The sequence below is a fragment of the Calypte anna genome, chromosome 2 (genome assembly GCF_003957555.1).
Source record: "Calypte anna isolate BGI_N300 chromosome 2, bCalAnn1_v1.p, whole genome shotgun sequence".
In the NCBI taxonomy this organism is placed as follows: Eukaryota; Metazoa; Chordata; class Aves; order Apodiformes; family Trochilidae; genus Calypte; species Calypte anna.
The window spans coordinates 97,888,202-98,023,179 of record NC_044245.1 but is presented as its reverse complement, the minus strand read 5'-3'; the positions used below and the strand labels follow the sequence as shown (position 1 = coordinate 98,023,179).

The 134,978-nt window shown below is 38.2% G+C and overlaps 1 protein-coding gene across 1 annotated transcript; it reads left to right on the top strand.

The window, feature by feature from the left end:
* The first annotated feature begins 19,521 nt into the window (after window positions 1–19,521).
* Window positions 19,522–98,270, top strand: LOC103539092 (centrosomal protein of 192 kDa). The gene is made up of 56 exons (XM_030444673.1): window positions 19,522–19,677; window positions 21,612–21,662; window positions 22,620–22,766; window positions 23,273–23,484; window positions 24,752–24,850; window positions 25,943–26,083; window positions 26,381–26,538; window positions 27,183–27,333; window positions 29,268–29,382; window positions 30,874–30,968; window positions 31,889–31,976; window positions 34,172–34,505; window positions 35,129–35,469; window positions 35,815–36,011; window positions 36,685–36,807; window positions 38,341–38,495; window positions 39,936–39,982; window positions 41,554–41,686; window positions 44,156–44,310; window positions 46,526–46,666; window positions 46,890–47,223; window positions 47,579–47,719; window positions 50,046–50,110; window positions 50,192–50,383; window positions 51,319–51,423; window positions 52,499–52,651; window positions 53,819–54,857; window positions 54,952–55,078; window positions 56,408–56,570; window positions 58,050–58,920; window positions 60,685–60,833; window positions 61,494–61,724; window positions 63,170–63,295; window positions 64,212–64,355; window positions 64,561–64,624; window positions 65,215–65,354; window positions 65,476–65,568; window positions 68,332–68,447; window positions 69,939–70,106; window positions 71,868–71,958; window positions 72,569–72,745; window positions 73,172–73,432; window positions 73,657–73,772; window positions 75,979–76,088; window positions 78,382–78,523; window positions 80,784–80,956; window positions 81,299–81,422; window positions 83,001–83,106; window positions 84,420–84,615; window positions 85,777–85,856; window positions 86,675–86,770; window positions 88,152–88,271; window positions 91,835–91,956; window positions 92,856–92,979; window positions 93,427–93,485; window positions 97,896–98,270. Exons 1-56 carry the CDS (start codon window positions 19,567–19,569, stop codon window positions 98,032–98,034), a joined length of 9,651 nt encoding a protein of 3,216 aa, XP_030300533.1. The 5' UTR covers window positions 19,522–19,566; the 3' UTR covers window positions 98,035–98,270.
* The last annotated feature ends 36,708 nt before the right edge of the window (window positions 98,271–134,978 follow it).

Here is a 134,978-nt window from a genome sequence, read left to right as displayed (position 1 = left end):
AATGTATTTTACCTGTTATCATAGAATCATAGAATCATAGAATCATAGAATCATAGAATTGGCTGGGTTGGAAGGGACCTCAGAGATCATCAAGTCCAACCCTTGAACCACCGTTGCGGTTGCTAGACCATGGCACTGAGTGCCACATCCAGTCTTTTTTTAAATATCTCCAGGGACGGAGAATCCACCACTTCAGTGGGCAGCCCATTCCAATGACGGATCACTCTTTCCGTAAAGAAATTCTTTCTAATATCTAACCTAAACTTACCCTGGCACAACTTAAGTCCATGCCCTCTTGTCTTGTTGAAAGTCGTTTGGTAAAAGAGCCCAACCCCCACCTGGCTACACCCTCCTTTCAGGTAGTTGTAGAGAGCGATGAGGTCTCCCCTGAGCCGCCTCTTCTTTAGGCTGAACAACCCCAGTTCTCTCAGCCTCTCCTCGTAGGGTCTATGCTCGAGTCCCTTCACCAGCCTGGTTGCCCTCCTTTGGACCTGCTCCAGGACCTCGATATCCTTCCTGAACTGGGGGGGCCCAGAACTGGACACAGTACTCAAGGTGTGGCCTCACGAGGGCTGTTCTTTTTAAGGCCTCACAGCCTGTCAACATGTTTGTGTGATATGCACATGACTACTCGTTCAATTATATTCAATGATTACCTCTTCCATTTCTGACTGCTTCTATCTTCTTCTCTCCCACAGTCTTCATACTCCTTCAGTTGCTTTTCATCATGATAATTTTTCAGCAGTTCAGTTTCTCAAACTGAAGTTTCAATTCGTTCAGTTGCCTTTGTATTTGGAGTAATTATCACATTGTGTACATCTGGTTTTGATGTTACTCCAGATGGTACAGTAACAGATTAACGAGGGTTTAATTACAAGGGTTTGATTAAATTTTAGTTACAGTTTGCAGCCTAAGGCCTTATCACTCCAGTTACTCATGCTAAGTCAAATTGCTTATGTCAAGCAGTTTCTAGTTTGTCCAAATCTTAAATATTTATATTATCAATAACAATCCTTTACTCAACCTATTGATTCTAATATTCTAGTAATCTCTTTTTTTACTTCCAACAAGTATGTTCATAGCATGTCTTCCCAGAAAACTCAAGCAAATCTTGCATAAGATTTTCTTCAACTGTGGGTTCAAACTTGAAAATTGATACAAGGAGTAGCTTTTCTGGATTTTTCTGCCTGCAAGACTGAGGGACCAGTCATGTCTGTAGTTCTAAGTGTTCTCTAGTTAATCAATGTGCTACATGTGATCACTTGTGCAATAAGTAAACTAATGCACTTGTGAATTATTTTTCTGATTAAGGAGAGCAGAGAAGAATCTAAGTGTATTTCAAGTATAGTAGCTTTCAACACTTCCAATGAAAAAAAAAGCATCTTAACCTCTGAAAACTGATCTGCACAAGCTGGTGTAAGAAAGTTAAGTAGATATGGAGAAGCTGTCTGCCAAATAACAATAAATATAATAGAAAGATAATAAATTTTTCTTAATAAAGAAATTGAAACACACAACATACTCTCTGATTTTAGTCTTCATTAGGCTTTTTTCTGGATATGAACTTGCTGACTGGCCTGTATTTGCAGCATTTGATATTAAAGCCTCTTTAGCCCCTTGCTGGGGCTACCTGTAGGTCATAGATAACATGATGACCATGAAGCCATCCAAAGTATTGCAGCTAAAGGAGGCCCAGTCACCACCCCGTCTGTCCAGAGAATGGGAAGTGAAGCTTCCCTGTGGTATGATATTTCCTCTTTATTCTAGTGCAAAGGTGAGGGAAGACTTGGAGGACACAGGAACATGTATTCTGCTCTTTTGATTAGCAGCTGTCATGCATACAAGAAGTTTGTGCTTGTCACAGTTTGTGATGTTTGGGGGGTGTAGTTGATATTGGGAAAACAGTGTAATTGTGTTATTAGGAGACAGTTCTGTGGTAGCTGCTGTGCTTAGAGCCTGTAGTGCAAACCAGTGCCTGGAGAGAGCTCTTGGAAAATTAAAACAAGTATTTATTAATTGTGTTAAACTGCTGTCTTAGAGGAGCAATAACTGGTAAGCAAGGAGGTTCTGGAGAAATTGCCATTATTTCCTTCTTGGTTATTTTTTACTGAAAATGTGCTGAAAATACTGTACCAGTTCTCTGGATTTTGGGAATTGAGCCCAAGATAGGCCCAGGACTACAGTTATGATTGTCTATGGAGGAGAACTGCATACACAAGATAAACCAAGCACAGTCATTGAAAACTATTTATTCTACTGCCAATAATATATTCCAGTTCTATATTATCTGTGCAGCCAAACCCAGATGAAGTACTACAGAAACTCTTAAACCCTTGAGATTGTGTGAGACATATGCACAGCAGGATAATGGAGTTTCTGGAATGTGTGGTATATTACTAGTGTTTCCTGTCTTAGTATACAGACAAACAAGTAGTTATTGCAATGTTTTCTTATAAAAATGTCTGGTAATTTGAGAACCCCCTTGCTGTGATAGCAAAACAGTCACCCCAGGGTACCTGTTATCCACAACAGTTCTGATTTCAAAATTGGTTTTGGTGCCCTTACTCATCTGAATGAAAAAGACCAATCAAATTAACTTTAAATGGGGTCATTCACTGAATTACTTAAGTACTATTTATTGGAAATTATCTGCTTTGTGCTGCTTTTCTGAGAACCATTTTGGATATTGATAGATGAAGAACACGTTCTTCCCTGAGGTGGTTTTATTCACAAATACCCTCCATATCAATCTTAGCTATTAAGGAAGAAAACTGTAATGTGCTTAAGCTTACCATGGTGTGAGAGGATGAGAACACATATTTATTTCCTGATTTGTCTTACATCTCAAGGCCTAAAGAAGCAGAGCATCCTCCCTCCCCCTAAAACTGGGTAGGGCTTGAAACACAGAAGGGCTCACCACTATTTTGGCATCTGGGAGGGAGCAGGAGAAGCTGACTTAAAAGGTCCAATAGTCAGGATGAAACATATTTAATTTATTCTGTGTAATTACAGTGGAGTCTTCCTATTTCAGACTTTGGGGACTTTTGCTTGTTGAAGTGAACATTAAAATTCCTTTTACTGAAAGCAGATGCCAGTGCAAATACCTGTCTTCAGCTATATTATATAGTCCCTTCCCCCTGCCCTAATCTGTATTTTGGCATACAAGAAAAGAAAAAAAAAATTGAAAATTTAGGTAGCAAAATGCAAATCCTTGTAGCAGCAACAGCAATAGAGTGCAAGAAGGCCCAACAAGGTTTGCACTCAGGTAAGGAAGTCACAGTCTCACCAGTCACATGCCCACAGCAGTGGGCTTTGAGTATCCAATGTTAAGAAATGACTGTGTAGTAGAAGAAATGGAATTAGAGAAGCTGACATTATTCTCTGAAAAGGACAATACAGCTGTGCTTATACTAAATGACTGCCCAAACTGTAAATTGGAGTTCTGGGTAGAAGAAATGAATGGCCAAGGAAGAAAGGAAAGATCAGGTTCTGTTTAGGAAGTCTATTTTATAGTCTAGAGGCCTGTACCAGTCTGTATGGCACAGGACACCAACGGTGAAGCTGAAATAATTGTGGAGTGTGAAAACCTGGCAACTGGCAGAACTGCTGCCCCGAGTGAATGGCCTCTAGCAGGCAAAAGAGGCAGCCAGCCAGGGTGTCTGATGAGTAGAGTGACTTTAGGCTCTGCTGTGGGTTGGTGAAGCAGCCCTGCCAGCAACCTAAGCTGGGCTGTGCAGTCAGCCACAAAACCTAATGCCTATGAGTCAATGCAGGGGGAGGGGGGTGCAGCTACAGGAAGAGGAGAAGGGCCGGTTGCCAAGAGAAAGATGACTCGAAGTTCTTATTTTTCTTGCTTGAAGAGAGGATCTTCCTTGCTGGGGATGGTTTGTATGTGTTGCTTAATTTTCTCTCCATCTTCCATTTTCACCCCCTAGCTACAGTGTAATTTATTACAATCCTAGTTTGCAAGTGAGAAAGCCTAATTCAGCAAGTACTGAGTGGCTTGATGGTATTTCACATTCCTGGTTAGGAGGTAATATTCTACTAGAAACTGCATCAATAGAAACTGCCTATAGTTAACATAGTTTTCACATTGAAAATTTACAGAGACTTGCCTTGGGTTGAAGGTCACCTGTTTATTAGATTTTAAAATTATTTTCCTCACAGTCTGAATAGAGGTGTTCCATGCTTAGAACATTTCTAATCTCACAGTTGTTATTTCAGTGAATCTTTTTACATATAATGGTTAAAGTGTCTAAACTGATGGGTCTTTTAATTCACATTATCTCATAATTTTGTGATCATTTTATCATTGTCTTGTAACTTTTCTACAGTACCGATGCTGTTTCTGTGGTTTACATGCTTGTTTATACACATTTTTGTTACATTCAAGCTTGTCTTCCGAAGACCAAACTTAAAGGCATTCTCTCAATTACAGCTGAGAAGGCTGTAATGCCTGATTCCTACCATTGTTATTTGCTAAGAGAAGTTCTTGTAAGAAAATACTGTTTTGGCAGAAGATTTTGTATGGAGGAGTGTCGGTAAATGTTTATGTTATAAATTTGTGTCCTCAGTTTTATGTTCCAGTTTTTCCTTGGGTTTCCCAGCATCTGAACAAAGCCATTATACCTATTTTCATGGATGTAAAAGTCTCCAAATTGTGTTTGCCTTTTTTTTTTTCCCAATAGTTTAAATAAAGTAATAAAAGTCTTTTTGGCAATGTGATTTAGGATTGTAATCCATTTTGTGATTTATGTTTTTGCATTAGACAACCTGAAGTGCCAATAACAGGAAAGGGTTTTATTACTAGCAGTAATAATGATTTTAAAAAATCTTACTGTTACTAACTTCATAGAAACTTAAATCTACCATGTGGTGGTGAGGGTTCAGCATACATTACAATAATTACTTCTCTCTCTCCTGTGCTAGCAGAGGCAGATCTGTGCAAGATTTGTGATATCTTGCCTATTTTTAAGTTAACATTACTATATCTAATTTCATACAGTTTCCCGTAAAACTCATCCTATTGAAATAAGCAGCAGCCCTGGAGGAGCCACATTCTCTGAGTCACTGTTTGGATGGCAGAGTTCCATGAATGTGTGGCTATGGTTGCCTGCAGAGATGTCCTTTGGTATGTTTTTTAGAGCAAGGTGTTCAAGTTTGTGTCAATGTGTAAAGGCACTGAATCTTGTAAGGACCGTGGAATACTAAATAAAAAATTCCATACCTACATTTGGGTGGCAAAGCAGGATTGCAATAATCAATGCACCTCTCTTTTTACACTCAAAGTAAATCAGAAAGTAAGGAGGAAAATAGATTCTGCCTTTAGCTGGCAAAAAGCCACAAAGAAAGGGTTAATTTTTCAGGCAGTATGATTTCCTAACCAAATTAGCAGTGCATGTAAAATTTATCTTTTTTTTTTTTTTTCTGTGATAATGTGTCTTATAAAAATGGCTTTGAAACTAATAAACCAAAGTAAGTAGTCTTTTAAAAATCTGTTTTTCATAACAAGTATATTACAGTTACTGAATGTATGCTATGTTTTCTTTGGTCCAGACATTTAAAACCTCTAATTCATACTCTTATGGCATATGATTTACTGTAACTGCTAAACCAATTTGTTTGTTTTCTCAATGAAAAGAAAATCTGAGTATAATGTACTGAAAGAAGGATCCATAACACAAGTTTTCCAACTGGAATGCTGTCAAGGCTTTAGCATCTTATTTTAGCCAGTGGAACAGTTCCAGCAACTCAAGTCATGACACTACCACTTACTGGAATTAAAAACTGGAGGAGAAAAGTGCCCTTGTACAAAACATGTCCAGTATCAAACTGGATGTATGGAATTCTCTGGATCTTTTGCAATTCAGATCTTTTTTCCTACTATCTCATTGCATACAGAGAGGTATCACTAATCATCAGAAGATTCTATTTTCTTTTTAAAAACTTTCTGTTAGTGCTTCTGAGACTGCTGCAGGTTCTTTAGTGGCAGACAGCAATACACTCTATATACACTGAGAGTAATTTGTCATAAAGAAAATGATTGATGTGCCCTAGTACACCATTTTCTTTACTATACCACCCTTTTACATCAGAAATGTCTCAGTTTTCTGTTAGATCACTTGGAGTCAGATTCTTCTCAAGTTTAAATGTAAAATAATGTATTTTCTAAAATGGATTTGTGTTGGGAGTTTTTTGGAAGAAAACGGACACGTGAACACTCCTGACTAATTAGCGTTAGCCAGAGTGAGCTAAGGGCCTTGAGGCCCAGGTGCAAGGTTATTAAAAGATCAGCTACGTGCAAAAGATAAGGGAATTGGCAGCAGAAAGAAGAATAACAGGCTGGGAAAGCATCGCATAGACAGCACATAAACAGTTGTATTTAACCCGTTCTCAGCACCTGAGAAGAAGAAAGTGACGGCAGATAAAAAGTTGCAAACAGGATGCCTGCGATCAGCAAAGCAGGACAAGGAGGGTAAGCAGCACCCTATCGCAACGTGACAATAGGTGTGTGAACAGCTACACACAGCCAATCAACATGAGCCACGAAGACTCCAAGACCATATAAATGTAACGCTTTGCTTAATAAAATCGAGCTTAGTTGCTAACTCATATTGAGTCGTCTCTTTGCGCCGTAAGCCCGTACCCTCCGACAGATTTGCAGTAATGGAGCAGCAGAAAGGGACCTGGGAGTCTGGATTGACAGGAAGCTGAACATGAGCCAGCAGTGTGCCCAGGTGGCCAAGAAGGCCAATGGCATCCTGGCCTGTATCAGGAACAGTGTTGCCAGCAGGTCCAAGGAAGTGATTCTGCCCCTGTACTCAGCCCTGGTGAGGCCACAGCTTGAGTCCTGTGTCCAGTTCTGGGCCCCTGAGCTTAGGAAGGATATCGAGGTCCTGGAGCAGGTCCAAAGGAGGGCAACCAGGCTGGTGAAGGGACTCGAGCACAGATCCTATGAGGAGAGGCTGAGGGAGCTGGGGCTGTTCAGCCTGGAGAAGAGGAGGCTCAGGGGAGACCTCATCACTCTCTACAACTCCCTGAAAGGAGGGTGTAGCCATCGGGGGGTTGGTCTCTTTTCCCAGACGACTTTCAACAAGACAAGAGGTCACGGTCTCAAGTTGTGCCGGGGGAGATTTAGGTTGGACATTAGAAAGAATTTCTTTACAGAGAGGGTGATCAGGCATTGGAATGGGCTGCCCAGGGAAGTAGTGGATTCTCCATCCCTGGAGATATTTAAAAAGAGACTGGATGTGGCACTCAGTGCCATGGTCTGGTAACTGCAGCGGTGGTTCAAGGGTTGGACTCGATGATCTCTGAGGTCCCTTCCAACACAGCCAATTCTATGATTCTATGATAATGCTACAAAGAAATAAAAAAACAAGTGACTAAGATGGCATTTGTCAAAAAATGTCTTCCAGTGTCCCTTTGGAATCTCAGCTAGCTGCTAGCTCCCATTTTTTACATTAATTTTGAGAGCTATATTCAATTGAAATTGGATTTTCTTCGTTCAAGATGGCTGCTTGCTTCTTACCAGCCCAGTCTTAAGCACTGAGCAGGAAAGATAGGATACTGAACAAAAGCAAAAGTTTGTTGTTTGTTTTTTTTTTTCTGTGTACAAGCAAGGCTGCCTTCGTTTTGGCCTTCAAAGGAAGAATATTTAGTTGAATCTAGTGGATTAGGATTAGGACATAGGATTGCCATAGGCCCACAGCTTCATTTCTCAGCAAGCTGTTGCATAAATTTTTCAGTTGTAATCAGTATTCTTCTGATTTCCAATTCTCAGTACAATGGTGATACCTTATACATAATGTTATAATAAATTCCAAATGCACAATCTAATTTCTAGATTCAGAATGTATTTTGGCCTGTGAATACCATACAAGAAGCAAATGTGACAAAAGCAGTGATGAAATAAAGTGGGGATATACTGTGAAACTTTGCTACACATACACTCTTGGTTTCAGGGGTTTTCTCTGGGGAATGTCACAAATCCTGTGATGCCAGCATTTCTTGGTCCTATAAAAAGTGGTAAGGAGGATATAATTTAATTTCCACAGTTTCAGCAATCTTGGAAAGTGAAGTGAGGCAGATAGCCAAAAAAAAAAGGTAACTGCATTATCCATTACAGCTAAATTTGCTGTTGAATATGCGTCAACAGTGTGCAATAATAATATAGAATTTACAGGATTTTGCCACAGCAAGTGGAATAAATCTGGAATGTCTTTGGAAAGGAGGTTTCAATGAAATAAGGCAATTACTATGTTTTAAAAATATAAATATAGATGCCTTTCAGAGTGACATGAAAACTTTCTCTTTTACCTCCTGCTTTCCTGAGTGAGGAAGTAGTTGGGAGTGCTTTGTTCCCACAGAGAAGTGATAATTTCATATGTTCAATAATGAATTAGGTTCATAAAGTCTATGCTGCAAGTTATAACACCCTACTTACTCTAACTGGAAACTTAGATGCACAGCATTTCATAAAATCAGTATGAGTTGCATATATGTATACCTTTAAATCTACCAAGTGTTACCAGAGGCAACTAGAGTTATTGAGTGCTGAATTACATTTTACTCAATAAGTTAAAAATATTTCTGTAAGAAGAAGGGCAGATTTTTTAAATAATCATACAGCTAGCTTCATGATTAACTCTTTGAAGTTTACAGCTTTTAACATTAGAATATAGCATTATTGTGGTAAAATGGAAATAATATTTTAGTTTAACTAATCTGTATAATTTTAGGGACTGTGAATAAGCAAGCTCTGTGCACAGGATGTTTCTGTTCGGGATTTCAGGCATGTATTTGTACTCTGTGTACCATACCTGCATAAATGAATATCATCTTTTCCTGCTATCCTACCACAGAGCACTACAATGTGCTGTGTATTCTCGTTGTATTTCAGATGTTTCAAGGACATTTTTTAGGCTCAAAAGTTATGCTCAGTATCTGGGGACTATACATCAGTTGCTCACCAAAGATTCACAGATCTGAAATAATAATACTTCAGCTTGTTCCAAAGCAGATATTTCTTCTGAAATGTTAAATAAATTGTCTCAGTCAGAATCATGTCTTAGGCTTAGGCATACATCCTCTTCTCCACAACATGGCATGTGAGCTACCTGGGGCAGGAAATGATTGCTGGTAATTAGTGTCACTTATCTGACCTTTGCTGAAATGAATATTCACTGTTCAGCAGTTGCTAATAACCCTTCACAATAGAGCTGTGTGGGAATGCTCAAAGTGCCATTAATCCTAAGGCGTGATGTGAATATGCCTTGCTGTACTCTTTTCAGTGCTCTTTTCAATGTGTTCATATGGTGGATGCTCTGTTAGCCTTGAACTATGTTTGTTTTGATGTGTGTCTAGAATCTTCAGTTTAAATATCTGTCACAGCACAAACAGCCCTTGTTCCTGTAAGGCCAGCTAACCATGTTAATTAGTACAAGCCTGTAGAAAAGAGACCTAACAATGTGCAGATGTGATTCTTGTCTTGCAACAGAGAGGTTTAGAAATAATTTAACTGCAAGTATTGTAACATAAACTATGACCATACAGTTTATGCAACAACAATTTTAAATTGTGTCAGTTCTTTGCTCTATCTAATGATCTGTACCTCATAGCCATTCTTGCTGGAAATTTCTCCTTCTTATGATTCTGATCTAATGCTACCTCAGAGTTAAGATGCGATGAATAAAGAAGTCAGTGATGAGTATAAAATCACTGTACAGTTTCTCTTTGAAGGAAGTGCACTCTTATGCAAGGCAACATTCTTGTAAGTAAGAATTCTACAGTTGGGGGGAAAGCCTTAAGTGAGCATAACAAAACATTTTCAAAATTTCCAGTGAATGGGAAATTAGATTTTGCAGACGTGTATTCCGGAAATTCAAGTATGCTCTCCTTGGAATCTTGTCTGGGATTTCATTACATGTTCTTAAGCCAGATGTTTCAAATGCTTTGGAAACAATGAACTGTGATTATTGTCAAAATATATTCAACATCTTTGCTTTTAGAAATTGCAGAGGGAGGAGGAATGTTTAGCAGAGCACTTTGGAACCTTTCAGTGTTCTCTCTACTGGAGACTGAAAAATTCTAAGACAGGTATGTTTAGATTCTCCTAGTGGTGGTCAAACTAGAAAATTACTTCATTATTTTCCATTTAATTTGCTGATGGGTATCATCTGGACTGTGTTCCCAGACTGTTCCTTGGGCAAATTAACTCCATTCTTTTAGATCTTAAAATGACCTAGAATCTATGTATAGTATATGGCATTAATAAATATGTGATTCCAAATCTATTACATAGTCTACTCATTTGTCAAATGGAATTTTGAAATCTGAGAGATAGGTTCTTTTCTACCGAAGAAGAAACAGAAGTGTCTTGTAACAATTTGAAGACCTTGGCAATGCCCTTTCACATTACACTTTCAATAATATTTCCTGAATTCTAAAGTTGTCTGTAAGTACAGCCACTTGTCCTAGCTGGGATTCCCGTTACCCCCAGAATATGTAATTGATTCTGAATCCTTAAGCATTTACTTTTAGACTTAATACAAATTGCACCAAGGTTTGATCTTTTGCTGGAAGTCTTAACACTTGTGTCGGAGAGCTGGGCCCCAGTGATGGACAAAAAGGGCCTCTTAATTCTACTCCTAGTCAGCCAAAACACCACCAAGTCTTCTCAGCCTGTCTCCAAAATGGATCTCCATGCACCTCCCTCTTCTCTTTCCTTCTTCTTCATGGAGGTGGAGCTCTTCATGTAGCTCCACCTCGCACAACCCCCATCATCTATTTTATAGATTCTGAATACAACTGCTGCAGAATTCAAGATTTCCTGTAAATGGAGAGGCCTTGACTCAGGTCCAGTAACCAACCAATTAAATTTTTCTAATTTAATAAACAGAATATATCAAGTTGAATACTAACTTATAAAATGTGAGAAACTCCAAATATAGGAAAAAAATAATCTAAAGAAGATACCTATGGTAAATGAAATTAAGTTACATTCAGATGAATGGCATCGTGATGTGCATCCAGCATCAAACGCTACTCTGTGAGAAACCACTCTCTGGAAAATGGTCCAGCCCTGCCTTATGTACCCCATCACAGATGTCCCTCTGCCTCCTCAAAGCAAAACTGCCATCTGCAGGGTGTCTCCATCCATCCATCCATCCATCCCCTGTCTGAGAAGGCAAAAAGGAAAAGCTGTAAGATTTGCTTCCTCCCCCAGCAGCACTGCTTTTCCCCCTCATGAGCCGACTCAGGAAGGAAAAGGGAATTGGCTCATGTGTGGGGTCACTGAGACACTATGGACTAAGGCAGAAGGATATTCACAGAGGGAATACACATGCCAGAGGGTCCTCCATGAGGAGGGGGGAAAGTGGGATAGTTCAGTGCTCCGCTGAAGTTTTTGGCATGCAAAAGGGCAGGCTCAGGGCCTTAGGAAGGACAGGTTACCTGGGGAGGAGAAAATATAGTGGGGTAAGGTCCTTCTTCAGAGTTCACCAAACCCTGTCTGACCACACTCTCCAAATGACTAAATATTGCTATGGTATCTGGTGGTGCTATAAAATATCTTTTTAAGGTAGTGGTAAGTCAAAGGTTCATGTTTCCACCCAAAGGTAAGGGCATTAAAGGCTTCCTTAGCTTACTAACAAGCATAAATACCCAATCCGTAAACAACAGCTTTAATTTTGCATTTAATGATACATCATTACTGTAGTCTGCAAAAATGGTTTAGCTTTCAACTTTGTCAGCAATTTATGTATGTCTTTTTCTACTTTTGCTACTTCTTTCCACGCACACAAAAACAGATGAAGCAAAGCCACCGCTGCTGTTTAGTGTTTTCTGTCTGTTCTATGAAACTCTCAGTGCCAGCTATTTTCCATTTTTACTTCTCCAAGCTCTGTTCCTGTTTCCCAGCCTCACTAGTTTAAAGATAACTCTGATGCATTTATGTGCTCCAAGATCAAACTTTATGTTCATCTGATGTGAAACCATAAGTATTCCCACCCTAGCTGTCAGTTGTGTTGCTTCTCAGTCTGTCATGCCAATTTTCCCTTACATTACTTGGCTCTTTCATATGACTGAGAATAGTTTTCCATGCATAAACCACCAACTTATATAACTTACATAGCACTATTATAACTTCTGTTTCCCCTTAGCTCATCTTTTATGAGCTGCCAAAGCTAGACTTGATCATGACTGGGTAACTGTTTTGTTCGAATGGCATTTCTTGGGCTAATTAGTTATTTTTTTACTTTCCTCTTGTAGTCTTTTTACACCATGTAGTACAATGTAATTTTGTAGTTGGAGCTTATATTTTTCTTGCATCTTTCTAATAATGCTTTCTTTTAGGTAAACAGTATGTTTTAATTTAAATTTGGGATATTCTCCTGATTTCCAACAAAACAAATAACAAGTTGCAAGTGGAACTTTGCAGCAGCAACAAGGTGGGGAGGCACATAAAGAAAGATTCAAGGTGGCATATAAAGAAAAGTTCACTTTTCTGTTTTCTTTAAATTCCTGTAGAAGTTTCACTCTTGTTTACTCACATAAAGACCTGGGGACTTTAGTTACCCTAATTTTGTCTGTAAAATCATGCCTGGTAATGGATCATCTTAATTTGGCTTACCTTTCATAGCAATAATTGGTGGTATCCTTTTTCCTTAACAGGAATTAATCCGATATCTTTCACACACTTTCGATTATGAGAACTTTCCTCTGAAACATCCACCTTTAGATTTCTCTTTTGTATGACACAGGATATTATGAATACAAATCCACTTGGTGGCAGCATGCCTAACATTTTCAAACTTTCTAATCAATAAGCTTCAGATTCTCAAAGATAAACAACCTACTTAAAATCAGCTGGGTTTACTTGATTTTTTTTTCCTGAATCTAATTGCTCAGTAAGTACAGTTTGTATTTCTACATTAATCCAGTGCATAAATCCTGGAATCTCAAAATAATAGATATTATTTTACTCCATATGGAATATTATGAATTGTTGGTAATCCAGTTTTTAAGTTAAGGAAAACATGGCACAGAAAAGCATGTGACTTATACAGGGGCAGGTAGGTATTCCCTGTCAACAATAATATTTTTAAACCATCATCAGGAATGGGACTTTCAACTGTGCTGTCAGTTGTCCACTGTTAGCATGATAATCCATGACTGGCTGTAATGGGTCAGTTTCTAGGGCAATAGGACTGAAGCATATGACAGGGGTAGACATAGAAGACAGGCTTTCTCACCCTCTGTCCTATGGGAATATAAACATCCTTAATGTATACAGTTCATTATTTGGTTTCTTTTGGGCAGGCCTTTGTATCTTTTAAAATCTCCATCAACAGGCAAGAGCATCTTTTGCTTGGAGGAGGTATTCAAAATGGAAAAAACCAAAGTACTGACCATATTTTCTTTAAATCCAGGGCAGCATCTGTTACAGTGTTTTTGAATGAGAATATCTCTACCAGTGGTAATACAGTGACATTTTACTTCCAGCAGAATCATAGAATTGGCTGGGTTGGAAGGGACCTCTGAGATCATCAAGTCCAACCCTTGATCCACTACTGCTGCAGTTACCAGACCATGGCACTGAGTGCCACATCCAGTCTCTTTTTAAATATCTCCAGGTACGGAGAATCCACTACTTCCCTGGGCAGCCCATTCCAATGCCTGATCACCCTCTCCGTAAAGAAATTCTTTCTAATATCCAAACTAAACCTCCCCCGGCACAACTTAAGACCATGCCCTCTTGTCTTGCTGAGAGTTGCCTGGGAAAAGAGACCGACTCCCCCCTGGCTACCCCCTCCTTTCAGGTAGTTGTAGAGAGTGATGAGGTCTCCCCTGAGCCTCCTCTTCTCCAGCCTCAACACCCCCAGCTCTCTCAGCCTCTCCTCATAGGGTCTGTGCTCGAGTCCCTTCACCAGCCTGGTTGCCCTCCTTTGGACCTGCTCCAGGACCTCGATATCCTTCCTGAACTGAGCAGCCCAGAACTGGACACAAGAAGTAAAGTTATGCAGGTGTATACAGTCCATTTAAAAAGAAAAATTGGCCTACTATGTCAGCAGTGTAAACTAACCTCACTATAGGTACTTTTCTTTCTTCTCCTATGCTATGGTTCGATTTAATTTATTCTAGATATAATACTGAACCCAAATGTTTAAAAATATGTATCAAGATTGCCATAATTCAGTCTAGTCTCCCTCTGCAAATGTTCAAGCAAATAGTAAGGTTTAAACACAACTTTTCCACCCCTGAGCTATCACCATGAGTTGAATGCATTCCTTTACTGTTCAGCTCTAGCTGTAAGAGGAAGTTACTGAGGTTAGCAAATAATTCAATCCCAAATCATAGCTCAATAACTGGAAGCTGCAGATTTCCTGAGGTTTCCATGAGTTCAAGCATGCTTCCCGTTGCCTTGAGAGAAGGCACACAGTGTTTTGGTTACATCAGGAATGAAGGATACCTCTGCCCTCCTGACTGTGGCCCCACTCACTGTCTGCCCACCATGGCCGTGCATCTTGGGTCATCCTAATGTCTACCAACTTTACCCTCTGCACACTCCAGGAGTGGAGCAGGGAGCTGCAGCACTTCTCAGTGCTCAGTGCCTTCCTTTCTGGAGTTGTTACACCACTTAAAGGGGAATGTCAGTAATCTTGAATTAATTAGCAATATCATCTAGATTAAGAGACATTGAAGTGTTTATTAATGAGATTAAAAATAGGGGACAGAATAACATGAGTTTATATAGACCTAAGTGAAGAAGTAAAGGAAAAACATTTAAACTACAAGACTATTCACATTATTTTTTCTGATTTACCTTAGATATCTTATGCTCATGTCATTGGAAAATCCCTCTTTTGGTGCATCATGTTAGCTTTTATAGCCAATTTCCTTTATAGTGTTTGAAGTCTTCCTGAAAGATCCAGAGAGATTTGATCTTACTCAACAAAATTTATTTTACTTTTAATTCAGGACATAGCCATTGAATTTAAATAAGCATTGTTTCATTTCCCAGAAAGAATTAATATCTCTTCTTTAGACCGGATGTCATCTGCTCTACTTGATTGTCCATTTAATGACTGCTTGCATATCTTGTCCCCTCATCCCTTTGCTAATTTTGATGTTTCACCATTAAGCATTTCCTCTGCTGAGCCTTAGTCCTGTGTCAGTCTTTCCACTAGCAAAATTAAAGATACAAATGTCTACATAGGGTAAATGTATTTAGCTCACTACTGGTCATTGACGGAAATCTTACACAATGGTAAATTAACAATCTGGTATCACAATTCCCCATATATTTCCTGGTTGGTTTTTATCTTGTTTAATTTTGTTCTTTTAATGACTAAGCATATTTTGGACCCATTTTCTAAATAAATGTAAACTGACCTGCCTGCATTGAATCTAGAGACTGGGGACAGGGGTAGATCATCTTTAAACTAATAAAAAATTGTGTAACAGTATATGTATTTAAAAAGAGATGAGTATTTTTGCTTATTGAGCAGACTAAAATGTAGGGAAAAAAAAGCCTAGTCTCAACATGAAGTGTACAACTTTTGTTGTCAAAGAAAAGAAAAAACCCTTTATGTCAAACAAAAAACAGAAACATGCATTTGTGCCACATTTCATCATTAATATATTCTTCAAATGAAAAAGATTGATGCCAATAATTTGTGAATCTGACAATTTTGCCCTGCTTCAACTACACGGATATTAATGGCTGAAGGAATAAAGAAAACTTAAGCACGTGAAAAGTATTAATCTAGTAGTTGTAACATACTCCAAGTCCTGACAAAATCATTACAGTACTAAAAATTGCAAAAGAGTGGGTTTTTGACAGCTGAATCACTAACTGGAAACAATTCTTCTGGAAAAAAACCCCACAATTTTTATAAATATAATCAGTGGTTTACAGTAAAAGACATTTCCCAAAAATAGCTAACAGAATCAACCATTTAGGGACACCACCATGAACTACAGAACTTAAAACCAGATGTAATGTCTTTATTAGACACTGTTTCTCCAGCTATTTGAATGAAGCAATAACTGAAGTTTCAAAGTCTAAATGCTTTTAGTCATGCTGAAATAAGATTTAAAAATCTTTCTCCTAAGCAGTCCAAATAAAGGACTTACATGTTTTATTGTTGGTTTTTGGTTTTTAAGTCATATATATGAGTTTTTCCCTCTACCATGAAAAAAATGTAATACTGCTTTAATTACAGCACTGGGATTATCAGGAACAATTAACATCGCTTGTTTCTCCTAGTGTAGTAATTACATTTTATCTATTATTTAGAAAATACCTAAATTTCAGCTTCCAAAGTGGTTGCCTGTGACTGTGGGGGGGGGTGGAAGAGAAGGATATGTTGACCTACAGTCCACAGTGAAGTTCCCTCTGGGAGATAAATTGTGCAATAGAAGTTCATCTTCAGGAGCAATAAAATGTTACCTGTTCCCTTTTATTAGCTCCTTATTTTTTCAAATGTTTTACAGATTTGTACAGTATTTGCAAACTTCAAACAAATTCTTCACTAATATAAGTAGGTAAAACTTAGATGTCTCAATTTTCTTGGCAACTGCCAAGTACCTCTCTTCATCTCCATTTAATGTTCTCCATCAAGATTTAGCTCCATAGTATTTAAAAAAAAACCCAACATAATTTTTAAACTGTCACTGACCAACTTAGACAGTGTAAATCCAGTGGTAATGGTAATTTTTTTTCTCAATCCTTACACATTTTCCATTCTCTGTGACTGAATAAATTTTTTATCATATTCCCTGTGCTTGGGTAACATAATATTTTTCAACATGCTACCTTTTCCTTACCCAGTATCATGAAAATAACTAAATCCTACCATCCTAAAGCCATAGTGTACCTTCAAATCCCATTTTGTGGTAATTTACCTCAATCTGTTATCATTAATCTCTTTTCATTCTTTTGGCATCACATTTGGCTACCAGCGTATATACTCTTAATATGAGGTCTACTAATGAAGCACACACATTAGTGTGTTACATGCTTGCCTATTATATAGAAAGCAGTGAAGTGACATCTGTGGTGTGTGGTGGCAGCAGCAGGGAATATAGTTGAGAGTCTGTAAAAATAAATTCACTATATACCAAATTCAAACTGCCAGGTTTATTCCTCAAGCAGGTAATGGTTTCTTTACAATTCTGTTAAACGTTTGGACAGACCTGAACAAAATCTGTTTTCCAAGTGGACAGAATTTGACTCCTTATTGCCCTGACCAAACAACATGGAAATGTTAAGAGGTGTTGAATCAAAGTCCTTTTGAAAATAGTAAAACCAATGTCGTGTTAAAGATGCAGATATAAAAATTTTCTAAATCTGATTCGAATCAAGAGACTTTTAATTTATCTGGTTTCAGGAAACTTTACATTTGATTCTAATCCTTAATAATTTAAAATATTATTTGAAAACTTCACAATATGGCACTGAAGGTGAGTATTGCTTGGGACTGATAGGAAGTCCAGTTAAATACAAATGTGCTTGCTTTTGTTTATCACCACATCATAATTTCAATGTGATTTGGTCTATTAGGATATTATGGATATTTTGGTCTATTAGGTGCATCGTTACTATCTGGACTGTAACTCGAATATTTTAAGTAAGGTAACTTAGAGGGATTTTAAAAAACCTGCTAAAAGAGGGCATTAGCTAAAAGAGAGTGATGGCCCTGACAGGAGAAGGGAGAAGGCTGAAGCTGCAGCACTGGCCGGGACACAGGAACTGGGCTCCAGGGCAGAGGGTAAAGGTGGGGACAATGTTGACAGGAAGCAAGCGAGTTTTATTTGGGTGACTTTAATATCCGGGAAGGGTTCCTACAAGGTGGTAAAAGCAGCAGGTGGGAAAGGAGGAAACTGAGCATTGAGCTGCGGGGTACAAGGGGTTCAGCAGCGCCAGAGGGGAAACAAAGAGCCCAGCAGTGTTCAGGGGGCATAAGGGGCTCCGCAGCGCTCCCGGCCTCCTGCCGCCATCTGCTGGAGCCAAGAGGGGCAAGGAGTCCCTCACACAGCATCTCCGCAGCTCAGGCCTCGGCAGAAAAGGCCTCAGTCGGGATGCCGGCCGTGGGGAGGCTGTCTGCCTGTCTGTCCCCCCGTTCTGGGGAGTATGACCATGGCCATCCCATCCAGTGCCGCCCGCACTCGGTGGAGAGCCACTGCTTGTCCCCAGGCAGCGTCCATTTACCCGGTGTGCAAAAGCCTGATCCAGACACGGAGTCAAAGCTGCTCCTGCATTCCAGCTCCGTGCGGAAAGGTGGGGGAAGCGTTAGATCCATAAAGCTAGCACCCCTTCCCCATAACACAGGATTTCTTTTCTACACCAAAAAGAAAAAAGTAAAATTACCTTCCAAGTATATCGATTATAATTGGTCTGTATGTATGGTTAAATAGTTCTGTGCTTCCACTGTGCATGCTCAGAGGGTGGGGGGCTTCTGTGAGTAGGGGGTCCTTCCGATTTTGTATGTTAATGAGGTTAAGTGCACAATAAGTTTAATTAGGCATAGTTTTCTGTAATCAGTTTTATTTAATGCTGAAGGCAAGAAAACTGAGGAGGTGTACCCATAGGATAACAGGGAATGGCTTTAAACTGTAGGAGGGTAGAGTTAGGTCAGACATAAGGAAGAAATGATTTCGTGTGAGGGTGGTGAGACACTGGCACAGGGAACCTGCGGCTGCCCCCTTCAAGCAGTGTTCAAGGCCAGCCTTGATGGGGCTTTGAGCACCCTAGTGTATCATAGAATCATAGAATTGGCTGGGTTGGAAGGGACCTCAGAGATCATCAAGTCCAACCCTTGAACCACCGTTGCAGTTCCTGAACTATGGCATTGAGTGCCACATCCAGTCTCTTTTTAAATATCTCCAGGGAAGGAGAATCCACTACTTCCCTGGGCAGCTCATTCCAATGCTTGATCACTCTCTCTGTAAAGAAATTCTCTCTAATATCTAACCTAAACATCCCCTGACACAACTTAAGACCATGCCCTCGTCTTGCTGAAAGTCGGCTGGCAAAAGAGACATAGAGACATGGAGTAGTGGAGGTGTCCCTGCCTATGCTTGGAACCAGATGATCTCTGGGTCCCTTCCAGCCCAAACCACGATTCTACGATTCGCATCTCCCTACGATTGGCATCTCCCCTCCACCTCTTCTTCTCACCCGGGTAAGCTCAGCATACCCCCCCCCTGCCATCGGTCACGCTGACATCGGCGTTCCTCTACTACAGGACACGGGCGGTACGTGCAGCCGCCTCGGGTCACAGCACACCCCAGCACGGTTCCCCGGCGGCACACGGCAGCGCCTCGCCCACCGCGGGGCAGTGACCCGGGCGGTGTCCGGGAGCCCCGCGTCCCTCAGCGCCCCGCTCGGAGAGGTCGGAGCCGCGGAAGCGAAGCGCATGCGCGGGGTCGCGAGAGCGCGCGGCGGGCCCTGGCGGCGGGGCGCGCGAGCCGGCGGTCCGTTGCCCCGCCCGCGCGTGTGAGGTGGGGCGCGCGCCGGGGCCGGGCGTGCGGGCGGGCGCGTGTCGGGTGCCCCGCGCCGGGATGTTCGTGGCGCGCAGCATCGCGGCGGATCACCGCGACCTCATCCACGATGTCTCCTTCGATTTCCACGGGCGGCGCATGGCGACCTGCTCCAGCGACCAGAGCGTCAAAGTGAGCGGGAGCCGCCGGGCCTGCCGCTGGTCTGGGGGGCGAGAGGCGGGGGCGGTGTGCATGGGGGTTTCGGAGCTGGGGTGTCTGCCGGCGGTAGCGCGGCACCGGCGGTGAGCGGCCTACGGGGCTGTCGGTCGGGCCCCGGGACGCAGCGGCGGGGCAGAGCCGGCCGGGCCCCAGGTTCTCCCCTCATGGCGGGCGCAGGCCTGCAGGCGGGAGGAGCCCGTACCTCCCAGCTCCACCGGGCGAGCTGGGGGGCGAGAGGCCGCGTTTGCCGCCCGCGTCCCGTCCCGTCCCGAACACGTTCGGCAGAAGGTCCCGGCTGCGTGCAAGGCCGTAGGGAAAGAAATGCGGTGACGGGCTGGGGAGGCGGGATGGCGATCACGCGTAATGCACGTTGTTTGTAGGTGCGGGTGTAGGCAAACGCGTGTGAAAACATAACTTTCTGTTTTCTGAGCTGGGAAATAATCCTTAAACTGTTGTGGCTGTGGCAGTGCGGCCTCTTTTGTTGTTTGAGCTGAAAAATCGGTAGTTACTTACGGGCCCTAAGAGAGAAAGCAACTGTTTCATAATCAGGTACAGGTAAGCAAAGGCTGAAATGTTCTCCCTGTCCTCTGGCGGATTTGGGAAACTGCAAAACACTACAAGCCTTAATTTCACATTCCTTTAGATGAAGTAAAATATCAGTAAATTAAAAGTTAATTGTTTTTTCCATTTTTTTGTGGGAGAAGATGGACAAAAATTCAGGAGTTGCACGGTTAGATTTAAGAATGTAATTTGCAGAGGGAAGTTGTGTTTTGTTAGACCAGGTTGAGAAAATTGCTTTCTCACAGAAAACACTGTGAAATGTAGATCAGTCTTCAAGACAAGCAAGCAGCACCATCTCCCTGACTACATATCAAAAAATAAATTAAAAAAAGAACAGAAAACTGCCCCCCAAAGGTAAAGCATAGCCGTGTCAGTCTTTAGTCTCAACTGATTACATAAAACTGGTAGCCTGAAAAGAGTGTTAATCAGAAAGTTGTCAACAGGCTGGTGGAACTCGGAAAGAGAATGTTCTTTAGCAGTGTAACACTACATTTCAGTCATAACAGTATTTTTTGTGAGACTGTCCTAAAGTTTTTCTCTTAACCAGAGTTCTACAACACTTGTAAAGCAGCAGTGGCATGCCTGGTGCATTTTTAATAGATGGGCCCTACAGAGTAGCACCTGGGGAGAAGCTACAAAGATGTACTGTGGTGATAATCACCAAGGTTGTATAAAAGATCCAGAATGTCAGAAGTGGGGTGACTTGTAGTAAAATTATACAGTGAATGGGTAACAAACAGGGAATGGGGGTCAGGTTTCTAGAGGTGCCTTTCATCTGGTTAGATTATTTATTTCCTTTGCAGTTTTTCTGAAAAACTCAAAGATGTGAAATCAAGAGGAAGGAATGTTAAGTGATTTGTGTGCAGTTGCAGATCAAGGCAGAAATACTGGAAACGGAAACAACATCTGTTTCCCCAGTAGCTTAATTTTCCTTTTGCTGTCTTGCCTCCTCTTTGGGAATGATTACCAGGAGCCACATCAGGGTGTTAAGATGTGGTGGTGGGGACTTTGGGGGCTTTATAGTGAAACAGAGTAGTGTGTCTGTAGACCATACTAAATGTAGTGGTGAACATTGTAATAATTTCTGTTCTGCAATTTATTTATTATTTTAAAAAGCTAGACTTCATACGATAGATTTTGTGTATGTATGCCTCTTCTCCCAACCTATACTAGGGATATTTTCATGGTTGAGTGGCATGCAGTCGTGTACAGAGCCAGATAGAATTTGTCAGATGAAAATGTTCAGTGGTGTATATATATTTTTATTTTTTTTAAGGCTGCATTTTTAGTACTACTGAGTTAGCTTTGCATAAGGATTATACTAATGCATTTTGATTTCTCAACAGGTCTGGGACAAAAGTGAAAATGGGGATTGGCATTGCACTGCCAGCTGGAAGGTTTGTACTTATAAATTTGGTTTGTTGTAGATTTTGTTACTTTTTATGGTATAATATTCTGCTTTTGGTTCTGCTTTTATAAAACATCTCTAGTGACTCTCGCTGAAAGCAAAGTCTAGTGTGAAGTCTTAATGTTAGTACTCAGTTATGGTGGGAGACTTTGTTATCTATAAACATAGCAGTAACTGCTGTTTATGGAGTTGGAAAACAGAACCTTCACTTTTAATCAAACATTTCTGTTTGCATATTATAAGACACCAAAAAAAGGAGGGAAAAAGAAAAGGAAGTGACCTGGCTATTAAGTGTTACAACATCCGATGTCTGTTTTTTTCATAAACCTGAAAAATGTGTCAAATAGAGACTTTGCTCCATCAGATTAATTAGTGCATTCAGCTTCTGAATTGTTCTTAAACTTGTATTTAATAGGATCACAACACAATAATTTCTATGTAAATAAAAAAGCAAGTGAAGCTTTTGAATTCCCCTTTATAAAAAACCCAAAGCAAACCAAAATGTTACATTGATTAGGTATGAAAGAGTTTATTGTAAAAAAAGAAGATAATGCTCTGCAAAAGCTTTGGAAAAGTACAGCTTGAAGTGACCATGGTAATGGCTGAAAATTGAAAACAAAGCTGTGCTTTCTGTGTCAAAGCAGAGTCTTACCTTGGAACTCAGTGCTTTAGAGGAATAACAAATAATGCCTTGAAATACACTTGTAATAATTACCTTTGAATCATTAACTGATGCCAACAAAACTTTGCAGTGCTTATAGGAATAAACATGTGCCATAGTTGCTGTGTAGGTTTGAACTTCATAAAAGAACTTGGGTTTCAAAGAAAGAGTCTTGCTAATTCCTAGAATTCACTTATTTGGAAGGTCAGAGCAATGAGTGTGGTCACTTATACCAATGCAGTAAGCATCATTATGTGCACTATGTGTTTTGATGTTTTCTTGCAGACACATAGTGGATCTGTGTGGCGTGTGACATGGGCCCATCCTGAATTTGGGCAGGTCCTGGCTTCCTGCTCTTTTGATAGAACAGCAGCTGTATGGGAAGAAATTGTGGGAGAGTCAAATGATAAACTCCGAGGCCAGAGTCACTGGGTGAGACTTTTAAGATACTAATTACACTTTCAGTATGTTTTCATATAAAAGGATTTACTGTCCCTCATTGATTTGTTTGCTTATCAAAATGGGCTCAAGCTTTAAACAGTTTAAATTCCAGAATTAAACAGAAGACTAAACATGAAAATTGTTCTGAGTACTGAGATACTGGACATTTCTGGTTTTGCAACCTAGTTTCTATTCCTGAAACAGAGAAAGCACCCTGTTTTCACATGTTAATATTAAGTCTTCCTCATTTTGCCTGTGTTTTGTTAATTTGTGGCAGTGTTCCAACTGAGAGTAAATAGTTCTAAACCATTTGGGGAAAACAGCTAAATGGCAACATTAAAGTCAATTAGTGTCACTACTATTGATGTTTCTTAGTAAGACCTTCCTTGTCAAACAGCTTGTAGCTCTTAATTCCCATCTACCATAGTTGTGGGTTTCTTCTTCTTTTGATGGAAACGTCTAGCATTTCCTTCAAGAATTTTTGCCTTTCTTTTCAGGTAAAGAGGACCACTCTAGTAGACAGCAGGACATCTGTTACAGATGTAAAGTTTGCTCCCAAGCATATGGGTCTTATGTTAGCAACCTGTTCAGCAGATGGAGTTGTAAGGATTTATGAAGCTCCAGATGTGATGAATCTCAGTCAGTGGTCACTGCAGCATGAAATCTCATGTAAGCTAAGCTGCAGCTGTATTTCTTGGAATCCTTCAAGGTATGTTATTAAAACTGTAGGTCTTGCTTTACGACTGTTTAGCAAAAGATCCACAGTTAGTTCTGAAATTTTGTAGAATAAACCCTAGAATATGCATGGAGAAGACTGAGTGTACATTAACCAGCTGTAAAGGAAAGCTACTAACATTTCTTTAAATAAAGCAAGTTTGGCAAAGCCAGAGAAGTGTTACAAAAAGTCCTACTCTGCACTGTAAGGAAATGTTTCCAGCTTAATTATTTTTAGCAAGTAATAAGCTAAAGAGCTACATAGTGCTTTTTGTTTATCCTGCAAAACTGAACTGGGATTTTCATAAGGAACTGTTTATAAAAGGACATTTGCTATCTCTTCTTTCCTTACAAAAGGTGTTGCAATAGATAATAATTTTGACAGCTCTAACAAGGACACACACCCTTGCCAGTGCAATAGAAGATTAGGAACCACAAGAGTGTTGCTAGCACAAGTACAAAGCTTACGAGTTGTTCCTTTAGTTGTATTCTCAGAGGCTCAGTAATAAACTTAACATTCTTGAACAAGGAGGAATCAGAGAGGAGTTTGATGGTTGGGTAGCCCCCACCCAGAAGAACACATACAAACAGAGGTTCTTCACTTCTCATGTCCTCCCTCAGCAGTAACAGGAAGGGGAAAATCATTTGGGGCTGAACTGCTTTGGATTTTGTTTGTCCAGAAGCACTTAATGGCTTTTCCCTACAGATGTAGTGGTCTGTGTCCTGCTGATCCAGTTACTCTATTTGTTAGTAGTAGTCAGTGCTGAAGGCTCGGAGTACAGTACTTTAATGCATGGGATGGGCTTAAAAGTTGATATAAAATCTAAAATCCACCCATGTCTAGGTTTTGGGATCTTATCTTCCAAAACATGAATGAAATTCCACTAAATTGATCATTCAAAGTACTGCGAAGAATGCAGAAATTGCCATGAAATCTGTGGCAAATACTTGACTGCAGATGCATATATAAAATCAATCATAGTCTTTGGTACAATCATCTTGAATTCCTGAATAATATTCCCTAGTGATTTCCTCTTAGTGGGTGTATGAAGTGGGCTCTCAAAACAACAGAATGGAAGTTGTCCATGCAACTGTGAATATCACTTCCTTATGTTTCCTATGTTGTTTTTCCCCCTTGTGATATTTTTTTTGGTTTGTTATTATTTTGTTTTCTTTACAGACAGCGTGTTTGAAATTTAGAAAATGGCTTGGTGTGTTTTCTGTGAAATAATTTGTTAACAGTATTTTTTTTCATCTTTTAGCTCTCGAGCACATTCTCCAATGATAGCTGTAGGAAGTGATGACAACAGTCCAAATATATTGGCTAAGGTTCAAATTTATGAATATAATGAAAATACCAGGTATGCTAAATGGCAATATATAGCATCTGTGAGATCTTAAGGTACTTTGTAATATTTGACCTTGTATTTTATTCCTATTGTTAGATGTGGAGAGGTAAATAGTACCTTAATTTTGTGTCTGAGCCACTGAATGGGAAAGGGGAGGGGGAGGCCTCAGGATGGTAGCTGATGTTAACGTGGTAATGATAATTTTCATCTCAGTGCATAAGTTCCAGCATTTGTATCAGCATTTTAAAGGGACAGTTGTTCTTTCTGCTTCAAATGCATATGCTTCATTTTGCACAAGCAATTAATAGAGCAAAGCTGAAACTTGAATTGTGTTGCAGTAGTGCCAATTTGGTCAAGGTGATCTTAAAAATGGTTTAAAAGCATTTTTATAATGACAAAGTCCTGTGATTTACTAGCATTGTTTGGAAGTTCACTTTGTACAGTTAAGAATTTGGAAACAGCAAAGGCAAAGTGTGTGCACAACCACTTTCAGTTAAATAATGACAGAGAGCTTGTGATTGCTGTGTGAACAGAGCCAAGGTGTGTTGCAGATTTATGTCAGGCTTCAGACTAAGTTCTCTGTGCATTAGCAATAAAGATAAGTTACTTGTCTGGTGGTAAATAGCAAATTGAGTGCATGTTTGTCATACAGCAAAGGAAGCAGATAGGGGTCTGCTTACAGGCACAGAAAATTTAATAACTTATTGAGATACAAATTCCCTTTAGATCTATGAAAGGAAGAATCTCTTTATTGCCCTCTTCCAACTATAGACAAAAATGTTCTTTGTACTGGAATCCTTAATTTGTTGTGTGATTTAGTGTACTATTGTTAGTAGTTACTGTATTTGATGCGTCCAGTTTCTGAAGAAAACAGCTTGTAATTACTATTTTTTTTTTGTTAAGAAAACATTTTTATTTTTGCAAGTCTCTTCATATATACTAGCCCCTTTTCCCCCCGAGCTATGGCTGGCTTACAACTTTACATCACTGGCAATTTTGATTGTGCTAAAGTTTATTTTAATTTAGAATATAAAATTAAAATTATAAATAAAAAAATATTTAAAATTTATTTTAACTACCAAAGTTATTTCTTATGCTTTACAGGAAATATGCAAAAGCAGAAGCTCTGATGACAGTCACAGATCCTGTACATGATATTGCATTTGCTCCAAATCTGGGAAGATCCTTCCACATTTTAGCTGTTGCAACCAAAGATGTACGAATTTTCACACTGAAACCTCTGAGGTGAGCTTAAAAGGGAGATTGATTAGTATGATGTGTTGCATACTGTGTAGTCTTGTTTTAATATTATCTGTGGAAAAAAAAGTAGTGACTTGATGTATGGAGGATTGTTTTTTAGTAGCCTGATTTTTAGGGAGACAAGATTGAGAGAAAGTCTGTAATTTTGTCTACTTCATATTCCTAAATCTAGTAACCGTTTATATAAAAACTTCTTGAAATATATAGTCCTCTCTTTCTGTTACATTCAAGCCCAGATCTTTGAACAGTTTTGTGCAGAACTGTCCCTTTTCTCTTAAACAGGAAAGAATTGACTTCCTCTGGAGGATTAACAAAATTTGAAATTCATATTGTGGCACAGTTTGATAATCACAACTCCCAGGTGTGGCGAGTGAGCTGGAATATTACAGGCACAGTGCTTGCCTCCTCTGGTGATGATGGCTGTGTTAGGCTCTGGAAGGGTAAGGTCACCCGCTTGAAATACATCAGCTCTGTAGTATGCTGAATGTGCTTGAGAAATATTACTAAAAAAGTAATTCTTGAGTAAAAGTTCCTATTTGTGAAGAATAAACTTTTATATTTCTGTTTACCTTTCTGAAAAAAAAAAACCCAAAACAAAACCCAAACAACTTTCTGTGCTGGACCACTTGCATAATTTAGCATGTTGTTACTACAGCCTCAAATTGTTTTGCTATTTTGTTATTGCTATTTTAAAAATTAATATATGTACTATCTGCCTGCTGCCAAAACCAGAAAATCTACATTCAGTCACAGTGTTCAGGCAAGTTGCCTTTTTTCTGTTTAAATTTCCAGAAGCAACAACAAGAAGCAGTGGCAGTTTCCTTGTCCATTGTCATTTGTTTCTCAGTATTTTAATAAAGGAAACTCATCCTTGCTATTAAAGAAAACTTGAGTTTTCTCAATTGTGGGTAGGCAGACAATGTCAGACAGCTAAAGGGTCAGATCCTCAACTGCATGGAATTTATTGGTACTGAAGTTCAATTCTAATTCCCACCAGGTGTGTAGCAGTTGAAACATCATAGTTGTATCAAAAGCTGAGCTTCAGAAGGGAAATATAACAGTTTTTATGTATTTATATTTGCAGCTAATTACATGGACAACTGGAAATGTACTGGTATATTGAAAGGTAATGGGAGTCCAGTGAATGGTAGCTCTCAGCAGGGAATTTTTAATGCCTCTTTAGGTTCAGCCAATACAAGTCTACAGAATTCACTAAATGGATCATCTGCCAGCAGGTAGGTTAATTAGTAGAGGCTGAAATACGGTACATAGTTTCTTCTCTGAATCTTTTTAATTTCACTTAGGTTTCATGTTCATTTTATGGTTTTTTTTAAGTCCAGTGCCATTTGTTGCATTAATACTTTTTAGAAGCTCTTCTAATTTTGCTCTGTGATGGTGTCTGTTACACCAGTGTTAAGAGGAAAATTAAATCTTAAGCCATACTGAATAATTCCATATGAATAAGCACTGTAAACAATTACTTTAACTTTCAGTCCTTGCACATTATTAAAAATAATTTTTCCAAGATACTTTGACACAAGGAGAAACTTCATTGTGCTGCTGGGTAACTGCCCTTTTGTCTTAGATGAATATTTGAGGCAAAAATACCAAAAAACTATGGTTTTCACTGGGGTAAAGTAGAAATGAAGGAGAAAAAGATGCTTCATAATACATGGTTTCCACAATCAAATACAAGTCTTAGTTTCTGTGCATTTTTGCAGTTGTAACATCAATAGAATAAAATTTTGAGGGTTTTAAGCCTTCCTCATGTGCCATTCTTTCTGCAGCTTAATTTGCTTTCTCTGTTATGTTTCTATTCTTTAATATTTGTTGTTTAGAAGGTAAATTTAACTACCTCTTCTGAAAACCATTTCAATTCATGCACTCTAAAATCTAGAAATACACCCAGTCCTGTGTTTGTACAGTGTAGGGTGTAAAGTCAACTTCACAGGATGTGTCCTATGTAAGGACTACCTGTGACAAATTCCATAGCAGCTTTCAAGTTTGGTGGCAACCTTTATTATTTTCCCAAATGCCTTGGGATAACCTCCTGTTCAATCTGTCTGCAGCTAATAATATGTTTCTGGGTTTGTTTTTATTCTTTTGTTTCAGTTTAAATATTCATATGTAAAGCACATATCACTTTAAAAAGTACACTTCACTTTAAAGTGGTAGCCTTCCTTACCTCCCTGCCCCTGCAGCACTCAATCCTGAATGGGTTTTCATTTCTCTGTCCCTAGATGTACTGAGCAGAGAACATTATATTTATTGCAAGTGTTACTGGCTGTAGCAAAAAAAAAAAAAAAGCTGAAATGCAGTTCCATCTTGAAAAGGCAATATCCAGAGTTATAAAACTATATTTTCTTGGGCTCCTATAGGGAGATACAGGCTATTTTATACCTTTTCAGCATAGGGTGTGGTCTCAATCTTTTTATCTAAGATGGTTATGCTGCCAGGAAGACTATCCCTACCCCACTGGTTGTTCTCTCCCTGAAAATGGTAGTAAGCATGGTAAAACTGAAAAATGTAGCATCATTTAAACTCTCTCCATTGCTCACCATTTTGAGAGAGTGTTTTCTTTTGCTTTGGTTTTTTTAATAAATTACTGTTGGTGCTAATTTGGAATTTTTGTTACAGAATTAGGTCTGTGGCTGTCGAATTTCAAAACATACGGTGTCCTAGGATTGATCCTTAACATAAAAGATGCACTTCACTACGTTTTCTTTTACAATCACATTGGCTTGAAATGCATAAGCACATTTGCTAACTTTTTTTCAGTGTATTAACACAGATAAAAAAGATTCATGTGCTGATATTTGACTAAATTGGTATGCTACTTGTTTTGTCTGTGACTGTTGACGCTATGTTTCAGTGTCTGTGCATTTAAACATAGGCATTTAAAGAAAACTTGGTTGCAAGTTTTAATAATATATACTTTCCACAATCACCAAAGTGGATTTGCAATTAAAATCGTTTCAGAAGAGATGATGTAGAGTTTTGGAAAATAAGTCAGTAAGGCTATATTGTTATGTTGATGTAATTGTGTGTCTAGATTTATGATACAATTTCCATTCTCCATTTGTATTATGTCCTTTTTAACAGAAAGCAGAGCTGATACCAAGCTAACTGGAGTAACTTTGGTGTTTTGCTGCTTGTTGCATGCACACAGGAATGGAAAACGAACTCCTTTTTCCCCTCCCCATCCGCCGTTTGACCTCTCCCAAGACACCAGCAGCCTGCTAACTACTAAGTGCTGTTCAAAAAGCCTTTTTCAAACACATTGTGTACGTTTTTTGTACTAGCCCGTACAGTTTGATACTGTTGGAACTGCTAAGAGAAAAATATTTGGAGAGGTTTCTTGTTTGGAAAAAACTCACACACAAACAACCCAAACCCCCAAACTTCCATCAGAACAGTTTTTTTGAAAGCTTGTCAAATTCAAAGATCAGTTTATGGGTAAAAGTGAGAAACTTTGTCCTTAATTGGGATGGGAGGAGGGGAGTGACCATGAAAATAATCTTCATTAAAATTATTTTGTTAACTAATTTGTTTTGCATTTCATCGTGTTCAGCATTTCCTTAAGATTCCCAAACATCACAAGTTTGTAACTGTTTTGTAATATATGAAACCGTTAGTTTTAAAGGAATAAGAAAACTCTGTTTTCACAATTGTACAGATGGTAGCTTTTTAGTAGTTTGGTATTGCTTCATTTATAACTTAGTATGACTTCAAATAAGTGTTTTGTAAGTAATGTCATACTTTCTTCATCCTAAGAGAAGTACTTTTTCTGATATGTACTTAAAAAAATATGTACCGATATGTACATTCCTATCTTAATTATTCCATGGAGTAACTCAAAGTCTCTGAGCATAGTATCCTAAAAAACACCAACACTTGAGCCATACAAAGTGAAACCAAAATGCAGCTTGTTGTTAATTGTCTCTTAATTTCATTAATCATATAGCTGTTCCTTTATGTAAGTCCACAGAACTGTAAACAAGACAGAAATTATCTGTAGGTATCTAACTTAGTTACACTTAATGCACAAGTATTACGGGTAAGTTCTAATAAAAACAGCAGAGAAATGACACAAAATTGCATAATTCTGAGTCGTGCATTCACCAGGAATCTTAAATTTACTGTGAGGATTTTGCAGAAATATGTAAATACATACAAAGACTGTATTTCATTGAAAGTAGCTATCTGTAAATGTATATTATTAAAGTATTGTAAAAACAATGATGTTTTTACGTCTATTCTAGAAGTGCTGTGAAGTTAATCTGAATTAGATGCATCTGCAGAAAATGTACTCACATAATACCTAATGTATATCTCGTGTTGCAAATGAAGCGTTACTAAAAGCTCTGTCAACAAATTGCAGGAATTCTGGGAGAATTAAAGCCTGTTCATAGCTGTGCCACAGCATCCTTTCCATTTCCAAAGCAGTCTGTTCTTTTGTAAAAATGTATATGAGGATTATTATTATTATGGTATTCTTTTCTATGAATTTCAGTGGAAAATTTTTTTCCTTTAAAGAACAGTTTCCAAATTTGTCTTGTTTTGAATTACAAGCCTTGATTTCTGCTATTATGTTCTATTGGTTTTGGCATGGATATACTAAAGCCTTTATTTTTTTCCAGCATGTCTTTTCTCCCCTTTGGTTCTCCTTGTATTTACTACCTTTCTCTTTTCTTGTTTTGTTTTTCTTTTGTTTTGTTTTTGTTTTGTTTTTTTTGTTTTGTTTTGGTGTTTTGTTCCTTTCTTAATTGTTTCAGGTATTTCTTTCCCCCTCTGGATTCCCCACGGGCTGGATCGAGATGGTCCAGTCATGCCCAGCTCCTTCCTCCTCCTCCTCTGATAGAGCACTCTTGTGATGCTGACACTGCCAACCTCCAGTATCCTCACCCTCGCAGACGATGTGTATCTCGGCCTCTTAATCTATTACCTGAGAATGAAGGGGTTTAACGTGTTACTTTAAATAAACTCTGAAGGGCCTTACTCTGGTGTTCTTGAATGCTTCAGTTTCTGGTTGCCTTTGTGTTTCTTCTCCCATACAGTAGAGTTTAAAATATTTGGAGAATTCGTGCATGTTTTGCAAAACAAACTACCAGCATTTGGAACATGTCTGTGTATCAAAGGAACATTTTCATCTGTACCGTTTGAACTATGGCAACACATACAAACAGTATTAGCCACAAGCTATTTATGGAGTAGCTGACTTCAGCGTGCCTGTCTTTTTTTTTTTCTTTCTTTTTTTATTTTATTTTTGCAGTTTGGTAAGGTCTTCATTTTTTTTTCCTTTGTATGCTGCACTGACAAATGTGAAATAAATTTCTCGATCAAGCGCCTTCAAGAAGGTGTTGATTAATGGATGATGCTGGATAAACTCATGAAAGGAACAAAACCATTCCTGTGTATACTGCAGCAAAATAGTTTGAAGTGTTTAGTTACAAATTTTCCATCTTGCTGTATAAATATTTAAATTTTATAATTGTGATTGACTAATAAACTTATTCTAAAATGGCTGGATTTGAATGCTTTTTCTTGTAGTAGGCTTGTGGGTCTTGTTTGGGTTTTGTTTGTTTTAACAGGCTTCTGGTCATGGGGCTTTCTTTATTCAGGTTCCCGCTGCTTTGGTGAAGTTGTGCCATTCTGGACGTGCAGTTGTGTATTACTTTTTTCTGCCACAGTGTGTGCTCTGACTTTTTCAACCCATGACCTGTGTTGGCAGACACTGCTAGGTTGCTGGATTTCACATTACCTCATAATTTGTTTCCTGTAATTGAATAGTTCACTTAGGACATTTGGAAGAAATACTACTGACTTAGAACCCTCCTTTTTTGATGTGTCACCACAGGAACATCATTGTTGTGGACCAGTATGGTGGCATGAACTCCAGCTTTGGCTGGTGTGGGACAGACAGCAGGTTAAATATGGACAATGATTAGTGTTGCTGTACTGTACAAGGTGTAATTCCTGAGCCCATTCCAATGGATCTTTGAAGGAAAGGAAGGATAAAGGTGGGCTCTGCAGCAGAAAGCCAAAGCATAATAGTGTATTTTTCAATGTGCTTCAAAATGGATTTAGTACTTCCCAGATTGGACCACTCACACAAGGTAATGGGAGAGGGCAACCTGCATGCTTCCAAAGTGCTACCAAGTTCTTTTGAGTTTTGTGTTCTGAAAAATTCATGTGCTCAGATGCAGAATTTTTGGTCAGACACACCACATTTGTATCTTTATCAATGAGTTTTAATTTACTAGAAAAAAACGAGGTAAGGATGGTGAGTGGAAGTAGGCTGTTGGTAATTTTCAGCTGGTGCAAACAAATGTGGGGAAAAAAAAAGTTTAGTAAAAGTGGATACTTAGACCTTTTGATCAAAAGTTAGCTTTAATGGAACCACACCATACTTGGTATGGGTAAATAACAGAAATGCTACGTGACTGAAAAAAAAAAGTTTTAATTGGGGTAGTAAGTAATGGCTCCTTTGTGGGAGAATGAGTCATTAAAGAAAAAAAACAATTTTACTGGAAGTCATTCCTAAATCAGAACAAATGGTTTCTGGGTATGCAGCCTGCAGAGTATACTTGTGAGGGTTTAACTCACTTGCAGAATTTGTGTCTTAATCCTTTAAAAAACACTCAGTACTCAAAACACTCAGCCTCAAAACACTGCAGTAATAACAAAAAGTATTGTAGAACATATTTGAAGATAGTTCTTTTCATACAACTATCCTTGATAAGTTAAATCTATGGAAAAGATTCCTGCTTGCATTTTTTTTTAAATTTAAATTTGCTTCTGTTACTCTCTTGGAGCCCCAAATAAACAGTTATGGTAATAATAAAGTAAATTACAACTTTTTTCAGCTTTCAGTACATTTGTTTGTAGTTAATTCAGCATGGTCACATTATTTTCCGTGCTGAACTTGTATTATTATTGGAGATCCTGACTAATTCTAGTCACACTTGTTACTAATGGAAACATGCTGTTTCCCTCTCCATGCAAACAAGCCAGGTTTCCAGTGGAATGGCCAAGTAGTTTGACTTTAACAAACAAACTTACGCTGCTTTTGTGGCTGATGTTTGCCTTTCACTTGCCTGCCATTTTGCACTGACAGCTCTCCAAGCCAGGACCTTTCACTCTGTATCCCTAGCTGTCCACCTCTGCTTCACCAAACATATGCTTTCCTCTTTATTAGTCATTATTGCTTCCATAATTTGAAATTATGAACAGTACTCCAGTGCAGGAGCACTTAAGAAATAAAAGCAGCAGAACTAGGAGAAAGGGAGATTTTTGTAGAACATAAAGGATGTTCCACCTCAACATAAGGAGAAATATCTTCATTGTGAGGGTGACAAAGCACTGACATTTTCCAGCCCCTGATATTCTATCATTCTATGATACCTAAAAGGAGGTTGCAGTGAGGTGGGTGCTGGTCTTTCTCTCAAGTAGATAACCACAGGACTAGAGGAAATGGCCTGAAGTTGCACTATGGGAGGTTAGACTGGATATTAGAAAGAATTTTTTTACTGAGAAGGAAATCAGGAGTTGGAATGGTCTACTCATAGAAGTGGTGGAGTCATCATCCCTGGACTATTTAAAAACCATGTAGATGAGGCACTTCAGGACATGCTCTAGTGGGCATGGTAACATATATATATTTTGTTTGTTTGTTTGTTTTTGTCTGGGGGGGATGTCGCTGGTTGGACATGGTGATCTTCGATGTCTTTCCAACCGTGACAATTCTGTGAATACAGCTGTAGAAGTGCATTGGAAGTGTCCTAGAGTAACAATGAAGTTCATTTAGATTTTCTAAAGTTGTGGTACACGAAAGTTTGGAAGGCATTCATTGCCTTCTCATCCTCTACTTAAAAAACCGTGACATTTATGCTTCAAAAGTGAAATAAAATTTTCCATGTACTGTGTATAAGCTGCACGCTGCTCAACCTCATCTCAGTGACTCATGTAGCAACAACACGACAGAAACCGTCAGGGATATTAAGGACGCCTGCAATATAAAGACATAAATTTGTCACCTAAGTAAATCCGACTAAAGCTTTTTCCTTTTACCAGGCTGTACCCTGGTCCGGGCTAGTAGGTCGGGCACAACATCTCAGCGGTGTCTCTGGGACCGCCGCCTCTCCCTTGACAGACCCCGCGCTGCTCACCTGGATTCAGAGCTCGCCGATCGGTGATCGAACACCCAGAACAACCGAACCCACCACCCCTGTCCCACAGCCTCCCAGGGCAGCGTTACCCCGACCTCAGGCGGGGTGGGCGGCGGGGTGGGCGGCGGGGTGGGCGGCGGGGTGGGCCCCTCCCCCGGCCGCCTCACGCCTAACGGACGACGGAGGACGGCTGGGGGGGGCGGGGCTAGGCAGTGCCGCGCGCGCCCCCCGCCCAATCAGTATTTTCTCCTCTCACGCCCCTCCCTCAAACTTTCTCTCCCCGCCTTTCCCCGCCGGCCAATCGGAGGCTCCCTCAGGGGCTACAGACCGCTCCCCCCCTTCCCCCTTCTTCTTTAGTTCTCCCCTCCCCCCCCCCCCCCCCCCCTCGCCCTCATCTCCTCCTCCATTGGCTGGCGGCGGCGCGAGGCGAGCGCGCGCGGGCTCGGGAAAGTTTGGCGGGCGGCGGAGCGGCGGCGCTTGCGCACCCGCTGCGGGGCCAAGGCTCGGTCCCGGGAGGCGGCGGCGGCGGCGTGCGCGCGCGCGTTGCTGTCGCGCGCCAGGTGAACGGAGTGTGTGTGTGGCGTGGGTGTGTCTGTGTGTGTGGCGTGTGTGTGTCTGTGTGTGTGGCGTGTGTGTGTGCGTGCGTGGCGTGGGTGTGTGTGTGTGCGTGGCGTGGGTGTGCGCGCCTGTGAGGGTCGCTGCGCGTCGGGGTCTCGTGGGCGGAGCAAAAGGCCGGGCAGGGCGGCGGGCGCGGGACCGGGCGCGCGGAGGGAGCGTCGGTTTGAAGTTTTGGCGGTTGGGCCCCTGTCCCTCCCTTCCTCCCTCTCTCCTCCTCTCCCTCCCTCCCTGTCTCACCTCTCAGGCAAGGAACGGGGAGGGGATGGGACGGACCGGGCCCCATCGGTCTTGACCGCGGTAGCTTCGGGGAGGGCAAATCTGAGCCCCTCCCGTTTAAGGGAAAGAGGTCGTTGTTTTTCAGCTACTCGCCGTCCCGGCCTGCGCGGCGGAGGTTGTCGCAGTCGCCCTCCCCGGTGGGGCTGTCCTGTTGCTCCCGGGTCGCGACGGGCGGCGGGTGGTCCCTGCACGGAGTGGGGAGGGGTAGCAGTGCCCCGGGCCTTCCGTGTTGAGATGAGTTGCGTTCTGGCTGCAGCCTGCCAAGTCGCTGCCCGAGAGGGTCGCGTCATGGAGTTTGTAGCTCCCCAGGTGCTCGCTGCTGTGGAAATGGAGGAAGGCGGGCTGGGTCCAAGCAGCTTTACAGGCTAAATATAGGTTGGCACGTCTTGCAGAGTCGGTATTCTAACTTGCAGGAGTGCTGTTCTTTTTAGAAAGGCTATAAAACCCTGTGGCCCCCCACAAGCTTGAGGGGAGAGAACTGAAAATGTTTTTTAAGCGCGTTTGTGAGTAAAGTGGGGTGATTGCCAAAGAATATTGGCTCTGATGTATAAGTAACATCGTTTTGGCACCATTGCTGTGACTTGTGTAACTGTATAGTTGTTTTGTTTTTACTTTCAGATGCTGCTGGACCAGGACTGATGTGTTGCCAAGCAGAGTGCTATTTTAAGTAGCTTGTGGAGGATGATGGAGGACTTCAGAAATATTGCCGATGAGACATTTCCAAGCTTCTTGGGCCATTCATTGAATAGCAGTGCGAATGTAACTTTTGAGAATGTTACTCTTTCTTCAAACCCAGGCTTACCTGTTGCAGCTTCAACTGTTGCCAGGAGTAAAATGGGTGGTGAGAACAGGTGAGACTCTCAGTTAATAGCCCTTAAAAATGAAAAAAAAAAAAATGTGCCTGGCTTGAAACATTTTACAGAATTACCTTGATTGGAAAAGATGTACAAGATTATAGAGTCAAAAAAACTATGGAATGCTTAATGAATTTGCATGTCATTTAGCTTTGGAGAGGAAAAATTTCTTTTGGCAGATTACTTGGTAGATGATAAAGGTGTTTACTAATCATAGCATAATCGTCATCAAACATAGGATTTATTGTATTAGCAGTGAAAAAAATCTTCATTACATTCCTAACTCAAAAACTTTCTAATTTTAAAAAGCTTTTGCTCGCTTAGCAGTTGTCCTGTGACTTTACAAAAAGGAAGATCATATTTGCATACCCTCTGTTTCCAGAAGTGTACATTCCAATGGAATGGAGCAGTGCCATCCACTTAAAGTGATAATGTGATATTTATCTGAAGAGCTACAGAAAACCAGAGAGAATAATTTTGGGTACACATGTGTACCTGTAAATACCAATTGGCTAGAAAATGCTAAAATATTAAAATAATTGAACCTATAGATGATGAGTGGCCATCAGTATGTTTTGTTTACCCCTCCCTCTCCTGACATTCTTCAGAAAACAGGATAGAGGCATGTTGGAGTGATTCTGTTTTGTATTTTTCCTCCCCATGCTTCCAGGCTTTCTGATGTGTGTGAATCCTATTTAGAAGGGAAACATTCACCCCTGTCAGGATCTTCTCATGGTAGGAAGTTAAATTCTGAGCCAACAGGAAGATTTGCCCTCAGCTTTCATGATGACACGTAAGTGAGATAATTTCAGTTTAATTTTGTCCTTGAATGTGTTTGCCTGTATGTAGATTTATATCTATTGTAAGCTAATTATGGAATACTTCAAAATTTAATTGCCTACCTCAGCAGCAGCTTCTACTACTTGCCTTGTAGCAATAACTGCAGAGCACAGCTGTGTGTTGGCTTCTTAGCCTGTGGTGTTTGGTAGCCCAGGCAGCTTTTGCAATGGAACCAGCTCTTCCAGTTTGGTGTAGAGGGATAGTGGCAGGCTTTGTGGAAGCATCCTGTGCAGTGCTACATGATCAGAGTTCTGTTGTCTAAGCGACTAATTTGAGTTCATACATCACGGAAATGAATCCTTGGAAGTGATTTTTTTTTTTAAGGTATGATGTTTAAAAATTAAGTCAATTAAAATTTCCTAGATGTAATTAGTTGACTTATTTGAATCTCGCTCCTATTTACCTTGTTTAATACATAATATAGAATTAAGCTTATGTTTCTAATTCATGTCATGTGTGAATAATAGTTTGCACTGATTTAAATCTGTTCCAAGTAAGTACCATGCAGTTTGCATACAAAAAGGAACATCAATTTCTTTACATTTAGCTTCATTGTAGCTTCAGTGAGGCTATTTCTTTTGAAGAAGTAACTAGTGTTAATTACAAAATTTAGAGCTCATTACTAAGTGGCAGAAGTGTTGGAAGCTGTTGCATAGGTTATTCTAATGAAGGTTAGGTTTGTTCCTATTGTTGTGATAGCAACTGCAATGTGCCTCTTTCTTACAGGTCGAAATTGCCCTTTAGGGAATTTATGTCTCTCTAAAAACAAAGAATATAAGATGTAAGAGGGAATAAGCTTCTTGATTGTACTAAAACAAAACAAAACATGGACTTAATTGCACTTATGACCTTTGAATGTTAGTCTTATTCATGTATCTTAAAATATTTTTTAAAAATATTGTTTGGTTCACTCTGTGTGGGAGTTTTAAAATCTTACTTGATTGGCTTATCTGCCTGTGTGGAAGTCCTATGAAGCCAGTACTGGAAAATAATTTTCCTGTAGAATTACAAAAGCTATTTTTTAACAGAACTGTATGGAATTTCAGTAGGTCATGTTCTTTAAGACTTAGTCTGCTGATATTGCAGGCTCTAGAAAAATCTTATATAGAATTTGACTTGGTCTCAAGTGGGGCATGGAACTCACCTGGCATAGACCCTTTCCCCCTTGTACTATTCTCTCTTTTTGCAGAAACTAAAGAGAAGGGATGAAACAGAAAAAAATAGAGTGGCATATGTTACATTAAACTTCACTGTTTGTTTCACATTTCAGTTTGTGAAACTGAAGCCTTTGATATTGATTCCTTTATGGTATAATGACAGGTATTAAGTCTGTAGAATCTGTGTTAATGGGAACAGCTGACTTTGCCTAGAGATGAATGCTTTAAGTTGGAAAATTTATCAGATCTTTATAAAGAGATGTATACTAATCTTGATCCATACATCTCACTGAGTGATTTTTTTTTAATTGAAATAATTATCTTTCTAGGGAAGCTTCTGCACAAGCTAAAGAACCAGAGTCATCTTCAATTACTTTACAAGAATCCCACTTGATACATGAAAAGCAAGATCAGAATGTCACCGGGCATTCAAATAATGGTGAAGATACCTTACTTGAGGTATTGCCATGTGAACGATTAGAAGGTATTAAACTTTGATAAAATTTGTATGCTTATTCTCAGAGCAATTAGCTTTCTATGCTTTAGATGTCTTCTCTTGATCCTTTCATTGTTTTATGGTATAGTGTAAATGAATGTTGAAAAATAATCTCTTTGATTTTAATGAACTGAAAACAGACAAAGCTTGTGATTGGCATGGTGTACAAAGCACAAAGCTGGACAGGAAACTTCTGACAATGTTTATTAGGATTATAATAATAACCATAATCAGAATGATAATAGGAATATGAATTAATGTCAGGAAATACGCTTGGGAGTTTTTCTGCCCCTTCTCTTTCAGTAGGTGTTTGTGTGTGAGATTATATTTTTACTAAGGTCTCTCTTCTTGATTTATTCCAGGCTGTGATAGACTTTCTTTAACTGCAGTTGTAGAAGCTGGAAACCTGCTTTTCTAGTTAGATGGGGCATAGAAAAGGAGTTTGGGATGTGTTGTGAAAAGTATGCTTTTTTTGACATATGAATGGAGTAGTTAAAGCAAAGTAATATTTTACACCTTACTCTAAAACTGTGACTGCTGATATTAAACTTGCATGAGTTTTACTATTGCCAGTCCTATGATTAAATTCTGCTTGGTCCTTAAAATTCAGTAAATATACTTAGTAAAAGCTCTCATTACTGTGTTCTAAGCTTAATCTTAATATTTGTGTAGGTTTTAAGTATTAGTTATTATTATAATACTACTAACTGTAATATTCATAATTTATTAGAGAACATTATTGTAGTCTTGAGAAGTGGCAGTAACTATGGCGACAGAAATCATGATGCATTGGGAAAAAAGGAGCTGCCAGGTGTTTGGACTTCATAGTTCCTGATAATGTGTAGTTAACTGATTTTAACTTTAATTTATTGAGGGTTTAGAGTTATAGTCTAGAAATTGCCTTTTATTCCAATCTATTATTTAACATTTAGGAACCTTTTTTGCTAAAATCCATGTGTGGGACTAAAATCTATGGGACTTCCGGTTGGATTATGGGTAGGTTTAACACAGTGACAAGTGAAAGCTGCTTACAGGTGGTCCAAAAAATTAACTGTACCAATAGGTGAAATACAGCAGTGGAACAGAACACTTGTTGCTACTTCTGTTGGTGCAGTCTGGGACTCCATCCTCTTTTGTGTCCTCCATCCTTATAAAAATCTGTAAGGCAGATACTGTCTTGCATAATCTTTACAGTTCTAGCCCTGATGAAGCGAAGCTCTGCCTTTTTAATGTGTCAGAGCTACTTTAGATCATTGTTACAAGAATGTGTAAACTTTGTGTATTTTAAACTTCGGGTATTGTGATAATGGGTGTGTTCCAGGATTATTTTTAGGGTTTATGAAGAGGCTTGATCTGCTGTCCTACAGAATAGTTAACCCTTAATGTAACATTGAAAAATACTTCTTACACTACATTCTTTTGTTTCAGATTTGCCAACTGGAGTACATTTTCTTCAAGACAATAAGAATAACAAGGTGAAAGCTTTTCTGAATATAGTGAGATTAGAAATTTTTTACTAATTATCTTGTAATACACCGAGTTTTGTGAGAGGAGAAGGGAGGGAATTGAGCTGTATTTATTGCCTTATGTCTTGTATCCCTTACATTTGTAACAATGCTAGCATGCTGAATGTGTCATGCCTCATTTTGCCTTCTTTTTCAACTCTTAAAATAATTAATACCATAGGAACATGACTCTACCTTATCTGTCTCAATTGTGAAAGTTGTTTACTCCTAGGCTCTGCTATCTTGTTCATTATCCCTGTAAGGACCTTACATTTTATTCCATTGTGGCTTAGCTTGTTAAAAACCCTTTTTAAGGACCTCTTTGGAATCCTTTTGGAAATTGAAGTAGAAAACATCCACCTGGTTGAGCTTGCCCATGTACTTGTTAATCACCTTGAGGAGTATTAGTTCAGATGACTTTTTTTAGTATCTTCAACATTTAAAGCTGCACCAGATCTAAGAACACAAATGTCTTCCTCCTGCATTTGTATTTTTTTAGTTTGTGGGTTTGTTTGGGGGTTTTTTTTGGGTTTTTTGGTTTTTTTTTTGCTGTCTCCATCCCAGAGCTAGCACATGGCTCTGTCTGTTAATACCTGCAGCTATTCTTCAGCTGTTTTTGTCTGTTGTGTTAGAGAAGCTGACAGTTATGGGCACAGAGATACAAGGCAGACAGGAATGGGATATTCTGTGGCCCTTACAGAAAATACGCTTCAGGTTGCAGCCACATGTAGTCCCGTACATGGACCTTAATATGTCACTTGGTATTTATTAAATTTATTTAGTTTTCTTTCATTTGATTTTTCTAGGAGCCACGGTTGTCAGTGAGTTGCAGTTGAATGCAGATGACTGCTCAGAAGCAGTCATCTGAAAATCAACTCAAGTCCCTTTCAAAACTTTCTTGGTCTTTTTTTCTGTTTATCATGAGAATTTGAGACTGAATTCCAGACAGACATTCTATCATGCTGTTTTGAAAAATCAAAATCATTCATGTACATAGATGAAGTTTGCAAATCAAATGAACTGATTTGCAGTTAGCTAAATTCAACTGAAATATTGCTTTAGGTAATTCTTTATGGTCACTTAAAGAAATAATAAACAGAGTGCTAATAGAAGTGTGTTGAGTTCTGAAGAAGCACTGTTTTAGTAGAGTAAGAGACTATTGGGAATTATCTTTAAACGACTGGGAATTGTCTTTGAACTATTGAGACTGAACTATTGAGATTGCAGCTTAATGAATGGGGGCAGTTTTTTCAAGTGTAAACTCTTTGGTGCAATGGTTCAGTATTTTGTTATGTGGTGTTTTCTTTCCTCCTTTATGATCCCTGTATATCTATCTTGCACGCATCCATTCTGGAATCTAGGAGGCAAAGTCTGTTGGAACTAGAATGTTTGCTGGGATAAGTAGGAGAAAGAAGGAAGGGGTAGTGGTGTTTGGAATATTATTAATCTCATTATTGTTTATGATTAACTGAATTTATACATAGTCCTCAAAACATTTATACAGTAGCTCCTCAAAACACTTGTGTTGCTGTTTTTCACAGGCTGTTCCATCTGAACCTTCTGAAAAGCTGATGGAAGGTGAAATCTCAAGTGATCATCTTAGCAGTAGCCTTTCAAGTTTTTTAGAAAATGAGAAACTGTCATCTTTTGCAAGCTCAGAAGAAAATTCTACTGGTAAGTGTGCTTGAGTTTAGAATTCTGAATCAATGTTATTGTGTACAATATTTGGAAAAAAGGTATTGTTTTACTGAAGTATTTAATACCGGATTATGCTTGATCAAAAACTGGTTTTAGGAAAACTAAGTGTTCACTGGGAAATTGACTGTTTTTAAATTGCAGTAGGAGTAGGTGGCTGTGGAGTATGTCAGAAAAGATGATAATTAGAAGTTTAATTTAAAAAATCTTAACAGTCCAGTCCTTGAGAATAAAAAAGACGGGTAGAAATGTGGGCCTTGGATTAATAAAGTTTCAGCTATGGCTATGGTTCCAGGTAAGATGAAAAGAGAAGTACATGTTCTTCATCATAAAAGTTTATTCAGTTAGAATTAACTATTACTTGAGTTTCAGTTCAGCTCTTTTTAGGAGCCTTACATGCAGGGTGACATCCAAGTGAGAAGTTGGCTTACCTGCAGGGATAAAAGTGAGAGCATGAGTTCTGTATAACTAAAGAGGAGTTTTGAAATTTATATGCCCTTCCAGTAACTGCTGCTGAAGGACAAACATGCTCTTTTTTAATGCAGTTGTCTTAGCACATAATGTGAAGGATGATGAGGTCCTCAGATGGACCAAGGATGAGGAGGGCAGAGTGACAAATAGGTTTTACTGTGGTCTTGAGATGGAGCAGCTTCGTATTCAAGGGAAACTGGATTTCTCTGTATTATATCTATGTGTGTAGTGACTGTCTATTGAAGACTTCTTGTTTTTGTTGCATAACTTCACTTATACATTAAATGTGTTAAAATGAAATTAATAGTTTGCATAGTAAAAATACTATTTTCTGTCCAAGGGGATGGAATTAATCACTGCCCTCCTAAGGAGCTGATTGTCCTTAGGTGGAAATGTTTAGGGTTCCAGTACTGATGAAGCTAATTAATCTTCTCATTTTTCCTGGTCATTGTGCAGGGTACTAATTTTTATCATGTAATTCTGTATCCAGTGTAAATTTGTCAGATTTCTAAAAATAAGAAAAAAGTCTGTGTCTGAGGTAAAATATCTACTTTGTCATTATTTGGGAGGTAGTGGATTATTATTTCAATTTCACAAAGAAGTTAAGACATGGGTAACTGAGAACATTTATTGTGGTGGTGTTAATTTGAGTTGGAATTGTAGGCATTTGTCTACCATTCAGATAATTAAATAATCATTATATAGCTTTTAAAGCATTCTATGGATGTTTGTTCTGAGGATAGATATTAGTCCTCTTTCAAAAATTTAAAAAAACAATCTGCTTCATGTTATATCTGAAGACAGAGCCATGGTGTGGATTTGTCAGTTATTGACTCTCAAATGTCTCACTTGCTCATCTTGATTGCTTTACTGTAATACCAAAGTTGCTGAGCATCCACAACTTCCAGTTCACCTGAATTGCATTTTGTTGAGTGTGCTTCTGTATAGCAGGCTCTTTGTACAGGACACTGGCAAAACTAGTGGTGTAAAAGTAATAGGTGTAGGCTTCTTTGGTAGAAGGAAATACTGAGAAGATTCTTTAGAATTGGCATGGAAATAATCTAAAAAGGCAAAATTTCTGGAGAAATCTTAAACCATCACCATCTATCTGAAAATGAAAATGTCTTTAATTACGTGGAAAAAAAAAGTATAGTTTTGAGTTGATAAATGAAAGGTCTGCTTGAGTACTGTTTTTTTAACAATGAAAAACACAAAGAGGATTGATCAGAGAGGAGAGATGTCAGACTTCTTGGAGTATGTTTTACAATGGTTTAAAGTGTGCATTAAACCATGCTCTAAAAAGCTGACTAATATTTAGTTTAGTAGTTAGCTTATGGTGTTGGTCAAAGGTTGGACAGGATGATCTTGCAGGTCTCTTCCAATCTAAAACATTCTGTGATTTGATGATTCTATGTTTTGGTCTTTTGGAACCCAAACAAACAAAAAGCCTGGAAACTGCTCTTCATCAGCCCCCACAAATTAAAGAAACAGCCCCAAAACAAGAAAACCTCAATCTTGGAGAACTTCTCACTTAGTAAACAGGAGTAGTACTGTCCTTAGTAATAACACTTAATGTTTTTTGCTGTTGAAATGCTTGAATTGCTATCTATGATTCTGTCATGAAATGTGTTGCATATATTTTGCTTTTCATTGGTGAGTATATGATTTGCTAGTCGGAATGTGGTGGTGTATAGATCACATGAAGGAAGATGAGTCACTCAGTAGTTAATGTGAGTTAACTGGGAGTTAATGTGATAGCTTGTAGTAATTTTGTTTTGCTCTATATCACTAGTCATAGAGTAAGACAATTTCTGTGACCCAGTTGTTTTGAGGGAAACCCAATATAATTCTGCTCTGATTGTGTGTGTGTTGTGAGACTTGATTTAATAAAAATTTTGGAGTTACTTTAATAGTATGTCAGGTGGTATAAAATGTCCGTGGAAGGTGATTAGCATATTTTCTTCTTTTTTTCAATAGATGATGATATAGATGATGAAGAGTTCCTTGATGACCAACTAGAAGCTTATTTTGAGCAGCTGATACAGCCAGAAATTACAGGGGGAGACACCAACATACAGAAACTCTCAGGATGCTGTGCAGCACTGAAGCTTTCTGAAAACTTCTTATTTCAAGTAAGTTTGAAGTAAAGTTCACAGCTTAGCATGCCCAATGATTCTTTAACATGGCAGCATCATTGAAGGTTGTCTGTCAGGTTGAACAAAGTTTTCTTTCTTTCCTGGCAAACCCAAATACTGTCCAACAGGTAGTCTGGTCAGCAAAGGATTCTTTATATTAAAGACAGCAAGTATGGCTCTAAACTAGAAACAACTGTTTGAGCTTCTGACTTTTTCTGTTCCCTCTGCAAGTTTCCTTGGGGAAAAAATAAAACAGCTAGGTAGCTATTTTTGTATTTATTTTCCTCTTCCTTGTAGTGCAGAGCTAGCAACTGAATCATCTGCTTGTTACAGAAGGTCTTGCAGTTAGTGAGTTGAGGCAGAATTAGCTAAGTAGTATGCTGTCCTAAGAGGCATTAGTCAGGAAGGCTTGCAGAAAACCTGAAGTTTCTATTGTCTCTCCTTTATTTAAGTCTCCATTCAGGTTTCCCTCCCAGCTTCTAACATTCCCCTTTGGCCTGTGCATAGCCTTCCCCTTTCTCCTGCTAACCAGTGCTGGTAGAGATTCATATGCAGTCAGTTCTGTTACTTGATCTTGCCCAACGGGGGAGAAAAACAACCAAACCCCAAACTCCTAAGACTCAATTTCTGTTCCTTCTCTGTGATGATGGTAATGTGTCCTCAGAAATCCTGTAATAACTAATACAGCATCAGTATAATTATGTACAGTATAATGCATTTCCTGCATTTATTAATCCTTACAAAAGTAAAAATTACTTTTGCTTACTAAATTACTTAAAAATTACTAAAAATTACTAAAATTGCTTTTAGAGTTTTTGATTGTTTATGCTGGTCTGAACTTACTGTATACATATAGGTATATGTAGATATAAATGCTTCTTGCTTCACCCCTTAGCTTCCTGGCAGTGGTTTTTAGTGTCAGAGATAGTGTTTGTACATAAGTATTTGGGATCCTCTCAGGTCCACCAAGGGTAACTAAGCAGAAGCCTCCACTCTCTTGTGATGGCATGATTTAAGAATGCAGCTTCTGAATGCAAAGAAATTTTGATGAAAGCTAACTCATCCATGAGAAAGATGATACCCATAAAATGCTTCCTATTAACTTGTTGCTATGCTTAACTAGAGTCACAGTTTTGAGTGCAAGAAAATTCAAAGAACAGAATGGAATTTGCTATTAAGACACTGAGCATGAAAAAAAAATTCATTACTAGCAAAAGATTTTATTTTTGGCTTCTGTAACATGCTGGCACTTATTTTTCTATCATACAACTGGTTTAAAAAAGCTTTTTGATCACTGGTTTATTATCTTGGGTAGAAGTCTTAAATGTTTTGTTAAAAGTATAGTATCACAGAGACTTGTTTTTCCAGGAGTGTAAATAAGTTTCTTAAGGAGTCATTGTTCGAAAGGTAAACATAAAGCAGCAACTGGCTGGCTTGTGGATTATCTTGGAGCAGCAGTTAGTTCTGTTACAAATAGAATGCCAGGGATTAAGTGCCTTTCCATTTTTTTCGGCTTTTGCAACAATGGATGTGATCCTGACAGTTGCATGCTTGGCCAGAATGGGAAGATGGGATTGATTTAAACAGTTGTAGCTCCTGAAATGTCAGAAATTTCCCAAATGACATCAGAATTTCCCAGCTATGGGAAGTGATACGTTAACTCTTGAAAAGTAGTCTGCGTAGGTTGCCAGCTGCTGATCCACAGCTCGGTGTGAAGTAAGGAATAATGGGTTGTTTGAAGAGCAAGTATAACACGGATCTTCTCTCTGACTTCAGGTCTTTCCTAATTGTGTAAGATGTTCCTGCTTTGCAGCTGCTGTAAATGGGCAAGGGGGTAGATTCAAAAGGTTCTGAGTTGGATTTGAAGGGCCTGATCCAGCAGTGGGCCAATTGGAAGTGAAAGAGGAGTAGCATGGTGCCCTTCTTAAAGGGCATTAAAGGATATGTAGCAGGAATAAGAAGAGATCCTCTGTTTTCTTGCTCTTTGTGCCCTTGAAAGTGGGTGCATGGATTGGTATAGCCAGAAACTATTGTCCTTGGTAGAGGTGCCAGCAACTAGAGAGACTCGTGTCAGTGGCACATGAGTGGACAAAGTATGATGATCTCTTTACTGGAGAATTTTTTAACATGTGAAAACAGGTGTAGTGGCTTGGTGATTTTTTTTTCCCTTTTGGTATATCTGTTCTTGTGTAACTTAAATCTTTTTTTAAAGGAGAGATTTCAGGTTCCTGATACTTGTCAGGCTGTGACAGGAGATGACTCTGGAAATGCTAGCGATGAAGATTCACAAAATCAAGGGACAACTGGGTATCTTTTGCAAAGAGAAACACCACCCAGAGCAGTACAGCAACTGGTATGAAATTGTCATTTAAATTTCTGTGTATCATACAGAGTAGCAGAACATGGCAGTGCACTTGAAAACTTGTTAGAGGATGAACTAACAGCCCAGAATTTCTTCTCAAAAAATTATTGGCACTGTTTTGTTTTCAGATACGTTTTTCAAAAATAGTGAACTTGAACTATTTTATGCCTAGTTAACAACTGCACTTCTGACACTTTTAAAATTGTTTTCTAAGGATTCCATGACTACTGGGGATGTGCTCAATTCCTGCACTGCTGTTGAATTGCAGTTAGACCCACAGTATCTTCAGCATGAGGACAGCCATAAAGCTGATGTTTCAGATGTCCTTCCAAAGCAAGAAACACACTCCTCTGAGTGTCAGGTTGCTGCTTCTCATGCAGAGAGTCTACTCACAGCAAGAGGCTTTTTGGGGCACTACAGCACTCCTGAAGTTCCTAGTGCAAACATACCTCAGCCAGATACTGAACATGAAGTTGGTCTCGCTGAAACTTATCTGTCTCCAACTCCAGAGGGCTGTGAGAACATAAATTTAGCTATAACAGACAAAGGTACGTTGTTTCAGATGTAACCCAGGTATACAATTGGCACCACACTCTGTTGCATGGAAAAAGATAAAGAAAAATGCATAGCTTACAATTTTAGTTGTGCAAATTGATGAGAAAAACCAATGGAAAGAAAAGCATGAATAAATTTTGGCTTGGTTTTGTTTTAAAACTGTAGCATATGGCAGTTAACTGTTCTTTATTTGATTATGAAAGTAGTTTAGGCTTTCAGTTGCAGCACCTTCAGCTATGTTTTTAACTTAATGCTGACTTCTGACAGCACTCCATAAAATAAATTAAAGAGACTTTGCCATATTCCTTTTTATTTTGTCTACAGTGTAGCTTTTAATCTATCTTTCAGGTGATTTACCACACAGCATTGTCTATCAAAATGAAGAGGGCAAATGGGTAACTGATCTTGCATATTATACCTCATTTGATGAAGAACAAGGTTTAAATCTGTCTGAAGATGATAAAATAAACGAGGAGTTCATAACTGGATGTATGTAATCTTTGTTCTTTTTAGCTAGCTGTTATCTGTAATAGTGTTACTTCTTTCTTCCTTTTTCTTTGTTTTCACTTCATCAAGTCTGTATTTGGTTTTGCAAAGCCTCCAGGCTTTAGATACTGCAAATTATTTGAAAGTTAGTGTTGATAGTAGACTGTAATGATATTATCATTACTTATAGTTATTAGCTCCTTTCTGTGTTTCCTACTCTTTCCATGAAAAGTCTTTTTGGTTTGTCTCAAAGTGTTTTAACATGTGTCTTTGGTACTTATTGTTTGAGCAAAAGTAATTCCCGTAGCTGTCATTTCTACTATTTTTCCTTTGGACTTCAGTTATTTTTCAAGAAGGGGGAACAGCAGTCATTCTGTATTGCATTATGGTTTTAAGACTAGAAATAATTATAAACAAGAAATTACTGTAAAATCAAGTGGAACATGAAAAGATATGCTGAATTCAATAGATCATGATCTTTTAAGCATTCTGGGAACGGGTGCCTTGATGCTGAAAAATTATACTGGTACTAAAAAATTTTGGATTTTTTGAAGGGCTTCACTGGACTTACCCTCTAACAAACAAGGCTTTTTGAACCTCTGTTTATTTAAAAAAATTATTTAGCTTCCTTAAGCTATCTCTAGACTGCTACTAGCAGGAGTCTGCATGTTTATCATGCTGACTTGGATAATAGGCTTATACTAGAGAAAAATAACTTCTGAGCACAAATACCGTCTGGTTGACTGTTTTACTAGACAGATCCAATCAATGTGTGCAACAGTATTTCTTCTGGTCTCTTGTAGTTTCTAAAGTTGACACATGGATGGTAAAGTAATTTAAAGATGTCTGTGGTCCACTCCAGGCATCTTTCCTTTGGAGGTGCTGCTGTGTTTCTATCTGTAATTGCTCATCTTGAATCTAGGGTTGATTGGCAGAAGTAATGCTTTTTGACACTCTAGTGGTTTTCTGCTGGAACAAATAAGTAGTACAAATTTGGTAGAAACTTCATCTACTATGTCAGTAAGGCAGAACTGCTCCATTATTTTTTCAAATGCCAGGGTACTTCAAACACTCCCTTGCATCTCTGACTCAGGCTACTGAATGAATAAAGTATTTGGCTGTTGTAGTTTTTCCTAAAGCTCTTCAGCTTTTTTCCACCCAGTATGTTTTTAAAGGTATTCTGCTTTCCAGCTGATTCTCTTACCTGTCCCCATGTTACAAGACGTGAATTCACAGATTCAGTGTGGTTAGCAATTTCTAGCTGCTAGTTTGCCTGTCTGTCTGCAGTGCTCAAGAGTGATAACTTGACAGCTGAGAGATTTTATTTGTAGGGACAGAAAGGAAATATTACATCTGATGCTTCTAAGTGTCATTCATGATGTTTATTTCTGTCAGCAAACTGTGCACACAGTGTATTCTTGTACTGAATTGTGTAGTATTGCTCACTTCAGAGGTTGGTGCTTCAAGGGAGTTCTCAGAGCTCTGCTGATGCAGAGGATTAAGGGAGAACTGCTACTGACAGTGTGCCATTGACAGTGTGAGGCTGCCTTCAGGAAACACAGTTGGATTGCCCAATAAAGATATCTTCCGACTTTGTTTCCTCAAGATTATATCGTGACTTTCCCCAAGTCATTTTGTTAACAGCAGCTGTATTTGCTTTACAAGTCTGTCATCTGTGGCTGTGGATCCTTTGTGGTACAAGGCTACATATTTTATAAGTTTTTATATGCCTAATGATAAATTAAGATAGAGCAGTATCTCTTGATCAGCAGTTTTTCACATTGCTTTAGTAAAGTGATCTTAAGTGTTCGCTGTCCTGTAAATGGTATTTGTGAAAATAATACAAGTATTTGAATTTAAAAAGTATTCATTTGGCCTGCTAGTTTGCACAAATATGATCTTGTACAAACCAGCCTGTTTTCTTTTGCTCCAATTCAGAGGTACCACCTTGATGAAATTTTCAAAACCAATAATAGCAAAAATTTGGAAGTAGCCATAATATCCTCAAATCTAGCAAGTATGGGTAGCATAACCTACAAATAGCTGCAACTTGGTTTGGGATTAAGGCTGTAAGGGGAATTTGTTTATTCACCTCTGTTAGCTAGATAGAGTGCTGATTTTACTTTGAGTACTGAAGACACAGAGGGTATATGAACTTTTCTTACCATAATGGGGTGGAATAACTTCTAGTGTGTCTCAGACTGTCTCAGATGTTGAATTAAATGCTGCAGTATCTCTCCCTCAAAATTTAGTTTAATGATGCATAATAGTATCGACAGCACTTAATTTATGCCTAATTCTAATAAGTATTTTTTGTTTGTTTTTTAAGCTGAAGCTGCAGCTATGATTGCACAGGACCAGGAAGAATTTGAGAAAGCACACAGACTTGTGCAGGTAACTTATTATCTCAATGTAAACATAATAGTTCTCCAGTTTATTTCTAAGTTACAACTTCTGAAATCTCTTTGTCTGCAGGCAGAAAAAGCAGACAGTCTAACTGCATCTGAGTTAGCAGATACTTCATGGAAATCTGCCAACAGCTGCATTCTGCAGAGACAATCTGATCTTGATAAAGATGCCAGTTATTTACGTTTGTCTTTGGGGGAATTCTTTGGTCAGAGATCTGAAGCTCTTGGTTGTCTTGGTGGAGGCAGTGATGTGAAACGGGTATGTATCTTAATATTAAGGCACAAGGAAAGGACAAGAAAAGCAGCAGCTAGCACTGATTTTGATTTTTGTATTGTAACAAATTATTTTTGAGAGCTGCTTTTTTGAGTTCACTTGGAAAGGAAATTCTCTCTGTGTGACAGGCCTCAATTGGCTAGTTTCTCACTTGGAATTTCTGATGTGAAAGGCTGGCTGGTGTTATTGGTAAATCTTTATCTTCCCTTTTTGTTCAGGAAATTAATTATGTGAAAGATTAGAGAGAGAAAAGTACTCCATATGCAGGCTGCATGTTGGAGGTCCAAGGAAACATAGTTGAATGAAATGCTGGTCAGACAGGGACATCTGAACAGTGATTATATCTTTTAGTGTTTATTGGAAGTTGATGTGCTATATATGCAAATGCCCAACTCCAGTAAAAATTTGTTGCCTGGACCTTAACTTACCAATGTACTTCTTTGTACTTTCTGCATCTGATACCTGTGTCTTATCTGCTGTTGGTGGTCAGTGTCTCATCTGTGTTGCAGGTGGGAAAAGAAATAAGTGAGGAAGTATGTGCAATGGAAGGAAGAAGTCAAATGTACTTGTGTTAATTCAGTCATGTCCTGGTGAATTTGTAGGGTGGATGTTGTGCTGTCCCGGTACATGCAAAAGAGCAGCACATATCTTCAGGCCAGAGATATTGAGAGCATATGTACTTTCTTTTGTCTAACTAATAAGTTGTTAGTGGTTGGGGTTTTTAATGTATATATTGGGAGCATGTGTATTTGGATTAGGCATTTGCAATGCTAGGAGGTATATGTCATTTCTGAGTGTTATAAGAGCTGAACACCAACTGAGCATGCCCTGTGGCTGGAACTGCTTTGTACCCACACTGGACCTATTTATTATTTGTTAAATTTACTAATGCTGTATTCTGGGGTACTTTTTCTTTATAGCCATCTTTTGGTTACTATATTACATCTCCGAAGAAAAGACAGCCTGTTGCTTTGCTGAGGCAGTCTGATTCACCAGGAGGTGACATTGGCCAAGAGACTTTGCAATTTCAAGGTAACTATAGAAGAGAAGGCTTAGCTCTAAACAGTGGTTATAGCAGTAGTTGAATTCTATATAGCTGTTAAAGACTATTAGGAGTAATCTGTTATTACGAGCCTCTAATTTTGATTCACAATTTTTTTTTTTTTGCTGCAAGCACTATCCCTGCTCCATAAAACACAGAACCTAAACACTTACCAGAGAGAACATGCTAATACCCAGTAGTAGCCTGAATTGTCTTTTGATATTTCAGCATTTTCAGATACTATATAACTATGAGAATGTCTTTTATTATTGTAAGTTTGTTCAGAGTTTTCATGTTGAAAAAGCCATTGCCTGAAAAGTCCCGAACCATATCAAAAAACCAAACCCATAAAATGAGTCTGTTCATACAGATAGAGAGGATATAAGGAAAGAAGGAAGACAACTTATGTTATAGCTGAGCTGGCAAGGTATGCATAAAACGTAGTATGTATTTTCTCCTATTATCTTAAAAAAAGACAAAGTTACACTCCTATGATATCCAGATGTTCTCTTTCAGGCAGGAAATAATTTTTTGAAACCAGTAGCCACTAGATCTCATATGAACAATACCTCTTAGTGTTTGATCTCCTAATCAAGTATATTCATTATTTTGGTGGTTTCAAAGCATGCCTGTCCCTCCTAAACATAGTCCTTCAAAATCACCAGTTCACTACTACCTACCTCAGTCAAAGCCTATCTCCAGCATAAGAAAATTGGTTTTACTCAAATTTAACTCTTTCTAGTTTTCTACTGGAGTTTGGTGAATGTTTTTTACTATCTTGCAAAACATCACTTTATGAAAAGGTTTTTTTAAGCTTGGGCTAATATGCTAACCTACCTGAAAATAAAATTTGAGGAGTATGAGCATAGTGATCATAATGTCAGCTAGTTTTGTGACTGGGATGTAAACATTGAGTACTGTAAAGGAAACAATTGATGCTTGTAGTATTTGGATTTATGCCATTATAACAGCTTTTTCTTTTTCTCTAGAGCATTAAGGGTGCATGTATATCCCAAGAATGCAGATGTTTAAATGGTTTACTTACTGTAATTATTTTCCTGCCCTTTTCTTTGTTTTTGCATGACTTAAAAGCACAAGCAACAGAACATGGAAATTCTCCCAGCTGTGAAGGTGCATGGAATATGACTGAGATTGCATCTGAAATTCAGAAAAGCATTAATACAGAAGCTGCTACCAAAAGTAAAGCAAAGGTATTTCTTTTGTATTTTTCTATGAAGTGCAGCTATGTACTTGAGCAAAATTCAAGTAACTACAACTATTTTAGGGTCTTTTGAGTATAGCTAAATTCTGGCTTTTGTATCAGCTCACTGCTTTTTATGTTGATCATTTGAATCCTAGCTGGTGCCACTGTTTGTTAGCTTCATTTGTATGCTATGATCCCAGAGTGGGTCAGGTGCTACTGTCACCATCTCATTTTCTGTTTACTTCCTACTTTGCTTTTGGAGCTGCTAGACCTGACAGCCTGTAGTGTTTCAGAGATTCCTAGGTTATGGATGTTCTGTGATCAAGTTTCTAAATTTCAGCTATGTCTGCCTCTTCTATTTTTTTTAATGAAACAACTTGTCTTTAGCATTTAAGTGAACTTTTTTATTTGATAAAATTTAAAAATCTCTGTGCTGTGAGTTTGAAAAGCATGTGTTTTCAACATGATATCCTAGACACCTACCTTCTCTGCTTTAGCACGTCATTGTTTTTCTGGCCAGGCAAAACACATCCAGACTCATTCAGTTACAGAAACAGCCCTTCTGCATGGTGGCTGAAAGGAATCAGCAGCTAGCAAGTTTAACTTTGTTTAGCTGATCAAATAATGAAGGCTGCAGACTTAATTGCAGAGGGACTGATTGAATCACTCATGTGACTGTCCTGCCATCATTGCTTTTCTTTCTGATTTATCCATGTCCTTTACTTTTTCCTTTGTTTACACAAATTGAGTAATTTGAGGGTTTGATCGTGTGTATTCAGATTCTAATCTACTGTACAATTTTAGGTCACCCTCAGTCTGTTATGGTTGCTAAAATGTGCTGAAACACAAACAAATCACAGAATGGTTGAGGTCAGAAGGCACTCCATGAGATAATCCAGTTCATCCCTTCTTGCTCAAAGCCAGGTCAGATAGAGTAGGTTGATCAAGGTCTGTCATGTTTTAATTATCTAAAAGGATGGACTCTCCATTGTCCCTTTGGGTCCTCTCTGGGCAACCAGCCTGTTATGGTATTTGATCATATTGACATGAAGTCTTTTCCATATGTTTAAATAGAATTTTCTGTATTTAAAATTGTGCCTATTGCTTCCTTTCTCCAGTAAAAAAAAAAAAAAAATTCTTAATTTGGGCTTTAATTCATTTTGGTTTTTTGTAGGATGGAATTCAGAAAGGCAGATTTGGAGAAGGCTCTCCTAATCATTCTGACTCTGTCCTGAGCATTAGCACGATTGCCTCTGCCATTGCTAATGCTTCCTCCAGTGCTGATCCCTCCGAGCTAGCTGCTATGATAATAGCACTTTCTAATAAAAGTAAAAGAACGTGTATCCTTCCTGGAACTGGTAGAGAATCTGAACTCTCTGTTCATCAGGTATCATCCAGCAATGTGGAAAATGGTGCGTTTGATATGGAAAAATACATCAAAAAAACGGATGAGATTGGACATGAAAGTGAATCTGAGAGTATTGTGAAACATGAATCATCTGTCCAGAATGCTATGCCTGATAGCTTTTTACAGGGTAAAGATAAAATTAAAGATACTCTTGCAGAAGATTTGATAAATAATCATAGCAAGCAGCAAGAAATAGAGAAAGGGTTTCCAGATTATTTTAATGAAGAAAATAATAATCAGAATTTTTCTAGTCTGTCTGGTGCACCCAGCCACAAAGACCAAATTGTAAATAGTGTTAAATATTTGGAGAAGTTGTCAGATTTAGTAAATAGTAAACATTTGCAGTCAGTGAATGCTGATCTAAGATCAGCTGTTCTCAATACCCAAGCCTCAACTGCTGGGAATGGAGTATCGAAGCATGGAATTCCTTCAGCAGCAAGAAGTGAAGTGGCACAGAGAAGTCCGCTTGCTTACCAGAATGATGATCTCTCTAGTAGATGTGTCAGGGAAAACACAGAAACAGTGTATCAAGCAACAAGTACTGTTTCAGAACCCTGTAACAATGTGGTGCATAGAAGTACAGGAAATACTCCCTCACGTATCAACTTGAAACCAGCCAAGCAATCTAGTAAATATGTCATAGTAACTCCTACAAAAGTAAAGCCTATGCAGGTGTTGAGCAGTGATGAAAAGAAGCAAATGGCAAAAATAGAGAGGAGAAACAAAGATCCCAGTACTGTTTGCCATGGCAATGCAAAACATGTAACTTTCGAGCAGCTCTCCCCAGCTTCCCAGCGTAATACTGGTAAGTAAACCTATATAAATGTAAGAAGTTGTTGAAAAGACTTTTTTTGAAAGTAGGTTTGTTCCCTACACTGTTTATTCTATTTATTTTCCAGAGCATAAACCCGTTGTACCTGAATGTGACTTGCAGCCTCTAGAGGATGAGCTGTATAGCTTCAGACCCTCAACTGAACCACTAATTCACTCTTCTCCTAGTGATACTTCTGGAACAGCAGTTTCTGGGTAAATTTCTTTGGGCAGGTTATATGAATTATTAATGCTTCACAAGGTTTTTTTGAGGGATCAAGTTTTAGTTTGAATGTTGTCCTTGACCTCATTATATAGACTATCTTTAATAGGCTAAGACTTCATTCTTAGACTGAGCTTTCTGTTAGCTTTGTGATGTGTATGGGGTTGCAGTCTGAAGCAGCTTTATGTCCGTAACTGGGATGAAGAGGTAGGAGCTCAATGGGAATATTCCTGTTTCTGATCAAGATTGCTCTGTAATGCAAGAACATGCAAAATAGTGTCTTGTAATATAAATCATCAGCCTGTTAGCTAGTCAGAGATCTTAGATGCATAAAAGTTTGTGTTGATAGAGCTATAAAATCCTGTATTTTAAAACTGTTGTTCTAGTGTAATTAATATATTATAAATAAAGCTTCTTTGGGTGGGTGTTAATTATATGGTGGCAAAGACTGGCATTGTATAGACTAGTGAAGGTGTAGTTTTATTTAAATGTAAGTATTACACTTAGTTTGATTCTGTGATTCAAATTGCTGCTTATTGTGAGAAAGAATGTTTGGAAATATTTGTATTGCTTTTGACTACTTTATAGTTTGAAACCACAAATATGATTTTAGATTTAAGACTTTTTTAACAACTGGAAGGACATTTTTAAAATTAACTCCCATAACAATAAGTATTTTGTAAGCTGTAAGATTGCAATTAAGTTAATTGTGTGGTGTTCAACATATAAAGATGGCCAGTAGCCAGTGGCTATGTACTTTCCCATAAAAAGAGGCAACTGATTTCTTTGTGTTAACTTGAAAGTTCCCTGTTGTGTAGCTGACTACAGTTAGGGTGTTAAACATGATACTAGAGTCGCAGTCTCTCTATTGTTTCCCAGAAGTTAAAATGTGCAGTAGTATTTGTGCAAGCGTGTTGTATAGATTTCAGGATTTCCAGTTACAGCTGTCAGTCATTTTGTTTTCGTGTTACTGCTTCTTATTTGAGAAAGTGATGAAGATTTCATGTTTTCAGGTGTGTGAAATGAAACTTGGCAGTCAATAGGAAATACCAATGTGTGATGGCTGGGATGTAAATGATTTCATTTGACATTCTTGTATATATACAACTATATTGATTCACCTTTTTTCTTTTAGTAAGGTGACCTGTTTCTGTGATCTTAGCATTTGAGTTCAGATGTGGAACTCTTATCTTTGACTTATGGATTTATATTCAATTATAGCACAATAAAGAATAGTATAGCTAATTTATAGCATTGATCTTCTTGTGGGACAGCATTAGAAATATATTCTAATACTGACATACACTGAATTTGTTTTTCAGGTCTGATGATTGCACATCATATTTTGAGGAGTCTTCCTGCAAGGAGAGTGTACTACCTCAGTCAATTTACTCAAGTCTTAGCATGAGCAGATTAACATATGTCTCTGCATCTGAAAATACCCTTAAGAACACAGCTGTGATATATAATCCAGAGACATCCTTGGTAAGGAAATCTTGACCTCTAAATGTGCATTCCTTTTCTTTAAAACAAAAAAACCCCCTTGTGCCCAAACCAAACCCTTAAATGGTCAAAATAAGTTAGAAAAGCCATAAAGGTTTCAGAACAGTTTAGAACATGCTGTACATAGGGAAATGTATTTTGCATCTTGCTTATTAATTCACTCTGTCCTTGGAATGCTTTTGCGTGTTTTTTTGTGGGTTTTTTTTGTTTGCTTGTTTGGTTTTTGTGGGGTTTTTTTTTGGGGGGGGGGGGGTTGGGTTTTTAAATTTTTTTGTTTTTGTGTTTTTTAGAAATTTTTATAAATACATATTTTAGCTTTCACTTCTTTCAGGACTAAAGCTATGATTTTCTAAATCTCATAGCCTTTCTTGTGGTCTTGAAAGTTGACCCAATAAGAGATGTCTTGAAATGCATTTGTGTGTATGCATACTTATGACTTCTTTTCTTTGGGTTACATCTCCTAGTACGAACATCTCAAGACTGTGAGAACTCACAGTGCACTCATTCCACCTGCACTAGACATACCTGCCAAAATGGAAGGCCTTTGGGCTTGAATGGTTTCTTTGTGTGAGTGCATAATAGGGGTATTTGAATCAGTCCATTTTCATGCATCTCAAACTAACAGGTTTTGATGAGTTATTTTGTTCAGGGCCACCCATTTTAAATTTTTTTTTCTTAAAAAGATGGCAATTATGTCTTTAGTGTTCTGTTGAGATGTTGTTTTTTTTTTTTGTGGGCTTTTTTGTGTGGTGTGGCTTTTGGGTTTGTTTTTTTGGTTTGGTTGTGGTGTTGGTTTTTTTTTTTTGAGAACAACAGAAAAAAGTCTGTCAGCTGTGATGTTACTGTAACTTACTGCTTGTGGGCCCTTAGTCTTTTACTAGGAACTCTAACTCAACACGGTTAGTTATCAAAGCTGAATTTAATGCCTACTGTGATGTGTTCACCCCAGCTGGTGGTTACTTCTGTAAAACTGTCCCACAGTTTTGTTGCTGAATGTGGTATTACATGGCATGGATTTTGTCTGTTGGGGTCAGCTGTACTGATAATGTCCCCTCTTTATCTCTTGCTGACCCTCAGCCTACTATCTGGAGAGCCAGAATATGAAATGGAGGCAGCCTTGATGCTATGTGAGCACTGCTCAGCAATAGCTAAAATGTTGGTGTGTTATCAACATTGTTTTGGTCACAGATCTCCAATTTCAGCACCATATGGGATACTGTGAAGAAAACTAGCTTCATCCCAGCTACACCTATCTAGAATGTGGCTTTAGACAGCAAACAGGTTGAAGTCATGTTTTCTTTTTATAGGTGAGGAGCTACAGATGTTGCCAAAGTCTTCAGACAAGACTTGGCAAACTTGATTATTTGTATTGGATGGCAGTACTGGTATTAAGATCTATCTTGTTCTATGAACCTTATGTTTTTCTAAAATTTGTAATACTGCATGTTGTTTGTTTACTAGAGTGAAAATACTAGTGAACTAAGCACAACGATAATTCGAGCCAGCCCAACTCCTTCACAGGAACATCCAAATGAAAATCTAAAAGACCACTCATGTCAAAGGAATAGAAATGCACTGCTTAGTATTGACCAGAAATTGGAAGAAAATGAACTTGCAGATCTTAAAACAAAACTTGATGATGTACTGAGTCAAGAACTGTCCGAAGAAAGTGTGCCAAAGAGTGAAAAGCAGCTTGCATCTGTTGCTTCAAATGTAGCAGCAAATGCTAAAGAGCTAGACCATGCTAAACCAGCTTTACCAAGTAAATGCATCTTCCAGCCACTTTCTCTTAATGTTGATGCACAAGAGGTATGGCAGGATCAAACAAACAGAGTACAGAGACAAGGATTACCCATATATCCTGGATTAAACACATATATGCCATTCAATCAAAACCCATCAGATGAACCATATGTTCCTATTCCAAGCTTCAAGCCCCATGTCGCTACCTCTGTGAGTCAAGCAATTTCTTCTGTTCCTACATTGCTTACAGGACATACTCTTGCAACTCCATTTGCACAACAGCGTCTGGGAAATATACCATCTACTGGAAATGTAGTTTTGTCTCAGTTTCATGACTGCAATTCTGCAGGTTTTGGTCTTCCAGCAGGACTCCCTTGTCCTGGTATCCCAGCAGGACATACTGAGAATCCACTTACGGTTGGAATTCCTTTGGGTCTAAATACTGGTCCTGGTCCTTTGGGGACAACTTTGCTTTGTAATCAACAATCTGCTTTCTGGAACAAGAATATCTTAAATATGAAATCTTGTACTGGACAATCTGTTGCAGCGGATAGAAAAGAGTGGGAGTTATCAAAGTCACCTTGTATTGGTGAGTGTGTTTAAAATACAGCTGTGCGCAAGAACGATAGTGATGTTAATATTAGAATAAATACAATTAAGTTGATTACTAAAAGTAACCAAAATGACTCTTCATGCACACTTTGTCATTTAAAAAATTGTAGTACTATTTTTTCTTATATAATGAGATTCTTTGAATTCAGTATCTATCGTTACAGTCCCTGCAATGGTCTTGAAAGAAATTTGTTGTACTGTTGAAGAATTGTGGCATTCTTCAACATTCAGTAGTTTTGTGGGTTTTTTTGTTTTGTTTTGTTTGTTAGTTTGTTTCATTTTGTTTGTTTTTTGTTTTTAAGAGGAAGACAAATCTTAGATGCAGTTCATGCCAGGCAAGAAAAGTCATGCTCTGGACATTGAGTTGTATTTTATCTTTAAAGTAAATGACATATTTGTCTCTAACCTAACTTGGTATCAGCAATCAGTGAAGCCAAAAACTCCAAAGATTGAAAGTGGAGGGCTTATGCTGTTTTCTGGCTAGGAAGGAGAAGGACAAGCTCCCAGGTGCCTTCTGTGCTTTCTGGTATTTCTGTGTGCTTTGACTTGTCTCTAAACCTAAGCACTACAAATCAGTGTGTCATTTTAAAGACTTCTTTTAAGCTATGTTTTCTTTAGTTGATTTTGCTATACTTTTTTCTGGCTAGTTCTTTTGTATGAAATGGCAATGTAGTGGAGTTGCAGGTTTGACTTTGTGACAGTTTGTAGATGGTTTTGTCTTTTACTATGTTAAAATGCACTGGTCAATTTTGCTTTTTGCCTATTTTAATATATGTAATTTTTAGGGTTTAGATATACTAGATAGGCCTATGGTATTTCTTGGGTAAATTTCACTTTTGGCTGACCTGAGTTTTTTTAACTTAACTTCTAGGGATGGTAGTCTTAGTTGGTTTTCACCTTCATACCTGCAGGAAATGTTCTTTTCAGGAGGGGAACAAGAGTGCATGGCTTTAAAATAAAGCTTGTTGCTCAAGTGACTGAAACTGATTCAGGTGGTTGTCTCTGAGAATTGAAATTTGACATGGGTACCCACTAGTGGGTTTCTGGATGTAATGAAGATGGATCCCCAGCAAATTCTTACCTCCATTTAAGTTTTGAGTTGTCATTATAATGTGGCAATTCCTCTGAAAGAGTTGCTTTGAATATTTTAGAAAAAGACCTGGAAGTAAAATAGTAGAAGCAGGATTTGTTTCTGATTTGGTGATAACTTTTGGTGACTGCACTTCTACAGCAAAAACCTACTTGGTATTTTCTGTGGCAAAAAATGCCTGAATGCCTTTTTAGGTAATGGTTACATTCTGATTAAAAAATAAATTTCCTTTTGGTTGATGTATATGTTCAAAAGATGTAATACTGGTGTTCACATTTTCTGAATTGGGCTAGTACAGATTAACTTATGATCACTAACTATTTTATTTAAGATGTATATGTACACTTTGTGGGTTAGTGTCTGCAAGGGATGTGCTATTTCCATAAGTATTTTTCTTCATGACAGTAGAACTCTAAGTTCTACGTAAGTAAGTAAAACCTAAAAAACCTTACTTCTGAAGCAAGTGAAATGCATATTAGAAACAAGTGATTGAATTTTTGAGTTCTTGTGGAAAATATGAAAATTGGAGGATTCAAACATTGCCTTGCCATAGTGAAGTATGTGTCAAAGGAGTTTATAAAATTGTCAGCTTGAGTGACAATTTCTTTCTGGGTACCTGGAATAAAATGTGGGCATTTTATTTTCCAAAAGGACGTGTAAAAGTGCCTGAAGAATTGAAGATTCCTAATGCCTGTTGTGTGGGAATTGCATCACAGGCAGTTCTTAACATTTTTAATCCAACTGGACGGTGGTTACAAGTCAGCATTGGAATACTCAGTGTTTCAATTAATGGGGTAAAGGTAAGGGTTTTTTAAATAAAATTATATAAATAATGCTGCAATGCTTATCTGTTGTCATGTGTAAATTTAAGTCCTCTGTACAGATTTGTAAATTCTCCCCATTTTACAGCTAATATGCACAAAAGCAATGCTGCCCTCTTTCTACCTGGCTACCTGACTTAGTCCAGTGAGTAGGCACAGGGAGGTAAATGCCAGATTTTGCAGTTGGTCACTTGTGCTAGAAGCACGTTGGTGACCTCCATCAGCTGACCTTTCCATTACCCTTCCACCATACCCCTTCCTCACATTTCTGATGGTGGAAAGCACCAAAAAGAATTGGCAATAAGTATTTTGTTGCTGTTCTTTCTCTAAAATTGGGTTTACTTATTAGTTCACTTCCAAATATAATAAATAATATAATCCATAAGTTAATCTTTCACTCGATGCTGGGAAGAAACCCCAGCAACTTTCAGGCTGATGTATCTAGCTCTTTAGATTAAGAGTAAATGCCTACAGTTGAGTGAGATGAAAGAGGGACATGAAGTTGTAATAATTAATATGGAGCAAAGACGTATACAAAATATGTGTGTTGAGCAATGGTGCCAGATAAATGTAGTGTTTTGAAAGAAGCTGTCCTCTGGCAAGAGGCCTGCTTGAAGTGACAGAGGTTTTGTTTTTCAGATGGATCCTGTGAAATACCAATGTCTGGTTTTCAAGAACAAAACCATCGTAGGACCCTATTCTACCAATGATCTGAAAATACTGTTTTTACCTTCTCATTCGGGAATCTTTCAGTGTATTCTCAATGTTTCATCCTGGCCAGTTTCTGCAGATGCTGAGACAATTATTCAGGCAGAAGCTTTGGCAAGTAGGGTGGTTCTCACAGCAGTGGCTGAAAATCCTGTTTTAGAGGTAAGTAGCTGCTTATTGTGATTTTGGGTTTTTTTTGTTGCTGAAATTTTATGAATGACACTGGAAAGGAATAGGAATGCAAAGTTCTTCCTTAAAAAAACCTTGGGATTTCTTACGTATGGAATGTAGGAAAAAGCTATATAAGCTACTCATAAACAATCTAGGATGTTTTAGTTAAGGAAAAGAACGTAGGTGGAAATGAAGTGTTCTGTACCTATATGAAAAAGAAAGCTACTGCTGTTTCATTATTAAAAGAATAAATGAAATTTCATTTAATGCTTTGTAAGTATCTGCTATGATGGATGCTACTGGGCATTAAAATGTAACAAAACCCACTTATTTCTGATTGTAAGGTTTTCTTTAGTTTTTTACATCAAGCAGGCTTTGTCTTGGTTTGTTGTTTTATTCAGATTATTTATGGTTGGATAATAGAGTATTTTTTTATTTTGGACTATTTAGAACTGAAAAGTAAATGGATGTATAAAATGCTTTATCTTACTACTTATAATGAATAACAACCAAATGGGAGAGACAGTGTGACATTATGATATCTGCCTTTATATAGTCTAAATTTAAGAGTGTGGACAGGCAGAAATGTTCTTTGTTGCAAGTAGAAATCAGTGGCTTCTTCAGGAAGCTTGATGATACTTTTGGAGGAGACTGAACAAATTATGTGATAGTCTGACATTGCTGATCAAAATTAAATTTTTAGTCACTTAGTACTGCTGACTTTCTTTCCATTTAACATGATCTCTTTACCCACTTTGGACTAAGTATATGTTTTAAACTGATATGTTAGCTGAATACACATGAATGGATAGTTTTTTTAATGCTGCTTTTATAAATTATTTTAATTTTGGATGTATTTTTTTATATGTAAGCTTGGCAAAATCCATCACTCTGTGTTCATCATGGTATAATTCATTCAAACTTGCTTTGTATTAAAATTAAACCCTATGCTGTATCTGTATGTCTTGTTATATTCCTTAGATTTGAAGAAGTACCATACAAAAGCTGTACTTTGCAGGTCACTTAAGTGTTTTTATTCTAACAAAGATCAACTGCTACTTAGTTATTTTTCTGGACTTTTAAATTGTTAGTGTTATTTTTTATCTAAAACTGACATTTCTACTTGCTAGCAATAATCACAGTTAAAATTTATTTTCAGTGAGTCAAAATTTGGTTGTCTACTGGCTTTGTATGGATCAATATTTCACTAAGATTGGCTTAATTGTTTGAGGCAAAATATGTGGGAGATAGCTAACAAACCCCCTTTGATATCAAAGGAGGCTCCCACCTCTGGTAAGAGGTGTGTATTTGTATGTGGATGTAGCATTAAGAGGATGAAATAGCTGAAAAATGTCCTTACTTTCCAGGTGCTTTTCTATGGTAGTGTGTTTTGGGTTTTTTCCTTCCTTATAAGTTCTGCTTTGCCTTAAAACCAGGTGGAAACAGGAAAAAGAGATTATCTGGATTTTGGTGACTTGACTTCTGGCAGTTGGAAGGCTCTTCCACTAAAAGTTATCAACAAAACCCATGCTTTTGTTCCCATTAGACTTATTATTAATGCTGTAAGTACAGTAAACTTCCTGCATGTCAAAGTTAACTTCTTGTGGTACTAAATATATGTCATTAATAAACAGCCTGGACACTAGATGTCAGATTCTCAAGAATTCTTTGGGGTTTTTTTTGCAGGTGGAAATCTGATTTAGCTATAATGGTAGTAACAAAAATGTTTCTGGGATAGGTGTAGAGTTTTGCTTAGTGGATCAGAGTTTTTTGTTTGTTTGTTTCTTTATTTCTTTACTTTTTTGCAGTCCAGCCATGTACTGCTGCCTCTGTGTAGCCTGACTTGAGAGCACAGAGCAGCATAACATAAGAGTGTTGTTTTGCCTAATCCTTCTGCCTCTAAGAAGATGGAGACATAATCTACCATTCAAGCGGAACATCTTGCTGTTCAAACAAGCTGCCAGACTTGCTTTATAGCAAGTTTAACATATTCTTTTCTTCTTCTGCAGGAGCAAGAGCAGGACTCTGCTCTCTCTGCTTTGTCTTCTTTTAGACAGTAGTAGCCCCCACTATAGGCTCCAGTCTGTTCCCCTGTGTTTCTGTGGCAGTGTAGGTTTAAGAGTTTTGTCCAGACTGGCTGCTGTTTCTGCTGTGGGAATAGCCAGTTGTGGGGGGATAAGAAAGGATTGGTCTTATGTTGAGAGTGGATCAGGTCATCCTGGTGACTGGTGAGGTCTGGTCTTCAAACAGCCAAATTTCTTGAAGGTTAACAGCTTCTAGCTTGTCGCCTTTAAATGCAGAAGGATTTCTACCTTTTTTTGAGGGTTTGTTGGACTAATGCATGCAAATTAAAACTAGGTTAATCTTTTCTTTTTTCCGGACTACTTTGATTATTCAGAAATTGCCTTGTATTCTGCAGCTTTGTCAGCGTGTTTTTTTTTAGTGATGGTGAGATCTAATACTTTGTTTCTTTGACAGAGTGCAGTAGCTTGGCCTTGTTTCACTTTTTCCAAGGAACCTGTTAATCCTTCTCATGAACAATCGCTTCAGATGGATGCAGCTTCCCAGGCAGCAGCCCCATCAGTTGTGAATCATGTGATACATGCAAGCTATGATGGGCAAGTGAGTAGTTTGTAGTTGACTGGTTCTGTTACTTGCTGTCTGAAATGGCAGTTCTCAATATCTGTGTTGACAGTAATGATTTTTTGGGAGTCAACCTATTTGAGCAGTAGAGTTTTGTTGTTATTTGTGGGGTGTTTTGGTTTTGTTTTTTTTTTCCTCTTCAGTAAATCCCCCTGTAAGATGAGTCAACCAATTTCTTTTACAGGATCCTGAAGCTTTAACGGTTTGGGTTATATTCCATGCACCTAAGAAACAAATTTCCTGTTCAGGTATAGCAATTTAATTTCAACTAAAATTAGGTTTTTAATGTATGCATGTATTAGAATTGCAGGAACAGGCTGCAAATTTTAAATTAAATGTTCTCTTTGGTTTGTGTCCTAGTATTTTGGGAATCTCATTCAGTTTTAGTAACTGAAGGAGGTGGCTTAATCTTCTAGATGTACAAAGCAGCTATCTACTGGAAGTTTTGTGGAATTTGCTTTACTTCTTTTGCTGAGAGAATTAAATCATCACTTAAGGAAACATTGCAGTGGTTGCAAAATAGATAAGAAATTTGAAGAACCCTTGGGGTTTTCTTGGCTTCTGAAATGGGAAATAATTACACATATTGACTAGTATTTTAAAATGTTTTTTTGTTTGCTTTAGGGAGAGTTGCTTAGGGACAGGAAGGTAAAAATTTTAAGATCCTGTGAGACTATTTAAAAGAAAAAAGAAAGTATTGCTAGCCTAATGGGGAGAGTTAGTATCACCACATTAATATGTTAAGACTGGACAGTAGCTGAAGTGAGATGTGTATAAAGGAATGGCCTCTGCTGCTAGCAAACTTGATTAATTTTGTTACTCATGCAATTGTTCCCAGATTCCTTGTGTCCAGCAGATGAATTCTTGGCAAGAGTTGATGTTGAAGTGGATAGTCCAGGACCCAGCAGTGTTATTAAAAGTATTCCTCTCAGAGCAAGAGTTGGAACAGCAAGGATACATGCTCCAAAGGACTTGCAGGTTTGCATGTATTAACAAAGTGCTTTTTAATAATATCTTGCCTCTCCTAGCCTATTTCTTTTATAATGTTTGGTTTTATTCAATATATGTATATACATACTCACTTCTTTAAATTTTCCAGATAATAAGTCTATATACTAGTGTGGGTTCAACAGCCAAACAGCAGCTGCCATTGAAAAATGCTGGAAACATCAGTGTATATTTGAAAGTTAAGGTAGGTTGGTTTCTTCCTTTTGAAATCATAAGTTCTGTGCTGTTACCGTTGTATTTAATCATAAAATCACAGAATTTTCAGGGTCGGAAGGGACCTTTAAGATGATCAAGTTCCATCCCCTGCCATGGTCAGGGATGTCTCCCACTAGATCCAGTTGCTCAGAGCCCTGTCCAGCCTGGCCAGGGATGGGCCTTCCGCCACCTTTCTGGGAAACCTGTTCCAGTGTCTTAACACCCTCATAGTGAAGAACTTCTTCCTAACATCTAATTTGAATCTACCCTCCTCTAGTTTGAATCCATTACCCTATGTCCTGTTGCTACCTGACATCCTAAAAAGTCCCTCACCAGCTTTCTTGTAGGCCGCCAATTATTTTATTTGAAGCTAGAGCTGAGCCTTGGAACCTTGGAAGAAAGACACAAACACAGTCTATTAATACATGGCTACATGGCTGGTGTCACCACCACAGTTTTGAGTTTTTTGCTAATGGCCTGCATGGTACCCTTGGAAAAATGAGATTCACCTTTCTCAAAGGAGGAAGAGACTCTTTGCTCACAAGATAGTGGGTGTCATTTGACAGAGCTTTTAAATGAGATTTGAAGGGGTAGGGAGATAGCATCAAGCTTGCTTATGGCAAGGTGTGGGATGACATGCCAAGGTTAGAGGGATGGGGTGTCAGCAGGGGCCCTCAGCCCATTGCTCTGAGATGTGTTGGCTGCACTAGAGCACATTGAAATCTAACAGGGATGAGCCTGGAGCTCTTGAAGTAGTAGGAAAGCATGGTCCTCCATAATATCCTTCTCTTAAAACTAGAGAAAGATTGATTTGATGGTGTACTGTTTGGTGGATGAGGAGTTGGATAGTTGCATCTAGAGGGGAGTGGTCAGTGGCTCAATATCCAGGTGGAGATGAGTAAGGAGTGGTGCCCCTCAGGGGTCTGAGTTGGGACCAGTACTGTTTAACAATTAACTCAGTTGGATTGAGTGCAAGCTCAGCAAATCTGTGGGGTAACACCAAGCTGAGATGAGTGTTGACACACTGGAGGGGCAGAGTGCTATCCAGAGAGACCTGGACAAGCTTGAAAAGTGTGCCCGTGGGAATTTTATGATGTTCAGTAAGGCCAAGTACAAGGTCAGGGCATTTCCCTGTATCAGTACAGCTGGGGGATGAAGGGATTGAGAGCAGCCCTGCAGGAAGGTACTTGGGGGTGCTGATGGATAGACATAAGCTGGCAATGTGTGCTTTCAGCCCAGAAAGCCAACTGTATCCTGTGTTGCATCAAAAGAAGTGTGGCCAGCAGATCAAGGGTGGTGATTCTGCCCCTTTGCTCTGGTGAGACTTCCACCTGGAGTACTGCATACAGCCCTAGAATCCTCAGCACAGGAAAGACATGAACCTGTTGGAGCAAGTCCAGAGAAGGGCCATGAAGATGATCTGAGGACTGGAGCACCTCTCCTAGAAGACAGACTGAGAGAGATGGGTTTGTTCAACCTGGAGAAGAGAGAGCTTAGGGACACCCTTTAGTGCTTTTAGTGCCTTTTAGTGCTTAAAGGGGAGTTACAACTAAGATGAGGAGAAGCTTTTTTCAGAAGGCCAGTTGCAATAAGACAAAGGGTAATGGTTTTAAACTGAAAGAGAATAGATTTAGACTAGATATAAGGAAGTAATTTTTCATGGTGACAATGGTGGAAGACTGGGACAGGTTGCCTAGAGAAGTGGTAGAAACCCCATCCCGGGAAATATTTAAGGCCAAGTTGGATGGAGCTTTGAGCTTAGTTGAAGATGTCCCTGCTCACTGCAGGGAGGTTGAAGTGGATGACCTTTAAAGGTTCCTTTCAACACAAACCATTCTATGATTTTATGATTCTATAAAGAGAATAAAAGATAATGAAGAAATTAGCTATTGGAAAAAAGCATGTGGGAGTTCTGTTGCTCAGCTTTGGTTATATTTGTTTCAACAAATCACTTTTTGATTTTTAACATTTATTTTACCAAGTGTTTAATGTATGTAAAAGTAGTGAAGTCTGTGCTGCACAAGTGTAATTTAGCAGGTGGAGTAAAGCCCATTTAGAGCACAAAGAGATATTAGCATTGGGAGACATTTTTGTATTTTAACTAAGCTACATCTTGCCAACTCAAATACGAAGCAAGTTCTTTTTAGACACATGATCTCTTTACTTGACTTTAATTCTCTTGAGATTAATGGAAAGTATGGTCCCATACAGAGAGGTAACCTGGTCTTTTTGAAATTAGCATTTCTAAGTCAAGAGAAGGAGCAATCGGTCTTTTACATTAAAAAAAAAAAGTTGAGGGTTCTGAGACCAAAATTTCTTGGAACATAAGTAATGGAAATATGATGCATGACTAGAATCACCAGTGCCACAATAACTTGATGATATGCGATACTGATTAATACCAGCAATAATTGGTACCACTTATGAGACTGGTGATGTTACTTCACTAACAGTGTACTGTTATCATGTATTACTTAATGTTCAGCTTTTCAAATCTCTGAGTCCCCTTCAGTGTTTTATACACAACTGATGTGTTAAGATGCCTCTTCTGGAAGTATTTTAACTGTAGTGTTCAACTCTTGTAAAGAGTTAAGTGCAGGATTATGGGGAAAATTCTAAAAGGTGCCAGGGCATTTGAATTGTTGGAGCTGTATGTACAACAGATGCACAACCAACTTGTATTAGTGTTGTAGAGGTGCCTACTCCCTTAAAATAATAACCAACCCTCCCTTTTCCCCTTGACCACTTTCAGGCATCATATCAAGACAGCTGCTTTGCTGTTGAACCTGCGGATCTTTTCCTTCTTCCTGGAGAAGAACGAGAAGTGACTGTCCTGTTTTCTCCAAAAAATGTTATGACTACGGAAAGGTAACAACTGACTCTATGCTGCTTGTCTTAAGCAGAGCTACTTTTGTCATGAACAAATTGAAAAATTTACCTGCAAAGAAAACTTTAAATGTTTTTGTTAGTCCTTTTAATGAGTCATCACTCATTAGAAAATAGCTTTTTGCCAGAGTTCCATACCTGTTCGATAGATTCCCTGCTTCTTTTGCTATATGTAGTGTAAGGAACCAGTTCAAGAGGGACAGGGGACTGCTGGAGTGGGTACAGCAAAGGGCCACAAAGATGATTAGGGGAATAGAACATCTCTCTGAGGAAAGGCTGAGGGACTTGGGTCTTTTTTAGTATGGAGAAAATACTGAGGGGACATCTCACCAATGCTTATAAATACTTAAAGGATGGGTGTCAGGGGAATAGGTTCAGCCTTTTTTCAGTAGTGCTCAGCAATAGGACAAGATGCAATGAGTACAGACTTGAATATGAGGAGGAACTTCTTCACTGTGAGGGTGACAGAGCACTGGAACAGGCTGCCCAGGGAGGTGGTGGAGTCTCAGTCTCTGGAGACATTCAAAATGCATCTGGCTGCCATCCTATGCAACCTGCTCTAGGTGAATGTTGGACTAGCCAATTTCCAGAGGTCCCTTCCAACCTCTAGCATTCTGTGAGTAGCTAATATTTTCTATTAGCTAGATCAACAGATGTCCTGAGATTTGTCTAATGTAAATAAATGAAGTCCCTGAAGCCCTTTATATGGTTCTTGTTTCTCAAGTACAGCAAAGCTTTAAATATTTCAGCAGCCCCTTCAGTTGTTTCCCTCTTCAGCACTGTGCTGAGACAAGGGAATGTTATTTCTATTTTACATATGGAAAAACTCAAGTATAGATCAGGATCAAAAGTATTAATTTTGGTTGCCATAATCAAATAAAAGTTCAGCTATATAGAATCAGAGAACTGGCTTGGTTGGAGAATACCTTTAAGGTCATGAAGCCAAATCATTAGCCTCTCATTGCTGAGCCTATGACTAAACCATGTCCCTAAGCATCACATTTTTTAAATACCTCCAGGGACAGTGACACAAGCACTTTTTCTGGGCAGCCTGTTCCAGTGTTTGACAACCCTTTTGGTGAAAAAACTTTTCCTAATTTCCAGTCTGAACCTTCTCTGGCACAAATTGGGGCCATTTCCTCTTGTTCTGTTGCTTTTCACTTGGGAGAGACCAGCGATAGCCTTGCTGCAACCTTCTTTCAGCAATAAGGTCTCCCCTCAGCCTCCTTTTGTCCAGACTAAATGACTCCAGGTTCCCTCAAATGTTCCTCATAAGACCTGTTCTCCAGACCCTTCATCAGCTTTGTTGTCCTTCTTTGGACATGCTCCAGCACCTCAGTGTCTTTCATTGTATTTGTATTTTGCCATCAAGAGGGTAATTTAAAAAGGCCTATTTTTTTTTCCAGTTGTTTGGTTTTCATCATCTAATTTTGTTCTGTGTTGAGATTTACATTTATTTCTTTGTTTTTAAAGTACTTTGAAAATATCTGTGCTGCCATCTGGGCCTCAGTATGAAGTGGTGATAAAAGGCGAGGCAGAGTCTGAGGAAAAGAAACCTGCTGCAGGCTGTTCAGACATCCCACCCATTCTCTCCAACAGGCAGTACATCGCCTGGGGGGGAGTAACACTTGGAGCATCAGTGTAAGTATAAGCTGGGCAGATGTTCATATAGGAAATAATGTTAAGTATTTCACATCACACTTAAAGTAAAACTTTCTTAATGTTCCTGTTCACGTTAATAATCCACAGATGATAAACTATATTATTTTTTGGCTAAACTGAGAGAGGCAATTTATTACAAGTTGGTTTTGCTCAAGAAATTTTTGGAAACAAATAGTGATCTTCTTTGAGCTTTTTGTATTTTTGAAGACTCTTTAGTTACTGTTAGAGTAGTATCTGATTTTGTAAGATTAATGTATTATATAAGTAAAAATTTAATAGAACATATTTTCCAAGCACGTTGATGGAAATATTCTATTCTTTTTACAGCTACCTCTTGTTAGAAATAAATCTCTATGCTTAAGTTCATCCATTAAAACTATAGGAATCCAGTCTCATATTGTAATTTGACTATCCAAATAGTACAGATTTAACTTTCTTGAATTAATTAATTTGAATGCTAAAAGCTATTGTGATGGAGAATCCATGGCTTCCCTAATAATGATTACATTATCCTTCAAACTAGTTCTTGTCTGAACTTTTTTAGTTTCAAGTTTACAATTTCAATATTCCATGATTTACTGAAACTGTTCATAATTGTCTAGATATACTTCTTTTGTATGTAAAGACTGCAAGTTTTGCATATCTCTGAACTTGTACTATTACTTTAGGCACTAATCCACTGTTGGTTTTATACTGACCTTTTTGAACAGTCTGGTTCAAAAAGTTCCCTGGTTATTTAAAAATGATCCATGTTTGTAGCAAAGAACTAATTCTGATGCCTATATAGTTTCTTTTTTGCTTTGTTAAGGTGATGTATTTTGAGCACAGTAGTTTTTGGTGTTTGGGAATCACTTTCTCTTCCTGTATGCTGCTACCTTGTTATTTTCTGTTCCTCCTGAAAATGAATTTTGGTTGACTTTTGGCTTTAGGAAGATGGAATGATTTTTAGTTTTTTTATTCAAACAGAATACAAAACAGTATCTGCCATTGAAAACTGGGGAAGAGACTTTTCTCTCCATGCTCTGCTTTGATTCTAAGTGCATGATCCTGCCTCTTCCTTTATCTTGTTACCAGTTCGTACGGCTTGTCACATCCTTCTGTTATTATTTTTTGACATGTTATGATGATAAAGACACTCACTCTACTTGCTGGAGAGGTTTCCTTCCTCTGTCAAGGAAGGATCTGAGTATCAGAAGCCTCGTCAATGCCAGGTTATATTGGAGAGGAAAAAAAATTACTTTTTGGTCAACCAGATGCTGCCTCGTGGCCATAGCTTTTTGGGTTACTACATTGTTGAAAAGTACACAAAAAGTTATTAATTTAGTTCTTTACAGCTGTGGCAGTGAATCTGAGGCAGACTACTCACAAGTCTATCTGCATAACTAAGTGGCTCTGGCTAATCTAATTATAACTGTCTTAAAGTGTTTCTTTAAAGAATTTTTGTATGGACACAACCACTTGCTTTAAGAGCTTAAGTGGTTAACTACAGCGCTTGAACTTCAGAGAAGTTGTATTTACAGGTATTTTGAAGTCGTTTTGCTGTATGAGGGTTGGTGTGTATAATATTGTAAATTCTACAAATTTGAGAATACAGAAGTAACTTTCTAGTGTAGTCCAATAGGAAATTTTTAAAACAAAATAATTTAAAAATTGACTATCCCATTTTCATTGTTTTGTGAATACACATATGTAGTTAATTTACATGTGCTGTACAACATATCTAATCCTCATATATTTCAGCCAACAGAAGTTAACTTTAAGAAATTACTCTTCATCTGAAACCCAGCATTTAAGACTGTTGATCAGAGGCCAGGATCAAGACTGTTTTCAGGTAACAATCACAGAAATTTCTCTTTAGTGTTTATGACAACTCTCAGGATACAGTTGTGATAGAAAGGTCTTTGCCCTGAGTGATTTTCTCTTTATAAATATCAATGTCTAGCAGGCTATGTGACAGCTTTTTAAGCTGTGTAGAACAGCAGTCAGTGGCTGTTCTTGCTGGAAAGATTCCAGGCCTTACTCCAAGGGACTTGGTATACACGAGGGACAAAGAAAAACTGGAATTTTGGGGAATTACCATACCTAGAGATTTGTTACATAGTGTGCGTATATCGCTGTCCCCTTTTGTCCTCAGGTATTCAGGTTCTGGGTTTAAATCTTAGTTGAGAGGGAATTAATGCAGTGTTGGTTAAGTTCAGCCTTTATTATGGATTGAAAACAAAAAGTGTCTGTGCTCTAAACAGAGAACTGATGTGGTTGTGGGAGTAGAAAGTCTCGGACTTGTTCTTTTCTGTTGCATGTTAAGCATTGCAGACATAAAAATATGGCATTGCCAACTGAGTTAATTCAGGTTTTGAATAAATTAATTCTGTGTTACTAGTAAATCATTACTATGTTTTTATTATTGTAGTCACTCACTTCTGCTGTCTTCATGTTTATAGCTTCAGAGTATATTTGGATCAGAAGAACGCTTAACTAGTAGTTGGGAACTCAGAATCCGTCCCAAGGAAGACACTAACATATACTTGATATTTAGACCCACTCGAATAACTTGCTGCTTTGCCAAGCTGGAAATCAAACATCTGGGGCCTCAATCACGGCCAGGACTTAAGTTTAGTGTAAGAATCCCAACCTAACTTCTAATAAGTTTAATTTTTTGTAATTATTTTAAATCTACTGCTAAATAACTGTTTCAGTCAGAAAACTGACTGAAATTTTTTAAGGTATATACTGTGCATGTCTATATACTTGTTAAAGATTGTGTGGGCACTACATTTTAGTTTGAACATTAGCCTCAATTTTGTATGAACTTTTCTCCTTGTGAAGAAAGATTTTTATATGTTAAAAGCATGCCAAGATTTTAAACCTGTAACTGTAAAAAAATAAACATTTATCTAGTTTTATAGGTAGGCCTTAAATTAGTTTGCAGTAAAACTTGAAAATTAGGTCTTTTTATTTCTTGCAAAGTCTCTTGAGTTCACTTTTTAAGCCTTTCTTTAAACTTGAAATATCTTTTGTGTGGTTTCTTTTTTCTGTCCCCCTAGATACCGTTATCTGGATATGGAGGAACAAGCAATATAATTTTGGAAAATGTTCTTAGTCTGTTAGATAATTATATGGTAACACTGGAGAGGATGTTACCTGGAAGATCAAGGAAAACTACTTTCTGTGTAAGAAATACAGGTTCTCGAGCTGCCTATGTTAAAGCACTGTGCTTTGCAAACCTAAGGACAGAAACTGTTATGGAACCTCAGGTAATGACGGTATCTCCAGAGAAGTTTGTACTAAGAGAAGGAACACATGAAGTAAGTATAATACCTGATTCTGAGCAAGTTTTATTATTTTGAAACCTAAAAATGTAATTAATATAAATGTGATCAATGAGAGTGTGTTGCATTAGTTATTTATTAAAATCTTGCACGTGTTAAATCCTGTTTTACTTCTATTGCAGTATTTTGTTGACTCGTACTCTAAATGTTAGTACCAACAATAAAATTTTTTTCTGAGTATAGTGTGTCTGTTTTATCAGGAGATTACTGTAATGTGGAATCCAATGGAAGAGGAGAACTTTCATAAAAAAACCACAGTGATATCATCATTATGTCTTTTCTGGGGAGATGAAATTTCTAGGCAGCAGTATCGTAGGTAAGATGTGCTTTGCTGTTTTAACAGATATGTTTAAAAATTTAAACCTAGAGGTGTATACCATCATGAGTATTGTTTTAACATGCGTTCAAAAGTAGCAAGAAAAAACAAAAGACAAATGATTTGAAGTGATCTAGCAAGTCTTTCCTGTGGTAGGTTGCTTGGTGGGGGGTTGGCTTATTTGTGGGGTTTCTTGCATACTATAGAACAATTCTAGTTAAGATTTTTATTTTCTGTTTACATTGTTGAATTTGAATGTTTCTGTCTTGGGACAAAATCTTTGGGTGTGTTTTGGTTTTTTTGGTATCAGAAGAGGTTTGTGTTCTGCCTTAGTATCTGTCTTTCTAATATGTATGTAGCTTTACTTTTTAAAGAAAAGATTCATGGAAGGAGTGGTATGTAAATTCTGCAGTACTAAGGTTTTGACAAGATTTGCATCTTGGTTTGCTGAATTTTGTTGACGAAGGCAATGTTTGAGTAGATGTGGATGTGAGAGAAATAACACTTGCATGCTTGTAACGGTGATGAAATTTTAAGAATATATCATATTGAACTTCAGTAGAGGCCACGTTATTCTGCATTTCAGTTTGCAGAACGCAAATGCACAAAAATGGCAAACTCTGCTTTTAATAGCATAAGTGGCACTTTAAACTTGTGCTGTATATAGTGATAATGCAAAATGCTAAGAATAGGCAGAGCTGTTGTGATGATAATCATTCAGTGCAAAATTTCAGAATAGCAGTATTTCACTCATTTTTAAATGTGATTACCTGAAACTTTACCAAAGCCATTTATTTATTTTTATCCCATTAAAGTATTAAAACTAGCTGAATCTGTATGACTTTGAATAAAAGACTAATGGAATAACTGCATCTGTGACCTTCTAGATTAGAAAATTTGCTTATCTCAGACATCTCAGAAGATGCTTGTTACTGTTTTTTGTATAAACTTTTGTCTGAGTCAGTGCTCACTGTCATTGAATCCTTCTTAAAGGTCAGAAATATTTAGGTGGAAGCTTTGGTCTACTACTTAACAAAAACTCCATTGAGAAGCTTGATTCACCTATATAGGTAGTGTTGAAAACTTTTTTTTTAAAATTCAGACTCTGGACTTTGGTACATAAGTGAAATAATTTGCTTACTAATCAGCAGGCATGACATTTCGTTCTTGAACATGGTGGTCTACTAGATTGTTTCTTGGTGGGAGCTTTTCTGAAGTTTCCCTTGAAAATTTGAGAGAGATGCTTATTTCTTGAAATGACTGAGTACTGTAAGAGAACCAAACCCCGGTGTGTAGTTTTGTAGTGAAACAAGAACAGGAGCTGGGACTTAGGGACAGGAATGTGAAATGAGTAATCTGCCTATTCTGACTTGTGACTCAAGTTGTTTGGTTTAAAAATAAACATAGTCAGCATCCTGTCAAGTAGCTTAAACCTGACAGTTAGTAGTGCTCGAGGTATCTTTCTACCTCCATGGCCCTGACCCTCTTTATGTGCTAGCTTTCCTCTCATTGACCTGTATTTTTCTTCTGCCCAGGGAGGCTGTGGATGCTCCCTGTCTGGAAAAGTTCAAGGCCAGGCTGGATGGGGCTTTGAGCAACTTGATGTAGCAGGTGTCCCAGCCTGTGCAGGGGAGCTGGAACTCAGATGGTCTTTATGGTGCCTTCCAACCTTAGCCATTCTATTTAGTCTATGATTTTTCACAGGCCTGTTTATATCTCTGTGCCTCCTTTCTGTTCTGTTCGTGGTCATGCTCCTTGGCTCCATGTTCCTTCTCCTAGCTGACACCTGCTGCCACTGTGGCATTGCCTTGCCATTTTTCCCTTCAAAAGGCTTTCACTCGCAACAAAAATAGCATTCCCTGCTTCTTGTGATGATGGAAAAATCACACTGATTCTTGATATACATAGCAGAAATCTAAGCAGGTTTGACTGACAGCAGAGAATAAGTATCTTGGAAATACAAGTGCATGGGAGCACTTCTTTCAGTGGTTCCTTTTACTGTGCAGCAACAGAGCAGGTATTTCTTTAATTATTTTAAGATTATGAGAAGATTGCAGTTTTAAACTAATGTTTGCAGATTTGAGCTTGGTGTATTTGAGAAACAAAAGTTGTGCTGAATTCTTACCAATCTTATCAGTGTATTGAAATTGTTGTTCCCAATACTTTGTGTAATTTATTGACTCTTGTTTTTTTATCCCTTTAACAGATCTATGATGTGTAATCCTCAAATAGTAAAACAAATAATCCCAGAAGACAGCTGCCTGAGAAATACTGTATTTGATGAAGAATTTCAAGGGGAGCAGCTTGTGACAGAAGGTAAGCTTATGTCTTGTTAAAAGGAAAATGTAATATTTGGGTTTGGGTGGAAATACGTGCTGTTAGGTTTGAATCCTAGTTATTTTTGATTTTTGGTAAAGGTAGAAACTAAGTTACTGATTTGGATGGAACTTGGTTTCTTTCATTCAGTACCTATTTTGAACAACTTATTATACTTTTCTCCTAGAAAAATGAAACTCCAATCTAGGAAAGTTATAGCATTAGAAATGCTCTGTTTGAAGAGTATTCGCCTTGCTATTAATAACTGCGATTCAGTTTCTTTTACACAGGTGTATTTGAAAATCGAGAGGCAGATAGCTTTGTTGACATGAAAACAGATTTCCCTTCCTAAATGAATAATTATTTTTTTTACTACTCTTGTGATAGCAATGAATTTATTAAAAAAGACTAAAAAGACTGTGCTATACTATAACAGTGGCATTAACTCCTCCCAAAAAAACCCAACAACCAATTTCCCTTTTCTCAAATTGTTCAGTCTCTTTATTGTCCTGAACAAGTTGACTGTCAAACCCTGTTTCTTAAGTTAGTTCTTTAGTTCTTTGCACGTATGGAAAGATGTTACTATTCTAAGGCTACTACATCTGAAAAAATGTTAGTCTGATTATTTCCTTGTAAGAAGTCTGTTCACTTTTTTTTTCTTTTCTGTAAGATGCTACCTTTAAGGTGAAGAAGAGTAGGTTATTTTTTTGACATCTAAATGATTTTTTACTTTTTGGGCTTTAAAATGGAAGATGGAGATGATTCTGAAAAAAACCTCTAAGAGTATACTGTCTTGGCTCCAAGGATTGCTTTTAATTTCAAGTTGCATCCCTAGAATGTTTTGGTTTCCATTCATTATTGCCTTAATCTAGAGGTATTTGAAAAACCTATGAAGAAATTATGGATGTATGTTGTGCCAGCTTTTCACCAGTCTGCTCATTTGATTCATCTATGTGGTACAGTCCAGGGCCAGCAGCTGGAGGGATGCTGTATACATGCATCTTCTTGATGAGCTTTTATCCTTATCAGCCGGAGGGGGGAACAGGATGAGTCCAATGGTGCTGTTTGTGTTTGTTGGAGTGCTCTGTGTTTCTGTTTGGGTTGGTCTGTCTGGGTGGCTCTCTGTGTGAGTGCTTACTGGGAAGACACACCTGAGTCTTGCTGCTTGATGGACCAACAGCAGCATTGCCCTCTACTAGGCTACCAGGCTCAACTACTCTGAAACACAGGTTTACCACACGAGTCACCTTTTATGTACTGATTAATATGCTTCTAGTTGCTTAAGTATGCTTTAGTTACTAATATTTAACATCTAGCAACTTATTCTAAAGTAGTTTGAATCATTTTGTAACTTCTGTATGTGGGCTGTCCAAATGAATTTAGTTGGCAGTGCATATTAGCATCTTACCTGCATACGGGTTAAAAAAGAGGGAAGAAATTCTGAAATGCTTCACAAGAACTTCTTAGGCTTTTCTGGGTACCATATGATACGTCTATGTTTTCATGATCTATGTACTTCTGTGTTTTACAGGATCTAAGCCTTTGTATAAAATTTTTTCTATCTCTTGTGATTGTTGAAGATCATGCTGTTTGCATGCTGTGATTAGATCTGACACTTTTGGGTCCTGAATTGTGTGCATTGTGGTCTTGGCATTTATTTTAATGATATCATGAACTAGCCATTTTTTATATTTGATAGGCCAGCATTAAACTGTGACAGCAGCAAAGGATGAAATATCTGGATCAAATGTACCTTGTGTGAAAAGTGTTAACTTCTTGATTCTATCTATACAATACGAAATGGCTCAAAACAAAGGAGAAAACTTTGACCTGATTTTTAAACATTTTGATGAAATGTTTTATTTTTAAGTCATACTCTTACATTCCTGAGCTTTTGAACATTTATGGGTATAATGAATTAAATAATGAAGTGGTAGGTTGAATGGACTGAGTAATTGAAAAATAATGTAACTCAGATTCAGTCTCTCTCTGAAGGCTTCAGAATGTCTGTGTATCAGAGTAAAAAAAATAGAACAGCTTTAGTTTGGCATAGAATCAGATTTGTATATAAGATGTGCATAAAGGTTGTATTTAAAGGTGTGCATTTAGGTTTACATTTAAATGTTGATTTATGCCTGATAATTGAACTTGTAGTAACTAATCTTTTTGAATGATCTTGGATAGGATATCTTGGCAAACGGATTAACTAAGGCTATATGCCAAATTTCTGTTGTGTAATTTGAGTATTATAGATTTGTTTGTATTAAAATCGCTCTGTTACTCTCGTTTTTAGTATGTGATTTCGAACGGAGGCCAAAAGATATCCATCTTTTCTATGCAAATATGCAAAAGATTACCCTTTTTGTCCTTGGAAATTCCAATTTTGGTCGGGATGAATTTCAGCAGTCTCCTGGACGTCATTCGGAATCAGATAGGTAATGTAGCTGTAAGGCTGACTCCTAACTGAAGCGCATCTCGTTTCATTGAACATTTTAATGTCAGTAATTAAAATTGACTTGTTCTACAGTGAAAGAGCTGGCTCTATGAAGAGAATGGCTCTAATGAATAATACCTAGGTGGCTTTTATAACTGTTTTTCTCTGCCAAGTCTGTTTAGATTTTTGCAATATTTTTTAAACTAATCTCTTAATTGACACTGTTCACTTTATCTGCAACCTCCTATCCTTCATGTGAAGAAACTGTTTTATTTATTTATTTTTTCCATAGACACTTCCAAAGTGAACTTGTAGTCCTAATAGGGCAATTATAACTTCATTCCTTGTAATGAATTTTTGACACCTGGAATAGAAATGGAGATATTATGAAGGTTTAATGGCCTTTTCCTTGTTCACCTCATAGGCCAGTCTTTCAATGTAGTGTGTACTGTGCTCATCAGAAGAATGATCAGTGGTGAGGCTGCCACCATCCCCATCATCCTCTCAAATGAAGTGGTCCAGGAGGATTTCCTTGCAGAGCTGGCAGAGACCTCGTTGTTAAAATGGACCTGTCACTTTTGGTTATTCAGACTGCTGTAGTGTTAGGAGGTCTGAAGAGGGAAAGAGACATCCAAATCCTATACAGGTCCTACTGATTAAGATAGTGTAGCGTAAAATCAAAATAAAGATGAGTTAACTTTAAAAGGAATGTATTTTCATAGCTTGTTTCTTGAAACTTCATGGTTTTAATTTTCAAGATCCTGTTGCATTGGTGACAAAAGGGTCCTAGCTAGTTCTGTTGTGTTTAACATCTACATCTCGAGCTGTTTTCTTGGAATTGCTTGTACGTGTTCAGCTCCAGATGCAGAACACTTTGGAATACTTGACAGATTTGTGGCTAGCAAGGTGTTTGTCAGGTATAGTGGTATTGCTAAGATAAAGGCTGGAAAAGAGTATCTGCAGCAGCTAGCAGGACATTTCTCTAATTTAGCACTTGTCATTGGTTTGTTTTTCCATTCAGGAGCCTTATCAGTTCTTCTAGTTTTGAATGTGCTCTCTGACTAAGCATCACAAAGCTCTCAGTTTCTGAGTAGACTGTAATTCTGATCTGAGAGTGTTTAGTACTTGTCTGACTGTTAGGAAATTTCATGTCAAGGAAATGGTGTGAATGAGTTGCCTTCCTGGTTCCATTGCTTTCATAATGGATGAATTCTCGCAGGTACTGGTTCAGCTGTTCTGAATCAAGTCAGGATTCTCAGAAGCATTAAATGTAGAAGTAGAAATACAGTGAAGAGCTTTACGTTTATCCAATGTTTTATGGAGCAAAATTTATGTATTTTTTTTTCTTGTTGATTTCTGCTTTTATTTCAGTATTTAAAATCAAACTTCTGTGTTAAGCTTTTAAATTAAGAAAATGAGTGGAATCCTAAAGTAACAGCTTCCTAGCTTTTATATATGATCTTATTTGCCATATATTTTGAAAGCAAAGGTGTGAAATGCTAGGCCGTGAAGATGATGAAGGGTGGAGAGACTGAAGATCTGGGTTTGTTTAGTGTCAAGCAGAGAAGACTTAAGTTGGGGGAGGATCAAGTAGAAATACTTGATAGGGAAGTATCAAAGAGGAAGAGTCTTTCCAGTGGTGTCCAGTGATAGGACAAGAGGCAATGAACACAGACATAAATGCAGAACACTTAATTTAAACTTGAGAAAAAAACCCCAATCTGATGTTCTGGTGAGGGTTATTAGGCACTAGAACAAGTTGCCCAGAGAGACTCTAAAGTCTTCATGTGTGGAAAAATTAAAAACGTGGATGGACAGTGCCCTGAGTAACCTGCTGTAGGAAACCTTGCCTTGAGCAGGAATGTTGGACTATGTTATCTCCCTACTGACCTCCAGCATTCTTTGAAACACAACTTGCATTGTCTTATTTCTCTCTGCAGTACCCTTGTAATATGAATAAAGTATGTATAGAGAAAGCATTTTATCACCTGAAAATAATTGTTTATTTTAGTACACTCTGTTCTGAATGATACTTTCCATGTCTCAATATTATGTGGAAAAAAAAATAGAAATAAAGCAATAGCAATAAAGCTGTTGAATTTTTTTTTTGTAATAATAATGAAGAATTTAATTAAATTGACACCCCATGTAAAGAATGTTATATTTCAGTACTAAAGTTTGAGAAGTATTGAGTAGGCTTATTATAGTTACTGAAAAGTTATTTTTCTTACTACTTTTGCTTAACCCAATCTTATTTTCAGACCTGAGATCTCTGTCAGACATATGAATGCAACTTTGGATGTTCTTCCTGTTAGAGGACCTCAGAGTCATCCATTACCTGCAAAAACTGATGAGCTGGTTCAGAATCAATCAGAAGCTCAAGAGTCTTGGGCTGTTAAACCTGAGTACTTGACTTTGACATGTCCTTCTATTAGTAAGTATTTTTTGAAGCTAGTAAAATAACCATTCTAGTATTAAAATACTGTGTACTGTGTTAGTAATTACTTTGTATATGTGGCTTGGCCAATAATTTTGCTGCAGTAGCTTTAGATCTAAACAGTAAACTTGGTACAAACCAGTTTTGGTTAAAATGTCAGAGGTAGTGGCCGGTGTGTGTTGTGTATATATATATTGCACACCTGTGAAGACTTTAAAGCATTATGAAGGTAAAAATAGGGCAGAAAATGCTCTATCTTAAGTGCTGCATCTCTGAATCTTGGGAACTCCTGTGAATTTTTGCACATTTTAACTTTTTATAGCTATTCTTATATTACAGGTGAAAATGCAGACCCTGAACATGTGCATATTTTCAACAATTCTATTAGGATGTTGAGATTTGAGCTTTTGTGGCCAGCTCATTGCCTTACTATAACCCCACAACATGGAATTATTGAACCAGAGTAAGTTGCTTTTCTTTTTATATGAAAATATGGGATTTTGGAGATACTTTGTTAGTTTAGGAATTAAGTTAATTTAGGAATTTTAGTTTTCAGGAGTTGTATTTTAGTTTCTTTAGACTACACTCTTTAGAGTGCTTTAGTCAGGTATGTGAAAATTCAGCTTTTATCTTTTCGAACCTTATGGTTTTTTTTTTGGTTTTGGACCTTATCTTTTTAGGTCTTTATAGAGGGCATGTTGTTCTGCTACTGACAAAGTTACCTGGAGGCCAGGCATTTTCTGTGCCTGGAAATAATATTATCAGTGCATAGTTTTCCATGAGCTGGATGGTGAACAAAGCCAAAGTTGTGAAAATCTCCTTTTGTAGTAGATTTTTATAGAGTGACCTCTAGGTTTAAAACCAAAAAGGACTCCTTCCTCCCTCTCTCCCCCAACAAACAAACAGATCCCAAAGTAAGGGTTTTCCAAGAATGCTGCTTTTTTGGCAACTTAGTGTTTCCTTTTGCAAACGTGTTGATATTTATCAGAACTTAATTTTTTGTTTTGTTTTGTTTTTTGTTTCCTAACAAAAGTGGGGTTTGCCATTTAGCCTTTGTTTTCTCAGGACCACTTGGTATGAAAAGAATTACATGCTAGTGTTGAGTCACATGTGTCTCAATTAGCAGTATTTTAGAACAGTAGTCATAGTATCACTGCATATATGTATGAGACTTTGCACCATTAAGGCCATTAACATCTGCTAGTTGAAGTTTGTTGAGATGGTCGTGTTGTGACACTGATTTTGGGACTTTCATGTGGGAACTGATCTTCCTACACGTAACTTTTAAAATGCCAGGTGCTGTGCTAATGACATCTTAAGCTGATTCTTTTGAAGTTTGAGTGCTTTTGTTAGCAGACAACCAATAACCTTTGCTTCAGTGATTTTTTTTTTTACTAATTTTTTTAACACTTTAGTGCTTACTCTCTCCCCTCCTATTTAAATGTCTTTAGAATATGGAACACAATCAGAATTTATATTGTCAATCATCAGATTACTGTGTGAGACTAACTGCTTCAAGTGAGTTTAGATTCTTCAGTGTCCTCTTCTCTGAATAACTATAGAAAGCATGCATAAGATTGAAAGGCTTTTCTGTTTTCCTTGACCAATTCTGCATGGGAGGAAGGAGAGCAATCTGCTTCTTTAAAACTAGAACTAGTTTGAATGGTTCTTGAAATGCAGTATGTGCAATTATACTTTGTTCAAACAGTAAAATTTCCTTATTGCCCAGTATTGAGGCTTATTTTTCTAAATCAAGTAACTGTTTGCTTTACAAGGCCTGACCAGTTGTGTATGTTAATAATGGATTTACTCTTTCCAGTGCCCCCTTATACAACCATGAATGTCAAGTTTGTAAAACGTGTTAGTGTAGGTTTCTGACTACTAAAGCTTGATAATATAATGGTTGTCTGGATACCTTAAATTTAGCTATCTCAAGATCATCTTACCTGCTATCCTAAAAGTGCATCTTTATCTTTGAGGGGCTGGTGAGATCTGTAGATATTCTACTATGAAGATCATGCTTTTTTTTTTTTTTCCTTAGGAGCAGTACACTGATTCTGGTGAGTCCTAATCCATCGCTTGCTACAAAGCCTTCATTAATTCCTTGGAGTGGCCTGATCTATATCCATTGTGATAATGGACAAAAGGTACATGTCTCACTTGAAAGTTGAGATTGAAATTTTGCCTTGCAGAATGAGGTATAGTAACATTGTTAAAACCGTTTAGGTAGGTGATAGCAGTTCTGTCAACTTCCATTATTCTCTCTAATTTGTACAGTTCTCTGTTAAGAGAAAAGCAAATAAATGTAGTTAGGGTGCCATTTTACAAACTGAGATTCTTAGTTTGTAATCTCATATCTAAAGAACATTAATTCTCTTCATTCATTCTCTAAGAATTCCTGCGACTGAATTACCAGCAAAATTGTATCTGTACACCTGCTACTGCCTTATGCATAATTTTCTAGAAAAGCTTCATTTATACATACAGACACATGCCTATATAAAAATATACATAAAGTATACATAATATTTTAAAGTAAAAGAAGTTAAAGGAGGCTATTGGACACGTTGCTGTAGCTCTCTTAAGGTAAACTTAAGCTTCTGTGCTAAAGAATGTCTAGAACAGGTTCTTTATCTTGCATTTTAATCCAAGATTTTTCCCTGATTAAATTAGGCATATAAACAAATTTTAGGAAGCCAGCAGTTTCTTCTTTTATCCATGTAACAGGAGAAATAACTCCTTGATAATCTCCACAAAGACACAATTTTTAAAATTTTTACAGCCAATATGTATTTTAGGTTACTTGTAACAATGTAGGGAGAGACAAATAAGACTGAATGGATAAAACAGCTTATCTACCTAGTTTTCTTCTCATGAAGGAAGTGGAGAAGGTGAAGTGTGGTACAGAACTGAAAATTGCCTTAAAAAAATAGGAAATGGCAAGAGTGTTGAAAAGAAGTATTTAAGAAGGGAATGGAGGCTGTGCACATAATAAACTATGTTACGTACTACAGTAGAAGAAAAGGATTTAAGAGAAGAAACCTACTAGGATAGAAGTAGAGAATGTTTCAAAACAATCAAATTGTTTTGAAAGAAATCTGGGAGTTGATAATGCTTTTGCCATTCTTTGCTACCTATCCAATAAAACAAAAAGCATACTAAGATTTTATTAACATTACCTGAAGTTTTAAAAGTGCTAATTGTATCAGAAGTGAACATGAAACTTGTTCTCTGAGCAGAGAGTATTGTAGAAATTGTCAATTAAATTGAACCCATTTAAGTTATTATTCCTGTATAAATCAAAATCTAAACAGTGAATTTTCAGCAAGTTTTCCTTGTTCTACAGTTTTTAAACTTTTTGAACTGAAGTTAGAGAAGATCTGGAATGTAAAGCTGAACACGAGCTCTTATTTGATATACATTTTTTTTCTTTCAAATCTCTCTCCAAATTGCACAAAAGTTTATTGAAGTGCGAATTCAAGAAAGGAATGTACAGAGTGTGTCTGGAGCAGACTTTCCATCTAGAAGATGTGATACATTGACTCAAAGTCCTACTGTTCATGTGGCAAAGCCTCTTTCAGCGTTCCCTCCAACAAAAGTGGAAATAAAGACAAAAACAGTTTTTTTTCCTAAAACAAGACTTGGACAAAGTTCAGGTAGTATTGCTATATCACTTAGTAAATGCAACAATCAGTAGTGTCTTGTGTTCAGGAGTTTTGCTTACTGTATTGCATGTTTGGGAACTTGAATGCCTTGACTTCATTTTTAGTCTGTTTAGTCTGACTGGTTTCCCTCTTCTGACTTCAATTTGAAATATTACCCTTTGCAATAGAACTCTTTCCATAAACCTTTTTTAATTTCTTCTCCTTACACAGTATAGTCACACTTTTCCTCACAGGTGGGTTTCCATACAGACAGGTAAGCTGGAATTTTTTAAAGCCACTATGGTGAGTGCAACCATGCTGTTTCTGGGCAAAGAGGGCGCTATGAGGTTACTGTGTTTTCTTAAAGGTTTTTTTAGGTTGTTGCACTTTTGCTGTAGACCCATTCTTCTCATCTGTGTATGTGTCCCTACAATACGAGATAAATCTGTGTGTAGCAGAGAAATAAATGTTCTTCCTTATGGGAATAGTCTGGTTATCCTTGTCTTGTACTTAATGATGAAATCTCAGATCTGCAGTCTATGCCTTTAATTCTCATAATGCTTACAGTCCTTCATATTACTGTATGAAATTCTCATCCTGTTATCTAGATACCAGATTTTTTTGGTAGTGTTAAATTTTCTAGATAATGAGGATTTTTTTTTAATGATTCACTGACAGTACATTTTTAACAGACTTTAGAAAGTTCAAGGCTTAAATTGTCAATTATATTGCGGGCTTTTTTGCTACACTTACGAAAGAGGAGTATAATAGTAATATAAGAGGAGGTTGGGTATCTTGGGGGGGGGGCTGGTACTTTTTTATACACTGGTATGTGAAGACATAAATCTGAATGCAGTAAACTAAGACTGGAGGTGACTCAGATGGCTCTGCTGTTTGTCGTGTGCTGCATTTATAAGAAAACTCCCTACTACCAGCCAAGGCATTCACATATAACATATGCTTCAGGGTTTTTTTAGAGGATTATCTTTTTATTGTTAGAATTATTGATAGTGAGATTTAGGTCTCACTTTGTTTTGTGTAAGCATCTTTACTGTGATTCTTCATTAGAAGCTTTCTTTGAGTATGCTCTTGGGAGTTTGAGAATTGTTCCCATTAAACTTATGTATATTGAATGAAGATGTTCAATATACAAGTCTGATATTTCTTTTCTAGAGAATTACTTGGAAATGGAGAATAAAGGGGATGAAAATGTGAAGTGGCATTTGTCATCTTTTGCACCACCCTATATTAAAGTGAGTAAATTCTTGCATTGGTACTATTATGCAAATATCTTGGGGTTTTTTCCTTCTGTCTTCCTGCTGTTCTTTTTCTCCCTCCATCCTCTTAAGAAAAGATAAATAAATTTGATCATGAACTCGGTTACAAAGTTTCTTTTTGCCTGTGTCTCTGTGTCAGAAATGTCTTACTTTTTTTGATCTTTAAAGTGCTCTCTGACTGTGAAGCCATCAGTGCTCTGTGGGACAGTTTCTGGTTCGCTTACTGGCTTATAGATTGCTTGTGCTTATCCAATATCATTTTCCAGGTTGCATGAGGTAGTTTAAGCATAAATGAAAGATCTGTGTACCTTTTGGCTTCAGAATGCTAAACTTACTTTGAGAGTTGTGCTGCTGGAACCATACTGTACATGGTATCTCTATAGGTAATTTTTTAGGTAGAGGGTATTTGACTTACACTGCTGTCACCTATACAATTGCTGTAGCTGTACCATTCATATTTGTAAATGCATCCTTGGGTTTTGATAGTCTGAAATGCTGTGATGGTCACTTGGATTTTAGACTAGAATTATTACAGTCTGTCATGAAATGATGAAAAATATTCCTGTAGCCCAAGAAGGTGGAGTTCCAGCTAGTCTGGAAGTCAGTAGTCATGGTGACTGCATAAATGTAATAGCTCGTCTTCACTAATTTGCTTTTAGGGCTATAATATTGTTTGTTCACTTGAAAGCAGCTTCATTTGGGTGGATTCACTCCTTTGAAGCATGCATGTGTGGGTGGATTGTGTAGTTTTGGGTTTGTTCCTCACTCTGAATCTGACCTAACTTTACTTGCAGGGTGTGGATGGCACTGGTTGTGTTTATAGAGTCGCCTACTCCGCGTTCATATGCTCCCAGATTTCTGGTATTCTTGAAGCTCATAGAGAAGAGAAGGTAAACTGATGTTTATAAATACTTCAGACAAACAGGAAAATAAGACCTTACATGAGAAATTCTCTGAAATAACAGCTGAGCTCTTAAAACTTTTTTTATTTAAAAAATGTGAAAATACTGGTCTTCCAAAACTGGGTTCTGGGATGTATCAGGTAGTCAGTAACTACTCACCACAACTGTTACAATGTTATCCGAGTTGATTCTGAGGATTCATACAGTCCGTAGCTTGACAATGGTGGTGTCTGTGGGTTGTGTTGGTGTTTTTTTTTAAAGATAATTTATTCCAGAATGAGAGAAACTTGCTTGGAATTATTTTATAGAATTTCATGTGAAAATCGCAAATAATACTGGGTTCTTATGAAACTGGTGTGAAAACTGGCTTCCCTTCTCCAAAGCAGTCTTGTCGTACTTGTTTAAACAACAGTTGGCTGTTCAAGTTGATTTCATTTGACTTACAATTTTATTTCCTGGCCACTAGAGGGTTTCAAAACCACAATTATAAGGGAGATCCAAGTACATATTGAATGGGTTTCTATGGGGCTTTTGTCCCTCACCTTCTCCCTCAATGCTTCAATTCTGTCCATTTTCATGAATTATTATGACATTCCTTAACCATGTTATTTATATGGTGATGCAATTTGTAAGTTACTTAAGACACAAAACCATACTCCTGACCTGCTTCATAGTTATTTTATATTATTGAAGACCATTATTTGAATTTAAACAGTTATCTTGACCTTAGCAATTCTAGTTCAGGCCTGCTTGAATAATATTTATATTATTGGCATGTCAAGCTCTTGGCTAGAGCTGATAAGGTACAGTGCTATCATGATTTGCTGGTTTTTTGCAGTGGGTATGACGTTATTTCACTAATTATGTATAATTGTAGTGATCTTCTCTAATCTGCTGTTCCCCTTCTCTATTTCCCCTCAACCTCAACTCTGAAAACAATGGAAGTTTGCTCCTGAATTAATTTGTGTGTGTGCTTACAGACTTGGTGTTGAAGGAGTGCAGTTGTTCACAGCCTAACTGACAGATGAAGGAAGATATTGGTGTATTTCAGCTGCTTGTATTTCCCCTCCTGGTCTCCTTCTCTCCCATTTTACTAATAGAAATAAGTGTGCAAGCACTTGATGACTTCACTTAAAGCAGATTAGCTGAACTTTGAATTTTGGTCAAAATGCTTGCACAACTTATTTCATCGAAACTTTTTCTACTGTGGGCAGAGAATGAGCTGTATTGTCTGCAAGATCACCTGTGTGTGGAATGTGTGTTGTATAGAGTTTTAATTTTTGTGCTGACTAAACTGTGTGTAAGTAAAATTGGGAAGGTGTATAGATTATTTCAATAAGCTTACAAAATTTTTCTCTTGTTTTTATAGGTATCTATAATCTTTTTACCTAGAGATAAAGGGGATTACTCACAGTTCTGGGATCTTGAGTGTCATCCAGTTGAACAGCCTAGTTGGAAACACAAATTAAGATTTCAACTTTCTGGAACAGTGAGTATATAAGCTACAAACACTGTCCTGAGCACAATTTTTTTATAACATCTTAGTTTTATTATGTAGTGTTCTTTCTTGTATGCACTTGTGCACTCTGAAAAAAAAAATCTCCTGATTTTTGTTGCACTAAACTGTCCAACTCCTCCTTACATCACAAAAATACCTTTTTCATCTTTCTTATGGGATAACGCATATTTTCCCATTTAATATATATAAAATTGTTTTGCTCAGAGAAAATGGAGACAAACTTGCTTTCTGTGGGAATTGTTTCTGTAGAACAGATTTGTTTAGAGCAGACACCAAGTGGATCAGTTACATTTTTGTAAATAAGTAGTGAAGTAACTGACCGTGGCTATAGTATTTAACTTAATGAAATACTGGAATTTTCAAGTACCTATATGGGAGATAGGGATGCATCTTTGGTAGAATCTGAGTATTTTATCAGAGTAACAATGTAGGTAGGGCTGATTCTGAGATTTGTGATAGGATTTGAACTTTACTTTGCTCCCCTGTTGTTGCTCAACATTTACTTTATGGTGAGACTTGGAAGGAGGAGTTTGGGAGCTAGAATTGGTTTTCTGTGCTCCCTCTCCTTATCTTGCTTTTGATCCCTACCTCACCATCCATACAAGAGGAGTCTACATGGGACAGAGACTCTGTTATTACGAAGAATTAACTCTAATGTTTAGCTAAAGGAGCTGAATGTGAAGAGCTTTGTATGTTCAGCATTCCATGATTGGTACATTTGCTATGCTGTCCTCTCCATAGAGTTTGGCTTGATTTTTCTAAGAAGCCCAGATAAGGATTTGGGATCGATCTTAAGAGTACCAAGCCTGTTTGGGTAGTAGGAACCTTACTTAACCCAAAAAGAAGGTAACCTTACCTTTTTTATTTTGTAGGGTCATTTTTCTTCCCAATACTTAATTGTACTCAAAAGGAGACTTGTGAAGAATGAGACCTGTATGGCTCTTATTGAATTCTTAGAACATAAGTTTCCTTAAAACAAGGAAATGTCTTATCTGTTTCAAGCTAGTTAAAGCTGAGAGAAGACTAATTCCTTATCTGAAATCTAGAGTTTTGAATAATTCCCTTCTTAAAATAGGATTAGTTGTCAGAATTCTCTAAATTGTTGAGCAGCACAACTTGGTATTAATGTTTTTGAGCTCCTGTGTCAGATTTGTTTCTCCTTTTTCCTTTTTTAAGTGGTTAACAATTAGGTATTTCCAGCATACCTTTGTACCTATGAGAGATTTTGTAGAAAACACTTGGAATGTGTCACAACCATTTCAAAGTAGAGTTGGAAGGGAAATATGCTGTTTATCGACTGGGTAGGGAACTATACATCTCCTTGGAAGTGGGGTCAACACAGAACCTTTACATCAATTGTCTTGGCATTTATAATTTTAGTTGCAGGTAAATTCTTATTATTTTGTCTCGGGGTTTAAGACTTTAGACTGCAGTATGGCAACTTTTTAAAAGGACTTGGATCATTCTGGGTTTGCTGAGGCAGTGGGCTACAGCTGTGGCTAATGTGACTTTTGATAGTCCGAAGTGGGAAGATGGATTGACTGTCACTCAGAGCGACTGGTATTTATTTGTAGCACCACTACAAAAGAAATAAAAAATTTTGAAGAGTTCAAGAAAAAAATGAATGAAGAAGGTGAAGTCAGGAAAATCAGTAGCACTTTCATTTTTTTTTTCATGAAAAAAAAATTGAGTGACATCAGTTATGCTCTGCATGCGTTTGCTGTCCCAGCCACTGGAAACAGTAGTCAGCAGCTCAGAAGATCATGAGATCCAGAGAAAAAGAAATGAGGAATTGTTTCTACATGTGCTTTGCATCCCCAGCCTCTCAGTACTGGCCATTCAAACTTAGTTTTTGCTTTTTCTGAGAAACATTCATTAGGTTGCTAATTAGGTATTCTTCCAAGATCATTGTGCTAAAAATGAGTATCATCACTGTGCACAAAAGTCTTGAGCTGATATTTCATTCTAATTATTGGTCCCTTCTGAGTGAGATGGGGAAGTAGTGAGAATCTGCCAGAAGGCTCCTTTAGCACATGGAAAGTTGAGGAATGCAGAAAGAATTCTTGCTGTTGTTTGAAGTTACTACAAATGTTAAGTACATAAAAATTTATGTAGTTTATTTACTTTAGTTGTGTAACTAACTTTTTAATGTTCCATTTTCCAGCAAACTGAGCTGAATTTTGTAATACTTAACACAAAAGATTCTGCTAAGAGCCAATTTGGTAATCATCACCAGCATTACAAAGCTTCATCTTCTTTGGGATGTAAGAGAAATAAAAAAAAGTGGTTTTTAGCCTCTGTGAGCAATACAGTTTCAACTTAAAGCTAAGCAAATTTCTGTGCTCCTCCTGAGTTTGTTTTGGAACAGCAGCATTCAGTTTGAACAATTTGGTCAGTGTTAGCATACTGCTCTCAGATGAAACAGGAATAGTCAGTACAGGCTGTAGTAAAGCATGCAGTACTTCAAGATGCCCTTAAAAAGACCAAGGGAACTTCTCAGCATTTTCCTTAACACACCCTATTCTTGTGCAGTAAACTTGCCTTATTGATAAATCAGAATTTGAATGAAAACACAGGCATGGCATCTAGAATTTATCAGTATGTAGAAAATTAAAAGCTCTTGAAACAAAAAAGGCATCCAGATCCTTTTTTGTCTTTATGTATTGAGTTATACTGATTTATGGTTTATTTGCAACTAAGACATATTCTTGAAAATCAAGGTATTTTTTATTATTATTGCTCTTTCTGATAGACTGCTTAGCAGCTTTTTCCATAGAAGAAATGAATGTCTAAAAGATTTATCTTCAACAGACCTGCTATGACAAACTTGGCTATTTTTTTAAATCTTCCCAGCAAAAGGGAGCCAACTGCTTGCCTAAAACATCATCACTGTTTCAAAAATTGAGATTATTTTATATGACCATAGGATGGGGTTTTTTTTTTGGTTCTTTGACCTTGTTCAATGTGTTGTGACCCAAGGGGCTCCAAACAAAATCTGGCTAGATTTGCTCAAGAGCACAGAATTTGAAACTGGCTATTCAGTGAACTATTCCCTTAGGATGATCTCTTGTCCTTGTGCTAGAGTAGACTGAATGGAAGTCCTGATGATATTAAATATTTTGGCCTAATTTCTGAATGTAATAATTACTGAATTCTGAATGTAATAAAGCATTATCAGATTCTGTGCCTCTGGAGAGATTTTCCTTTGACTTTGTTCTTGAGACATATAGGCAGAATACCTGCAGGGGAATTGGTTTTTGTTTTGGCTTTTACTAAATATTTGTTCTTAGCAGCCTCCTCAAGATTCTACCTTGCACTGCTTGTTTGTGGTGAACTGGTATGTAGCAAAGCATTCATAAGACACTAAAGACTCTTAAAGGAATTCCTCCCAAATCGTTGCTTTTATCTGATTGATCCAAAATCTAAAATTTGGAACAATTACACTTTAAATAAAAAGCCTGGGACTGGGTAAGGGAAATTACTTACATACTTTTGAATGCAAAGTTTAAAGACTTCTCTATTTTGGTCAATAGGGTACTGAAACAGAAAATGAAATTTTACCTGCAAAGCCTTCTGCAAGTGCCCTCACAAAACCTGAGCTGCCAGTTATACCAGAAACGAGCACCTACTCTGAAGCACGTGCAATTCAAGCAGGGTATGTATGACAAAGCTTGGAACAAGAGAGCCTGCAACTGGATAAAAGGGGAAGAAAAAGCCCTAACCCTACAACCAAAGCCTTTTTACCACTAGGACAGCTATGTGGTGGAACAGGCCATGCAGAGAGGCTGTGCAGTCTCTGTCCTAGAAGGTTTTAGGGATCTGACTGGACAAAGCCTTGAGCAGCCTGGTCTGACCTCACAGTTGACCCTGACGGGAGCGAAAGGTTGAACTGGAGACCTCCTGAGCCTCTTCTGACCTAAATTATCCTATGATTCTATGTTAAGGAATAAATAGCTGCAAAAAATAGACCAGCCAAACCTCTTAATGGCTTTGTATTGTTCATCCTCCCATGCTTTTTCTTTTTATTTGGTTTTCTAAGTTGCCTAACCCTGATTTGCTGTTGTAAATTAATTGATAGCAGCAGTCGAATCTTGCATATACTTTTTGTATGCCCCCTTTTGAAGACTCTTCAAAACTTGTAAACTCATTTCTGAGGTGACTGCAGTACTGCATGTGTTAACCTTGCTGTTCTTCAGTCTGACATGGGTTTCCAGTTCTCTTACTATGGGATGATGTCAATGTGGCAGGGGAGTAAAATGCTTTGGTTAAATGTGGCATCTATAAGAAAAGATCTCTAGAAAAGCATATGAGAGAAACTCCAATTGTGAAAATACGTGTCAGTAAATGTACTTAAATTTATGCCACAGTGATGCTTTCATTATTCTTTCTGGCTAAAATGTATTGCCTACAAAATTTAAGGTGAGAGAGTTGATACCTCAGGATCTTTCAAATTTTCCTGATGCAGTTTCTGAAAATGCACCTGTTATTGAAGTATGGAATGCAGACTATGTAAGTAGGAAATCTTAATGTCTTAAATCTTTTTTTTCAAACCAGACGACATGAGATCACTCGAGGCATATATTCACCAGAAGAACTGTATACTTTTCCTCCAACTAGAGTTGGGGAATCATGGACTTTAAAGATCAACTTAAGGAATAAGTCATATAAAACACACTCGGTAAGTTTGACAGACTTTATTTTAAATATGTTTTTGTAAGTTCTCCAACAGTTCATCTGCACTGATTTTTTTTACTCTTAACAGAAGATTGCAATAGTAGAGGTCTCTGTTAGTTTCAAAAGTCATTGGATATGAAGACTTTTGCTCTTCTGTAATTTTTCTTTCGCCCATTGGAATCACTGAGTGTATTTGTAATATATTTGCAACTGAAAAAATAATCAGTTTTAGATTTGTTATTCTGGTTTATTTTTTAGCTTGGTTAAAATATTGAGAGCGAATTTTTCTTGCTATGCTCAAATCTACGTGTGCTTTATTTTTAAGCCCTGGGTCACTGTATCTTACAGATACAGTATCTGTAAGTGATCTGAGTTATCTTAAGCATGTCATAAACCGAATACCACAGGCTTAGTCATGGTGTGCTTTTAAGCATTTTGTATTGAATTGCAGCTGAAATTCGTAAGTCCCGGAGAGCCTTTCTACATCAAGCATTTGAAATACTCCCTAAGGTGAGTAGTGCATATGTTAACATTCTGATGCTAAAGTTTTTTGGTGTATTTTGTTGTTGTTGTGTGTGGTTTTGTTTTTGTTTTTTTCTAAGCTGTACTCTCTAATCTTGGTTAGAAGCAGAATGAGCCCACACAGTCAGTTCTACATCTGCCAATTTCTTCCTTGCAAATTGTTTCTAACAGTGCTGCTGCTTTTAATGCTAAGCCTAATGCTTCATTTAACCATTTGGCATGCTGTGCACAATCAAGTCATTGCTTCCATTCGTACTTTCTGCACAACAGACCAAGCAGATTGCCTTCATCATGCTTCTAATTTGCCAAACCTGCAGAGCTGCAACAAAGATTCTCTGCAAATACAAGGTTTGAGCAGCCAGTGGAATTTCATGGTCATACCAAGTGTTTCAGCACATTACCTGCATAAAAGGAATTTTCTAGTTGGTGATAACAATCACTTAAAATAAACCCAGTCATCTCTGGAGTTCATTACAACAAGAATTTGGTGGTCCTATTAGTCATCTCTTTAAAAATTATGGCATCTCACAAGCTCATCTGTAACAGTGGGAGTGTCAGGAAGATCAGAATGCAGCCTTTCATTAGAAGTCATATAGCATATATTCTCAGTGTTCAAACAGGTCTCCTTTATACAGACAAGTAAAAGAAGAGTATACAGAACAGAAATTGTGAGCAAAATCCTAAATGGGACTAGATGCTCTGGCACTTAGTCTGGTTTTGTGTCTGCTAATGGTACTTAGCATTTATTATAAAGACAGAGCAGTGGTGATGTTAGCCACAGGCGTTCAAGGTATTCTTAAGGCCACTTTTCAGTGCAAAGGGTTGTAACTCCACCTAGACTTAAGTTCCAGTGTTTCTATTAAATTAAGTCAGATGGCATAGAGAGTGGAGTTTGTTTGGTTTTGGTTTGGTTTTAGTGGTGACAGTGACCAAGATAAAGCCTATCCGAATAAAAATGACTGTAGATCAGTCTGAGGCTCTACAGCTGCAGTCAAAGGACAGGATGACTTGATTGTCTCTAGAAAAAGAAGAGGAGCTTCACTGGAGCACACTCATATTTCAAAAATATTATTGAGAAATTCTGTTAGATATTTAGCATATTTTCTAGGAGAGATTATAAACTTGTTTTGCTTTTATCTGAGGTAGAATTAAGTTTAAAATTCAGTCTACCATTTCTAAAGATTATCAGCTGAATATACCGCACCTTCTAATAGTATTCTGCAACATTTTCTCCTAGTAACTTTGGCTGTTTTTTCTTAGTTGTAAATATTGGCCTTTCCTGTTTTTTAAAAAAATTATTTATCTGAAGTCAACATAGCTCTAGAGGCTCTTGCACTTAAGAGAATAAAGCACAGAAGAATTACTTGGCTTGGATAGATGTTTTTAAGGAAGTGTTGAAAGAACTTCTCTACATGGCTTTTATTTGAGAATAGCATCAAGGAGAATTTCAAGAAAGACTCTGTTACCTGTTTCCTTTTGAACTAGGTTAACCAGACATCTTACAAAGTTCAGTCTAACCACAGTTTGCACTGCTGAAAAAAGTAATGGGTAACATCCAAATTCAGTATCTTGTAACCAAAACTATTAAAAAAAAAAAAAGGAATTGAAAAATCTTCATCAACTGTCTTAAAGCATTTATTTGGGGGTTTATACAGAGATGTCATTTAGCTAGTATTATAAGTCTTTTAAAAAATGAGTGGGCAGGAATTCTAAATGGAATTGGTATTCAAAAGAGAGAATTCTATTTGTTAATAGGGTAGAATTTTTTTTTACTGTAAAGAGAATTCTTTTAACAAGATGACTTTTAAATGGACAAAAGTAATCTAATGGATGAATTTAAATTTAATTATTAAAATAATTTAATGAATTAAGTTTAATGGATGAAACCTTAAACACTGGATTTTAAAGAAACCTTTGGCTAAGTTCTGTTTCTGTAAGGACTACCAGGTTATGCTTATCTAAAACCTTGAAAACTGAAGGAAGTGTTTCTATTGTATTACCTTCAGAAGCCATCTGAAATAAGTTGATTACATGGTAGTATTTATTTCAGGTATTAATAAAAGGTAAAACTTACTTTTCTTGACTGATTTCTTTTCCAATAAGCACCATTCTGGGTCTTGAGTCAGTATTCATTGACCATAGATCTGGTTATTATGGCTTAGATTCAGCATACTCACTGTTTCTTCTAAACTTGCCTGTTGCTGCAGTTGATTTTAGAGGGCTACATTATTAGTTTCTCTATGAAGTGTAGGCTTCAGCTGGTGCCACAACCTATGAAGGCCATATAGTACTTAGAGACTAACTGAGTTGCAGGCATAGTGAAAAGTTTGAAGTAAATAAAACTTTCCACTAAGGGAAAAACAGCAGGGGAAGTTTGGTTACCCTGACACTGTTGTTCTTTACTAGTTTCTGGATACTGTACTTGAGAGAGAGACTCCAAGATACTTTGTTTTTAAGAACTTTCATGCTATGTAGTAGCCCAAAGAGCTGTTGTAGCTGGAGTACAACTTTTCTCATCTTGTTAGTTGAAGAAAATGAAAATACTATGTTTCCCTGTGGGTAAGAAAGTATGAAAATTGTGTGTAAAATCTTATTCCAAACAGAAAATGACTACAAAACCAAAGTCTGCTTTTAGAGAAATATGATAATGTGAATAGCACCAATCAAGACACCTGAATTTAGAGATCAAATAGAATTGCACAGAGCTGCAATAACCTGGAAATTAATATTTGACAACTGGATATGGCTATCTCTTTAAAGAGTGATACATAAATTACTGTTAAATTCTTGATATTGTAAGTTTGAGTTTGGTGTATTTGGCAATGCTAGATTAACAGTTGGACTTTATGATCCTAAAGATCTTTTCCAACAAAAATGATTGTTTGATTCTATATTCCCTTTGAGTGAGGATGTGTAAGAAAGCATATGAGATGAGGATATAGACTTGTGCATCCCTTTTTTCTACCAAATTTAGTTTTAATTTTGTAAATTCTCAGGTGGCTTGGGTGGCCTGGATGTGTGCAGTTTCAGGCTCTATTATTACTGAAATATCTGTTTTCTAATATAATGCATCTGATATAGATTGAATACTGATGTTCTACATTGTAAAATGGATATTTAAAGCTAAGTCTATACTTTATCCCTTATGTTATACATGGATAAAGAGACAGTTTGCCAGTTTTGTTATACAAAGCTCAGCAATCAAGTATAAGACATGAAACACTGATCTGGCTGTCCTCCTGTGCTGTATTGTTGAGTGTAGTTCTGTAGTAAGTAATTAGTGTATTGTTGTAGTCACACACACAAAAATACACTAGCATATTAGTCTTTATTCTAAAAGTGTGTACTCTTTAAGCTAACTGACCAGGATCTGTTTAAAAAATTTTTTTAAAAAATCAGATATTCTAGTGTAACTATTTTAACACTAAAGATAATACTAAACAATTGGGGCTGTTATCAGGCTTATATATAGGGCCAGTATGACGATGTCAAAAGATAGGAGAAGGGCAAGAGCACAGACTGATTAGGTAGGTTGGATTAGTGTAGAGAAAAGGAAAATGAAAAGGTAGGAGCAAAATAAGAAAAAAGTCGTGAAAATGACATGACAGAGGTTGTTAGACAATACTGAATACTGTTAAGGGGACAAAACTGGAGCAGCAATGGAAGAAAACAAAGCCATTTTTTCTTTCTTCCTCTTACTAAATTATGCTGTTTGTTTTTCCTTATTCTAATATGCACCTGTTACTCTTACCTGTCTGTTAGTGCCAGATATTTCTGTTGGATTCTATGGAATCCAATAGGCTGTCAGTCAGCATTTCCATCTTGTTTCTTGTATAGCTTATTTTTTATAATAGCCATTCTAGGCTTTTGACAAATAACACCCATTATGTTTGGTGTATTTTTATGGATTATGAATAGAAGAGGAATTATATAACCTGAAAAGGTATAATGTGAAGTCTTTAACACAGTTTGAGAATGGGTATATTGACTTGCTTCAGCAAAATATTTCTTGATCTGGAGGCAATTAGAAGTAATTGAAATTATTTTACTAGCTTCAAATTGTCATGTGGCTTCTGAAGGGAAGAAATGTAGTAACTTTGCTTTAAATACAGTTTATGCACTGTCAATATTATTGCATTGAGGATTGCTGACCAAACTTATATAAGTAAACTAGCAGCAATGAAGTATTATAGTACTTTGTACAATCAGTAGGAACCTTTACTATTGTAGTCCCTCAGAAGAATAATGAGTAAAATCTATACTAATAAACCAAATGATCCCAGTGCACATACAATATGCTATTTTGGTAAAAAATCAAAATTTAGAGAACAAGTTATCTATGTAGTAGTGTTTACTTGTTTATTAACAATGAATATGCACATAATTGCCTTTTTGCAGATCCCATCATTACATCAATGTGCCAGTCCAATTCAAGCCAAAAACAGAAGGACAATTTGAAGGTGTCTTTGTTGTACTTACAATCAAGTATAGCCCAGTTTATATTCGACTATGTGGTAAAGGTATTGCAAAACAATAGAACAGTTTTATAACTGTTTTATCGTACTTTGTAACAGTTTGTGCCATTGAACATAATCTAAGATTTGTTACTACAATTCCATACTAATATCCTACTTGTTTAGCCCTGCGATGCTGCTTTGACAAAATGTCTTTTGTAAGATGAGTTATGGTGCTTGTTTTACAAATCTGTTTTCATAGTAAAAACACTGAGAAATTACTTTGTATGTTTTAAAGTTATAATGTTCTAATTTATGGTTCTGCACTTTTGTTGAAAATTGAAGTTTTCTATTTGTACATTTGTTAGAAATAGATACTGATATATTTTATTTTAAGCATTGTACATACAGAAATAAAATTTATGTGTTAACAGCTGCTTCTACCTGACTTCTGTCCTTGGTTAGAGGATTCCTTGCTGTATGTAAGGGATCAAGCTGCCAGCTCTTAGGCAATGCTAGTGTTCTGTGGGGCTTTGGGGAGCAGGTGGAGGGATTGAAGTACAGAAGCTGACCTGTTAATACCATGTCTCCATCTGATAAAGCTGGGACCAGATTGATGATCTGACAGTCAGCCCCTAATTTTGTACACAGTTCAGTGGCAGGCATAAGCATTGTTTTTAATTTTAACAATGTGAAAACAGTGTAAATTAAACAAGAGCAATATTGCCTTCAGGCCTTTGAAACAATTAATCTAACCCAGCATGCTGTTTCTAACAGTGTTGAGAAGATGTTGCTTGAGAGATGACATAAGCCTGGCTACTGCCTTTGGTTCCCTTCACTTGCATTCCCTCAGCATCTGCAGTTGTTGAATCAGGAGTAGGAGGCAGATTCCCACCTACCCCTTTTTCTTCCTTTTATGACCTGTTTTTGTGAGTTTATTCACCTTTTTGAACCCTTTTGACACCTTACATTCACAACTTCATGTGGCAACAGTCTTCAAAATTTCACTGTGTGCCCTTTTAATAAAAATTATTTTTTGGGTGCTGAATTGGCTTTTTTCTAATTTTGTTGAGTGCTCTCTAGTTCTTAAATTGTAGGATTCAATAAACAACAGTTCCTCAATCAGCTTATTCATTTTCAGCATGTTTACACTCTTTGGTTCTGTCTGCTTTTTTATTTCAGTAGCATGGAGCTGTATGTTTGAAGTTGCCTTAAGCTGGAAATGTAGCTTCTTTGACAGCTTAGTTCTGTCATAGCTTATGTAAGTTATTCCTTTCTTCAAGTTCACAGAAGTGTGAGTGAAATTCTTTACAATATTAGAGTGCTTAGCTGCATTTTCAAACAACAGAAATCTGAAAAATGGGAGGAAAAACCTGAAGTACTCAGTGCATTGCCTTCGGTGTACATGCCACTAGTATTATGTTAATGTATACTAAAGCTGATCTTTTTTTTAAGACCTTATTTTTCAGGAGTCTAGGAACCAGGAAGGGACGACTTACTAAATTAAATTAAACTTGTCACCAGAATTTGCCACCAAGATTTGCCACCTCCTTTTTCTCCCATCAACACATGAGGTCCTGCCTGCTAGATAATGTGACCGTGTTTTTCTTGCCCTCCCTCTGTCAGATATTGCCTGAACGTTTCTGGCTGATGTGATGCCTGTGTATGTCTCCTGAATACAGATTTGGAATGGAGGGAATCTTCTGTCTGCTGCCCTACCTCAACAGGCTTGACTGATTCAGTTGAGAAAGACCTTACTGTCCAAAAACTTGTGTTGATTAAATTTTAGAAACACAATCAACAGTCTCTTCCAGAGCTGGAAAAAAATACTGAGCTCAGTGTTACTATCTCAAAGCCTTTGTGTTTCCTAATTGAAAATCTTCCAGCTGCTTTCTGTTCTAAAGTAGCTCTTGCCTCTTGCTAGTCTAAAATAATCCTTGTGCAATACAGGTAAGTAATGATGGACTTAGGTCAGTAGCTGCAGACTTCCCATACATTCTTTTCTGTTGTTTCATACTATATGTTAATTTAGCTGAAATCTTATTTATTGAAGAGAAGTCTTATGATTTGTTGTTCATGGAAGCTGTGTTCATTATACATTTACTACCCTAGCAGCTATTCATGACCATCCACTTAAACCTGACATTTTATTAATGTTTTCATGCCCAACTTCATGGTAGTTTTTTCTGAACTAGTTTCTGAAGGGATTGATTAACTTCTACATTTTTTCTTACAGACTGTGGAGTCTCAGTAGAAACTGTCATTAGATGACTGTTAATAAGGAAATTGGATGAAAAACTGGTGGAAGGATCACTACCTGTTAGCAAGAGCTACATGATTTTGTATCTTTTATTCCCCATTGGGACATTTTTAGTAGTTGCTTCCACAAGGTTAAGTGACAGTCCCCCTGGTGGCAAGATTCTTCGTACCACTGGTTTCCATAGGCATAAAATAACTCTTAGAACACATCTAAAATCTGCATCAAAGACAACTGTAGATTTTTCAATTTATTCCAAATTATTTTACTTCTAAATTTCAATCTTGTAGAATTCAACCTTCATGAACTTTTCTGGCCCAGCTGCTGTTTCTTTTATATTAATAAGATTCAAAAAATGCCTTGTTTCTACTTGTGCCTAAGAAGTTGAAATAGCTGTCAGTATTGTCACAGAGTTTCCTCCTAAGTAATAGTGGTCTTTGTAAAAGAGCATTTTTGAGCTGTAATAAGCCAAATCTGGATGATTTTTTTATTTGGTCTAAATTCAGAATTCTTTTTGCATGCTGTTCCTGTGGCAAGCCTGCTGTCTGGAACTCTGTTCACATTTCTCTTGAGGGCATTTCTTGAGTTTTTGAGATGAGAAGAACTGAAATGAATTGCTATGAGTTCTTCCCTATGTTTCCACTTGTACTGAATGTAAGGGAGGAAAAGGGCACAGAATGTGCTGCTATGAATGGTTTGCTGAACTGTTCTTGAGTGTGTGTATAAATGTGCAATTATATAATGGGTAAAACACATTTTGAAGAATGGCCTGCCTTTGTCATGGAAGGGAATCGTGGTTGCATGTGATGGTAAATATTTTGGCATATATTTCCAGCTTATTTTGCTTGATTCACTTATAATAACTTTCTTTGCATTGTGAGGAGGAAGCTATGACCGTGTGACCTTGTCATAGATGGGTAAAGAAAATTACCTCTTGGAAAGATATGCTCTAATGTGTGGAATGCAAACTTGAAAGCAGGCTTTTGTTTGTTTGTGAGGCAGAGGAAAGAGTACTGCAGTGGAAGCCCTAGTCTGATAGATAGCTCTGGAGTCAGTCAGTTCTGGATGAAGTTTTTCCCCAGTGAAGAAGGTGCAAGAGCTGGAGTACAGCCAATGCATTTTTACTTGCAAAGTAGGGACTTCAGTGGGACTTAAGAAGCCTTGAGTAAGTTGCTTCAAATTGTCTCCATTCCTAGGTCATAAAAAGAAACTGCTCCTTTCCCTATGGTTGCTTTATCCATGTGGTAAACTTTTGTACTCCAGATGATCTTGCTTCAAGTTGTCCAGTGCTCACTGTGAAGGAGTCCTGATCTCTGTCTTTACATCCTTTAGGGTTACAGGAAAAATAGAACAATTCTGACCAATTCTTAAAGATTTCGCTCATAATTTAAACCATGATACCACTGAAAAAAAGAATCAGAATTAGCTTTGGGTGTAAATCTTCTCTCATTTTGATTGTTGTCAATTTGTAAACTTTTTTTCAGTTTTCTCCTTTTCTTGGCTGCAGTCCTGTCCCAGACTCAGAAGACTGGTTCAAACATCCCAAGCCAGCAACCTTAAAATGAAGCAAAACAAATCCCAAAAGATGTCTCTCTCATTATAGTAATCTTACTTACTGGTTTTAAGAGCAGTCAGACAGAAAATTAAAAAAATGAACTATTTTAAAAAATTCACTAGGTATCTAGCACTAGGGATGTCTTTATACCTGCTCAGCCTAATTGGAACATTAGTAATCATAATTATTCAACAGCTTTGTAAAGTTTTCACATCATTAACTATAAATGGAGTTATAATACATTCTGTACACGTGCTTCAGTGTGTTTTGGAGATTGTTGCCCTGGTATCTGAAACTAATTAGTGTTCAGAAAACGTAATAAAGGTGAATGCCTAGCTGTCTAGAAAGTTATTTTGATGATATAAAAGTTAAAATTGTAAAGATAATTTTGTGAGGGCTTTTTGTTGTATAAAGTAAGTTACTGAGGGCAGTGGTGGCTTTTTGAAGTAGAATATTAAAGCCTTTCAGGCATTTATTTGGTAGGAATGCCTTTTAGGTGAAATGCTGGTATATTATTGCTCCTACAATTTGTGGAGGAGTTGGGGGGCTACAGGGCTATCAGAGTTCACTGTGAGGTTAGTAGGTAATGTATCTTTTATATGTGAAGCATGTTAACTTTTTATATTAGAGCATCTTTGGAAATGAGAAAATGCATTATGGGAACAAAAGTCCTCGGAAGCTACAGAAAGATTGGACATTGGATCTCAGATCAGTTGTCCCTGGGAATGTAATTGAATATCCTGACTTTTATTCACAGCTAACTTGTTCTGATTTTTTTTTTCCTCCAAAAACTAGATAATGGGAGTTCATGCCTTACTGCTTTCATTGTATAGCACAGATGAAGAGTATCCATGTCTTGTAATCAGTAAAACAGACATGAAATATTTGTGTGAAGAATCCATCTGCCTGCAGTGATGCCTCACATTCAGCAAGAAAGATAACAGTTAATAGATTTTTAAGTGGCAATGTTTGCATCATCCCAGCTTTCTCACACAATTTGCCAGTTAAGTAGAATATTGATTCTAGCTTCCCATTTGAAAATTTGAGTTGGCAGTAACAGTAGAAGAGATTTTTCTCAATATACGTAATAACATTAATGAATCTATTTCTTTATAACACTGAAGCATCATGTAATACGGAGTCTGCATTACTACAGGTTCCCAGGTAGTGGTAACTTAAAAGTGTACAGAATAAAGAAGTATTGCAAGCTGAAACATGACAAATTAAAAAGAAGATTTTCTTTAACCGTTTTATTAGTTTGTTTAAACTTCTCCTTAAACCTTTTAAAACAAAATGTAACATTGTGCTGAATCTATAGCAACAGCACGATTGTCTTACATGCAGCATGAGAAAGTTAAAATAGAAAACTAACAACTCAGGGTTGAATAATGTACTGTTTGACCACAGTTTTCCTAAGCATATCCTTAAGCTTGCACATTTTACTTTTTCTGTAGGGTTATCTGAGGAAGTTGTTACATGAGCAGTTTTTAGATGTAAAACCAGGTAGATAAAAAGTACTTAAATGAATTTTCTGTAAATATTATAATCTCTGAAAATTGGATGTCTTGAGTGGCACATTTTGGCTCTAGACATCCCAGTTTGAAAATGTTTGATTTCTGGGAATGTATAATTTCTGAAGCTTCTCAGGAACTCAAAGTTGCAGGTAAATTGTTAGTTCTGAATATTCAGTCTATTTAGAAAAAAAAAATGCTTAATTCCTATTCCCAAAAATAATTTTTTTTAGTGGGGACAAAAAAAGAAGTCAGTGCTGACAGGCTGAAGGTTTTATTGTAGAAATATCACTTAAAAAACTGTTTTTTAAAGTGTGGGACACTTTTTAAACACACTACCTTAATATTTTTCCTGATGAGTATATTCATTACTTCTATTGCATTAGACAATTATTTGTAATACTACTTCATATCTTTGTGGCTCAAAATGCTGAATTCTGAAGTAGTTTGTGCTTGATTCCAGTTGATGCTTGTTGTCTGGGAATGACAGTTTCAGGTATAGCTTTCCTCACAGGCTCTCATCTCTTGCCACCTGCCTGTATCTGAGAGTTGAACACCAGCTGGGAGTTACGACCCGGAGAAGCATAAAAGGGCTGGAGGGAGACAAAATGATCCATCAAGTCCTGCTTGTACGTCAGGTCCCCAAACATGCATTTTGTACTCTATAAATTCAAAATTAAAATACTAATGGGTCTTCTTTTGTGTTCATCCAACAATTGGTTCATTAGGTAGATATGTACAAAGAGGCTCTGCTTGTCAATGCTGTTTGGCTCTAAAAGGAGGAAAAATCGGCAGGGGTTAGGCTAGTCGTGAAATGCCCCCACCCCTTTCTTACCTTCCTCCCATGTTTGTTCTGGGAGGCTGGCGGTAGGTAATACTCATCCTGCATAGAGCTGGTTTTCATTGTGAGTGTTCTGTCACCAGTCACAGCTGTCAGGTATGTCAGTCATGTAGTATTGTGGTGGTGTCAGAGACATAATCAGAGAGATTAGGTGGACACAAAGAGCTCTGAATGAGGTGGTAATTGCGTTCAGGGGGAAAAGAGAGTTAAAGAAAGAAACTTTCCTTTCTCACAAGATCCATTAAAGAGGTGACAGCTAATATATTAAAGCTGGAACAAGATAATTGTGGTAAGAATCTTTGTGTGTTCTCCCTAAAATGCAATGTGCTCACAATAAATATTCAAATGCTTATTTAGTGTTGTGAATACCAGATAACCATTTACAGTGAAACGCAACCTCTTTCAAAAAGTTTAAATTCATTGCCAAGAATGTTCTAGGAACAGTTATAAAACTCAAAAGGCATATTGGTGCTATACTGAATCACAAAAATGCCATCTTATCAAAGCTCCTTTGGAAGGATTTGCTTCAAGTTGGTCTAAGTGATGGAAAAGAAATACTGAGATGCCAGCCATGGGCCTTGCTCTTCCAGACATTACTCTCTCGAAGTAGTACTTTGCATAGTACCTCTCCCCCACCTCTCTTTTTTTTTTTTTTTTTTTTTTTTTCTTTAAACAGTGAGACTACTTGGGTCTGTTTACACTTGTGCTATATTAAGGCCATGCTTCAGAATTGCTACTTACCTGTAGGATCCAGGAAGGTATTCCCCTTCCCTTCCCTGGCTTCTGAAAGAGTTTTGGATGGTGTTTGGTTTTATGATGGTATTTTGTTTGTTTGTTTGTTGTGTGTTTTTTGTTCTGTTTGGGGATTTCTTCTCCATTCTCATTTCCATTCCTACCTTTTTCTTAAGCACGGAAGACTAATACAAGTGTACACACAAGACTGGCAGAGTATATTGGTGCTTTCTTTGGTAGTGAAGTATTTTAAGCACCTGGGCGGTGTATCTTGCTTTCTGTCAATAGATTTGGGTTCAGGTCCTCTGTCCCCTTCAGTCCACATAGTCAGGGATAAATATTTTGGTTTCTTTATGGTCTGAGCTTTTTCATTTGTACTTTTGGGACTTCTTTGAAATCTCTGCCATTGCAAGGATCTAGAAAACTTGTGTGTGATTTAGAAAATCCATTGCAAGGATTTAGAAAACTAGATCTGTGTGCTCTCCTGCTCTTATGCTAGGGCTTGCATATTGTAGATTTTGGTAATTTACTGTGGGCCAAAGGGTTTTGTAGCCAAATAAGATGCTAGGAGAAAACTTCAAGAGACTTTGGAGTATTCTATATTAACAGAAGAAAAATCGCATAGGCCTTCTTGAGTTAAGAATTTAATTCCATGACTGGTTGTGATTGTGACAAGCTTCTGTCACTAACCTCATGGGTTTTTTTGATCCCTACATTGATTCCCTAGCATTTCACAGCTGCTAACATTGAATGGTTAATCTAAAATCAACAGCACTGTTGTGTATTCAACACTGTTGATGAGTATAAAATTCATAGATGTATAAACCCTGCTACCACTGGCAAAATCAGTCCCACAACAGATTTAAATAGTATCAGACATTCTCCATCTATTGTACTGCTTGTTATCAGAAAACATGAGAAACAGTTGAATTTCTGTCCATAACCTTCTTGGTATCTCATTAGAATTTCAGTGTAGACTGAAGTAAAAACCCAGTCTGGCAATCTTTCCTGACAGAACTCTCACAGGCTTCAGTGGAAACTGTAGTACAAGAAATGCCATATTAGACCTTACCGTGATAAATTGTTTGTGTATCCCTTAGCATTCCAAACAATACTTTTCCATTTTCTTTCAGATTATCCAAGTAAATGTAAAATGAGAAATTGGTGATAGTGAGATAATGGTGCCACTCAGAAATTCTTATTTGACTGATTTATCACATAAATGAAAGTAGTTTCTCGTGGTATTTATGGATAACAATGGGGGTTTTCCAAGCCTTCTTTTCTTGCTGGCTATTCTGATCGATACTGAAATGGGTTAAGAAGAATCACTTCCAAAGACAGAGAAAGATTTGACACATTTCCATTTTAACAATCCTGCAAGTGCTTTTAGGATAGTTGAGCCACCATGTGTTGGTATAATAGATTGATCAGTTTGATTCTTTTGATAGAGGTAAATCACTTTGTTGCAGGCTAATTCAGGCTGTGTTTACAGAGGTTACTCGGGTTCCTTTTTCAGGTTACTATATCTGTTCTCAAAGAAACAATACCTGAAAACCATTAGAGAATAGAACCTGTTCCTCCCTATTTACAGAATAGTATTTTTTCTTTCAAGCTGGAAGCCTACAAAATAAGTCTTCGGTTTTCATCATAATCCTGTACGAGTTTTAAATCTATTTTTTAAGTTGGCAATTTTAAATGGTTCCTGGTGAGTTAGAGCCCTGGTGAGCTTCAAAACCACACACAGTTTCAATGAAGCTGTGTGAACCTGCTTCAGAATCTTTGCAAGTTTCCTAAGCTTTTATGCTCTCGTATGGTTTTCAGACAAAAACCTACAGGGGTCCCATTTAAAGCCTCCTAGCAGCTAAAAGATAGAGAAAAAATGGCTTTTAAAAAACCTGAAGTACCCTCTTATGAGTGCATTAAAAGCAATTTTGTTTGCTTTCCACTTTCAAAATGCTTCAAGCTGCCAAAGACGTGATGTTAGAAAATGACTCATGAGTACTAGAGAGAAACAGTCTTTGAAACTTTATTCATAGTAAAGGATGATAGGTAGGCAGGTAGGGTTTCTGTATTCAGAAAGAAATATCTTGTGTCCTCATATTGTGGGTTTTTTGTCTTTTTCAATAATCTGTTCAGATGTTCTTCACCTTTATCTTACAAGTTTTCAGCAGTTGTGTGAAAATCAGCTCAGAACTTCTGTTTGTTCCTGTGGATACTATCAGCATTTGGAGACCAGGGCTTCCATGGAAAGGGAGTGGAATGCCAAAGCAAGAAAGACTCGTAATTGAATATCCTGGCATGTGTAAGATCCAAAGAGCAAGAGACTATTTTTTTTTTAATTTCCTTTCAGGTAAATAAGGGTGTGTCATCCTATTGATTCACTGAAAGTTCATGCTGTAGCATTTAGGAGCTCTTAGTCCTGGGCTGAGGGGTTTTAAGGTCTCATTCAAGTTTTTGGTAGCAGAGTGATTTCTTGATTTATTTTCTCTATGGGAAACATTGAGTGCAAAGGAGAAGTACTAAAATGTCCTTCCCACTTTGATATTGATACACCTTCTCAAAGTTTTCTTTCTTTCTCTTCCAGTGTAAAAAAAAAACAAAACAAAAACCCCAAACAATAGCAAACAATAAACAAAACCAAAACACAAAAACCAACAAAGAAACAGGGTGGAGTAGACTTGGCAAAATTCAATAATATTTTGACCTTGTGTTCTCTTCTAAGTTTCTCTTGAATAAACTTGTTTTCCTTTCTAAATTGCTATAGAAAGTGTTAGGAACAGAAGATTCATTTAATGGAGTCCAGAGATGGCCTGACAAAATAAATTTTAGAGAAGTGTTAAGGTCTATGTTCTAATGATTTAAACAGATGGTAGCTATAAGAATAACTCACAAAACCATCTCTTGTGAAAGTTTACTTTGCATACTTTATTCTTCTATGGATTAAACATAAACTGTGCATTTGGATTAAAGGGGCATTTTTCATAGTGTTTTGCAATTGCAGTTTTATTGCAAGAAGAAATTTTACAGGTATGGATTATATTAATGTAAATGTCATTATCTAAGTATAGTTCTACAACATAGTGGAAAATGTATTTTTTAAAAATAGTTGATTGTCCTGGCAATTCCAAAAAGTCTGTCTTCTAAATGTAACGTGATATGAAAAAGCACAGAGGAAATGGACTAACAGCATTAACTTTTAATGGTTTTAGTTTTAAATTTTTAAACTTTTCATACATCCACCAGCCCCTTAGCTTTCTCTCTGAAGTCCAAAAGAAGTAAGAGAATTTTTGATGCACTTAGTTGTTGACAGTAACTGGAAATCGAGTACATATTACAAGAATTAAGGAACTAATAGAATTAAATTAAGACAACTGTTATAGTACAAAGTGTCTAAGCTGTATTATCCTTGTGACAAAACAGCAAAATGTGTGAACAGGATGTGAACATAACTAAGAAAATGAGATGAAGATTATTACCCAGTTTTAATTGTGAAAACATGACCATGAGCTTAAAACGTGTGGATAGAATTCTGGCTTACAGGCTACCAACCTGTTCTTAAAGATTGTTTAAGCAACCTCTAGTTTAAGAGGTTTGGTATTTTTAGAAATCAAATTACATGATGGACTGGAATTTTCAAATCATTTGCATACCTAGAAGAAGAATCAGTGCTTAAACTTGCCATTTAATTGTATAAATCATTTAATGTAGGCAATTTTTTTATTGCATAGCTCTTCCTGTGTTCAAACAATACTTGTAGACAGCTGGTGTATGTTAAGAAGTAATTTTAAAGCCAGTTCTATATGCTACATATTTCTTGCAAATTCTCTATAGTGGTATTCCGTTGTAGTCACCCTACTCCAGTTCTTGGAGAAACTAGTGCCATAGCTCCAGCCATCTCTATGTGGCCTATAGCAACTAGTCTCTTAGGGTTTTCTGTTTGGCTGCAAGCAATAAAATAGGTTTGTGAGTTAAAAAACCCCACCAAGCTGCAAAACAGACAAACCCACCCTAAACTGAGGCTGAATAGAACTGAGGCTATTTCCCAGAAATGCTGTAATAACGCAGAATTATTCAGAAGAAGGCTGAATCAGTAGCATCACCAGAAATGAAACCAGATACACTGCTGCAGTAAAGTAGTTACCCTTTTAAGAAGGCTGTAGGTGAGGTAATTCTGCACTGCTTCAGTAAGGAGGTTATCATGGGTCTTTTTTTATGGCGTGGAGTTTCTCATCCAGTCTTTTGTAGAAAGGTGAATTTTATTTTGGATAATTGCAAAATGTATGTACAATCATATGTATGAGTGTAGAATGAAATATAAATTCATATACTCAAATTAAGCCTGCATTTGGAACATTAAAAGTAATTTAAGACAGGGGTTTTTTTATTATTTTGATCCAGTAATGAAAGAGACAAGTGAGAAATGTTATGGAAAGTAAAGAAGTGGCAAGGTCTGTGTTTAAAAGATTTTAGGAAGAGACTTTGGATACTTTGATATGTGGCTATGCAGAAAGTGTTGTTTGTAGGTTAAGTAGAAGAGACTAGCTTTGGCAACACAGATGAGTAATATACTAATATAATTTTTATTGATTCTACCATTGCACAGAAAATAAGCTGCATTTTAGAAGACAAAATTGTAGCTTAATGAAGTCACGGGGAGAAGTTACTGTCTGGATCTTGCTATGCTTACAGAAGAGGTAGCTGCCACGCTGCTGCTTGTCACCATCTCAGCTGGTGATTATCAGCATCTCAGATTTGTTTGTTGTGTGTTGTCATTTTCCAACTTGTCTGTCAGAAGGAGTTTGGTTAGAAAGAGGGGTTTTTTTGGTGTGGGGTTTTTTTGTGTGGTTTTGTTTGTTTGTTTGTTGTTTTTTTCAAGTTAGCTTATATAATTTTGAAGGCAACAGATTGTGGAACATTTGTAAGAAGAGCCCCTCCAGCAGATAATCTCTAGCAGAAGGGTGTTGACAGGTGGCTGGAGGTTGTAACCTCTTCTGAACTGGAGGAGTTTTTTAGGACACATTAGTTATTCCAAAACTTTGAGGGAAGCAAACGTATCAGCTGCAGGGGTAGGGGTATTGGAAAAGCTGCTTCTGGTGTTTTCACAGCCAGAAGCCACTCGTGCTGTTGATCTGCTCCCCTGTGTAGGCCTGTGACTTAGAGCAGGGTGTCAGTATTCAGAGCCTGTTTGGGTCAAAGACATGCTGGAGTGGAAACTAGGGCAGGCTGGAACAGTGATGCCAAGTATCAGGATTATTAGCTTGACTGAAGACCAGCCCACCTACAGGTGCCATTTTTTCTGAATTTTGAGGTTGATTGAAACCCAGATGCTCTTGTCCCCTAACATCATTAAAAGGGGGAACAGTTCCTGCAGGAGCTGCAGCAGAGATTGTGTGGTCTGTTAATGCCCTGGAGTGCACTGCAGTTCTCAAAAATCTGCTTCCTCAGTAATCCACTTTTTATATGCTGAACTCATAACATGAAGGTTGTCCAAAGATGCTTTTTTTTTGTTAATTTGGTGATGTAGAAAAAAAAAACCATCTACTGGCCAGGTCTGTGAAAAAGATGGTATCCTGCTTCTTAAACTGGGAAGGGAAATAGCCTGTAGTGAAATTATTTTTTATGAGCATTATTTTTCAACAGATCTGTAAGTAGTGCAGAAATGTCATGTGCCCCACCAAAACAACAAAGCCAATGTAGATTAGTAATGCTAAAGCATTTCTTCTAGATGTGTGAGTTGAGGACATAGCAATATGGGAGGCAATACTTTCTCTCTGCAGAAAGAGAGCTCCATAGTGCTTAGCCCTGTTAATATGTGTAGATGAGGATATAGAATTGGCTGGGTTGAAAGGGACCTCATAGATCGAGTCCAACCCTTGAACCACTGTTGCGGTTGCTAGACCATGGCACTGAGTGTCACATCCAGTCTCTTTTTAAATATCTCCAGGGACGGAGAATCCACTACTTCCCTGGGCAGCCCATTTCAATGTCTGATCACCCTCTGTAAAGAAATTCTTTCTAATATCCAACCTAAACCTCCCCTGGCACAACCTGAGACCATGCCCTCTTGTCTTGTTGAAAGTCATCTAGCAAAAGAGACCAAACCCGCCCTGGCTACACCCTCCTTTCAGGAGTTGTAGAGAGCAATGAGGTCTCCCCTGAGCCGCCTCTTCTTTAGGCTGAACAGCCCCAGCTCCCTCAGCCTCTCTTCATAAGGTCTGTGCTCAAGTCTCTTCACCAGCCTGGTTGCCCTCCTTTGGACCCGCTCCAGGACCTCGATCTCCTTCCTGAACTGAGGGGCCCAGAACTGGACACAGTACTCAAGGTGTGGCCTCCTTTCCAAAGATTTGCCCTACTTGATTAACCAGGGACAGGGTGAGGTCCGTTTGCAGTTGAACAGCTGTACCTGTAGTCAGAGACAAACTCTGAAAAAAAATATGGAAACTCAATCTTTTAGATGAAATACAAGTGGAAGTGGTGGGAGTACAAGGGTAGGACTGCAATGCTGAGACCACAAGTGTGAGCTGGAGGGAAGGGGAAAAAAATTCTGATCTGGCATAAGAAGTGTTGATGTGCACTGCTGCATCCAACTGAGAAAAGTAGACGGGCCTGTGGTAGAGGTGGTGTTTTCCCTGGTCTTGACTTCGGGCCTGATTTTGTACCTCCACATACCTGAACCTCTGGCTTTAACCACCAAGAGCAGTGTATAATCACAAGGATTTCAGGCTCCTCAGTGGGACCTACAGAACATGCTGCACGTTTAATGCAGCATCCTTGCATCCAGGTCAGCACTGCTATTTCAGCATCAAGTTGAATATTCTATATCGTCAGTCTTGATAAATTGAAACTCTGGAAACACTGAAGGGTAACACACTTCCATGTTCTATTGTAGTGAACTCTTGTGGGTTGTTTTTTTTTTAATTTTTTTTTTCCCCCAGAAATTACTTCTGTACTCATGTCAGTTCAAGAGTAAGTGTTAAGTTGCTGAAACAAATCTACTTGGATGCATCTGAAGGAAAGTTTATTTCTTAAATACAGCTATTGTATCTGATATTCTCTTATTCACTTCTTTGTTTAGAACTCTGGAATGAAGTGTGACTTGAAAGATTGATTTATGACCAGCGTTTTCTTCCAAAGAAGCCCCCAGAAAACCTTGTAATATTACCAATTTCTTTCTGAAATTTGCCTTCTTGTGACTTACAAACACAATTTTTAATCAAAAACCTGCAGCTGAACAAAAAGCTGCATTTAGTATGGTTTTGCAGAACTTAAAACACTACCATGCAGCAGAAAATACCAACACTAACCATTAAAATAGACTGGTGTTCCTGAAGGTGCCACTGAATGTTCCTGGCTAAAAGACATCTTGAATCCCTTTCTGAGGTGGAATTTTGTAAGGCACCTATGGTCAGATGATTGTAGCAGGCTGATTATGAGACTGCGATCTTGTTGGGTCTGAATGCTCTTTGAAAGGCATCTCTGTGTCAGCCTAGCTCCATGCTGATTTTGCTTTCTTCTTTTTAGGGCATAGCTAAATAACACACATTCTTCTTCCTGTTGATAAGGTAAATTGAAAACATCCCTCTGGACTCCTCAATTCACCTTTTAGAGTGATCTGTCTCAGCTGTGGCAATGGAAAGTTTCTTTCATGCAATTAATGGGACAATTATATCAGAGTGATGAGATCATGCCTTTTGCTGAAAAGAATAGGGATCTTTCATGAACAAAGCAAGCTTTATTTAAACCTTTGCAAATAAAGCACCATTTTATTCACTGAAAAAGAGGGTGACTGCTGCGATTTGGGTAGGCACAGCATGGCATGAAGGTGAACTCAATTTCTAGAGTGGTAGGTAGAGCTTTGGGGTGTCTGTCTCCAAAGTAAGCAATATTTTCTTTGCCAGCTTGCACGGACCAGTAAAGTAGTGTGCAGGCAGTTCTGATGTTGCCTAAAAAACCTTGAGTGTTGAAAGTAATTCCATTTGTTGGCTAAATAAATGTAGAAACACCCATCTTGGTCCTTTCCAGTGTATCAAGGCTTTTCATGTAGGGAGAAATTATGCAAGTAAATTAAACTGTAGTTGTGAACAGCTCTGTGCTCTGGAGGAAACTCCTGAGACTCCAACTCATCCCAAGTTGTGAGAGAGATCCACACAGAAACATGGAAAGTATTTCCATTCCTGATTCTCTAGGCTAACATGTTTGTATGAGGGAAAACCTAATGACATTGCTAAGAGAAATCAGTCAGGTATTCTTACACTACCTTCTTTAGCTACAGAGTGTATTCTTTTTCTCTAAAAAGTCATTTGATGAAATACTAATTTTAATCTGACTTTTGATACTGTCTGCATGACATCTGGATTTCATTTAAAATCACATGTGTGGTACAAAGCTGCGAGTGCCCACTGACAGTTCAGTGACAGTGCTCATGTAATTCTCTTCAAGAACACCCAAGTCACACTACACTGGCTCCAGAGCATTTTTTTGGTTTTATTTCTAGTGGCAGATGCGATTTGATGTCCTTGGGGACTTCTTGAAATGAACTCAGCCTCTAGCTTGTGCCTGGATCATTGCAGTCAGCTACCAAGTAGACTTTACCAAAGGACTTGTGGATGGGGAGAATTCCCCTGGGTATTTTACAACCTTTGGTGCATCACTGTGTGAAACCAGAAGCCTGGTAGGTGTGAGAGGGCCACTTGGAGCCTCTTCCAGCAGCAGCTGTGCAGCCTCTGGCTGGGTGCCCCATGCAACTGCTGAAAAGCTCCGAGCACTGGGGTTCCCTGCCAAGATTTCCATGCTGCTGTTGGGCTGTGGTGCCAGGAATTGGGGTTGAACAGAACAATGTCTTCTTTGCTCTGCTGCTTTTGTCCCCAGCAGAAGGGCAGATGTTGGGAGGGAGAAAGGGCTTGGAGATAACATTGCGTCTGTTTCCCTGGGGTGGCTCTGAGGTCTCTATGAGGCCTTGCCTCACATGGTGTGATTTGTGTTGCTCCTCTCTTGTGCTTTCAGGATAAAAAAAAATGAGAGTGCAGCAGAGAAGTAAATAGCACTGTAAAAGCAAATATTAAGCAAAAATAAACACCAAGCAATTAGTTCTAATATCTGAGAGTAGGAACAGCCTCTGTCTCAGAATTGCCTGGTTTTGAAGCAATACAGCTTGGGATAGTTATGTGTTAAAAAGCTGTGAGTGGCATAGCTATAAATGAACTAGAAGCAGGTATTTATTTACACTGGTGAAAAATCTCAAGTTTGAGGAACAGAGACGTAGTTTTTCATACACATAGCTTGAAGAAGTGAAATTTTCTGGAAACAATGTAATTTAGATGGGCATGAGATACCGGTGTGGCTGTATTTTATAAAAATGTCACTTGGACTGGCTGACATAAAAATATATACACATGAATGACCTGCTTGGTCTCTGAAGTCCTTATTCTGAGTAAATTACCCCAAGTTGGCTGTTTTGCATTAGCTGCCTGCGTACAAATTGTTATTGTCAGGTCAATACGAGCTAATGTAAAGCCATTCATTGCCTTAGTTAAAGACCAACTTCTTTTGGCAAGGCTTCTGGAGCAGAGTATATGTTTTAGAGGAAATAGTTGGACTTAAACTGTTTTCTTGTAAGTTTGAACTTCCTTGCTTGCCCTGTGACCACTTGTTCTTGAATTCCTGCTGTTAGAGTGTGGAGCAGTGAATATGATGCAAAACAAGAGCAAGATGTTAATTGCACTGTGAGGCTGAGCTTCTACCAAAGAAAACTTCTTCCCATGTGTCCTCATTCACTGTTTGTGCAGTCTCTGTTCTGTGCAATGAAGGGGAAAACTATTGAAGAAATTATAATGCAATAATAGAAAATAAAATAGAGGTTAATGCCAGTGTAAACTGACTGGTATTTCTGCAAATTATATTGTATCAGAAAAATTCCCAGGTTGCACTAATCTGCAATAGGAATTTTTAAGTATTGAGATTACAAGCCATCCTTTCATCAAAAAAACCCACAACCCAAGCAACAAAACTTGAGTATATGACATTGCTACCTATGGTGTAAAAAGATTCCTAAGAAAACTGGTGAGAGCCTATATTGAACAGTGTATAATGCTTAGTGTTTCTAGTGAGTTGAAGAATCCTATTCTTGAACACGGTACTTCCTTACTGCTTAGATTTGAGAAACACAGGATTTTTTTTTCTTGTATGTCATTACGTTAAGCTTCTGAATCCAAGTCATTTTCACAACATGATAGGGTACATCTTGGTACTTCAGCACTCACTAGATAGCTGTATAAATCACCTATTAGCGTGATATATATAATGATAGAGTGATTCAGAGTTAAAATTTTGAGGTGTGGCTACTTATTTTTTCCCCGATTTTAAATATATTTTTCTAGTAGTGCTTATTTAAAGTGGCTCAGCTGTCAGTGAAGAGTGCTGCAGGTATTAGCAAGAGGAATAGTCAGTGTGTTAAAGGAAAAAGATGTAAAAATCTAACATTTTAATGTATTTTGCATCTTTGTAACTTGTTATACTCGTGCTCAAATAACTGGGAAAGTTCCTTTCTAACAGCTTGTTTTATATTGGCCTCTCTTCTTGGTGTCTGTAGGAGACACTAAGATCTGTAGGTAGCCTGTTTGTAAAGAAATGAGTAGCTAAGTATCTGAGAGAAGAGCCAACAAGTTATTGGAGGAACTCCTGTTAACACAGTTGTACAAAGCTGAACATTAGAGAACAGTTTGTCTTTTTTCAAGCTGTTTGTGTTCTAGTGGTTGGAATTTGAATGCAGGAATGAATTCTGCCGCTCAGCCTTCTATGTAGTTGTTTTCTTGTCTATAGAATAGGAATAATGCTTGTGTATGTCTGGGTTGCTGAGATGGAACTGATTAGTGACAACAAAATGCTTTGAGAGCCTTTAATGGAAGGCATTAAACAACTATGTTATGCAGATTTTCAATATTAAAAATATATTACAGATGACCTGTAAAAGCAGTGGAGGGAATAAAAAGCCACTAGGATACGTTTAACATGAAAGAGCAAAGAGGCAGTTCTTAAGATCTCTTTGGGAGGAGTAAGCTAAAAGGGAATAATATAACAATCTTATTTGCAGTATTTCTGCAAGCAATTGTAAAAATGTTTTTGCAGACATGAAAACATGCATTTGGTCACAGCAGCAGATGAAGCAAAGCAGGCACACTATCAGCTTCACATCCCACTTTCTCATTCTGGACAATACAGGTATCTGATGGATTGTGCAGTGTTAGCCTGGGATGCCTGAAAGTGATGCAGAGTTGCCTCTTGGGCATGAAGAACACTCAAGTACTCAAATGCCAATATATGCAATTTGAGGAGTGTAATCTATGTAACCTATTTAATTGTCCTCTGTCATAGTAACGCCTTCAGATTAAGAAGTCGTGTAGTAAGTGGCAGCTGGGAACTCCTCAGAGCTCTCCAGCTCTCCTTGGGGTGAATCAAAGGGCAGAACTAAAACATTTATTGCACTGTGGGGTTCTTAAAATGAAGGCAATTATATTTTAAAGTTTAAGCATTGACCAAGTGCTCTGTACTCTATCAGTACTGTACCAGTGTTGATGGGCTTTATGGAACAAAAAGGAGGGTTCGGTTTTGTTTTGTTTTTTAAATGTGTAAATAGAACTTTTCTGTGAATCCCTGAAGAATAGAGTATTTGTATCTGGATATGTCAAGATATTGGAAAGGATCTGAAATCTTAGGATTAGGGACAGATGAATAGGAGTGAATGTATTAGTGAACAGGAAAGACAGAAACTTATAGATTGTAGTAGTGATTCTTCCATTTTGAGTAAGTGTAAGATGATGCTGTTATCAATAATCATGCATCCTTCTCATATGATTTTCCTCTTTTCATGTAAGACTATTCAAAGTTTTGGCGTTTTGGGGTCCTGGCTTCATTTGAGTAGTAGATGGGCACCACATTCTTTATCAAATAGTCTTTTTGTAGTTTTTGTGTGCACGTGTCTGTGCATGCAGAATGAGTCTGATTCTAAAATTCCACTAAAGTCCGTGGAATTTCTGCTATGGACCTGAAAAAAGTTAGGATCTTGTCCCACAATATTTGGTAGCTCTTTCACATAAAAAGTGCTTTGCAAACTAATTGCTTCCCTCACAGCTAACACAAACCAGTACAGTGGGACTAGTGGTAAGAAAATAATTCCAGATATGCTTTTGAAGAAAAAGGAGGATTTGGTTAGTACTTTTAAAAATAAAAAATTGTAGAATAAAAAGCAGTGAATAGCTGCTTTGTGATCCAGTAGACAGAATTCTGTAGAATAAACCAGGAGAATTTGGATCAGTTTCCTGTCCTGCCTGTTCTCATAGTACATTCATAAGGCAAATCATATTTCCTTTATGACTTAGATTCTCTATCTGTATCACAAAAAAAAAAATGTTTTTCTTCTAAGATAAATCAATCTGAGACTTGGGAATGAAAATATATTTGGGGAATTCTATTATAAACAAGAGTCTTGTGTCTTTCACATGGCAAAGACTTTATTTTGCAAAGGAGAAAAATTGTGAATTGTTTGTAAAGTGATGATGAGAGACTACATCCTGTATATTAATTCACACCCTAAATTACTGAAGCATTGTCCAAAGTGTGTTAGTGCTGTGGCAAAATTTGGAAATAGCATTTTCATTATAATTATTAATCTGCATATTGGAGGATTTTTTCTTTCCCCAGTCTGAAAAAACTACTGACTAACTTATAAACCAGAAAATGGATGTGAAAGTATGTGGAAGTTAATAAATATTCTATTGTAATGTGATAGTACTATTGACATTTCTGTAAACTAAACAGTTTGGTGTTTCACATGCTACTAAGTCGGGGAATCAGATCAGAACTGTAATTGCTATTGTTAAAGTAATGCTGTTGGAAAGAAAAATTCTGATTCACAGAATCATAGGATTTTCAGGGTTGGAAGGGACCTTCAAGATGATCTAGTTCCAACCCCTGTGCCATGGGCAGGGACAACTCCCACTAGATCAGGCAGCTTAGGATTCTGGTCTTAAAATATATGCTGCCCATGGGCCATGGGTAAGGTTCTGCAGACTCCAATACAAATTATTTGAAGTTCTTTTTTAAGAGAATGGCCAGGTGAAGACAAGAATATTGTGTAGTTGCTGCATACACTATTGACTTTATATAAGAAGATGTTGATCCAGAACTCTATTTTGATTGCAGTTCAGTCATCCAGCCCCTCTTAACAGGGGATGAAATTTCTCTCTCCATTATGGTATTGTATGTGGTATTTGGTAGCTTCTGTGATACGATCTGATTCCAGTCTATTTCTTTGTTCCTCTCAGAAGTTTTCCACATCATATCTTTCATGGCTGATTTATCAGAAGCTGTAGATAGACCTGGCAACCTGATCTATGCTCATTTCCAGTGGTTTGTTTTGTTTTGGTTTTTTTTGTATTGGGCCTTCTTTTAGGAGAATGAGGAGGGCATTACTGCCATTGGAGAATCTTGGGGTTGCCACTTCACTTAGCTGTGTGTCAGTTGTATAAATCCTGATACAGTATGAGTGGCCAGAGCTTTTCATCCACTGTTTTTCACAAGCTCCAAATTCACCAGTGCGTTGGTGCTGTCTTGAAGAAATGTCATTGTGACCATCAGTGCAGTTTTTGAGATTTCAGCAAGAGGTACAGAACACGTGTCCAACTCTAAGCTTTTTGCTATGCCTCTTCAGAGCTCTTAGATTACTTACTATGTACAGAAGATGGGAGAGTTCCAGTCTGAACTCACCTGATTGCTATCTTAGTAATAGTTGAGTTATGTCCTTTCCAAGCTTTTTAGTTGTTAACAAAGAAATTTATGGTCTGCAATACTACTTTATTTTTAAAACCTGAGGATTAAATCGAGATATTCATAGTGCTCACTAAATTTACAGTCTGGCATTGCATTTTGTGTGAAGACTTTTAGTTATGTCCATCATGACAAGAAAACTAAAATATCTCATGATTTGTGGAATTATCTAAAACTGAGATTGACACTTAGTCGGGGGGGCTGCCTGCAGGTGTGTGGGTGGAATTGGCAGATTAACAACACACTGCAGAATGGGTCTCTGCATGTGCACCCATGAGCAGCACACTATCTGGAGTCTAATTCCACTGAATGACTAGAAAGAACAGAATTTTGTACAACAGCAAAATGTTAAAAGTAATCTTTCTTGTGCTGTTTTGTTTTCCTTATGTATTTTTTCCTCCGTCATTGCTTTAACACCTACCACCTATGTAACAAGGCACATTTAGAGGTCCTTTTCTGTGAGGACACAGTCACTGGAGTGACACAGTTGCACACTACGGTAACACACTGTTGGAAGGCAAGACTGGGTCCTGGAACCCCGTGTGTGTGGTCAAAGAACCCACGAGTCCTTTTGTGCACATCTGCTTGGGCACTGAGGTGTGTTTCAGGGCCTTGCACCTACACTGAAGCACAGGGCAAGCAGCTGCCTCCACCTCTCTATAACTGAAATACTAGAATTTGCATTACAATCTTGAGCCACTTTGGAGCATTTCAGAAACTTTTAATTAAAATATTTGACAGAACTTTTTCCTTTAAAATGGCCAAAAAAACATTATGGTATGGTTTTTTTGTGTTAGTGATTTTTAAAATGTGGAGGTTTGATTGCTTGTCATTAGTTCCATAAATCATGAAATATTCTTCCCTGACATACTCGTGTTAGTCTCATCAGGAAGGAGAATGGAAGCCCTTGAAAGGAATGACCTTCCTGGGAATCATCCAACTTCCTGGCTCTAGTGAGAAAGAACCATCACCTCTTTCTCTATTGTAATGCCTTCCCTTGCTACATTTTGCCGAGATAAAAAACTAAAACATCAGCAGCAAAACCACAGGCTACCAAAACCAAGCCCCCCACACACCAAGGGCTTGACTGAGGAGTGTATTTTGGAAGTTAGCATATGTCTGTCCTTGCAGAGTGCAGAGTGCCAGTAAATAATGGTCAGAAAAGCACTGCTCAAGGAACAACGGGGTGATGTATTTGGATGATTTTACTTGTAGTTCAGTAAGACTGGCTTATACATGCCCACATTATTTAGCTGTGTTCTTACTGCAGTTGGAATGTTTTTAATTTCTTCCTTCTTGTTCTCCCAGCGTAAGAGATAATAGGAATCAGTAATACTTGAAATACGCTGATCTGTGACTTCCTGGTGTGAAACAAGATGAGTCACCAGTAACTAAAACCAACAGCCAATATGTCCCTGGATTGAAATTTGTTCCTCTGAGTCTAGTTGTTCAAATACTTGCTTTCTCCACTGGCTTCCTCCCTAGCAGTGTGGCCTGTCTTGCAGACCACAAGACTGGGAAGGAAGAGGTGATAGCAGTTACAGCATATATAACAAACCTAGAGAAAGGGGCCTTGCCAGGGGTGGATATGGACATTCAAACCACATGCTTCACCCATCTTGTATCTAACAGTACAATTGGGACAACTATTTATAATAGAGTCAGCAGAAAACTTGTCTCCCAGGTTTCCTTGTTTCTTGCCCTGGAGTTCTGGACATGGCAGCAGCTGCTTCTGTTGTTAAGCTGCACCCTTAGGAATGCAGCTCCATGCTGTCTACCAGTAACACTGAAATCCCTTTTACTGTCAGATGTATGATAAAGTAGTAGAAAAACAAAACAAAACCAAAAAGCCCTAACAGTCCAAATATTAACTATATAATTAACAGGCTTAGAGAGAGGCATAAAGATAGGAAAAAAACCATCAAAAGAGCATCAAAGAAGAAAATGCATCAAAAGAGCCATGGCCAGCAGATGAAGGGAGGTGATTGTCACCGTTCTTTCTGCTTTTGTAAGACTGCACCTGGAGTACTGTGTCCAGTTCTGGGGGAGCCCCCCAGCACAAGAATGCCATGGAGCTGTTGGAACAAGTCTATAGGAAGGCCACAAAGATGATCAGAGGGCTGGATCGCCTCTCCTAGGAAGAGAGGCTGAGACACTTTGGGTGGTTCAGCCTGGAGAAGAGAAGGGTCCAGGAAGACCTTCCACAACCAGCAGCCTTCCACAATCTGAAGGAGCCTACAGGAAAGCTGGGGAGGGACTTTTTACATGGTCAATGCAGTGATGGAGGGGGAGTAATAGTTTCAAATGACAAGTGGATTTATTTAGGTTTAATATTAGGAAGGAATTTTTTAGTGTGAGGGTGGTGAGATGCTGGCACAGGTTGCCCAGGGGAGTTGTAGATGCCCCCTCCCTGGAAGTGTTCAAGGCCAGGTTGGATGGGGCTTTAAGCAACCTGGTCCTGTGGGAGGTGTCCCTGCCCATGGCAGGGGGGGTTGGAACAAGATAATCCTTCAGGTCCCTTCCAACCCAAGGAAGGGTTCTATGATTACTAGTGAGCTCTTGGAGTATTTTAAGTCTTGATGGCTAACTATAGAGAAACTTGAAATCAAGGTTCTCCAAATTGAAATTGGTACTTGTAATTTACTTATAATTTATGAACTATAAGTAGTTGATTATTGTGATTGTTGACCCTGTGACTTTTTGATGATTTTTGCAAGTTTCAGGACGAGCAGGCTCAGCATATCTGCATTACTGGAAGCTCTTCTTTCCTATATTGTCTGATGTTTCCTTGCCTCTTAATCCAAAATATGATTGTTAAAATAATCCTTCACTGCTGATCTGACTTTTGCTCTGGTTTGGAACTATTTTACTTCTTCCCCTGTTTCCCATCACAGCTGGTGACCCATGGCACAAACTGCAGGCCATCACCTCCACAATTTTCATAGTTTGGTGCTCTGCATTCTGGATTGGTAGATTTCTGTCTTCAGGCAGACTTGCACTTTCCTTCCAATTTGCAACTAGGGAGAAGTGAGGCAAGAGGACAAACCATCTACAATTAAAAAGCATGCTGGAAAAGTGCGTACTCCGAAAGTTAGCAACCTTTACACTTCATCCTGCAGTGTCTTCTGTTCATTCTGAGGGTCGTGTACAACTGGGGAGGGAAACATCTTAGTAGTTTTTCTGGTCTGAATTAGCAAATAATTGTTGGGGTGTTTGTTTTGTGTGGGGTTTTTTTGGTTTGGTTTTTTTTTTCCTTCTGCGAAAATGGTGTGTGCATAAATATCTCTGCACTTAAAAGTCTAACCACAACTTTAGGCTTGGGCACAGCCGGGACTAAGGTGGCAGATTTACTTGGCTATCCGTATCACGGGATATTCACACACACACAGAGGGAGGAGACTGATGGCAAGGGGAAGCCTGACGGCTTCATCGAGGGCTGTGTTACTGAACTCGAAACGGACACTTGTCTGCAAGTGAACACAGGCAGGGCAGGCGCTTGCCTTGGGTTCATGCCTGCCCGAGCCATGACTAGAACTGGGTATTCCTGTCTTGCAACATTTTTTGAAATGTCAAAAAATTTCTCATTCTGCATGGGACAAAGTGTACTTTTTTTTCCCTCTTCCCCCGCCCCCGATCCGCTGTGTGGCCGCTCGGCAGTGTGGGTGCCGTATCTGCCTCCGTGAGGGCCGGGGCGCCGGGGCCTCTCTCCCGGCGGGGGGGTGTTCGGAGGGGGGCGGCCGGGCAGGCTGGGGGTTGCCCCTTACCGCGAATTACCCCAGCTCGTCTCTCTACCTCCACTCCCAAGGTCGGGCCGGGTCCCGGCGTAGCAGCGTCACGGTAGAAGAGGTTTTTCCCCAGAGAAGGGGCTCCTGGCAGGAGACGCCTCGCCGTCGTCCCGGCCTCTCGTCCTGCCGTCGCTGGCGGGGTCCCGGCGCCGTCCCCACCGCCGCCGCCTCGCACATCCTCCCGGCAGGTGTCAGTGTGGGCCGCGGAGCCGGGCGGGAGAGCGGAGGGGAGGGAGCGCCACCGCCACCGCCCCTCCCCCCGTTCTCTCCCTCCCTCTCTCTCTCCCTCCCTCCCTCCCGCCGGCGGCGGCCCCCGCGCCCGTCCGCCAGAGCCAGACTCGCTGCAGACAGGCGGCAGCCAGTGGAGCGGGCAGGGCGGGGGGGTGGGGGGGAAGAGGAGGAGGAGGAGAGGCTGGGGATGAGTTGGAGGCAGGCACAGCCTCAGCGCAGGGAGAGAGGCTGCCGGAGACAGGCAGGGGGAGGCGGCGAGGCGCCCCGTCCGCTCCGGAGGAGGCCAGCCCGGCGCGGGGGCGAGCGGCGGGGGCCGGGAGGAGGTGAGTGCTTGAGGCCGGCTGCCCGCGGCGGTGGGGCCGGGGGCGGGCGGGGGTCGCCGCGGTGGAAAGTGCTGGGGAAAGTGCGGGGAGGCCCGAGTTGAAGGTTTGGGAGCGTGCGGCGGCGGCTGCTGGGATCTCCGCCGGTAGACGGCCGCCCGTGCTCCCTCTCTCCCTCCCGCCGCGGGGGGTGTCCCCCGGCCCTCCCCAGAGCCGTTGCGGGGCCGGGCTGAGCGCGTCCCTCGGCGCCCGCCCCCAGCTGCCCTTCAGGTGCCGCCGAGGGTGCAGCCTGAGGGGTGTCCCTTAGCTGTCGGCCGGCGCGGGGGGCCGCGGAGGTGACAGGTAGCGCCCTTGCCGGGGGACGGCCTGGGCGGTGGGGAGCCCCGACACTGCCCGCCGCCTCCCTCCTGCGCTCCGCCGCGGGGGGAGAAGCCGGAGCGGCGGCCCGGAGGCGCTGAGGGGAGACCCCCGGAGCTCCGGCGGCGAGCGGGGCTGGGGAACGCGGAGATTGCGGCACGTCCTTCCCTGGCTGCTCCGAAGTAAGTACTTCCAGCGCCGTCTGGACGTTCAGCTCGCCTCAGGGTGGATGCCGCCCGACGGCTCGGTGGGCAGCGCCGGAGGAACAGCCCCGTAGCGGGGTCCTGGCCGGCCCCGCCGGAGAGCTCCTAACGGGGATGTCTGCGCTAGGGAGCGGCGGCGTGCAGCCGGGTCCGGGCAGGCAACTTTTACAGGAAGGGAAAGCCGCAGTGTGGCTACCGGGCTCACGTACGAGTGACCTACATTTAATGAAGTTTTTTTTTTTTTTAATTTTAATTAAAAAAAAAAAGTTTATTAGCAGAAGTCTGGCTTTGCCTGTCTGTATCTCATGCTTTCCTGTACTGTTTGCATTGAGTATGTGCATCCCAAATTTTGGAACGGTGTGTCAGGTTTCCTGTCATGTAGGTGGGCAGGTGGTTATGTGTAGGTTATGGTTTGATGCTTGCTGAGGAGACAAACACACAATTGTTTGTAGGTTTAAGCTCACTAAGGAATAAAGAGGAAACAGGCAAATGTTAAGGTAAGTTCTATTTTGTTAGGAGATCTCAACTCATCACCTAGGATGTTGGTACATGTTTTAGTGGACTTTTTATTATTCAGAACCTTTTCTAAATAGCAAGTGATGGTTGTGTGAAAGAACAAAAATCTAGTGAGTAATTTTACATGGCATGAGAAATTGTGTTTGATGTTTTAACAGTTAATTGATCTAGAACACGGGCATCTTCCTGTCAGGAAGGAGAAACTCTTAAGACATTTGTCTGTTGTTACAAACAAAAAACCTCTTGCATTAAAACGTTTGTGGACTGGAAAGGCACATCATATAGCACGAAGAGAGAAATGTATACAGCATTGTATATCTGAGGCTAGCCAAAAAGGGAGAGAGTTTTTGCTGGTAAGAAAGCCTGTGAGGCAATTACTGGTAGACACAGATGAGATAAGAACATAGATGCAGCGTAAGTGCAGTAATGTACCTTTCTGGAAAGCATCTTTTGGTTTCTGTCCTTTAACCCCAGAGTATGTTGGTTAGACAAAATTTTCAGTCTACCTTCTAATTTAATTTCTGGGGTAGTATTTTGGAATATTATCTACTCTTTGCAAAGATCCAGAGTTGTTTAAATAACATATGATGTACTGTTGAGTAGAGCTGAATAACTGTGTGTGGTGCACACGTGTATGGTTCCACTAATGAGAATATAAATATTATGGCTTCGTGGCTGTAAATAAAAGGGGCAGTCTTGCTGGGAAACCAGTGCACTGATGGGAGCCAGTCTAATCAACAACCTCATGTCCATATTAGCTGAAGCAGTGATGGTTCTCTGAACATCTATATCTGTACTGGTGTTTTAGCTCCAGGTATTAAATTACTGTCATACATAAAGTGACCAGCCTGAGAAGAACTTAAATTGGAACGTGTCAGCTATATGAAGTTATGTATAAAGGTAAAAATACATCTTTTCATATATTTGGTGTTTATAGCAGCATATTTAGTTCTGACTCCTAGTTACATGAAGATCTTTGTTGAATACACATAAGGCATGTGACTGTTCTCTAATGAATTCGGTTGCCTGTGCGGGCCTAGATGATGATAAACAGATAATGCAGAAGGAGTTAACAATGTGAGACACTATATATTTCAGACCATTGGTTTATGTTGATGAAAACATCACGGGCAGCATATTATTGATGAAGTTTGAATTCTGTCTTCAGTATCTTAGACTTTGTTATAAGAGAATTTGTGGAAATAGAAAGAAATTGGTGTTGCTGATTGAGACACAGTTGTTTTAATATTGATAAGACTGAGGTTACTGAACAATCATTTGATCTAAGAATTTAGAACCAACCTGTGCCTTTGTTATTTTAAAGTTTTAACCAAGCTGTTTTCTCTGCATAGGACATTAAAGGTGAGACTTGGAAAGATGAGTTGTTAGGTTTCTTTGCAGTGAAGATACTGTGTCTTTTTGGGGGGGCTGCAGGGGGGGGGGAGGAGGAGGCGAAGTTTTCTCTCTGATTTTCTTGGCTAAAATTTAGTTCTCTTTTTCACAGCTGTCCTATAGTACTCTGTTTAGTGGTTGCATTTAAGCAGTGCTGGCTAAAATTATTTGGTATACTTTCAGGATGTGATGTGCCAGAAAGAGGCAAATGATTACTGAAATCATCGAAAGGTATCTTGAAAGTAATCTAGCTCAGTATAATCTGTAAGAGAAATGAAGTGTTAAAAAGTGCATGTCAGCTGGCCAAGTCTTTCATTGACAGGAATGGTTGTTGCCTTTAGATTGTGAGTGGTTTTTGAAAAGTTTTTTTCTGTCTGGAGTTTCTGATGATAGCTGAAAACAGCTCCTTGCAAGTGAATTGCCAGTTACGGAATACAAATACTTCTAGGAGTTTAGAGATGAATTTTCCTGCAGATTGGTTCTGTGGTAACCGTGAAATTCTTCAATGGCACCAAGCTAGTATCAGCTGCTCGTTACAGACACTGATGCCAGAACAGTGGTGCATCAGTTGCTGGGAATCCAACCCTGTAGTGAAATGATTCATACATATACATTTTCTTTTCTCAGTTGACAGCTATTTTTAAGAATAGCCGTCTTGCCTAGAAGGTTGATATCTAAGCAAAGGCAGCCTGGATAGCTAAAAATTTCTTTCCCACCAAACATAGTCTTATTTTTGCCAGACTTCTAATATGTACACTAAAATACTTCAATTAAATTGATTTTAATTGATTCTTGGTAAATCTCTGGTGCTAATTGGTGATGATAAAGGGATAGTGACATTTTGGAGCTGCTCTCAGGAAGTCAGTGATTTTCTGCACAAACCGAGATGATGAGTTGGAAGTAAATACCAGTTTGAAGCAATTTCTAGTAACAATGTATAACAATATCTAAATGAATCACCTGAATAACTCGTATACCTACAGAACACTGTTCATTTCAATGTCTGCAGAAATGGCCTTAGGACACACTTATTCAGTGTACTTTAGCTTCTATTCTGCACCAGCAGAATATTCCAGTGAAGGAAAGTTATTGACCTTCTTTTTCATTGTGTTCTTCTGAACCTTCAATTTGAAAGAGAAATTAAAATTCTTAATTTAAAAGAGAGGTTTTATTTGCTTACTTCTGAGACTGTCAGTTGAGTAATAGAAACTCTAAGGGGACTTCAGTGGAAGGAATACTTTCAGGTGAATAAGAGTGAGCACAACATTACAACTCATTACAGTGAGTTCTGTATTTCATGCTGGCAAAATGTCTCTGTGTCTACATATATTTGATATAGGTAGTTCAGTAGTGCAGGCCTTAATTTAGCAAATTTGGATGCATTTGACTAAATGCTTTTTCTTGATGTTTAGTTAAGCAACAAAAATTTGCGAGTACCCATATCACCATTCATTATCACTGAGTGTAATGTACATTTAACCATTAAATGTAATCTTCCTGATTAAAATTCTTTTGGTCACAAGAGACAACGGAATGAAAATGAATAATTTACTTGATGACATTTGATGAATTTTTTTGATGACTTTTGATGTCTGTGGTGTATGTACCTGGCTTTCTTTTCTCTAAAATACTACCAGAGACAGAGCTTACTACTTAAGCTGTATTTGGATGCTCTTGTTCTATATCGAACTTTTCTTTCTGTTAGGAGACAGAAATGAGAAGAATCTAAATGCATTTTCTCTTCTTATTGCCAATGGACAACTTTCCTAGATTTGAAGTAAGTTTTCCTTATGCCAAATGGTTGACTTTTCTAGAAGAAAATCTCTCCAGGGTATGCAAAAAGTCCTCTGGTTAATATATTGGCATTCCCAGAACCCACTAAAACTTAGGCAGGTTGCCAGACACCACTTAATGAGGATGCTGAATGTCTGGCACAAATCTGCATGAAAAACCAGCAAAGGAGCTGGGGGGTGGGAGGGCGTGCGGTGGGAAGAGGGGCTGGGGAGGCGACACATCCGCACCCATAATTTCTGTTTAATGCCTGCATTTTGCAGAGAAACTGATCAGAAATCCTTACTGCTGGATTTAGAAAGCACATGGGGTGCCAGGGTATGGATGCTCCAGGTTCAGGTAGCTGTGTTCTAATAGGACTATAGTTTTATTAATGAAGTAATGTATGAGTTAGGGGGGTTAGTTCTTGAGGTGGGCACCAAATGAGTCTGGGAAACGATTGTGATTTTATGTTTTATTATCTGCTAAAAGTGAAGAGTATTTGAAAATGTTATTAGACAATTTAGGAAACAATGGAAGTCAGTGATTGCCAGGATCGACACAGAAAGGCTATTAAAATTACATAGCAGGGATAAATAAACTACTGCTTCTGGAATGCTTATACTCGGCATAAACCTGTGGCGTGTGGCTCTGCCTGATGCCTCTGCACTTAGGTTTTGCTACATGTTGTAAAAATGTGAGTTTAGTAGACTTTCTGAACTGACAGCTAGATAACTCTTAAAAAAAATCAGTCATAAACCAAGGCATTTTTTTCATTAGAGGGAGAATAGAAACAATGTATTGGTTTGGGTTGATTCAAATGTTTAGTCCTTAATATTGATACTCTTTAAGCCAACTTAGTTATATTATGGACTGAACCTTAATTAACCATCCTTACTAGATACAGGACTAACAAATTCATATTAATTCTTGCTTCATGTGTCATTAACACCTAATGGAATGTATCAAGGTGTTTACAAGTCCAAAGTAATAATGGATGACTCTTAATTAACACACAGTAAAAACTGCATAAAAGTTTCGGTGGAAGAAGGTGTTTGTTAAAGAGATTGCTTCATTTCTCAAGTTACAGACTGCCCCCTCCTTTCCCTCTGAGACATGAGGAACAGGTAGATTACAGGTGTGGTAAACCAAAATAATAGGCTCAGCTACGCAACCTGAAAAGGTAATTAAAAAAGAATCACATTTTCCTTCTAATGCTCTTTGAAATGAAGAGTGGAAATTGGTTTTAATGAAATAGACTACTGTCTGAAGGTGCTTGCAATCACTGGATGCTGAAAAGTAAAGCCAAAGCACAGTAGCCTTATACTGGCATATGCTAGGTAATAGTAGGCAGATGAGTCCAGTCTGTATTTTAGAGTTCTGAGTAAAAATGAATACATTAGTGCTGTATCTAGTAGGGATGAACTATATGTATTTGCCTAAATGTAGCAGTGTTTCTTAATCTGTTTGGTTTAAAACCTGTAAAAAGGTTTATTTCCAGTTTTAGCTTAACCATTAGTTATTGAGTCTGGTGATGCTAATTGATGGAGGGCATTCTGGCCTGTTTCATGTAGAGTTTCAACTGGACATTTGCCATGGTTGTGTGGGATTTTCATAAGACAGAAGTGGGTTACCTGGCTTCTGCCCTGTGGGTCAGAGTTGAGAAGCATTCTCTTTGTGGGAGAGATGTAAGGTATACTTATAAATAACCAACCTTCATCTCCATAGCTGTTGAACTGGAGCCTTCTGTGAAATACCAGATTGGTGTGTGTGCTTCTTTTACAATTACACCTTGATGGATGACTGGTTTTGTAGGGTTTTTTGTGGGTGAAATGAAACATTTCTAAAAACATATGCAGATAACATACAGTACTCCTAAATTAAAGATTGCAGAAAGTCATATAAAAGCTAGACTTGGGTTGCCTAAAAGCCAGTGTTGGCCAGTGCAGTTCGTGTGTAGATGCTTTGTTTTACAAAAGGTTTGTATTGACTACAATTCCTCACCAAACTTGCATGAGTAGTAGAAGTGGAGAGGAATTGAGTTCATTGAATAATTCCAACATGGATGTTTTCTGTTTGTGACCCTTTCACATTCTTCTTACTGTCTTAATAACCTCCTATCAGGTTTTTAGAAGCTGATTTACATTTAGTTTAACTTTTTGCAAGTACTCAATTGTTCACTTAAAATTTCTGAAATAACAAGTAATCCTTATTTAATTGTAAAACCTGACATGTGATCCATCTATCCAATCAATGCAGCTTGCCTGATGTTAAATACAGGTACTATTTGGTGCCTACTTTCACATAGCATGTAATAATAATTTTTTTTAAAAAAGCTACCATCTGTTGATGAACAGAAATACTGCCAGTGTTTGTCAAGCGTGTGCTTTATCTGACCTGTTCTACTTAGCACCTTATGGCAAAGCTTTCTCATCAAAGCATTTTACAAATATCTTTATTCTTACAGTGCCTTATTATATTGATAACAACAGTAGTACCACTTGTTAATGTAGAGATTAATGTACCAAGGATTAGGGAGATAAACATCTCTGCAGTTGCATGAGGAAGTCACCTGCAGTGGGAACAGAGATGAGAATTCTAATTCACAGCTGTAGTTGAAAATCACCACACTTGTCTAATGATCTTTACAGCCTTTTGATGAAAATAACTGGAATAATGTAAAGTTTTTACAGCAGAAAGCTCAAATAATCTGCATAGATTGGTCTCTTCGTAGGTGGTGGCTGGGCAAGTAGGTAAATTTCAAGACAGAAATATGGCAGTGCTGTTGTGTATTTGTGCTGATAATGCACAGGAGTGAGCTCATAAGTGTTTGGTTCATGTTTCTTTTTAATTTTGCTTGAAATTACCTAAAATCATAGCAAGCCAAGTGGAACTAGAAGAAATGTAGAGGAAAGAGAGGACATCTATGAGTTGTAAAATGGGAGTTAGATGTATAAAATATTCTGAAAGTGTCTTTTGAAATGAGGGGTTCTTTTTTTCAGTTGAATATGCAACCAGCAACAGGCTCTGCCTTTTCCTATTCCCTGTTTCCTCCTGGGTATTGTTAGAGGTTGGAGATAAAAGCCTTTAATCATGTTTACATGGAGACACTAAAGCGAATCACTTGAAATGTTGAGTCAAGATGTGTATGTTAAAGTATGTTAAATTTGTGTGTGAGGGCTGTATTAAGTATAGGACAGCCTTGTATATTTAGCTTGAGTTAATCAAAGGTCATTTTACATCTGAAGAAGAATGTAATTCAGAATGTAAGTTAAATTACAGTGATGCAAAGCTATCTGTGCATGAGTGAGAGCCTCTTGACATAGATGTTTACCATGCTTTAATATCAGCATTTTATGCTGTCCTTGATTTATTGCAACTTTCCTCTGTGTCACTTTTTATTGATCACTTTTCATGGTGCTGCTATTAAGAGGCATCTTAGATGGAGCTAATTGTGAACTTTAAAGAGAACATAGTTTAGGCAGAAAATGGGAGGTCACTGAACTTGAGATGTTTTGTTGCAAATATTTTAGATTTTACAGACTTCTACTGAAATAAAAATGAGACACAACCTTTCTTTGAATCCTGGTGGACTGTGTTTTGGACAGAGACCTGGTGTTTCCAGGGTCCTTAGCACAGAGCCAAACTGCCAAGGATCCTCTAATTCTTGGCAAAGATCCTCATGGATCACTTTCTGTCCAGGGATACTCTGTTTCCAGGAACATGTAGCTTCCTTGATCAACTTCTGTGAGGTATTAGCTGCAGTGTCAAGGACTGAAGAAATCCCTGTGTACCAACCTCAGATATGAGCAATCACAGTGATTATCTTATGTATTGAAACTGTCAGTTCTCTGAAGAGTAAAACTAAGAAAAAAGCCCAGCGTTCTATCTGACAGCTGTAAAACCGAAATCTTCAGTAGGTAGGAAATTAGGAGATTGCTGGGCATTGTATTCTTTGAGACATATTAATAATACTGGGAAATATCTTTCAGCCCAGAGACTGTCTAGTTCCAGTCTGAGCTGTGTTTCATTATAGTTTCATGGATACTGATTAATATCTCTCTTCCCCTTTCTTTTCAATCTGGAGTTCATCTGAAGGATGTACCTCAGGAGAACCAAAGGCTCTGCTGTCTGAAGGGTTTAATATACTCTTTGTTATGTCAGCCCCGACCTCAGTGGTTTGCAAATTACACTTCCCTTTGTCTTGCATCAGAAGACTTACATAAAGGAAAGAATATCTTGAGTTTTTTGTATTCTGAGGGGTGAAAGTGAATGATGAAGCATATATTCTTCAGGGTGCTGAAAAGAAGAGAGATAGTTGTCATCTGTTTTTCTGGTTTTGTCCAGCTGGACTTGTCTCCCAGAGGGACAGTAGTATTGAGGAGAAGAGAAACTGTGCTGTTGAAGTAGTTGCAGATTCAGTGTATATAGCTGAAAATTCTGTTCTAACTGTGCTTTTCTCTAAGTAACCCTTACAAAATCGTGACTTTTCCAAGATGTTCCTGTTGAGGTTTGTGAAGTGATGGAGATCGATATTGTATTATTTTTCTAAAGATGAAAAGGATACCCATGTCTCTTCGTTTATAAACATTCTGTTTTATAAGATGATTCAAGGATTGTTGTATTCTCCTCAAAAGAAAAACATTGTGAACTTTAAATTAGCCAAGAAGATAAAAGCTGCACTAAAAGCTCTGAATGAAAACTTGAGAATAACTTTGATTCCAGTACATTGAAATGGCTGCATGGTTGAAAGCACAAGTGTCCCTTTAGAAAATGAAGAGGCAAATGAGTTACCATGTATTGGCTGTTCTCCTTTTAGCTGACACTTCCAAGATGTTTGCATGCTTGGTTTTGGCCACTGCAGTAGAGGCAGATAAATTTTAGCAGTTTAAGCATCTCCTTGACTCATAACTGTGCAGAATTCCAAACACATTCTCAGGGTCAGTGGGTTGATTTGAAAAACTTCTCAATTTTGAAAACAAAGATCTAACTTTTCTTGGTTTCTGTGGTGTAGCAGTATTAAAGACAAGAGAAAGTATGTAATAAGTCATCTTCCTGATACCTTGGGTTTTATTTTTGGGTGAGGGAAAAAAGTAAAATTCTTACTCAGTGCAAAGAATAGTCTCCTCTCACAGTCTAAAAATGTCAAATTAATATTTTTTCCTGTTCCTGACCTTGACATGTAAAATATGCCTTAGTCCCTTCTTGTACTTGAGATGTTCTCAGGTGTCTCTGATGTGTACCAAAAAACAAATGCTGATTCTGTTACCTGCTAGCTTTCATGTTGCTTCTCTAGCTAGACTTTTCTGTGTTCTTTTTTTTCCTTTCTTCTTTTTTTTCTCGTTCTTTAGGATACAGACATTTCAGAGACATCACGCATATGTAATGTCTAAATGGCTTCCTCCTCTTTCATTTCCCCTTCCACCCCAATCAAGAAATTCCAGATGGAATCTCTTTGGTGTCAGTAGCAGCTGTAGAGCAGATAATTTTTTACATCTTCAGAACTGCAATAGTTGTAACTCCATATATGTAGTTATGATATACATTTATGTTGAGGCTCTTCTAGTCCTTACATTTCCTCAAAGCTCTTCTAATACTCCTCAATATAGCATTTTCCCCTATTTTCTCTTCTTGGTTAGGAGTAGCTTCTTTCAACAGAAAGAAATTAAGATACTCTGTTGTGAACTTGATTTTTAGGAGGTCTGAATGTTTCAGAGTCCTATGTTGTGAGTCAAAAATTGTGCTCCTTTCTTTCATCTCCAGGGTTTATAATAAGGTGTCAGCAGTGATCTAGTCCATCTGGGAGCTTGCATCAATGCTTGGAAGAGCCATATGTGTCTGCCTCAAACAAGGCTATAGAAAAGTGTTCCACTAGCAACCAAGATGTCATCCATCTGCTAGACAATTCTGTATCTAGTTAGCTTAATGACGTATTTATTTGACTAGATGTTTCTGAATAGCAAACTCCAGCTTTCCTCCCTGTTCAAATTAATACCAAAATCTCTCTGCTCTGGAGAAAAAAACAAAACAAAACAAAACACAAACCTGCCTATTCTAGAGAATGTCAGGAAGTTTGTGGCTCGATGGGTTTGATCTATTTATCCACTTCAGGATGTTGCATTCCCAGATTCTAAGTGAGCACATTGTTGGGACATCTCTCCAGCCTTCCTGTGTGGGGAGCCCATGCAGTGCAGGTGTCTGGGTCGCAGAGGGATCAGCAGAGCAGACACAAGACCTGGGTGACCTCAGATGCATGAAGAAATCCAATCATGCTACTGCTCCTTTAGGGCATTATTTTAGCATACAGAGAGCTGTGTGAGGATTTCCTCCCGCAGCAGTCGGAGCTGGAATTGCCACAGTAAACATTTTACACAGCTACATGGAATAAATCAGCTAATTATTTCTCTTGGTTGCTTTAACAGAAATGTTTATTCAAGATTAAGGGATTCGGAGTCTTCAGCGTATGCGTTCTAGCTACATGTATTCTCAGATGGCCCTGCAAAATCAGAGCCCCAGGAATTTTAGTGGAAGTGTACTGTGGGAAGAGAAGCCCTAGAAACTTCAGATCTTGCTCATTCTTACTGTGGTAAAACAGAGCACACTGGGACTGACTGTCATCAATATTTTTTTTTCCCAGCCGCTCTATCTATCGTTTATTTTTAGTCCAAAGAGGCTAAGTCAGAGTTGCAAATTCTAGGCTGATCTGATTTCTAATCTGTCTGTGAGTCAGAGTGGAGTTGAGAAGGGAGCCAAACAACAGGAGAAATGTAAATCTAGATGAAAAGACCATGTTATGGTAATGGCAACTATATTAATCTGTGTTGAGGCAATCTGGTGAATTTAATGTGGAAAATGCATATTTGTGTACAGCAAAATCTCCTATACAACTGAGCCCATCATTTCTTACCTTGTGAGGGAGTTCATGTGCAGCATCATATTGACTTCAGCTTTTTCTGAATACAGCTGTTTGTCTGACTGGACCTGACCCTGTGCTATCTACTGAATTTGGTAAATTTGATCTGACAGTCATTGTTAGTGGACATGGATCAAAACACTTGGTGAACTTGAAAAAGTCTATGCAGGTCCTAAATAAGGCTGAGAAATAGATGCTAAATAAGGCATTGAAAAAAATTGTTTCTTGGCTGTACACTAGAGGCCTCTCTTCTTACAGGTGTAAAAAAAAAATTTTGTGGGCATAGTAGCAGCTCAAAGCTGAAATAGGAGGTGAAAATAAGATCAGGACAGTTCTGGGGAGGAGTATAGAGTTGTCCTGGCAAAACAGATTGAAGAGGTGAGCTGTACTCACTTCACTCTTGCTTTGTCTTACAATGATGGAAAGAAAATGAGAGAACAATTCAGGTCAGAACAGACCTTCTATAGTTACTTTTAGTCCAACCTGCAGTAATAGGACTAAAGCTGTTCTGAAGAAATAGTCTGGACTCTTTAAAATTGTAGCTTAGATCTTAATTTTCAAAACTTTATCTCTTTTTCATATGTTTTGTATTGTGTGTGGTTGGGCAGTACTGGGAGACAGTGAAGTATGGAAAAAGGCAACCTTAATTCTAGAGATTCTGAAGAAGTGCCAAAAACCAGCAAAGCTGACACAAACTCTTGGTGCAAGTGGAAGGGATTTGCCATCTCGTGCATAGCTGGAAGCTCTTGCATGGGTTTAAAGTAACCAACACTTTACTCTTATTTCCCTGAGGTGTTCCCTTTTAAGTGCTGACTATGTAATT

Excerpts from the sequence above, each read along its gene's own strand:
- LOC103539092 (XM_030444673.1), top strand. The coding sequence starts at position 19,567 with ATGTTCGTGGCGCGCAGCATCGCGGCGGATCACCGCGACCTCATCCAC. Across the intron at positions 23,485-24,751 it reads ATTTCTTGGAATCCTTCAAG|CTCTCGAGCACATTCTCCAA; the intron begins GTATGTTATTAA and ends TTCATCTTTTAG. Across the intron at positions 85,857-86,674 it reads TTGCACCACCCTATATTAAA|GGTGTGGATGGCACTGGTTG; the intron begins GTGAGTAAATTC and ends CTTTACTTGCAG.